A 121,896-nucleotide genomic window follows, 5' to 3' on the forward strand; every position below is an offset into this window, starting at 1 on the left:
AAGTGAGGAAACATAAACATTCCAACTGGTAACATTTTTTGACTTGAAATTTCCAACTCAAACTTTCTGAAGAATGACTTTTAGCAGGGCATTTTTTAAACAAATGGGGAATTTTTAAGAGGGAAGGAAGTGGATGAGACGAAATTTTATATTCAACTTTTTTTTTAAGCAAGCGGATGTCGAAAATATAATTTTCTTGTGTGATGAATAATTTATGCACGTGTTGATCATTCAGTAGTAGTATATTTCACATATTATTTTACATTAAAAAACATAATGAAAATACATATTAACATAAGTAATTATCTCGTGACGTTGGTTTTCCATTCATGGAATGATTAATTCGACTGCATAGCGAAAATTCGCGCTAAAAAATCAATTCTACAAAACTTTGCCATTAGGCTTGAAACAATATTTGAAATTTTATTACAAAAGTTCATTATTCGAAATATTACCAAAATTTGAGTTCAACTCGTATTTCTGTAATTATGAGTTGACATGTACATATTATAAACCTGGAAGCATAGGTAATCTCAGTTTTTGGTTCGAATGGAAACTGTTGAGAGTGTTGAGCGCTTTTTGATGAAATTAACAAAAAATTTTTAGTTATTACTAGAGCTCGGATTTTTATGATTTGTCATATTTTCGTTCATCGCAGATGATCGCGCATATCCTATGGATTTTTGTGAATCATACAATTCTGAGTAAAATAAGCCCAACTTGTTAGCGCATATTTTGCATATTTTGGGCATATATGCATTTAAATGCATATTTTGGACATTTAAAGCGCATATTCGTCATATTTTGGCCATTTTTTCTATTTTTCAGTCATATTTTGGAAATGTTGGCCAAAAAATGCTTTTTTGGTAGTACTTATCATTAAAAATGTAAAAACTTGAAAAAAATTTTTTTTAAATTTAAAAAATTTTTGCACTGCGTTGAGGAGAATTGATTATTCAAAGTAAAATTGAAGACTTTAACCTCTTTTTTTGAATTTCCTAATTTTATAGCCTTCCTTTCGCCTTTAAAATGAAAAATCCTTTCTATAGATACCCATATCGATGTTGCATAAAAGCGCATATTTTGATGTATAAAAGCATATTTTGTCATAATTTGATCAAAATAAATGCATATTTTATGCGCATAAAATTATTTTTTTAGCGCATAAAAATCCGAGCTCTAGTTATTAGGTACATACAATAAATAATGCAGCAACGATTGCTCGCAGGAAATGCTAAAAATCAGATAAAGCAAAAAGTCATAACATGCATTTAAACTGAAGAAAGAAAAAACATTTTCGTTTCCAGATACTAATAAAAAAGTAATTAATTATTGTTGAGAGGCGAATCGAACGATGACTGTTGCAATTGAAGGGGGAACACTTGTGCTGTTGTCATAATGAACTCAACGATTCGGATAGGCCTTGGAAGAGAGGAAAATTACGATTTCATCTATAAAATAATCATTGAGTAAACAAGTAAAAAATGCCGCGGAAAAATATGATATAAAAAATTTTGTGAAATGGGGAAAAATAGATAGATTGACTACTCGGCGTTCAACTTACTGAAATACAAATTTAAAAAATTGAGTTTGTGCTCATTAGGTTGGATTGGAAAAAAATTTACCTTTTTTTTCAATCACAAAATGTTAAGAAACCAGTAATTCCTACCTAGTTTCTCAAACAATTTAATATTTTTTCAAAGGAAACGCAGGTTGTTAGGTTTGAAATAGTTTTAATCTTGAATATTTCGTTTTTTCAGAAAAAAAGCAGTCATCGAAATTTAAATCTTGAATAATGAATTATTGTTTTCAAAAAAATAACCAGTTTAAAAAACATAAGGAACTAAGTATGGTGTTTCATGTTTTTTGTTTAGAAAAAAGAAATCACCAATGCAGGCACTAAAATTTTAATCTTGAATATTTAGTTTCCAAAAATAAATAAAAAAAATAACCAGTTCAAAAAAGTAGATAGTATTTCATATTTCTTGTTTAGAAAAAATAACTTACCTACATCTTCGCTTTTTTCTACAGAATTTCATTTCTATGTAAGAATTTTGAATGTGGTACTTCTGATATTCAATATACGTTCTTCAATTTATCACAATTTTTAAGTTGACAAAATGAATCTTCAGAAAAGCCAGCTTCAAAGAAGACAGGACCAGGTACTTCTTCAGCTTGGAGAGGTTCTTCTTCAAGTTGGTCTTCAGATATGGATGACTTTTTTTTTGCTATTTCTTTTCCATTTTCCCCTGCCCTTACTTGGCAGTATGGAGCGCATGGAGTCGTTAAAATAGCTCATTTTCACCTGTACCCTGCGTTATATTCAGATTGTGTGGAGGTGCTACGACCTTTGACAAATTTTCTCCACCACCACGCCTCTGCTGCGCATGCGCAAAGAGGGGGTATCTTATACGGACCCCCATTCTACTGACTCCTTTGGAGACTTCATACTTAAACTTGAAAACATTATTTTTTCACTCCAACACTTGGACGATGAGCAAAAAATCTGTAATACTCGTACCTGCATACTTGACCATCGGTCCCACTTGAAAAGCTTCAACTCCATCTCAATTTTTATGCTAAGTGCCAAAATGGCTAATTTTACATAAAATTCAGAACTCTTGAAATGTGACGCTCTAGTCGATAATGCAGCGGTTTAGGCTCATTATGTATGCAACTTTTTTTACTCCAATTTGGTGAGTTGATTCATATTTCACAGAAATAGATGTAGGGGATCTCTGGAGTTTATTGTATCTATTTCTACAAATTGGAAACAAAACAAATGAATATAATTGAAAAATTGAGTTACCTTGACTTGAAGGTATCTTTTTAACCGAAAAGCTGTGAAAAAAAAGAACGCCCTAAATTATATTTCCAAAAAATTCAACCATGTTCTGTTTTCAGGTCACTGTTGATAAATGAATAAAATTGGATGATTTCATTTTCAGAAATCGGATAGCAACGAAAAAAATGTTGTGTGTTAATTGTGCAAAAAAATTAAAATGCTAAAAAAAAGGGAAATAATGAAAAAAAACTGACCACTTACAAAGAAAAATATGTGCGAGGAGCTATAACCCCATGGAGATTTTCGGCAATTGGAACTTCCTATGATGTATTCTAGGAGTACTATCAAAAGTCAGTGGTACTACAAGTATCCTACCTTTCGTGTTTTTTTTGTCTCGTTTTTAATTATATTCTCTGACCTTTGATTTAATAATCATGGTTCAATCATTCACAAAAATAATCTTTGTACCTAACTTGATAGTTTCTTCATCCTGTACATAGAATTAATCGAAATTATATTTCTTTCCGCGACTATATCTCTGTATTATTGCATTGTACATCGGATGTCGTGGGCCAGAAAAATCTTCCGGCTGTTCCCACAAGTGATTACATGTGTTTTTTCCTATAGGTACTTCCATTGTATTACAATCACCCCGCATTCTGAACCTAAGTATTTGCTTGTATTTCTTGAGAGGAGACTGCAATTTAATTCAAATACTTAGGTATATTATTTTATGAACATGTGATAATTGTAATAAATGAATCAAGGGAAGGGAGGGCTAAAAGATGTGTTTCTGCAGATTTTCGTAACTGTAGACAGCCGTCGTATTTTTGAAGCATGATACATTTCTATTTCTGAAATGTTCTAATAGGTAATTCGACTGTTTTGCGAAATTTCGCCATAAAAAAAATCAATTCTACAAAAGTTCATTATAAATGAGAGATATAGCCAAAATATCCATTTTGCAAGAAGTTTGAAAAATCCATCCGGAATTCGGAAACATGGCGATTGAGTTCAATCCGTATTTCTGCAACTGCGAGTAGATACAAACCTAAAAGCGTAAATCTCAGTTTTTTGTTCGAATGGAAACTGTTGAGCGCTTCATGATGAATTAACGAACATTTTTTAGTTACTTACTTATTACAATAAATATACTCGTAGCAAAGATTACTCGCAGGAAACTCTAAAAATCACAGAAAGCAAAAAGTCTTATAATGCATTTAAACTGAAAAAAAATTTCGTTTCCAGATAGGTGCTAATAAGTATCATTAATTATTGTTGAGAAGCGAATTGAATAATGACTGCTGCAATTGAAGGGGAACTCTTGTGCTGTTGTCATAATGAGCTCAATGATTCGGATAGGCCTTGAAGAGAGGTAAATGAAAATTTCATCTGTAAAATAAATAATAATCATCAAGTAAACAAATTAAATGGCCAAAAATAGATGAATCGAGTACTCGGCATTCAACTTACCAAAACACAAATTGAAAAAATTGAGTTGGTGCTCGTCACATTATGTTGGATTGGGGGAAAAAAACTTACCTTTATAGCACTTACATATTTTTTCATACATGAAACTACAAAGAAACCAATTGATTTTTTATCGAAAAAATTTAATTCCCACCTATTTTCTTATACAAATTAGTATTTTTTCAAAGAAAAAGCAGATGGGTTTGATATTTTAATCTCGAATGTTCCGTTTTTTCAAAAAAAAAAAAAAAACAGCCATCGAAATTTAAATCTTGAATATTAAATCGTTTCCAAAAAAAAAACAGTCTTAAAAAACATAAGTGAGTAACTGTAGTATTTCATATTTTTTGTTTAGAAAAAAGAAATCACCAATGCAGTCACTAAAATTTAAATCTTGAATATTTCGTTTTCAAAAATAAATAAATAACCAGTTTAGAAAAGCAGATTGTATTTCATATTTTTTGTTTAAAAAAAATAACTTACCTAGTACTTCTGATATTTAATACGAGTAAGTATCTACTTAAGATATTACCACAATTTTTAAGTTGGAAAAATAAATCTTCAGAGAAGCCAGCTTCAAAGAAAACAGGCTCAGGTACTTCTTCTGCTTGGAGAGGTTCTTCTTCAGGTTGGTCTTCAGATATGGATGACTTATTTTTTGCTATTTCTTTTCCATTTTTCCCTGCCCTTACTTGGCAGTATGGAGCGCACGGAATCGTTAAAGTAGCTCATTTTCACTATTGTGTTCTCTCATAAAATAAACATCACAGAAACTTCTATTAAACTTACCCCAGGATGAGGAAAGAAACACCAAAGCTACAACGGAAACCGTAGCAAACATGAAGGATGGCATATTGAAGATAACTCTGATGGAAATCGTAGATAGGTAGTACAAACAACGAGCGAAAAGAATCTCGATCACGATCACAAACGCACAGTCGTCGATTTTATTACTCGTAAGTTTAAAAACACAATTTTAAAAAGTTCAAAAAACGACAAAAGTAAAATTACAAACGTGTATCTAGTTTATGTTCAACATTTTAAAACACGAAAAAAAAAAGCGACGATAGTAAAATTATAAGAACGAACAATATTAAAATGCAATCGAATGCGTAAGTATTAAAAAGATTATGCGAAGTGCCAAAACGGCTAATTTTACATAAAATTCAGAACTCCTGAAATGCGACGCTCAACTCGATAATGCAGCGGTTTAGGCTCATTATGTATGCAACATTTTTTACTCCAATTTGGTGAGTTGAATCCCGTATTTTACAGATAGGTGTAGGTATTGATAATATTTTATTGAAATAAATATGGCCGATAGTCAATTTAATCGCACAATGGATTATGGAAATACTTACGCCATTTTCGGTTATAGATTTTGTAGTTTTGAGAGTGGAGTGATTTTTTCATTTCAATCTTACAATGAAATGAAATCAAAAAAATGATGGGAAAATGTTTATTTTGCTTATTACAATAATAATGTACAAATGAAGAGTGATATTCCAAAACTCGCTTTGTCCATTTTTATCAAAGTTGGGTTTTCAGTGGCACCTGGCAGATGAAGTATTAACTCACATTCCTACATCATCAACCTACCAAAATGAGGTGTTAAACTCACCTAAATAGCCAATTCACTAAAAATTAAAAAAAAAATAATGTTCCAAAACGCGCTTTGTCCATTTTTATTGAAATTTTTTTCAGCAGTATTTAGTGGATGAAATATATACCTACACTCCTACATCATAAATCCACCCAAATAAAGTGCTAAACTCGCCTAAAAAGCCAATTTACCCGTTTAAAGGGAAACTGTTTTTCCTCTCTCCTGAAAAGTTGTGAAAATGGACAAAGCGAGTTTTGGAATATCACTCTTCAAATTAAAAAAATAAGGTAAATTGGTGGTATTATTAATAAATTGAGTCCTATAAGCTGGGTACGTCTTTTGAAAATATATCTACAGTATAAAAATTAACAATTTTGTTGCTTCAAATTTGCTTATGAATTCAGACAAACTATTCAAGTAAGTATACTTTACTTACTGTTTTTGTATATGTTCTTTTTATTCTTAAACCAATATTTTCAAATTTTTGGACAGATTGAATGCATTCACCGAGTACATAATTAACTTTCACTTATTTCATTTGTAAGTACAAAAACCTTAGAAAAAAATCACCATGAATGAAATTAATCTCAGATTTTTTCATTATGGCGTCCATAGTCTTGGGTATTTCTTATATAAATCAGCGTAAGAAGTGAATAAAATTACTTACTCGTCTGAACAGGTGGCATTGCAGTTTTACCCTAGGATGAGGAAATCAACACCAAAAACATAAATTGAGTAATTTGATACCGCCGCACAGTGGTCCGAAATGAAGAAGTAGCGGCCAAAAATCAAATTTTAAAGCAAAATCCGTAAAATTTCGGATATGGGGGTTTTTTTGGTCGCTGAAGTCGATTTTGGCATTTATTTTACCCCTAATCTCAAAATGAGCTCTCAAAGGGGGGCAGGGGTGGTGCAAAATTCGTAAAATTTTGAATATGGGGGTTTTTTAGGTCGCTGAAGTCGATTTTGGCATTTATTTTACCCCTAACCTCAAAACGAGTCCTCCACGGGGGTAGGAGGTGGTCCAAAACATGAAATTTTGAAAAATTTGTGATGGTATCGCAATATGTTTTTTTGGGTCACTAAAGTCAATAAAGAGGACTAAAAAAAAATTTTTTAATGCAAAATCACAGAATGGAATACTTGAATGGAAAATAATTATGCATGCAAAGTTCAATTGAAAAAATTATAAAGAAACAGAACTTAACAATTCTGGAGAAAAGTGAGAATTTTTGACATTTTTTTTTTCAAACAAGACTTTTAATCGACAATTTTGGAAGAAACGTGACTTTTTAGATAGCAAAAAAAATTAATACGAGTAGGTATACTCACAGGAATCATTTGAAAACGTTTCCCAAAATTAGGACTTTTTTTTGCCAATTTTACAAAAAATTGGAATATGACAATTGTGGCAAAAAAACATGACTTTTTTCTGCAACTTCGACAAAAAAAGGTACCTGCAAAATCAAGCGCGTTTAAAGTACCTATAATCAAATACATATAAAATCACAATTTCAAAACGCTAGCAAAAAAAACACTACAGCAAAACAAAAATTAATTAAAAATTATCAACATGCATTTTAAAATGACTCATCTGGAAATCATACTAATTTTATTAATCACGATGATCTCAAACACACAGTTGATATTATTAAGTTATTAAATATGTATGCGCTAAAAAACACTACTAAGTACATAAAACAAAAAATTATTAATGCACAGTAAATGCAAAGTAACCGCAGGTGTGAAGACTTGACTTAGAAACATGTGAAAGAAAGCAATAAGGGTGAAATTACTGACGCACAGCAAGCAACAAACTGTCAACAGGTTATGAAATTGATCCTATTTCCTGTAATATCCGTGATTTGACTTTGTAACAAAAACGGAATTAGTTCAGTTCATAGACTGTGGATCTCTAGAGTTTATTGTACATACATATTTCTACAAATTAGAAACTTAACAAATAAAAATGATTAAAAAATTGAGTTACATTGACTTGTAGGTATCTTTTCAAACAAAAAGTTGCGGAAAAAAATACCCAAATTATTGAATTGCAAACAATCCATCCATGTTATGTTTTTGAATAAAATTAGATGATTTCATGTTCAAAAATCTGATAGCAACGAAACAAATTTTGCATGTTGATTGTGCAAAAAAAATTAAAATGCTTGAAATAGGAAATGACAAAAAAATTTGACCACTTACAAAGAAACATCTGTGCGAGGAGGTAAATTAGGCTTGGACTCCAAACTGACATTGAGTGTAACTACCCAAAACAGAGAATCCGCTTACATGAAGTTTTCCATGAATATGGGATATTATACCTACAAATACGTTGGTATTTTTTTTGTTCCACGTGCTTACTCACGAAAGGAATGTAGGTATACATAATATACCAGCAGGACAACCAAAGCATTCAAAAATAAAAAATTATCTTACCTTTTTACGAGTACATTTTACTTACTCCATCAGTTTCCTCCATGATTCGTTGGTCATTGTTTCCCAATAATTGATGAATTATCGGGGAACTTGGTTGGTTGCAGGCGGTCGGTGGTAAGCGGCCTGTAACAACCTGACGGGCTTTCTTGGCCGGTAAGGGCGGAGAAATGTCCATCTTAGAGGTTTCGAATGACATTAATGGGGGGATAGACTTGTTCAAGGACGTTTTATCCTTCGATTCAAGTGGTTTGATTTGACCCGTTTTCGACGTGGATGGCTGGTTTCCAGTAAGGGAAGACTCAGCTGTGCAGGTATGATTTTCAACCTCACTTACAATCTACCTAGATTTAGTATAATTATGCTTTTTCCCTCTTCTTGCTTGTTTAGCTTTCACTTATTTCATTTGTAAGTACAAAAACCGTAGAAAAAATCACCATGAATGAAATTAATCTCAGATTTCTTCATTATGGCGTCCATAGTCTTGGGTATTTCTTATATAAATCTGCGCATGAAGTGAAAAAGAAAATTAAAAAATTACTTACTCCTCTAAACAGGCGGCATTGCAGTTTTACCCTAGGACGAGGAAATCAACACCAAAAACACTGCTTTTGTATGTTCTTTTTATTATTAAATTATTATTTTCAAATTTTCGGACAGATTGGATGCATTCATTAAATGCAGGTGAAACGGGAACCAGAACCATCAGAACCGTCTCAAAATTTGGAAAAGAGAAGTACCTACCAAAAGAACAACCATATAAAATGATTTTGAAACAATTTAGAACCATTTAGAACCGATTCAGTTTTTTAAGGAAAGAACAAGAACCAGAAAAAGTTATAAAAATGAGAAGAACCATCAGAACCCTTTTCAGGAATCAGTTCTTTTTGGTCCCCTCATCATTGAAAAATTGAGTTTGTGTTCAATTAGGTTGGATTGGGGGAAAAACTTACCTTTATAGCACTTATTTTTTCAAACATAAAACTAGATGAAACCGATTGATTTTTTTCAAAAGAAAAATCAGATAGGTTTGAGTTTTTAATCTCCGACTTCGTTGAGTAAAATTTTGCAAACATTTTATTAACCCACTGGAGGCTCCAAACCTGCACAAACCGTTCGAAACTACTTCGGTAATCGATCCTACGTTCGAAATTGTGGCACACGGTAAAATTTTAGCATTCCTAGAAAACTTTGGTAGAATTTCGATTTCTTCTAATTTTTCAATGCACATTTGGTTTTTCAAAAATTCGCCAAAAATGGAGAAATGCATTTCAACACCGATAATTTTGGAGTTGGTTCGCTTAAAAACATTATCTACTATAGTGAGATAGTTCTTCTCCTTGCGAGTAGAAAAAATAATAATAACAAAAATTATTCAGAAGCATTGGTCAAAATTTATTATATAATACGTAAAATGGGTAAGTAGGTAGGTTGGTAAAAATAAGTTCAATAGGTAAGAACTAAAACTCTGGACAGAAAAAACAAACTAACAGAACAATTACAAATTTTATCAACTATTGGAACTAGATAGAATGTTCGAGAAGGTAGAAATTTGATACCTAAAAACATGTTCATGAAATCAAATCTACCTGCACGAAAATTTCACCAATTTGTCATAAAAAATATGGAAAAGCATACCAAAAAAAATTCCTTACTGTTTAATAATTACATAAAACATTCCATTGATATTTTTTGGGAAAAATCAAAGAATAGAAATCGAACGTAATTTAAAAGTTACGCAACACTAAATTCAATTAACACATAAACGAAACACCAAACATTACAAAAACACGAGTTCCCAGAGAACTGTAACGAATTAAGTTACCACAAAATTTCTTAAAACTACTTTTTGGTGTTTGAAAAAATACGAGAACGAAGATTCCATTTACAAACGAATTATCTAAGAATTGAAAATTACGTACAATCATTTCGTTAATCAGTGGGTCGGTAATAGGTATGTACTAAGTACGTTTACGAGTCCTAATTTGGCGGTGACGAATATCGATATTACAAGTTTTACAAAATTCATCGACATTTTCAGTATTATTATCGAACAACCACACCAACAATCTATACAACGAGCCTTGAACGTAAATAAACTCCTTTTCCATCTCGACACGCAATTCTTCAGTTAATTTCAACTCTCATCTTTTGCTAAACTTGTAATTTCATACTGTATATACCTGCAACATTACAGTTTCAAAGAAATCGAAAATCATCGATTTTTTTTACCTGTGATGATTGATGAGAGCATTTTTCAATATTAAAAAAATCTGACATTATTATTAAAATTGAATGAGTGAAAAAAAATTTGATTTCTTCGAAATTGAAATATATTAGTATAATGCATTTCGAGTTGATATATTAGTCTACTTATGTAGACAAAAAGGTAGACAAAAGTTTTGGCCACTTTGATGATCCGGAAGGGGGTTGAGGGGTTCCCAGAATTATACAATTCAATTTTTAAATTAAAAATTATACAGTGTAGAAAGAATTAACAAATTCCATCCAGGTTGATGTTGCATCAATACACCTTTCATAATTATGCTACGAGGAAAAAAATTGTCGGTCAAAATTATGATCAATTTATGTGGGAAAACTTGTGGGAAAAAACAGTTTTTCGTATTTTTAAAGATCTTCCACCCACATAGAAAAATTCTGAAAAAATAATATGTCGTGCATCTAGATGAAATACACGAGCACTTTTGAAAGAAGTGGCCAAAAAAGCTTCAAAAATGACTTTCAGAAGCTGAAAATACGCATTTTGTCCAGAAGATATGCTTGAAAAAATTTCAAAAAATGGGTTAAAAACTGCCAGAGTTTGAAATTTTAAACAGAAATTGCAATTTTACTGAGGGGGGGGGGTTAGAGGTTATGAAAGCTTTTGTCGGATTTTATATTTTCTAAAATTATAATTTACTAATATTTGTTCCAAGAATCTCTTTAGTTGATCATTATCATTTTTGTTTCTTTAGAATTCCTACACTATAAAATCGAAAATGTAGGTACATATGCATGCCCAGCTGGCAAAGTGCTGCTAATTTGTAAGAAATGCTGCTAATCATGCTGCGGAAGCATGGATAGCAGCGCGCGAACTGGTTTCATAGCTGTGCTGCTATGTTTTGCACCCATTTACGCTACCATACGCTACTAGGTGTACCACTAGTGGCACGTAAGGGTGTGCACTACCAAAGGTTAAAAAGTATCCGCATTCTCTATACATTTATCTTGCACTCCCATAGTGCTCCTATGTATACAGCCATAGTGCTGCTATGCACTGCTGTTCATGCTACCATAGCGCTAATATAAATGTACTCCTCTTTGTGCTACCATAGCGCTGCTATATGTGCTATTATAGCGATTACCATATGCGCTACCATGGTGCTACTATGCGCGCTGCTGTACGCATTACTATAGGTGTATGCTGCGCGTTGCTGGTGTAAAATAATTATTATAATAATTTAATTTCAAATATTTTTAAAAAATAGTAGGACAGTTCTAATCGCATTTATAGGGCCTATTTCAGGATCCTCTCATCTAGGCCTATTATTAGGGATTTTTTTCTACACTGAAAATTTCCTATGCCTGAGGGGGGATTCGAACCTGCGACCTTTCGTTCCTAACTACCTATTCCTAACCATTTAGCTACGAAGACCTGTCTGCAAGATGGACAGTAAAGGCAGTATATTCATTTATGCTTGCGATATGAGTGCTTGTAGGCTCGAAACATGGTTACAAAATAAGAATGAAGGTAAATGCAAGTTTAGTTCTCATACACAGGGCTTTTTTTGTGGGGGGACTTAGGGGGACACCGTCCCCCCAAAGAAAATTTCGAAATTATCAAAAAATTTCCATAAAAACTAAAAAAAATGAACGAATTTGAAAAAAATGAAAAAATGAATAAATCTTGGTAACTTTTTAAAAAAAATGTTGAATTATCGGAATAGTAAAGTGCGAAAACGAGATCAGAATAATTACGATGAAAATTCGTAAATCTAAAATTTAGCATTCAAGTTTGTACCTCAGTACTTATCTTGCACGTCGGGGAGCCCGCTCAAGAATTATTGCACCCCCTCCCCCCGGTCGATCCTTTGGGACAACTTTTTTCTTAAAGGGGAAGTTCTGAGGAACATTTCTAGCCCTTGTACTAAAAAAAAAGTGGCCCTACTTACAAAATGGGGGACAGTTTGATTGACAGATCAGCCGAAATCGCAGATTTTGCGTTCCAACATAGGCCTTGCACAAAATTTTTTAAACCTTTCAAAGGTAGATCGAAAGATCAGGCAAAAATTTTTCACCTGTCAAAATTTCAAGTGCTAAAGTGCATTTTTCGATTTTTGGTGAATTTTTAAAAATCAAATGCAGGCCAAAAATGAGGGGAAAAATCAAAATTTTACCTAACTGACCAAGAAAGCTAAAATTTGGAATATACCATATTTTCGACATGCCAAATCGATTGGAAACTGTTTCAAACCGTTTTGAGCAGTTTTGGAGCCTCCAGAAAATGTTTGAAATCAAAATTTCCACAAAATTTCATCAAAATGGAGTTGGAAAGCAGAAATTTTTCCTGCAAACTAATTTCAATGCGCTACAAAGTACTGCAGGTAAATTTCAAATCGTTTTGGAGCCTCCAGCGATTTTTCAAAAATTCTGGAGCCTCCACTAGATTTTTTAAATTTTGAATTTTTACAACATTTCATCAAATGGAGATGAAAAGCTGAAATTTACTCCACACTCCAATTTTAACACTCTCTGAAGACGACTTCAGCATCTATGGAGATGGAAAGCTACTTTTTGGAAATTTCAATTTTCCAAAAAACTCCATACGACCTTTCAAAAAGTCACTGGAGGCTCCAAAACAACTTGAAATCCACCAGCAGTCGACTTCGTAGCGTATTGAAATTAGTTTGCAGAATGAATTTCGACTTTCCATCTCCGTTTGATGAAATTTTGTAAAAATTCAAAGATTCAATAAAAATTTCAATTGTCAAAACGAAAAGTAAACTATCAGAAGCAAAGCAAGAGCGAAATCTCGTGATAGTTAATCGCTAGTTTGAGGAATTAAAAATTATTTGTTTTAGCTGCATTTTCTAAAAAATTTCAATTTTGAAATAGAAAAGCAACATTGGCATAAGCGAAGCAAGGGCAACATTTTTAAAAATTTATATCAATTCAAAAACTGAAACTGCATCATTTTAGGTGTAAAAATTTAATTTGGCTGATTTAGATACAGGTTTTAAAAATTTGAACAATACGTAATTTTCAAAAAAAATTAATTTTGGAATAGAAAAGTGAATTGGTCTAAGTAAAATGAGGACTAAAGCTGAAAAGTTCGTTACAAAAAATATCAGTTTTAAGTGATCCTTGGTATTTTTGAAAGCCTATATAGAAATAGTTTTCACTTTTCAATATTGCCTTCAACATTAGGTTAAAAAAATAATAACTTTATCAGACAGATTATTGTTCAAAGTTTACTGTACACAAATTTATATTTTTGATTTTTAAATGCTTCATTCTACTTTTTTGAGGATTCGGTCCAGAAAATTTGATGATTTTTGATATCCAGTGTTACACTCAGACTAACATCAACGAACATTTCACTCATGCAATAAAAAAAAATCATTTGCTGATATTTTAATTTTACATGTAGGCCAATGACACTGCAATTTTTTTCATCTGAAATTTTCTCAGTAGTAGGTATAGGTATTTTCAAAGTCTTCTTCCAAAAATCGTCGAATAAATCTTTGCAATATACCTGTATAGTGTACAATACCCTACCTGACTGAAAACAATGTGATTTCAACGCATTGTTACCTGCACATGTTTTCAATAGCTTGCCAATGCTCATCCACGTTTATGTACCTACGTATACCTATGTGTTATGTACTAATACTAATGTAAGCATTTCAACAAAATCTGAAAAAGACACAGTCTGTTGTCTGTCTACGTGTTTGTATCTTACAAACATAGGTTTAAAAAAAAACTGAATAGAATTCCATTATTAGGGTGAGTAACAGGAAGTCAAATGGAGGGGAAAGGGGGGGCCTTTGTGATTTACTCCTTCGCGATCGTGAACAGTCCAAGTGTCCAACTAAAAGGAATTTGTCGGCAGTAGCGTGAATGGAAGTGCAGTTAGCTGCACTACTAGCTGCACTACTGCAGATGCCGCTAAATTATTTAGAGGGGCGATGCCGCTGTACGCTTCTATTCGCGCTTCTAGCTGGGTGATTGGTAGCGCAAAGCGGCATTCACTACCATAGCGTGAGTGGAAGCATAGACAGCTGCACTACTAGTTGCGCTTCCGTAGCGAGTCTTTTTTTTCTTTGATGGTGAGTGCTGCTAAACGCACCCATTGTTGCCGCTAGCAGCGTGATTAGCAGCGCTTAAGCAACAGCGCTTCTAGCTGGGTGAATAGCAGCAGAGATAGCTGCACTGCTAGTAGTGCAGTGGTAGCATGACATATTACGCCATGGTAGTGAGCACAGCTATATACTACCAATTTCACCGCCACTTCTCATACTACAACAGTGCAAGTAATAACGTATTTTACTTGAAAATTTGTGAATGTGTTAGTAATAGTAGCGGTGCTACCATACGCTACTAGTAGCGCAGCTAATTCTTTGCCAGCTGGGTGTATATGAAACAGAAAATCGTGATAAGACAGTAATCAAACCACCAAAAAACAAGTCTCAGTATCTATAGTCTGTCTCATTTAACTTGACCATTACCAATACTTACACACTACTCTATCGCATTGTGTAAATACAACGCACAGTTGCCACAAATAATTTCAAAAGAAAACAAATAGTAAAGTCAACATCACCTTACGCGGCAAATGCGGCAAAGTAAAGCAAATGAACAATGCTGATTTTTTTTGTTTAATGAAAAATATGAAAATGAAACTTAGGCACTTATTTGAAGATAATTTGAAGTAATAAGCACGATATTTAATAATAATAATGGAAAATGACACGAAAAATGTAATTTTAATTGTGAAAATAGGTACTGATAACATTACATTTACAGTATTTTCATTTTTGGAAGCCAGTAAATATTATTTTTCATGGGCAATGCTTGACTTTGTTGTATTATGTAACGAAATTATGCAGTTGTAAACATCAAAACATTGCACATTTTGGCAACGTAGGAAATTTTTGAGAGGTCAAGTTAAATGAGACAGACTATAGTCACTAAAATTTAAATTTTGAATATTTACCTAGTTTTAAAAAAAAATATATATATCAATATCTACTTTTGTAACGTTATGGCACCATTTAGTTGAACGTCGTTGTGGCACCAGGTAGCAAGTGAAGAAAACTTAGTCATTTACGCGAGCGTTTTTCTGGCAAGGGTTTATTCATTAATAAAAACCAACTGGTGCCTCTATATTATATGAGTATAGAGTGATGATTAAGGGTATAAGCAACAGCGCCATCTAATCGAAACATTTTACAACGAATATTTACAAAAGAATACATCGAAAACCAATGAGACCTGAAAATGGTGCCACAACGTCTGTTGACTATATAATTTTACCAATATATTAAAAGGGACTTTTAAATGTCGTTGTGGCACCATTACAAAAATTTGCCTAACGACCCCTGGCAGTGCCCTGATGACATTCCACACGATTTTAAATAAAATACGTTGTGGCACCATTTGGTGGTGCCACAACGTAAATTTTGGTGCCTGAACGTGTGTAAAGTATATAAAATGGTGCCACAAGTACATCAATTATGAGTATATATATATAAAAAATAACCAGTTTGAAAAAGCAGATATAGTTTTCCTCCAGCAGGCCTCAATGGTCCCAGACAGGGGTGCCATGACAGAGAATGGCTCAAATTCAGTTGTCGTAGTGAAGCAAATATACTTAAAAGCCTAAGGCATAGTGATTTGGCTTAAACACATTACAAGTAGACAACCAACAAACCAAAAAAAAAAAAAAGGTAGTAGGTATTTCATATTTTGTGTTTAGAAAAAATCACTTACCTATAGTATGTACTTCTGATATGGGGGAAAAAATCGGCTGAGAAGCCAGCTCCAACAAAAGACAAGCTCAGGTACTTCTTCAGTTTGGAGAGGTTCTTCTTCAAGTTGTTCTTCAGATATGGATGATTTCTTTTTTGCTCTTCCTTTTTCATTTTCCCTTCTACATTTATAAATGTTTCTTTTGCTTTTGTGCCGCACATGTGCAAAAAGGGGGTATCTTATATGAACCCCCATACTACTGACCCCACTTTGGGGACTTCATACTTGAACTTGAAAACATTATTTTTTTACTTTATAACACTTGGACGATGAGCTAAAAATCTGTAATACCTGAGCTGTTTTGCAGTGATGGCGTTACAAAGAAAACATCACTTCAATTTATTAAGTACCTATATAAAAACACTTCATGAATTTCTTCATTCACCTACCAAAGAATAGTAAGCTAATCAGACATTTGGGGCAAGTCAAGTCTTAGTCAATAACATCGTGTATATTTAGCTACTCTATCCTGTTTAGAATTTGGAAGTAGATGTAAGTAATTTTTAATGTATTTTTCAATTTATTTTCTCGTATGTGACAATGTTAGAGTTAGAATATCATTCACATATGAGTTGGAAAAAATTTAATGTTTTAATTCACACGTACAAAACACTGAATTGGAAGAATAAATAGCAAATACCATTTTTTGAGTATTTTAAAATTTCTAATGCTCGAACAAAATGTATATAAAACTGTCATTCATAATGAAATGAACTTACTTACTGCTGTCTTTGAATACCATTCGTCATCTTAATCAAATTGTTGTACTGTAGTAGGATGGATTCTCTTACCTAGGATTAGCATAAGTCATATCTATGATACCTGGTTGGTTTGATTTTTACATTATACTATAGTCAGATTAATAATAAAGTTTATCTTACTTGAAATTGAGAATACTGCGCAAGATGGATGATCCATTCAGAAGTTTCATTTTGGCTAGGTAGTACCTACTCTTGTGATTTTGAATAATATTCAATGATACATAAGTATAAAAAATAATTTTTTCATTGTAATACCAATGGAACATCTACTGTCATTTACCTTTTGGTATTACTAATAACAATGAACAAAGTAAATAAGTATCTAGTATATTTGTAAGTACATATAATTATGATGATTATTTACCGTGTCTGTTATGAATTTGTCACATTATGCTATATTATCATAAAATTAATTCAACTGCGAGTTATCGGTTACAATTGATTTGGTATAAATCAAGTTTTTTGGAGACTCAAGTTCAAGCTAGAAACAAATCCAATGTTTTTTACACACATTTACGAGTTACCTATTCTTATAGCAGTATAGTGTTGAGCTGATATGAAACTACTGTGTTGCATTCTGCTGCAGCTGTGAAGAACTACTGAAACAGCAGCTACAGTTGTCATTCATAATATCCATTTTAATCAAATTAAAGATGCTTAAATTGCATTATCCATAAATAGCTGTTTGCTCAATGACTTTCTCAAAGTTTACTTAATTTGTACATGTACGCAGAGTACTTGAACAAAACCTTACTTAATAAATATGAAATAGTAGTGTAGGTACAACACACCTACATTGCAAAACACATAATGAAAAAGAAAAAAAATGAAAATTGCTTACTTAATTATTAGGTAGCATTAGAGAATTGAATATTGTACGGCATCTGTTTTTGTTGATATTGCATCGAAAATAGACGCCAAAAACGGTGTTTTTCCTATGTCGTTTTTGCGTTTTCCGAAATTTCCAAAACTGTTCAGGTATTTTCTCTGTAACACGTCAATAGGTACACCATTATTACACATGGTGACTTGGAAAATATGTACCTATAATTAGGTATAGGTAAAAATCGACATCGATTTTCAGAATATACGAGTATGTATACTTACAAAAGTTGTGTTGAATACTTTGTTCAAGTTGGATATAGGCAGATAATTGATACAATATGACAATTTAAGTGTAATATTATTAGATAGGTACTTCCAAAAGTCGTTGCATATTGTAATTAAAAATTAAGTATGTGTATGTATCTATTTATAATGTAATGCTGTATTTCACGTTTTAATGAAATCATGTAATAAATTTGTTCTAATCGATCAACTTTTTGTTTTGTTTTTTCGAATTTATTTACTTTAAACGATGAAACTGTGATGGGTAAATACATAAGACTACAAAATGTAGATGAAGTTTCTGCGTTACTATGGATCAATTCATACGAGCTGGTATCCGTTTGCAATCATACTTGCAATTAGTTGGAACGTAAGTATTATAAATCTAATAAGAATCAATAGTACAGGAATTTTAGATGAAATGAGAGGATTTATTCGGACTAATTCCTACAAAAGGTTTTTTTGCGGGATACTGTAGTGGAAGGGGTCCTATTCAACATACTAAAAGTCCCACCCCGTACCCCGCGTGCGTCGCGTGCTAGAGCGTGAAAAGTGTCCCGCCGCGGCGTTTTTTTCGATTTTCTCGCGAGGAGTTAATTTTATGTCAAAAATAGCTTTATTTTTGTATTCTACGTCAAATTTCCGATCTAGTGATATATCAACTGTCCTTCTACCCCCAAGGGGGGTGGAGCTAGAACCATTCAAAAAAGGGGGGTTTCCGGAAAAATACATAAGGGCTATAGGCGCCTAAGAGGGGTGAAATGGTCCCCAAAAACGTTCGAGTTTATATTAGCATGGAAGATGGGTACCATTGAGAAACTTCCGCGTGAAAAATTTCAGATCCACATCCCCTCCCCTTTTTGAGGAACCCCCCTTTTCAAAAATTTCAATAACACTTTTCTCGGCCCCATTTTGACCGATTTTGAAAATTTTTCAGTATGTGATGTATATCCTTAGTAGGTATCCCCACAAAAATTTTCAACCCCCTCCCCTCATATTTACCCCTCAAAATGGTGTAAAAATGTGTCTTAGGGAGGGTTGGGGTAAAATGGGAATTTTGGGGAAAATAACTAAATATTAATGAACAGGGTGTCGTTTTCTTATGATTCGATACCGCTGAGCACGAATATGACGTCAGATTTTTTGCTGCACGCATCTAGCCCTCTCCAGAGCACTTGGCCCCCTCAAGTTTTACTATTGTTGAAAAACGCTATTTTGAGGGGTAAATACGAGGGGAGGGGGTTGAAAATTTGTGTGGGGATACCTACTAAGGATATACATCACATACTGAAAAATTTTCAAAATCGGTCAAAATGGGGCCGAGAAAAGTGTTATTGAAATTTTTGAAAAGGGGGGTTCCTCAAAAAGGGGAGGGGATGTGGATCTGAAATTTTTCACGCGGAAGTTTCTCAATGGTACCCATCTTCCATGCTAATATAAACTCGAACGTTTTTGGGGACCATTTCACCCCTCTTAGGCGCCTATAGCCCTTATGTATTTTTCCGGAAACCCCCCTTTTTTGAATGGTTCCAGCTCCACCCCCCTTGGGGGTAGAAGGACAGTTGATATATCACTAGATCGGAAATTTGACGTAGAATACAAAAATAAAGCTATTTTTGACGTAAAATTAACTCCTCGCGAGAAAATCGAAAAAAACGCCGCGGAGGGACACTTTTCACGCTCTAGCACGCGACGCACGCGGGGTACGGGGTGGGACTTTTAGTATGTTGAATAGGACCCCTTCCACTACAGTATCCCGCAAAAAAACCTTTTGTAGGAATTAGTCCGAATAAAAAACTTAAAATGACTGGACTACAAATTGAAAACCTAAATTTCGATGTTTCTTGGCTGAGGTAAGTAATCTGCCAATTATCAAATTTTTTCAAATATCCAAATTCTACAACCGATTTTTAAAAAAATTAAAATTTGCTGTACATTGAAAATGAATTTTATACTCGATTTATTATCCAATGCTTCTGAAAGTAGGAATTCACAGAAAAATAAATTAAACCACCCCTTATATACCTACCTAATTAATAAAAACTAAACTAAGTACAGCTGAAAACAACGAAAATTTTCAAAAAATAATAGGGGTAGGTAAGTATTGCATGCAAGCGAATCTATTGCGATATTATTTGAATTTTCTGCAAAATTATAGCATTTTCGATCATTGGGAACGCTCAAGATTTTGGATTTTTGGATTTCAATAATCGTTATTCTGAACTACGAAATTAATAAATTATCTGCAAATAATTTTATTCCAATGAATATCTTGCTCTTAAAAAATTGATTCATTTTATCGTATCTCGAAATTTTTCTGAAAAAATTGATTCAGTCTTGCACTTGCATCTTTATGATACTCTTCGAACCTAATGAGGAAATTCGAATTCGTTCGGATAATGCTGTGTTCAAGCTTTCAAAGCATAATTCAAGAATTTTCAACGTTTTTTTAACGCAGGTAAGTGCATATTTCTTTTTTTAAAATTATATTTGCTATTATTTTCGAGCATGTCACTCCCAAATACCTACTTGTAGTACTTACTGATTTAAATTCAAGTCAACGCCATGACTGTAAACGAAAATGATATTATAGCATTTGATTAAGGAGAATCGAGAGGATCCTTAGTGAGTAGTCCATCCTGACCGGAATCGGAGCACCTTATTAATGACCTCATAACACTATTTCTCGATTTTTTGTTTGTTTTACTTTTCGCTTCATCACTTGTATGGGAGAAAATCGTTTTTTGACTGGAATAAGTGAATTTACGTAAATTTTGATGAGGACTTTTCTCAATTGAAATGAAATTTCTTGTCAAATGGTTTGTTTTTGTGCAGACGAAACATTATCATTCACAGATTGTATGTAAGTATATTTTGAATTGAAATTACGAAATCTCGAAATTTTTAGTGAACACATACCAAGGTGATACCAAAATGTTCAGAATTTTATTCTGTTCAAATTCAAAATATTTTTTTTTTAAATCCAAATTTGCTAGCGTTTACCGTTTAGAATTCATTAAAGCTCAAGCCTCAAAGAAAAGACCGAAGTTTGATTTTTAGATTTTTACTCTGCATCACAGGATTTTTACAACTTTGAACTTAGAGCTTCAATGAATTTTGAAAGGTAAACGGCGAGCCTTTGGGTATACAAAAAAAATTTTGAACAGAATAGAATTGTAAACATTTTGAAACACTTATGTGCTCACTAAAAATTTTGAGAAATTAAAATTACATTACTCCTAACAATCCGTCAAGTACAAATAGTTTGTTTCTACACGAAAACAAAAATTGTTTACACCATTCCACGAGAAATTTCAGTTTAATTAAGAAAATTCCTCATCAAAATTTACATAATTCACTTATCTCTAGTCTCTACGAAAAGTTGATAAATTTCTATGAAACTTTGAAAAAATAACATCGAAAAATAGTGTTATGACGTCATCGATAAGGTGCTCCGATTCCGGTCAGGATGGACTCCTTTTTTAGTGGCATTATTCGGGTAGATGATTACAGTTGATTTTGGAGAAAAAAAATCATGGTCGAAAATTTCTGTTCACAGTGGTAGGTACCTCATTTAAGTAAGTAAATAATTAATTACCTACTTGTAAAATCTTTGGAAGCAATAAAAGTAGCCTAATACTTGATTACACGCCTACCAAAAAATAAAAAAATAATGAAAGAAAATTAAGATGCGGCGTTCTCAATAATATTGAGCATAGCTGGTCAGAATTTTCAGGGGAAAAATGCAGGTTGGCAGTATTGAATCAATGCATTTTATAAGACGTAGGGTCAACCTTTATTCCATCGTGAAAATCCTAGCAAATGACGCCTTTGAACACATTGTAGGTATATTTTGCCCCAAAAACTGGGGAGTGATAAATGGGCTGACAGATGGGGTGCTGACAGAATCAATCGTTGGAATAAACGAAGTTGGTGTTGGTGAGGAGGTAGTGGGACAATGTTCTTCATTTTTTTTTTGGATGATGAGCTATTTTTTTCGTATCCAGCGTGACGCCACGATTTCACCCCGCTCTCAAAGACACCCTTTGGGAATCCATCTTCGTACCTTTTTTCTGTCCTTAACCTTACTCTGGATTAAATCGCAATAATTAATCACTAATAAAAACAAATTTATTGTCAAAGTGAACTACTTGAAACCATCTTGAAAGACAGCTTCAAAATACTTACTGTACAGTGTACATCAGCATCATCTCGTAAATAGTGGATGTTTTAAAATTGAATTTCTGATTCGATCCTGAAAAATTATTAACTTTACAGGCATCTGTTTTTGATGATATTGCGTCCAAAATAGACGCCTCAAACGGTGTTTTTCCTATGTCGTTTTTGCGTTTTCCGAAATTTCCAAAACTGTTCAGGTATTTTCTCTGTAACACGTCAATAGGTACACAATTACACATGGTGACTTGGAAAATATGTATAGGTAAAAATCAACATGGATTTTCAGAATATACTTACAAAAGTTGTGTTGAATACTTTGTTGCATTTTAGTTCTCGGTCAAATTCCACCCAATTTTTCATTGATGTCAGGGGAAGATGTAAAAAAGATTTCTGACGAACTGCTTTACATGGTGATATTTTCACCGGAGAAGTTATTCAATTTTGCTTCGCAGATTACTTACGAGGACTGATACCAACTATGTATCACGGATCTGAACGAAAGGTTGCCTGTATTAACGTTATCAAGGGGCAACATATGCGATTATACGCTGTACATATTTGGAAGAACTGAAACACTAAACAGTGGTTAGTTTGGGAGATACAATGTTACCAAAATTCAAAAATTGTAAAAATTGCCATAAAAATTTGAAATTTTGAAATTTTTTAAATTATCGAAAACTGATACGTGTACATGGTAAGGGATGATATGGAGAGTGAAACTTATGATATTCATATTTGAAGGGACAAAATTCATAAATAAAATGATGGAATTATAAAAATTTTTAATTTTAAAAAATAATCGAAAACTGATGTGTACCGGGTGGGAGGGGGGTTAACATTGAGTGTAAAACTTGTGATATAGGTACATGTTTTGCCCAACTTCATACTTGAAGGGGCTATGATTGAAAAATTCACTAAAAATTGATTTCAAATGGGAATTTTGTTCTTCTATTAATCTGATAAAATTAATGGATCAATTTTTTTTTCAATTTCTATAATTCGTGCAACCCCAGAGCTGACATGAGAGTGGACCCCCTCCCCCCCGTCTAACCGCATAGTTTCAATATTTGATAAATTCAGTCTGTTATTTTGCTTGTTTTTTTTCTATTGGAGAAAACATGTAGCATTTTTAGTGTTTTTGTAACTTCCAGTGGGCTTTTAAAAATTGTTCACTCCCAGAAAAATACGTAGGTAATTATACCTAGGTACTTGAAGTTACTTTACAAAAAATTATAAACACATAACATAAGAAATACAAAGTTTTATTATTCTGGTGATAATGTTCTAAAAATGACTGGCGCATAAAATTTGTCCACAATGCACCCAGACACACCGCATGAACGGATAAACTGCACAACCTGCTACAGCACAGGCAATGCATTGGAAAGTGAAATTGATTTCTTTCAGGCTTTCATATTATCTACCTACGTCTGGTGGTTCGAAGTAATCCATACTGGCTTTTCCCCACGGATTGCTGCGCTCAATTTTAGGACAGTGTTGCGTTCATAAATTTTTATACCTATCCAAATTTTGTAAAAAAAAAAAAATACAATCTCACTGAATTGTTTTATAAAGTCTTTCCATTGGCGAAAAAATCCCAAATCCAATGGTTAAAGAAGTAAAGTACTTTCTTCTGGTAATATCACAGTTGTCATATCTTTATCTGAAAAATTGAAAAATGAAAACAATATCTTAGTTTTAGCCTTGTGATGACTCCTAATTTAAGGTAAAGCTCACTTGCTATTTCATGGAGTGTCATGTCCATAATACATACCCTACATGTGATGTCCAATGGTCGACAATAAGGCAAACCTGTTGGTTGATGTTGATTTCAAACACTTCATGGATGCATTTTTTCCATTTTATTTCATAAAACTTTCATGATTTCATCGCGACAATGTTTAGGTTTGGTAGAACTGGAATGCTCTCCTGTCAGCTCTGGGTATGCACTGATTATAGAAGTTGAAAAAAAAATGATTCATTAATTTCATCAGATTAATAGAAGGACAAACTTCCCATTTGAAATCAATTTTTAGTGAATTTTTCTATTATTATAGCTCCTTCAAGTATAAAGTTAGACAAAACTTGTATATCTAAAGTTCTACATTTCATTCCCTCCCCCCTCCATTATCAGGTACACATTTCAGTTTTCGATTATTTTTTTTAATTTAAAATTTATAATCCATAATTTTATTTTTTAATTTTACCCCTTCAAATATGAAGTTGATCAATTCAACATTTTTCAAATTTATAATTTCTTCAATTTTCGAATTTTGAATTTTGGTAACACTGTAGCTCCCAAACTTCACTTCGTTTCAGTACGTTTAAGATATTCCAAATGTATATGTTACTCCTTGATAACGTGTATACAGGCAACCTTTCGTTCAGATCGGCGATATACCTACAGTTGGTATCGGTCCTCCTTAGCTAGTTGGTCGCCACTGTCGCCAGCATCTGTATAGCGTGTGCTACAAATCCATAAGTCTAGGTATATTGCACGCTTAATTGTTCCTTCCAGGAAAGGCTGTCCTACCTTTCACTCTTCAAGTTTACCGTTTAAAAAGCGCTTAAACACGAGCCCTCATAAACAGGTAAACAACGGAGATGTACATACGTGTACGTTGCGTTGGTTAAATCTTGTAATTTCATAATTTGCTTTTCAATTCAAAAGGAAATAATTATTTGTTATAATATCTGAGCATCGTTTAAAAAAAAAAAAAACTTTCATTTATTTATTTTTCTGATAGCTGAATTTTTTTGCATTTTTAATCATCATCACGAGAAAATGCAGACTTTCACAATCTTGAACGTATTGCTGATACTATTGACGTTTATATCTTCATCTTGGGGTAAGTTGAACAGAATTTTCATGTTGTTAATATAGAACAATATTCATCGCAGTGCGAATCACGCGTGAACACAGAAAATATACTTACATTATTAATGTCAAAATGTCTTATGCTTACGTTAGATTTCACATCGTATATATGTTCTTGGGCACAGTGAGAATTTATCCCAATTGAATCTTGTGAACTAAGTAGGTACCTACTTTTGATGTGGTCTCGCAAGATTTAGTGTGCCAGAATAAATTTTATCGTCGTTTGTGGCTTAAAACATTTCTGATTCATTATTTCTGGGCAGAAGGCCACTTTTCAGGAGCATGTTTGCTACTCTTGGAGCTTTATGAAATGATACTGAAATTTTCCTGGACTTTATTTACTGAACAATTAACATTCGTTCTGTTGTACATCCTATAGTGTCTGAAAATGTGAATAAAAAAAGGTACGAGGTAAAAAGACAACTCTGAAAATTAGCTAAGATAATAGCAATCGAGAATTCTATGTGTAGATAACTAGATAAGTGATTTAGACAGATACTTACTAGGTACCTACGATATTATCTCCAAGACACAGGTAGAAAATGGTACATTTTTGTACTAGGTATGTTGTGAATGGAATTCCTCTACCTACACCTACGAGTTTTATTCTTCGACATTTTACTGAATTGACCGCACAAAATAGCTAGGTACGCACTTGTAATACCTAATACTTGCATTTCGCATTTAGACAAAATTTTGATGCAGGCATTTCTTGAAGATTTTATTTGCATTTATTTTCGTATTTTATAGGTTTGAAATACTCTTTCACCAACGATACAGAGGTGGTAATTTTCGTGAACGAGACACTAAGAATGGATTGTTCCAGTGACGAAGAAGTAGAATGGAGAGTCCCATCTACAGTGAGTAATCTATGTAGTTATATTTTCGCGTAAGTATCTGCATTTATGTATGCTACCTACAAGTAGGTATTGGTAATTGGAATGGATCGCGAAAAAAATGACTAAATTTAGCAGAACCTTCATTTTTAATTGAAATTTACTCAAATAAAATCTTAGCTTCAGAAGCCAAAAAAAGGACATTTTCGAAAAATAAAATCATCACTCGTATGTACGAATCTGTTCTGAGAAAAACGACCAGATTCTCCATCGACTTGAAGACGTAGGCTACGATGGCGCGGTTAAGGCACTATAGCTTCACTCAGGTGAAATCGGTCAGCCATCTTTGGTGCAAAATGAGTGATTTCAGCCAATCACAGCACATCACTGCTGTTCGTCGAGTGACGTCACTGTGACGTTTCATGAAATTCAATTGTTATTTTGCACCAAAGATGGCCGAGCGATTTCACCTGAGTGAAGCTATAGTGCCTTAGCGCGGATCATATTATAAATTTAAATAATATTAAATTTTAATTCAATTTATATTTATTAAACAAATAATAATTTATATTTTCTTTTAATGGAACTTCCGGAGCTAATTGGAATACAGTGGTGCCAATTACATGTGTATTTGGTCATTATTTCCAATTTTAAAAAATCAAAAAAACCTTTTCATCAAAAAAATTCTCAGAATTTTAAAATTGGTAATAAGCACCAAGAAATTGGCACCACTGTATTCTAGAATTATTTTCAAGTTTCAGATACGATATTTTTTTATGTTTTGGCATCGAACATGTAAGTATTTATTTATTTTTTTTCGTTCTATTCCATTTGTGATTTAAAAAAATCCAAGTGATTGTCGAATACTTACCTATTCTTATTGATGAATAATTGAAAAAAAATGAAGGCTTTCCCTCAGCCCACCAAAAAATAAATTTTCTTACATAATCATGCAGGGTTTTCTCATTTGAAAAGGATAATCTGCATATACCTACATATTAAAGTATTTTCAGTTGACCTATCCTACGAGTGCTGGATGAGAAACTTTTTTCATTACCTATTGCTAAGTATTTCATCGAGAAAAGGAAACAAATTTTGCATGAAAAGTTCCTTATACGATTTGGCAATTTAAAGGAAAATATCTCTAAAAGTAGATACTAGATACCTACATAAGTAGGCTATATTTTTTAAACTTTTTTTTCATTCATATTTTCAGAGTCAAGCATCAATCAAAAGAATTTCAAGTAACGTGTCAAGTATTCTTATCAACCAAGCAGATAAATCTGATGATGGTGATTATATATGCGGATCTAAAAACAATTCGGATCAATTTGCTCGGATACAGATTCGTGTTGTAGGTAAGGTAATTAATTTTTCTTCCTTGGAATTCCCGTTCCTATGAAAATGGAGGCTCTTTTCTCCTTATTCACGAGCAAATAAAAATTGTTTGTGTATGAAAGATTATAGATGATGAAATTGATTTTAGTCAACCAGCAAATTTACTTTTCTGATGCCTGAAAAAATGTTAGTAACATTGTATCTATAGGTAATTACCAAATTCACGTTAAATAGGTATTAGTGAATACAAAACAATACAGGAGCTTCTTTAAGAAATTTTTCTTTTTCGTTTTCAGCGAGTGTTTTAGCTTGTACAGGTTTATAACCCTTATTCTGCAGTTTGCTCAGTAATGCACGAAGTATTAAATACTTCTCAATGTCAAGTCTTCTGCGTTTTAATAGAATGATTCGGTGAAGCATCGAATAAATACTCCACAGAGTGCTAGGCTTCTTCGTAGCTGATAGTTCTTTGAAGTAAATCGTTGAGATATTTTCAGATATAGTTTCACTAGCTATGCCATAATATTTAAAGAGAGCCCCTGAGAAAGGGAAACTTTCATTTTATTTCGGTTTTAAATATAGGTACCTACTTATTCTTTACACTGATATTTTATTTACTAATTTTAATTGCAGGTTTAAAATGTTCTTTCGTCAACGATACAGAAAAGCTTGTCATGTTGAAAGAAAAATTCGAATTCAGTTGTTCGCACCCAGGAGGAGTAGAATGCAGTATTCCTTTTAAGGTGAGTTACGCATGTTTGGATTAAGTAGGTACCATACACGCAATTAAAATGCTGAAAAACAGGCGAGAAAGAGAATAATTTTGAATCTTCGTTGAAGAAAAAACAAAAATATAATCAAAGCTAAATAAATAAATTTTCTCTCTTGTCACAAAATATATTTTGTACTGTCCAAAATTTTGAAGTAACTTCAATATTTGGATTGAAAATCTTGAAAACCGTACCTACTTATCGTATGGATGTGTCTATTCAGTTTAATTTCTGGGTATATCTACTTTCTTTTGATGTACTCGTAAAATGAGGTTATTATTTTTTAAAAACTTGTGTGGTCATTTCACCAAAAAAAAAAAAATTGATCGTGTAGTTCGGTAGGTAATAAGTATACGGTATTATACACCTGTACGGACTACATATAAGTTCAATATAAACAGTAGGTAGACCTAATTTTAATAATTTTTCTTGGGTATTTTCAGAGCAAAGCATCAATAAAGCAAGTTTCAATTTTCGAGGAGAGTATTACATCCGATGGAGCGAAACTTTCAGATCACGGCGATTACGTATGCAGATCGAAAACCGACCGGAATGTATTTGCTTTTGTATCCCTCCAAATTGCAGGTAATAGGTACTTACGTTTCTTATATGTAAGTTACAAAATTCAATTTTTACACAAATAAAGTAAGGTAATAATATTTTAATCGGTAAACTACGATACGTTAAAAGCTTCGTAGAGGAGCTTAAATTATACGTAGGCACGAGCAATAATAGGTATACATTGTGAATATTTCTTTTAATGCGGTGTAGTTAGATGTTAGAAAGCGAAAAGTTCAAAAGTAGGTAGTGGTTTGAGTCACACTGAGATGAGCGAATGAAAAATTTGTTGATAAATTTTTAAATTTTAAATTAAGAAGACGTCTTCTTTAAGTTTTTTTTTTGTTCGCAGAAAATATAAATTGTATGCGTTGTGCACCTGCGAGTATGGTCGATTCCAGATGAATATTTGACTTTCATTACCTATTGTTTAGTTACAAAATAAATGTGCGATTGCCTATGTCATTTGAATTTGAGTACTGTAATATAAATACTTTGGAAAAAAATACATCTTCTATAACTTTTTTTTTTTTTTTTTCAGCAAAATATGTGAATTGTATTCGTTGTTCACCTTTTATCAATTAGTGATGGAGTTTCATTAAGTATTGTAATTGAAATTTTACAGCATTAGATAGGTAGATATACTTGCGCAAAATTTTTATTCAGTTTTCAATATTGTAGCTAGTTATGATGTACCTATTTAAATAGTAGTAGGCTCATAGCTAAATTAATGGATATTCAATAAAAATACCATTTGTTCATTAATTCTTGTATGTTTATTTGAATATTTTACTTTATTGGGTAAGTTTTTATTCAATTTGAACTTTGGAAGTATTGTTCTTATGTGTATTGTGCATGTGTTTTAATAAATAAATATTTTTAAAATTGAAAACAAAAAAAAGAATCATTTTGATCACGTTGAATTTTTAATATGTTTTCAAATACGTCGGAAATTACTAGTGTTACTCCGTCCAATAGATTATGATGCTTCACAATTTTGTTGGAGGCATTTCTTGCAGATTTTATTTCCGTATTTATGGGTTTGAAATTCTCTCTCAGTAATGATACAGAAAGTTTGTATTGAAGCGGATCGCGAAAAAAAGTCTAAGAATTTTAACTAAATTTAGTAGAACCTTCATTTTGAATTGAAATTTACTCAGGTAAAATCTTAGCTCCGGAAGTGCCCTCGAAGGTGATATATGGGACCTCGAAAAGGGGAAATTTTCGAAAAATAAAATTTTAAATTGATGACGTGCTTTTTAAATTTAGCTTTATCTGCTTTGAAAATTTTCCTCGCAGTTGGAATGGGTATCTCCCTAGTCCCCCTAGTAAGAAAATTACAAATTTGGAATTCCGAAATGAACGTGTAGGTAGGTATAATATTACGTATAACTCAAAAAGTAAAAAAGAAGGTGTTACCAAGACACAATTCTGAAATGAGATTGAAAAAATGAATTTTCAAATTTGAATATGACGTCATTAATTTACAAAAAAACATATGCTAGATTATGGCAGGTTCGAAAAATGAATGTGTAGGTATGCTTGAAAATTGAGCTGAAGCTGAAGACAGATTTTTTCATGCCAGACGTTAAACTTTCTCAAGCCACACGGACTGCAATTACCTTGTACCTGCAAATAACACTGCTACAATCCTCTCATAGCATTATAATGTAATTAGCAACATGCTGGTTCTTCTGGGAAATGTGTGTATCTTTTCTTTTTCATTTTCAAGTTTACCCCTTCTTTACAAGTAGGTAAGTGAGAAGAATAATCTTCATTCAAAGGTTTACTAATAATGTATACCAATACTAATATGTGCGTTCGTTGAAAGTGGCGATTTTGCTATTTTCAAATATCTCGGTGTTCATGAGCTGGTGACATTTGTAGTAGGAATCGTTTATATTGCACTCAGTTTTCTTGATTTTTTTCTCAATTTTAAGTCACCAAAATTCTTACGAGATTTTATTAGAATCGTCGCCTTCATGAATGTGTTGCTGTTGTTATCAATGTTTGCAGCCTCATCATGGGGTAAGTAGATTTTTTTCAAATGTTCGAGTCCATTTTGAAGTAAGTACATAGTTGAATAGATAAACAAGTGAAGAGTGGTTAATTCGAAAAAATTTAATTGGAATCGTTAGAAATTCACGAGTTATTAAATTTGTTGGAAATTCTTCAAATCATTGAAAGTAATTCCGTCTTAACGGTTCATTAAGCTAAGGAACAGAAATATGACTCATAATTTATGCTAATTTACGATCTCTTGCGAAACTTCCAAATTACAAAAAAAATTCTAATACATAAAAATGGCATGACCCTCGCTGTCTATTGTTTTTACCTAATTTACCAGCTAAGTAACATCATAAATGGTACTAATCTACTCGTAAAACAATAATTGAACAAATTCACAGTGCTTCAACCACCTTTTTAGTGCGAGGGGATACTGATGGAATAAACATAACAAGGCACTTTCCTATTGAGAAAGTAAAACTCAAAAAAAAAATGCATCGTGTAGAAAATTTTTTCCTACTCACCAACTGATAACATTTCACAGGTTTGAAATTTTCTTTCACTAATAATACTGAGTTGGAGATTTTTCGACGTCAAAAATTGACAATGAATTGTTCGAGTGATGAAGAAATAGAATGGCTGATTCCAAACGATGTGAGTATAGTCAATAAAAATCAACATAAGGATCGATGTGCCTCAATACAGTCTAAGAAACATCTGAAAACAATATTGACATTTTTCAACGTTTTTATATGCGGAATACCTACAGGGTGGACAGAAATATCCTGAACCCCAGAGAAAGTTTGGTGGAAAGTTATTATCTCAGTTCAATAATCAATTATTTTATCATTCACTGTGACCAACCGAAATATGTAGCAGAAAACTTTTTTAGAGATTCACGATATTTCTGTCCACTCTGTACCGAATGCCTATTTATTTAGGTAGGTACCTATTAGATATGTACTTCAATTTTCTAATTCTGTAGGTATTTTAAAATATTCTTCATTACCTATACAAATTTTTTAAGTGTTGCTATTCTATTTTCTAAAAAAAAAAGAATAAATTTTGGAGATTTTCGAGTCAAGTGTCAATGCAAGTTTACAGTTTAAGACATCATATTCCGTTTAAAAAAATCATTTTAAAATTATTTTTGTTAACATTTTCAGAGTAATGCTGTGATAAAACACGTTTCAAGTTATGAGGCGAGTATTGAAGTCAATCGGACTACTAAATGTGATAGTGGTGATTACATATGTAGATCTAAATACAACAAGAATCAATTCGCTCGCATACGCATCCATGTTACAGGTACCAAATAAGTTTTTACCTAAGCAACTCGATCAACAACGTTAACTATGCTGTAAAGCTCCATGCTCGTGAAAAATTATCGAAAAATTCTATACCTAGTTATATGTATAGTGTATATACCTGCCTACTTCGTTGTCCTCCTAATCGCACGTTGCTGTGTATTTCTTGTGAATAATTACGATTGGTAGCACTGTTAGCAGTAAAAAAATACCATCACATAAATCGGAAACGCTCGTATAGTGAACTACCTACGATGTTCCATTTTTTTCACGCTTAAATCAAAATTTTCTGAACGTTATTTATGAATAAATAAGAACACAATATAGCCTAAAATGTATTATGCCAAACTCACACAAGATGAAATTAAAGTTGCACAAGTAGGTACAGATAAAGTAATCAAATACAAAATCCCAAATCTAAAACGTGCCCAAAAAAGCACTACTTAAGTATTACCAACGTGAAATCAAGTACCTATAAAAAATCAATTTTTCATTAGGTACTGATATCACGAAAGTGCGTTTTCCCACTCCTCCGTTGATGCACGATAGCGGGTCTTTTATTGGCAACGCAAAAAGTGGTTTTTGGAAAATCGATTTTTGTGGTTAGCAATAATCTAGACAACTTTTTAAATATAAATGGTGATAATTTTATGAAGGTAAGTAGGTACATACTTGAATTTTATGAGGAATGGTTTTGTTTTACAGGATTGCGATACTCCTTTAAGAACGGGGATTATATAATAGTTAAGTTGGGTCAAGAATTCAATGCCACCTGTTCAGACGAAGGAGGAGTGAACTGGTCTTCTCCACCTGATGTAAGTAATCCTTCTCACTTCTTGCCGCGATGTAGGTACGTAAGAAATACCTAAGACTATGGACGCCTGGACGCCAGAATGTAGAAATATTAAATCAATTGAAGAGCTCTATTCCAAAGTGGGTTAAGTCATTTTTCCCCCCAAAAAATGCGTTTAAAATTTTTGATGCTGAAATTAGTTCTGTTTCCGAAGGTCGATGCACCTTTCCTTTCGTTGGACATTGAACAATTGCTTGTAGAAAAATTTACTTTGAAAAATCGATGACTTCGCCCACTTTTGAAGTAAAAATCTCTGTAAAACGTGCTTTTTTTGAAAATGACTTAACCCACTTTGGAATAGAGCTCTTCAATTTCATTCATGGTCATTTTTTCCCTAAGGTTTTTGCAAAAAATGAAATAAGTAAAAGATTATTGCCATTACGATTACCTATTTGAAAGAGCAAGCACATAAAAAACAAAATTGAGAATAGGTCGATGATTTTGTCGGCAAATTCCGAATCTTCATCAGGTTTTGAATTAGAATCTGAATAAAATTTCAGACATTCTTCCAGATTTCCCACTGAGTATTTCAATATCAAAAGTTGGGAAAATCATAGATACAGACATAGATTTGGCTTCAATCAAAAGTTGGGAAAGTTGTTAATATAGTGATTGCTCGAATGAATAAACTGTGATGATCGTAAAGAATTTGAACTTTTGAAAACTCTGAAACTAAAATATTGTTGGAATTTTCTGTATTTTCCCAACTTTCTTGAATTTCTCACAATTTCCCAACTTTTTACAACTTTCACAGAACTCAAGGGGGCAAGCTGCCCCTTAGCCTCCCTTCACTTCGTCCCTGGTAATCAGCTCGATATTGCAAAATGTGGTTTCCATTTTTTTTTTTTTACCATTTTCAGAGTTCGGCATTTGTCAAAAAAATTTCATTATTCGAAGAAACTATCGTATTCGATGGATCAGCTCTATCGGATAGTGGCGATTACATATGCCAATCGAAGACTTACCCGAGAGAAGTCGTCTCGTTTTACATCTATGTTGATGGAGAAGTCTAAGTACCTATTCTAATTTTATGTGAATTGAGTTTGTTATGTTTAAGTATAAAAGTAATTGTAAAACGTAATGATTATATTTTTTGAAAAAGACTTGAAATTTTTAACAAAAAAAATGTTTTGATAAATTATGATTGATATACGTAGGTATTAATGCAAGTCGATGAAATTTTATTGTTTTTAGAAAAATTGATTTTTTGCCATAGGCTTGTTCATTATTTTTGTGTGCTTGTGGTTGTTATGTTCTTTCAGAAGATTTTATGTATTAAAGGGTGAAGTAAGCATTTGATATAAGTGAAAAAATGTATATTCATTTAATGTTTCTGCGCTTTCAGATTTATTAAAGGGTAAAGTAAGCTCGAGCATTTGATATGTATGGAAAAATGTTTTTAAGTAGATACCTATTTAATGTTTCTGCAATTTTGGTCCTGATTTGTACAATTCGTATTGCAGTGCGCAAAACTAATCTGTGTATGATTTGGTACGTTTATGTGAATAATTAGATATAGATTTAGTCATGTAAGGGTCATTCCATGCCAAATCGGCGGATTTTTGCACGAGGGGTCTTCGATTTTTTTCAAAATCAGATCATTTGTAGAGGTCATCAAACGATGACGAATGACGCAAACCGGACATTTTTTCGATTTTTTTTGACGGAGCTGTGGCGCTTCAAAGTTCTCCAAAATGGCCGAAAATGAAAAATTTCAGTTGCAAATTGCTCCGGTTGTACGTGGTATAGAATTTTGAACTTTTTTTCAAATTGTAGTACTTTGAGAGGGTAATCGACGAGTGATGTCAAAATCAGTGTTGCCACTTTTAAAAACCTAAAAAAATTGATTTTAAAACTTATAATTTAAATATAACCATGATGTCCGCCAGTAAAAATTCTGAAAAAATTCTCAGTTTTAGTCCTTTTTATGTAGAATAACATATCAAAAAATTGGAGAGGCCTTTTTTTTCATTTTCGAGAAAAAAAAATTACAAGTTTTACAATTGCTGCAAAAGTACCATCAGAAACCTAAAAAATGAAAATTTTTGCATTTTTGAAATATTTTACCAATGTGTAGACGATAATGTGAAAAAAATCCCCCTCCCCCCATTTGTCAACGAATTGACATTTTTCGTGCTGTAAATTTTTATTTCAAGAGTGAAATATATGCATTTTTCGTCAATTTGTCGACAAATTGGGGGGAGAGGGATTTTTTTCACATTATCGTCCACACATTGGTAAAATATTTCAAAAATGCAAAAATTTTCATTTTTTAGGTTTCTGATGGTACTTTTGCAGCAATTGTAAAACTTGTAATTTTTTTTTCTCGAAAATGAAAAAAAAGGCCCCTCCAATTTTTTGATATGTTATTCTACATAAAAAGGACTAAAACTGAGAATTTTTTCAGAATTTTTACTGGCGGACATCATGGTTATATTTAAATTATAAGTTTTAAAATCGATTTTTTTAGATTTTTAAAAGTGGCAACACTGATTTTGACATCACTCGTCGATTACCCTCTCAAAGTACTACAATTTGAAAAAAAGTTCAAAATTCTATACCACGTACAACCGGAGCAATTTGCAACTGAAATTTTTCATTTTCGGCCATTTTGGAGAACTTTGAAGCGCCACAGCTCCGTCAAAAAAAATCGAAAAAATGTCCGGTTTGCGTCATTCGTCATCGTTTGATGACCTCTACAAATGATCTGATTTTGAAAAAAATCGAAGACCCCTCGTGCAAAAATCCGCCGATTTGGCATGGAATGACCCGTAAGTCGATTTTGAGAAAGTACAGTCGGCCCCGCTTATTGTGGATTCGCTTAATAGAATCACCCGTTTAATGTGATCAAATGACTTGGTCCCGATTTTTTGTACCCAATTACACAGAAAATCACCCGTTTAATGTAATCAAGTTCCCCGCTTAAAAGAATCATTTTGTGAGACATTTCTCCTTTCATGACTCGTTATCTTCGCTATTTTTATCAAAATGTTTCATAATTCATCAAAAATCCCAATTTTTTGTAAAAATTGCCAAAAAAGTATCTGTTTTTTGCCAAAATATTTGAAAAACCTTATTGCTAGAATAATGAGTAAGCGATAATAAAAAAAGTCTAATTTTTGCCAAAATTGTACAGAAGTTTCTTTTTTGAAAAAGTTATTTAAAAATCCCAACTTTTGTTGAAATTGTCAAAAAAGCCATGTTTTTTGCCAAAATGATCAAAAAATACATTTTATGTGAGAGTTGTGTTTTTTCAAAAGTTCCTTTAATAGAATCACCCGCTTAATAGAATCATTTTGCCTTGGACAAATGCGACCACAATAAGCGGGGCCGACTGTACATATGAAAAATTAGGCTTCTGAAAAAATCATGTATGTAGTTACCTATTATTATCTAAGTACAGCATTACCTATGTATAGAAGTGTGTACATATCAATAATAATACGTACAATAATATGTATCAGCATTCTCTTTTTATTAAAATAATAACTTCATTGCGTGTAATTTTTTGTATTTTGATGCATCCACCTATCTCATGTTATTCGATTCAAATTGAAAATTCGAAGTTTTGTGGCGAGTTATTTTTTAAAAATGGATAACCTGTTTGAAATTACTGAATTTAAAAAATTTGAATCATTTTATTGTTTTTATTTTGAAATTCTCTTTTACTGACGATACAGAGTTGGAAATTTTTGTGAATCAGACATTAATAATGAATTGGTCCTGTGACGAAGAAATAGAATTAACGAACAGTTCCATCTAAAGTAAAAACTTATCTTTATTTTTGCGTAACTATGTACCTACCTAATACATATTTACACCACCTGTTACCTACATGTATTAGTATAGATCGCGAAAAAAAAGTCGAAGAATTTCGACTAAATTCAGTAGAAACATTATTTTGAATTGTTTACTCAAATAAAATCACAACTCCGGAAGTGCTCTTGAAGGTGATACGTATACGAGCCCTCAAAAAGGAGACATTTTCGAAAAATACATTTTTTCCCTCTGCAATCCAAACTTGATTTTCCAAAGATTCTTTAAAAATCAAAAAATACACTTCCACGTTTGAAATTTAGACTAGTGATGTGCTTTTTCAATTTATAGCTTTGTATGGTTCGAAAATTTTTCTGGCAATTCGTCAGTAGGTATATTTGGTACCATCTTTTAACATCGTTCGTAAAAGAAGATTGCAACAAGACTAAATTCTTTTCTCCCTGTCCACAGGGATCCGAGCTACGATTTGTCTTTTATTGCCTTGAAAACATCACACCGGCCATCTGTGATCATCCGCTACATTTATTACGTGCGATGATAGACACACACATAGCTAGGGTATAGTTTTCTAAATACATCACAAGACAAACATATAAAATTAACACATCTCGCAGAACACCATCACACCGTTCTATTTCTCTCTCACTTTCTCCTCCTTCTCTCTATCTCTTTTTTTTTACATTTTAAAACCATACAGTATATTTTTTTCATTTTCAGTTATACTTCATCTTTGTAAGTAAGTGAGAAGAACAATCTTCAGTAAAAGGTTTACCAATAACGTTCTGTAAGTGTGCTTGTTGAAAGTGGAGATTTTGCTGTTAACAAATATCTCGTAGTTCATATTAGTAACATTTTCCTCGTATCATATACCTATTGCACCCAGATTTCTTAATTTTTTTTTGTTCTCAATTTTAACTTACGAGATTTCATTTGAGTTTTTTCGCCATTTGAAAATCCAAACATGATTGTGTTGTTGGTGTTATCAATGTTTGCAGCCTCATCTTTGGGTAAGTAGATTTTTTTTCAACTTTTCAAGTCCATTTTGAAGTACCTACGTAGTTAAGGTAACCAAGCCAAGAGGGTTAATACGAATAATTTACGAAGTGAATACGGTTAGAAATTTACGAGTTATTGAATTTATTTGATGTTTTCCGAATCATTGAAAGTATATGTAATACGCGTATAAAAATATTGCTTGGTTGACTGGTGATAATTTCAAGATTTCAAAATGAAACAAAAAATTATCCAAATTTTTTCCAACGTCGTAATAACTTTGTCGGTGTAGGTATTAAATATAGGCACCTAAGTACGTTAAGCCTTCTTCCATTTTAGAATTAAATTCATTTATAATTACTTACTTGACTTAATAAATGAGGAACAAAGCACGTATAAAGTACACTAAATTTGATAGTAAAATGTGATTTGCAAAAAGAATCGATACAAAGAAGTAGATAATTTGACAGAAGTAACGGTGTTGAATAGCACATTACAGATGACATCAAACAGCAGGTAAAAAGCGCTCGTTTGCAAGAGGTGCATTAGGCATTCTAAGAAAATGTCAAAGATCAAGTTTAGAAATCAGTATTTCATATTTGTATCTTTCTTGGCATTAGACAACACGAATTAAATAGGTACTTACCAAAATGAAATCGTAGGACTAACTTAATTTTTGATTCAAGATGATTAGGAATAATGTCTGCTTATTTACGATCTCCTGCAAAACTTCCACATTAAAAAAAATTCCAATACATGAAAATGTCCTTACCCCCAATGAAAATTATTGTTGTTACTTTACCAGCTAATATCATAAATGCTACTTATCTGCTCGTTAAAAAAAAAATGCGTAAACTCAGAGTGCTCAGCCACATTTATAGAGTAGGTACTTAGTGGTGGAGGATATCATTGGAATAATAAATAAGACACGTTCCAATCGAGAAAGTAAAACTTGAAAAAAGAAAAATAATATATCGTGTAGATAATTTTTTCCAACTCACCAACTGATTACATTTCACAGCCTACTTCCAAGGTTTCAAATTTTCTTTCACAAACGACACTGAGTTGGAAGTTTTTCGACGTCAAACATTAATAATGAATTGTTCGAGTTATGAAGAAATAGAGTGGCTGATTCCAGACGATGTGAGTATTTCTGCTTATCTAACTGGTTGTCAAAAGGACAGAAATAGGTGCGTCAATATCTACCTACTTCCTGAAAAACTGAAAACGATAATAAGACTTTTCAACGTGTTTATACGTATCTAATATCGAATAGGTACTTATTTAGGTACCTATACCTATCAGATACTTCATTTTTTAATAGGTAGGTATTTTAAAGTCTTCTCCTTTGACTAATTTTTTTCAGTGTTGCTCTTTTATTTTCTGAAAATATAAAAGAACAAAATATTTTAATTATTGACAGTTGGCTTGAAAATCTCTCAAGTACTTATGTGAAAATTATTTTTATGAATATTTTCAGAGCAATGCATTGATAAAACACGTTTCAAATTATGAGGCCAGTATTTTTATCAACCAGACCACGAAATGTGATAGTGGTGACTACGTATGTAGATCCAAATACAACTGGAATCAATTCGCTCGGATACACATCAATGTTAGAGGTAGGTACTAGGTACCTAATACAATTTTTACCCTTGCAACTCTATCAACGTCAGCAGTGCTAAAAATCTCCATGCTCGTGAAAAATTATTGAAGAATTGTGTAGATAGTTGATCCATTTTCGTCTTGAATCCGAAATTGCTGAACGTGATTGATGAATAGGTTGGTAGGGTAGGTACTAGGTACAATAAAAAAACCTAAAAAAACAAAAAAGCAGTAGAAATTTGAAAAATAGTCAAGCTCGTGAAAAACCATTGAAAAATCAAGTACCTATTTACACTTTTAAGCATACTTATATACGTAGCTGCTCGTGTACATATTTTGTGTAAACTAATATGATTGGTAGCACTGCTTATGGACAGATCGTTGCTTGCTGTGCGTCAGTACTTAAGTACACATTAATTGCGCCTTTCACTTTTTTTTTTTTTTTTTTTAACGTTACTTTGCATTTACTGTGTTTTTTTTGTAAGCATTGAAATTGAGGTTTTGTATTTGATCACTTTAACAAACTGTGCTTTTGTAATTTTGCATTTGTTGCATCTTGTTTTCGCACGTTTTAAAATTGGGATTTTGAACTTGATTACTTAAACAGTGCTTTCGTGATTTTGCTGTCGTTGCATCTTTTCAATACCTACTTGAAGTGTGTTTACATGTAATTCACTGTTGTTGCCTTTTGTACCACTTGTACCTAATCGTGTTTTTAAATTGATTAACATTGAATGTGTGTTTGTGATCATCGTGTTCGTGAATCTTTTCACTCCTAGTACGATTTCCAGCTTAAGAATGCAGTCTTTCACATTTGCTACGGTTTCGTTGGTGATTTTGGTGTTTGTATTCTCATTCTGGGGTAAGTTGAACAGAAGTTTCTAAATTGACCAATTTATATTTCATGAGATTATTATAGTTGATAAGTTTGCAATTGTGTTTCAACGAACGGAGAGTTTTAACAGAGGTACTCAAATTTTATAACAAATAATTGTGTTTTACAGGATTGAAATACTCTTTTAAGCACAAGGACAGGATAACACTCCAGTTTGGTGAAAAACTCAATGCCACCTGTTCAGACGAAGGAGGAGTGAAGTGGAGCATTCCTCCTGATGTAAGTAACCCTTTATCACTTCTTGCCAATGTACATATAAGAAATACCCAAGGCTATGGAGTATGGACACCAAAATGAAGAAATCCGAGAGAAATTGCATTCATAGTCATTTTTTTTTTTAGGTTTTTGTATGAATGAAATAAAACAAAGTATATTACATAGGTATTCGATGAATGCATTTAATCTTTGATAAAGATCAAAATTTATGAGTTCTAGGTACCTACCTACCTATTCTGCGTAAGTAAAGTGAAACGACAAAATTTGATTCAGGGTGCCAAATAATTATGTACATTTTTACGTGTATAGATCACTTTTCCAAATGTTTTGTATGACATAATATAATTAGTAGGTAAATACGTAAGCGACTATTACTAAAATTACCTGCATATTTGGAAGCAAGCTCATTCAAAAAAAATTAATGTAATTTCATCAAAAAAGAAAAAAAAATCGAAATAAGTACATAGATCGAAAAACGACAAAAACTGAAAATAAAAATTCTGGAGTTGCATGATGACTTTACAAATGAATGTAATTGGTATGATATTGCAAAATATAATTTTAATTTTTTTTCTTTTACTATATTTCCAGAGTTCGGTATTAATCGAAAAAATTTCAGTGTTTGAAGAAAGTGTTGTATCCAATGGATCAGTTCCATTTGATACTGGCCGTTACATATGCGAATCGAAATCCAACCCGGGGGAACGAGCTTGGTTTTCTATCTATGTTGAAAGTAATGGCTATGTCCGAATAAAAAGTAGGTGCTCTAATCTTACCTATGAGAATTGATTTGAAATTTTCAACAAAAGAAATTGTTTTGATAAATTACAATTGATTGATATTAATGCAAATTGATGACATTTTTTTGTTTTTAGAAAATTTGGTTACATATGCATAACTCAGTTACCTACTTAACAACGTGTTCTTCATGATACTTATATATTTTTCTGTTTTCAGAACCATAGACATCGAACATTCTACGGTCGTGTAATCATCCATTTGTTTACTTACTTACCTACGTGTACTCAAATAGAGATTAAGTTGTGTACATAAATTTTAAGCTACGTTTTTAAAAATAAAAAATGAAATTAGGCCTCTGTTACGTATATTTAAAGATCTCAGCAAATGTATAATGAGTATTGTATGAGAATGTAAATGTAAATTTTACCTATACAATTGTAACTTGTCCCCACGTGTACGGTGTATTATGGTTTGACCGAAAAATTAGACTAAAATGTAGTTGGGTGTTAGAAAATGGAAAAAGTAATCCCGATCCATTAAGTCAAAGTGATTCATTCAAATCATACTTTAGGAAAGAGATATGTATCGTTTATTATGTTAGTCACTGCAGTGTGAGAAGACATCCGATTAATTATTTTGATGAGCAAGTTGTATCGATAACTTTTAACCCCCTTCATAAAAAAAATGTCATTTAAATATTTCTCAACTTCTATGTATTGTATTTTGATGTTTTTTCCTTTATTCATGAACATTTTATTTTCTGAAGAAGTCTGGCTCTGTTCAGACAGCGATATTTTATTTAATCTGAAAGTTATTTTTTCTTGCATGTAACACTGCCTAATACAAATATTTATGACACGTTTGGAGTCCGTTAATTTGTGAATGATTTGATTTATAATGCATGCATGAAGAATTTTTAGAGAAAATCTTTGAAAAGACAGAAACTTTTTTGAATTCTTGTTGAAATATATACTGATATTCTATCTTGAATCTTGATACACTACCAATTTTAATAGATGTACCTACTTATATTTTATGAGATTATTACGGTTTATAGGTGTGCAATTATTGTCTTTTAACAATGGACAAGTTTTAATAGATGTACCTATAAATTTTATTAGATATGATTATATGTATGTTTTACAGGATTGAAATATTCGTTCAAGAACAGGACCCATCTAGGTGTCCAGTTGGGTCAAAAATTCAATTTCAGCTGTTCTGACCAAGCTGGAGTGCAGTGGACAATTCCACTTGAAGTAAATACCCATTTTTCACTTGTTGCCGAATTACGTATTCGTAGATACGTAAGAAATACCAAAGGCTATGGACACCAGAATATCTGGGAGACCTTTTCGTTCGTGGTCATTTTTTTTTTTTTAGGTTTTTGTACAAATGAATGACCTTAAGTACCTAAATTAAAGAAAATTAAAAATTCGACAAATGCATTTAATCTGTTCAAAATTTTAAAAATAAATTGATAATATTTCTGGAGTTGCGTGATGACTGCAGTAAGTAATTGGCACGATATTGCAAAATATGATTTTCAGATGTTTTTCTTCTTCGCTATTTTTCAGAGTTCGGCATCAATTAATACCATATCTGTTTACGAAGAAAGTGTCTTGTCCAACGGTACAATTATTACGGATAATGGCGATTACATATGCCGTTCCAAAGCCAACCCGAAAGAATTCGTTTGGTTTAACCTCCACATTGAAGGTAAGGCATTTTTTTCACCTAATTTCATGCGAATTGAGTAGTTATTTTTATAAAAATAATCGTGAAACGTAATACAGAAAGTGATCATGTTGAGTTTACTTGATTTTATGGATTGTACTTTTTTATTTATTTTTTTTGATGACCTGCAATTTTTCAGCGAAAAAAATTGTTTTGATTATGATTAGTACCTAATATTAATAAAAATTTATATTTTATTGCTTTTTAGAATAATCGATTTTTTTTCGTAGGCTTATTTATCATTTTGTTAAGTATATGCTTTCAGTTTTTTTTTAGAAAGTAAATTTAGTAATTTTATACCCATAAAAAAAATGTTTTCAAGTATTTCTGCAATGATTTTCAATATTGTACATAAAACATAATACAGAACGTGATCATGTTGATTATTAGATTTTATATTATGTAGATTGTACCTATTGATTATAATATAACTTGATATTAATGCAAATTAAAATTTGTTTACTATCCAGAAAAATCGATTTTTCGTCGTAGGCCTATTTATTATTTTTGTTATGTGCTTTCAGATTTTTTTAGATGGTAAAGTAAGCAATTTTAAGTACCTATATCCTTATGTTTTTCTGTTTTCAGAACCATAGACATCAAACATTCTACAGTCACGTAATCATCCATCCATCTGATTATATGTGTACTCAAATAAAGATTAAGTTGTTTATATCGATTTCTAGCAATGTTTTTTTTTTTTTGTGAGGTTAGTCATCATAGTAATAAATTTGTGTTCAAATCAATTGATAAGTAATGTACTTACCTGCATTATTTTTTTATTAAAATAAAAATGTCATCGCGTGTATTTTTTTGTATTTTGATGCAGCCACCTATCTCATAAATTCGATGCAATCCCATCTGAAGCGAATAACCTGTTTTTATTTTTGCGTAAGTAAATACCTACCTGCCTACATTTTTCCGGAAGTGCTATTGAAGGTGAAGTCCAGGTCATCGAAAAAAGTACATTTTCAAGAAATAAAATCATGATTTTTTTCCGCTCCAGTCCAAATTGTATTTCGAAAGATTCCTTAAAAATCAAAAACTACTCTTCATGCGCCTGAAATTTAGACCTGTGATGTATAGGTACGTACTTTTTCAATTTAGCTTCATCTGGTTCGCAAATTTTGCTGGCAGTTGTGATGAGTACTTACTTATCTCCCTTATGAGAAAATTACTATTCGAAAACATCAAATTTGGAATTCCGAAATGAATGGGTAGTATTATAACTCATAAAGCATTACCAAGGCATAATTTTAAAATGAGTTTGAAAAAATGAATTTATAAATTACATCATGCCAGTTTGAAATAAAATTAATATGTACGACGTACGTACTCAGGTTTGCTCGAAAATACCGCTAAAAATAGATTTTTCCATACCAGACGTTAAAAGTCTCAAGCTATAGATGGACTTCAAATTATACCAACACTGCTACAATCTTCTCGTAGCATTATACCTAATGTAATTAGCAACATGCTGGTTCTCCTGGAAAATGTGTGTAGGTATATTTTTATTTTCATTTTCAGGTTTACTCCTACTTTATGAGTAAATGAGAAGAACAGTTCTCATTCTGTGAGTTGATGTGTTTGTTAAAAGTGGTGATTTTGCTCTTTACAAATATCTCGGAGTTCATAAGCTCTTGACATTCGCTCGTATCACATATTGTATTCAGCTTTCTTGATTTTTCCCCCAATTTTAATTCACCAAAGTTCTTACGAAATTTTACTCGTATTTGAGTTTTAAATCAGAATAATTGCATTCATGAATGTGTTGCTGGTGTTATCAATGTTTGCAGCCTCATCGTGGGGTAAGTAGTTACTTGGATTTTTTTTAAATCTTCAAGTCCATTTTGAAGTTACTCGTAGTAGTTGAATAAACAAGCAAAGACTGGTTAATTCGAAACAATTTAGATACGAAGTGAATTCGAAAAATTTTATTGGAGTGGTTAAAAAATCACGAGTTCTTGAATTTGTTGAAAATTTTCCGAATCTGCCAAAGAATACGCGTGAGGTATAAAATATTACTTAGTTGACTGGTGATAAATTTCAATACTTAAAAATGAGACAAAAAGTCGTCAGAATTTTTTCTAACATTTCAACTTTTTCGGTACATTATGGATACAGGCATCTTCTTTACGTCTCCTCCCGTTTCAGAATTCAATTCATTTTCAATTACTTATGTACATACTTGACTTGATAAATGAAGAACAAAGCACTATCATGTTTATGAAATTATCCATCACTGATCAGGTGCTAGCGTAAGCGTTTGTTCAAGAAACAAAACGACGACGTATTTTATTATGTACACTAAATTTGATAGTGAAATATGGTTCGCGAAAAGAATCGAAAAGCAAAATCAATTAATAGGCACAATGAAGTATATAATTTGACTGAATTAACGATGTTGAGTAGCACATTATACTACAGGTGACATCGAACAGCAGGTAGGAAGCGCTCGTTTACATGAGATGCATTAGGGATTCTAAGAAAATTGTGAAGATGAATTAAGGAAATCAGCGCCTATTTTTATTTTACTTGGCATTAGACCACACAAATTCTCACTGATTCCAGATTGCTGAGTTCGAGTATTATTTACTTGGGTATTACTTTTGGAGGGTAAGGGATAAAATTATGGTAACTTCAAAACTCGAAAGAAAATAAGTGAAACCGTAGGACGAACTTGATTTTCGATTCGAGTAGTGAATTTTGACGTTAATAGTTTTGCATAACCGATTTGCCGTGAATACGACGATATCTATCTAACGTTTAGGTTGGTCGGTATATAAATAGTTTACCATTCCGAACAACAATTACCTAAATTCGAGTCCACAAATTTCAATTTTTTTTTTTTTACAAATTCCATTATTTTGGTGATTTGAAGTGATCGAAGTCATTTCCGTCTTAGCAGTTCAGCGTGTTAAGGAATAAATTCGAATAGATAATTTTTCTATGCTCACCAACTGATTACATTTTACAGGTTTGAAATTTTCTTTCACAAATAATACTGAGTTGGAAATTTTTCGACGTCAAACATTGATAATGAATTGTTCGAGCGACGAAGAAATAGAATGGCTTATTCCAGACGATGTGAGTATTTCTGCTTATCTAACTAGTTTTTACTTTGAAATGCGAGAAACAATATTACAAAATAGTCAATAAAATTTCAATTCATATAAAGGACAGAAATACATGCGACAAGTAACTTCTTCCTGAAAAACTGAAAACGATGATGAAATTTTTCAACGTCTTTATTCGAAATATCGAATACTTATTTAGGTACCTATTAGATACATACATCAATTTTCTAATGCTTACATAGGCTATTTTAAACTCTTCTCCTTTGGCTGATTTTTTTTAGTGTTGCTATTTTATTTCCTAAAGGAAAAAGAATAAATCTTGGAGATTTTCAAGCCAAGTGACAGTATGAGTTTGTATTTTAAAATTAATTTTATGAATATTTTCAGAGTAATGCATTGGTAAAAAACGTTTCAAGTTATGAGTCGAGTATTGTAATCAACCAGACCACGAAATGTGATAGTGGAGACTACATATGTAGATCTAAAAACAACGTTAAAGAGTTCGCTCGGATACGCATCCATGTTACAGGTATCTAATGCAATTTTTACCCATACAACTTTAATAATGTCAACAATGCTAGAAATCTTAATGCTCGTGAAAAGTTACGTGTAAATCACTACAGTTGGTAGCACTGTAAATGGTAAAAATAATACCATCACGTAAATCAAAAACGCTCTTAGTTCCATTTTTTTTTTAAATCCAAAATTTCAGAAATTTCTGAACGCGATTGATGAATAAGAATACCTCCATAGATTACTTAATTAGGTATGTAAAAAATAAAAAATGCTTGTAGAAAATCCTGTATGTACATAGGTAATTTACACAATTAAGCATAGGTACGTAACTGCTCGTGTATATTACGTGTAAACCAATACGATTGGTAGCACTGCTTATGGTGAAAAAAATTTCCATCCCTTAAACCAACAACGCGCGGGGGGGTGAACTGGTTCCGTTTTCGCAACAAATTCCAAATCAGGGATACAGGAAACAAATCGATTTCAGTACCTATTTGTCGACTGTTTGATGCTTTGCGATTTTGTTCTTGATTACCTACTTTAACTGTGCTCTCGTGATTTTACGCTTGTCGCATCTTTTTTTCGTGTGTATCAAAAACTGATATTTTTAATGCTTTACGTATTCGATTGCTTTATAATATTGTTCGTTCTTATACTTTTACTTTCGTCGGTTTTTTTTTCGTGTTTTAAAATGTCGAACATAAACTAGATACGCGTTTGTAATTTTACTTTTGTCGTTTTTTGAACTTTTTAAAATCGTGTTTTTAAACTTACGAGTAATAACATCGACAACTGTGCGTTTGTGATCGTGATCGAGGTTCTTTTCGCTCGTTGTTTGTACCTATCTACGATTTCCATCAGAGTTATCTTCAATATGCCATCCTTCATGTTTGCTACGGTTTCCGTTGTAGTTTTGGTGTTTCTTTCTTCATCCTGGGGTAAGTTTAATAGAAATTTCTGTGATGTTCAGAAACTGATTAGTAAAATTGATTTTATACTTTTATTCGCCAACGAAAATCAATCCTTTGAAAAAATGTCCAACACAAAATGAATAAATTAAACTTTTCGTCGCAATTTTGTTTAATTTTATTATTATTGCTGCAACTCCACCAATCAGGTACAAAATCAGTACCGGTATTTGATTTGCATTTATCACGAAAAAATCGTATTTACTGATCATCATTAATTATTCATTCGTGATAAATTGAATTCTGAGGAGATCGTATTTTACAGTCTCACAGACATAAATTCCTACTCTATACTCATGCATCTATGCCTTTCTCAACCACCCGGATTTGATTATCATCTTTCAGAAAGTCTCAAAAGTTCTACATAAAATGATATTTGTCATTTGGAAAAGAAAGCCCCCCACAAATAGGTACCTAGTTCACTACCCGCGTTTTGTAAAAAAAAATTACTCGTAAAATCAGTCTTGGAAATTTCGCCCAATCTGCTATTTTTACATAAGAAAAAATGTAAGACAAAAGGAGAGAACAGGATGCAGGCTTCGAACTTCCTGTATAGTATGGTAATGGAAAGACAAAGCCATAGTTTGGTGATCGTCAGTTGCTATCCCCTTAAAACAGGTATTTACTCGTACTTGAAAACAATAGGAATGCTTTTGGTTTAAGATAAGATGCAGGTGTAGGTACCCTTTTGGGAGTCACGTACGCATATTCGATGTTAGGTATAGAGCGAAAAATTTTCCGTTCAAACCACCCGGATTCCAAGAAATTCTTCTCACATTCCTGATACCTAAATTTTTGTATTAGGTATTTTACGACAGTAACAATGAATTATAGGAAACCAAAGCTATACAGGAAAAAGGCCTGTGACGTTTAACGTAGGATATGGTGTAACCTGTTCGAATACGTAAAACACGATCGATTAATTAATCGACCGATTTAAAATTCAACCTGATTGATATCAATATGTAACCGTTCTGAACAAAACCGACCTCCGATCTGAAAAAATGTTTCCGACTTTTTGCAGGTTTACGATTCTTATTGTTGGCAGCTTAAAATTCATTTTTGTACTTAAAACCTCTCGGAGACTGTAAGATGTCATGTTCGGCTCATAAAAGCTCCACGAGTGCATAATTTTTCTTCAAAGAAGTTCCAAGTTTTTCGCGAATATATTTTGAACTAAGAATCCTACCTATAGAAAAAATAATAGCTTATGACAATTTTCGTTAAAATGATTAATCGATACTTTGAAGTCCAATCTCTCAATTTATTAATAAATAAATGTTAAAAAATTCAATCACGCCTGGAAAAATTATTCATAACTTAGCCAAGTGATCCCTAAGTAACGTTTATGAATGAGAGGTGAAAATATCCGGCCATCCCCTTCCCCTCAAAGATTTACTGATCTTAATACCTTTATTCATTTTAAAAAGGGTGTGGGAGTGGTTCTATTTGTTTTTCATAGGTACAGAGTGGACCACAGCATCACCCCCTCTCCCTCCTGACCCATCACTTTTCAGTTATTTGCCGATATACGTACGTGAGGTGAATTGAAAATGTAGGTACTAAAAAAATGTAAAAATGCCGAATGGAACGTTAATACGAGTTTCAAACACCAATTTTAGCGTATTGTGACTACTTCTCCCCCTTTGTGGATCTTAGCCCCCCAACATAGGTTTTTGACTAGGTAATTGAATATATCGAAAAATATTTACTCTAGCGCAAAAATGGTTAAAATGAATGCTGTGTTCTATATCAAATTTCCCATCAGATGACCCATTGATCAATTTTTCAATCCCAAGGGGGGTGGACCTACCCCTCCTGACCCCTCACCATTCAGTTATTTGCCGATATACGTATAATATGTGAGGTGAATTGAAATGTTCTAAAAAATGTAAAAATCTTGAATGGAATGTTAATACGAGTTTCAAACGCCAATTTAAACGTAGCGAGACCAATTCTCCCCTTTGTGGATCCCAAGTCCCACGTCATTAACAAGATCAAATTGCGTTTGTATGTGTTTGAGGTGATTGGCCTGTTTTTGTGGTACCTATACTTTTTGAAAAACCTAGATTTATCGTCGAAATATGACTGGAAGCTTCAGGATGACTTGAAACCACTTCTATAATTGACTCGTACTTATGTTGAAATCAGAAACACTTTGAAATGGTAATTTCCAGAATGTATCAGCCGTCAAATAGTAATAAGGTCTCAAACTTTGGAAAATTTGCGCAAAAATGATCAAAGAATGCGATTGGAATGCAACTTTATAAATTGTCTGTAACTCTACTGAGAATTTTTGGGAATTTTTTAAAAATTTTGGGCTCAAAAATACCTTTTTGTATGTACAGATTTGAAATTGCACCCAAAACTTGGAAAGCTCGACTTGTGACCAGATCTCAGATTTGTTGGTACGATTGTGTTTTATGTTCAATTCTGAACCAAAATGGCAATTTTTCGAGAGTCATTACCACTGTTTAGAAGCTTGGATTTTCAAAATTTGTGTGAAATATGCGCAGTGGATGCTCAAAGAATTCATTGCTCGCCGCACCGACCGACTTCGCCCAAAAGTACCATTCATTCTAACACTATGAAAACGCCACCACATCGCACAAGCACAACGAAAATTGGCATTTTGGTTCAAAATTGAACCAGGAACACGACGCTGTACCCCCCAGCTCTCTATCGTCACCCGTTTCCAAATCCAAATTATGAAGTAGGAGGCATTTTTTATTGTTTAAAATTATAATCAAATTTTGAATTTTTTAATGCATCTAATCTATAATTAATCAGTTACCCACTCTCAAATATTTACATTGCCTATTGCGATTAAATTGGAAAATTTATACATGCAGATATTCAATGATTTAGGATCCCCCCTCCTTTAGAGATGCGAAATATGAACGAAGGTTCATCCCACGGCAACGATTCCATGAATTAGAACATAACAATAATTGCAGAATTTTTCCAATTCGACAAATATTGAAGGAGATGCGATGCTTTGTTTTATCGAACTCGTAATTAGATAAAACTTGTCACTTTCATTTTCACATTTATGTAAGTATGTAGTTTGGATTGAAAATTATTTCGTATAAAAATTCAATAAAATTGGTACATTTTTATCCCTAAAAATGTCGAAAAATCCCAAACATTATGAAATCCCTGACAAAAAATTCCCTCAATCTAGGGATAAATCCCTGAGGTTGGCGACACTGATCGAGCTACCGAATAGAGAAAACTTGATTTCAACGGTTGAAATATCTAAAGCGTTATAGAAATATTTATGCTCTCCCCTTGCATCATCCTGACCATTTGTCCATCAATATACAATTACAATCAATCCGAAGCTTTCAATATTTATTTAGTGATACTTAGGTACTTACGAGTATTTGGTTTAAGATTTCTTGAAGAAAAGAGTATATTATTCCCAGCATAAAAAACAAATTCTGAATTCCACAATAGCAAAAATTCTGTAGTTTCTAAATAAAAAAAATTACTAGAATGAAAAATCGTATTTTGAAATTTTTAAGTAGCTAAATAAATTAAATGCATTTAAACTTATTCAAACTCGATCGAGTGACTTTTAGCATTAATGCCAGCTTTGAACTAATTTGTTTAGGTACCCTTCTGTTTTTTTTCTTCAAAAATTTCAAGTTCTGATTTTTTTGCTGCCATGATTGGTCTCCTTCTTCCTTTCAACCGACCTTGAAACAATGTTTCCTCCTCACGCTCAATTCTAGTTTTCAGAGAACTTATGATCGAGATGGGTATTTTATTTTCTACTGAGCATGAGTATTTTCATTACAATTTTAGATGAAACCGCGAAACTCTTGTAAAAGCCTTAAGAGCAAGATAAATCGAACACATCAAACCCCTCTCCCCCCTCCCCAAAAAAATAATGTCACCCGAATATTTCTTAACTTCTTTATGGTGCATTTTTTATGTTTTCATGTTGTTTTTTGTATGAACATTTAATTTTCAGCAGTATAGGTACTTATTCTGGCAAGTTTGGCTTTGTTCAGATAGCGATATATGTATTATTTATGTATCTTGAAAGTTATTCTTTACATTCAACGATAATGCAAATAGGTATTCGTTATAAACTTATAATGTGATACGTTTGGAGTTCGTTAATTTGTGAATAATTCGATTTATAATAATGCATGCATGAAGAAAATTCACATTCAAAAGACTGATGGTAGTGATGGTAATACGAGTATAAAGTCATCACTACGCTCCATTCGTCATCGTCATGCAATTTGACAGCAGAATTTTTTTTGAGAATATCTTTGAAAAGACAGAAACTTTTTTGAATTCTTGTTGAAATTCTGATATTTTTCTATCTTGATACATGGTACTACTTTTAGTAAATGTACATATTGATATGCAATTGTTGTCTTTTAACAATAGGCCAGCTTTAATGGAGGTACCTAAATTTTATGAGAAATGATTACCTGCATGTTTGTTTTACAGGATTGAAATACTCTTTCAAGAACGGGACCGAATTAGGTGTCCAGTTGGGTCAAAAATTTAATTTCAGCTGCTCAGCCGAGGGAGGAGTGAAGTGGAGCATTCCACGTAGAGTAAGTATCCCTTTTTCACTCATTGCCGAAGTGCGTAGATACGTAAGAATTACTTACCCAAGGCTACGGACACCAAAATGAAGAAATCTGGGAGACATTTCGTTCATGGCCATTTTTTTTGTTCAAGTTTTTGTACAAATGAATGAAATAAGTATCTACCTGAATCAAAGAAAATTAAATATTCGACAAATGCATTTAATCTGTTCAAAAATTTAAAAATAAATTGATAATAATTCTGGAGTTGAGTGATGAGCCTGATGACTTTACGAATGAATGTAATAATTGGCACGATAGTGCAAAACATGATTTTCAGTTGTTTTTCTTCTTCGCTATTTTTCAGAGTTCGGCGTCAATTAATACCATCTCGGTATACGAAGAGAGTGTCGTGTCCAACGGAACAACTTCATTGGATACTGGCGATTACGAATGCAGTTCAAAAACTAACCCGAATGAATTCGCTTGGTTACACCTCAACCTTGAAGGTAATGCACTTTTTCCAATAGTACATATAGGTACTTAATAAAAATAATCGTAAAACGTAATACAGAAAGTGATCATGTTGAGTTTATTTGATTTTGTGGATTGTTTTTTTCTATTTATTTTTTTGAATACCTGCAATTTTTCAGCGAAAAAAATTGTTTTGATTATGATTAGTGCCTAATAGGTATTAATGAAAATTTATATTTTATTGCTTTTTAGAATAATCGATTATTTTTTTTCGTAGGCTTATTTATCATTTTGTTATGCGCTTTCAGTTTTTTTTTTAGAAAGTAACTTTAGTAATTTTATACCCATAAAAAAAATGTATTCAAATATTTCTGCAATGATTTTCAATAATTTCTTATAAATTGCCTTCATACAGTAAAAAAATGCACTGCATGATGCATAAATACATAGGTACCTTGATAATTTACTCAAAGCGTGATGGGCGTACAATTACATTTTGTGCATGTTCTTTGCATATTGTTCAAGTATAATTGAATTTTATGCATGACTTAATTACTATAACAAAGTGTTTCTTTATAATGTTTTTTTAATTTTCAGATCTTTAGACATCTAACATTCTATTGATTTAGGAATTTCAGACCTATGAAATGTAGATAGGTACTTGACGAAAGTAGTGGATTTTCATTATTTGCTTCGAATACATATTTACTTCAAATTAATCATCCATATGTTTTTGGATACTCAGATATAATAGATTAAGTTGTGTGGGTAAATCGATTTTAAACAATGTTTCTTTAAAAAATTAGGTTTCTGTTTAGTATACCTACTTGAAGATCTCAGCAAATGTACGCTAGATATGTATAATGAATACTTTAATTATAGTTTTAACCTATACTAGGTACCTTACAATATTGTAACTTGTCCCTTTATTTACCTTACGTATAATTCTCATTGTACATAATTATGTTTATTTAATTACACAGATTAAATCTATGTTTTTCTTCTTTTACGTTATGATAATCGAAATATGAAAAAAAATATTATCCTTTGGTTTGAGCCATATTTTAAAAAATTTTGTTCAAATGGTTGTAGTACTTACGAGTACACTTTGAAAGCGCCAAGGTACGTATATTGTGTTCATGTTAATACCTACCTAAAATGGATCAAGATTGTTAAAAGCATAAAATGTACTGCCGACTGGAGGATATTGAGTAAGTAGATATTTGTACCTAATAAATAATTATCTATAATTAAAAATCTAATTAGATCTGCACATTTTATCAGTATTCCATAAACATGATCGATATCATCATGTAGCTTATGCACATTACAAGTAAGTTTAGCAAAAAATCGTTCGAAGTACCTGTATCATAATTATAAGCTCCTACAACTTTTTTTTTGACGAATTTTAATGCATAAATGCGGATTGGAGGAGCTGCAATTACGTATGAGTACTTAAACTGTTATTTAAATGTGCGTATGCCTATACCTACTTAAATTGATAGGCATTTATAAATACCAGTAATTCCTGTACCTACACTTCGTATATATATTCGAAGACATGTTTTATAAGTGCATTTAATCCTCGTAAACTCTTCATTTTTTATTAAACTGAAATTTAACATCAATATGTAAATTTTTGTTCAATTTCAACTTCGAAATATTGTACTAAGGTGCATTGTGCCTGTGCTTTCATCAATAGATGTTTTTAAAATTAAGACGAAATGATTGCGAGTATTTTTCATGTTCTTATGTAGGTATATCTACCTACTCATACCTATTTCAATGAAATCCATATAATTTTATGTACCGAATAAGTGAATATTTGATGATATTACTAAAAATCTATAAGTTTTGTGATGTCGTTTGGACCAAAAAGTGAAAAATGCACTTGAACGTCTGAAATTTTGGTTTGTGAAGTATGTTTGCATATTCTTTTGATTTATCTTTGTCCAGTTCAAAAACCTTTTAGCTTAAAAATTGAAATATCTACCTCCTTTGTTTTGTAGTGAAAAAAATCGCAATATTTTTGTAATTTTTTTTTTTTTTGAACATTCCTTTCTATACCTTTTTTTTCGTTTTTCAGGTAACGCTGGTACTTCGAACTCACACTTTATTGCAGCAACGATAGTTCTTGTCATTGTACTCGGACTTGCATGTGGCGTATACGTAGCTTGGAAGCATTATAAAAAACCAATTCAGCAAGACGAAAGACAGAATGACGAAGGCGCCCTAACTGACCAACGAACACAAGGAGCTGCAGAAAGTCCGGAATCAGACGAATTGGTGTCAGTAATAACTTCTCCAGCTCCTGAAAATCCAGCCAGCCAATCGTTTGTAAAATTATACAGCGATGAAATAAACATCGGAGAATTCGAGATATGTGGAGAAGGTGCTTTTGGAGAAGTGTTAGTTGGTTAGTATTAGCAAAATTACTTCACTTATTACTCTTTGTTATACGGAAATTCTTGGTTGAATAATTCTTACTCTTTATTGCTGTAGGTAAATTAAGAAATCATCGAATTACAAGTGACGTAGTCATAAAACGTCTAAAATATCTGAACAACGTGGAAGATTTAAAGCACGAAGCGGGAATAATGAAAGGCTTGGTGCATCCGAACGTATTACGAATAATTGGATTAATTCATGGTAAATTGAAGTTTTTTTAATTTTTTTTTTTTTAGAGTGAATTTATGATAAATGTATACCTATGAGATGTAATGTTTCATGTAAATTTACCTGTCTTTGTCTTGTACAGAACGTAATGGTAACGCTCTATACGGTGCTATCTTCGAATTCGTCGAACAGGGAGATCTCTACCATATTTTAATTGAAAATACCCCGAAATTATCGCAGGTAAAAAAAATTAATTTAATTTTTAGTATCAACTTATCGGTATTTATCCAATAAATTTCATTTTTACGTTTACTATCAACTACATAATATTGCGTATTTATTTTACAGAAAGACTTACAGATTATTTCCCTTCAGTTCTCCAAGGGTATGGAATACTTAACATCCAGAAGAATTGTTCATCGCGATATCGCATGCCGGAATTGCTTGATCAGTACTGCTCCCTTAACCGCCAAAGTTTCCGATTTTGGGTTAGCAAGGAGAATGGATGTGTATGACGAGTACACGGTAAAATAAAGTACTTCTCTAACAATTTTCCTATAGGTAGTTTGAAAAAACTTAATCATTTTTTTCTTTGTTTCAGATAAATATGGCAATTAACGAGGGCGTGAGAAGGTTGCCTATGCCCCGGATGGCGCCAGAAAGCGTCACTAACTTCAAATTCACGCCAAAAAGCGATGTATGGATGTATGGTGTCATGTTATGGGAAGCGTTCAACAAAGGCGCCCAACCTTATCCACATTTGAAAACTGAAGACGAAGTATGCATATTATATACCTACATAAATTACGAAAGATTGACGTAATCACATCTCTGAGGCAAAAATCCTCGAATGTAATTCAAGTACGCTTAATCAAGTTTCTAATTTCAGTTGCGAGAAATAATTAATGCAGGAGGTGATCTCACGCCACCAGTTGGATGTCCGGATATCATTACTGAAATAATGTTGCTGTGTTGGCGGATCAACCCGGAAGATCGAATAAGCTTTGCTGCAATAATTGAAAAATTGGATCCAGTTGTGCAGAACTTTGATGCCATTACAGAAAATTTGAATCCAGTTGTGCAACCGTCAACATCTGGGTTGCAAAGGTAAAGTAGAAACAGTAATCTGGGAGGGATTGAATTGACGAGCCAGTATCTTTTGTGATTTCTTATGCATTCTTGTCTTATCACTCAGTGCCCCAGAGAACCTGGAAGATGCTGATTGAAAATGCGAGTTCAAGAAATTATACGAAGCGCTCCAACGTCCCTTAGGCTCAAGAAGCCAGAAGAGGCTGCCTTAAAACAGCTCAATAAACTTGAAGCGGTTTTCCAATGCTCGGACCTGAGCTAGTTATAGTTATTCAAACTTAGTCTAAAATTGGGATGCTATTTGTAAAATCTCAATTCTAACCACTTTTATTTTTCATGTACTCGTAATTAGAATTAGTTAGTATTGTATCTACGAATTGTAAGATCCCGCCGAACATTTCGTGTCATTTTACTGTCACCGACTCGCCAAAACATCGTCAATTCTGTGTCAAGGAATTTCAACCAATCAGAAAAGAGGTGGCTCCACCTACTTTCCGGTTTCAGGTTTCGCGAAGATTTGACGCTGTCAATAAGTGGTCAAATTTGCGTCAAATTTGCGTCATGCAATCCATGACACAAAATTGGCAAAAATATGACATGGTATTGACAATTTTTCAAGGACACTGAATTGACAATTAATGTAGTGAAACAACAACAAGTCTTTGACGTGATTTTGACGCTTATGTGACAGTTTAGTGACATATCTTAAAAATTGTCATTTGTTGAGCAATTTTTTGTTTTGTGATAATTTTTGAGTTACAAAACCAATCAATTTTTTTCCAAAATAAGTTTTACAGGTACATATGTACCTGTGTAATTCCGTTTGGAATTTTCTATTTTTGTATCTATGTAATTTTGTTTGAAATTTTTTATTTTTATTTTGGTGATGAATTAATTGAATATTGTATACAATCGGCCAAGGTTTTACCTGGTTGACCCTAATTTTAACTAGATAAGAATTTTTTTTTTGTTAATTAAAATGCGCAATAAACTTCCTTACCCAAGAGAGTTTGGGAGTGAGGATAGTATTTTTGAAAATCGCTTTCAATTTATTACTAGATATAGGTAATGTTGCTCATCATGATTATTGGCATCACTATTTCTTCAATTTTTGGAAAATACGAGTAAGTCTGAGGTTCCTAGAACGATTTGAAATAATTTTTATTATTCTCCATTTCTGTAGTTCAAATTTAATTTCGAAAGATTCGTTAAATATCAAAAAGTACGCTTCAGAGAATGACATTTAGACTGATGAGGTGCTTTTTCAATTTAGCTTTGTCTGGATCGAAAATTTTTCTGGCAGTTGGGATAAGTACGTTCCTTTTCTTGTAAGAAAATTACTATTCGAAAACCACGAATTTGGAATTTTGAAATTAATGGATAATATAACTCCGAATCGTTACATTCACGAATGTACTGCTGGTATTATCGATGTTCGCAACCTCATATTGGGTTGAGTAGATTTTTTTTCAAATCTTCAGGTCCATTTTTAAGGAAGCAGTTGAATTAGCAGAGTGGTTAATTCGAAATAAATAATTTACGAAGTGAATTCAAAAAATTTTACCAAGAGTGGTTAGAAAATTACGAATTATTGAAATTGTTGGAAATTATTTTCCGAATCTTTGAAATAATACGCTTATAAAGATTTTGCTTGGTTCTTTACCCACATTGCAACAATGCTCTCATATAGCATTAAAATGTAATTAGCGACATGCTGGTTCTTCTGGAGAATGTGTGTATCTTTTTTTCATTTTCAGGTTTACCCTATCTTTACAAGTAAGAAAAAAAATCCTCAGTAATAGGTTTACCAACAACGCATCTATAATGTTTATTCGTTCGTTGAAAGATGGTCATTTTGCTCTTTACAAATATCATCGGCGTTCGTAAGTTAGTGACATTTGTTGTTTTTTTTTCCTCGATTTTTATTAACCGAAATTCTTACGAGATCTTATTATTGATTTCTTTACGCCATTTGAAAATCTGAATTGTTGCATTCATGAATGTGTTACTGGTGTTCTCAATGTTTGCAGCCTCATCTTGGGGTAAGTAGAATTTTTTTTCAAGTCTTCAAGTCCATTTTGAAGTAAGTAGTTGAATGAACAAGCAAAGAGTGGCTATTTCGAAAACATTTACGAAGTGAATTAAAAATTTCAGTTTGAACGGTTAGAAATTTACGAGTTATTGAATGTGTTGGAAATTTTCCGAATTTTTGAAATAATACACGTTTAAAAATATTGCTTGGTTGACTGGTGATAATTTCAAGATTTAAAAATAAAACAAAAAATGATCCAAATTTTTTTCCACGTTGTAACTTTGTCGGTATCTTGAATATAGGTATACCTAATTTTCGCCTTCTTGTACATTATAATTCAATTCATTTATAATTAGGTACTTGGCCTGATAAATGAATAACATAGCGCTATAATGTTTATGAAATAATCCAAATATGGAGAATCTCTGATCAGGTACTATAGCTTAAGCGTTTTTTCAAGAAACTAAACGACATATTTGGTGCATAAAATTTTATGACGAAATGTGATTCGCGAAAAGAAACGAAAAGCAGAATTATTGAACAATGCTGAAGTACATAATTAGACAGAACATCGAACAGCAGGTAGAAAGCGCTCGTTTGCATGAGGTGTACTTATTGGGCATTCTAAGAAAATTGCAATGATGAATTAAGGAAACAAAAATTTTTATTTTTCTTGGCATTAGACCACAAAAATTCTCACAGATTGGAGATCGTTGAGTTAGAGCATTTACAAATATTTACCTACAACTTTTGGAGAGTAAGAAAGGGCTAAAATTATGGTCACTTCAATAATCGAAAATAAACAGATCCCTAAGTAAAATCGTAGTATGTACTAACTCTGATTCGAGATCGCTGAGTTCGAGTATTATTTATTTTGTATTACTTTTGGAGGGTAAGAGCTAAAATGACTTCAAAACTCGAAAATAATTGAGTGAAATCGTAGGACTATCAACAAGTTTATTTTCGATTCGAGATTCGAGTTGGTATGGGATCCATTGACCACTGGATGGCGTAGTGAATTTCGATGTTGATAGTTTTGCATAACCGATTTGCTGTAGGTGAATTACGACGTTATCTAACGGTTAGTTAAGTTAATTAAATTCGAGTCAACCAATTTCGCTTTTTTTTCGAATTCCTTTTGATAATCTGATGCGATTGAAGTCATTTCCGTCTTAACTGTTCACCGTGCTAACGAACAGGAATATGACTCATTATGTCTTCTTAGTTAGGTAGGATCTCCTGCGAAACTTCCAAATTAAAAAAAAATTATATTACGTGAAAATGTCATGACCCAGGCTGCCTGAAGTAGTTGAACGAAAACTATTGTTGTTAACTTACCAGCTAACATCATAAATGGTACTCATCTACTCGTAAAAAATGAGCAATCTCAGACGGCTCAGTCACATTTTTAGTATGAGTGGGTACTGATGGAATAAGTAAAGCACATTCCAATCGAGAAAATGAAATATGAAAAAAGAAAATGCAGCATGTCGATAATTTTTTTATACTCGCCAACTGATTGAATACCCACATTTTACAGGTTTGAAATTTTCTTTCACGAATGATACTGAGTTGGGAATTTTTCGACGTCAGGCAGTGATACTAAATTGTTCGAGTGACGAAGAAATAGAATGGCTCATTCCCGACGATGTGAGTATTTCTGCTTATCTATGTAACTAGTTTTTACGAATACTTTGAAGTGCGAGAAACAATATTGCAAAATAGTCAATAAAATTTCAACTCATTATAAGGACAGAAATACGTCAATAACTACTTCCTGAAAAACTGTAACCGATAATGAGATTTTTCATCGTTTTTATACAAAATATCAAATAAGTATGTACTTATTTAGGTAGGTATTAGATATTTCAATTTTCTAATATTTCAAAATCTTCTTTGGCCAATTTTTTTCGTCATAAATAATCTTTTAAAAAAATTCATTTTAAAATAATTTTTGTTGATATTTTCAGAGTAATGCTGTGATAAAACACGTTTCAAGTAATGAGTCGAGTATTGTAATTAAGCAGACCACGAAATGTGATAGTGGTGATTACATATGTAGACCTAAAAATAACGTTAAGGAATTCGCTCGGATACGCATACATGTTTCAGGTACCAAATACAGTTTTTACCTATGCAACTCTTTCAAGAACAACGATGCTAAAAATATCCATGCTCGTGAAATGTTATTGAATAATTGTTAGTTATACTTAGTCCTCTTACACACACGTAGCTGCTTATTTCTTGTGAATAATTACCTACGATTGGTAGCAAGAAAGCCTCTATAAGTCGTACGTTGTCTGACGTTTACCTCTATAACTCGAATATTTCAATTCATACTTCTCAAGTATTGCAACAAATATACAAATATGTAGGTACCTACACAATTATACTATCACGTTACTTCAAATTATTCATTCATTAATGTAAAAATTGCACCCTGAATTATTATTTTTTTAAATTCATCAATAATGCAAGTAGGTAAGTTGATAGGCTGATGGTATCTAATATTCTAACTTGAGAAAAAAGTAGTTCCTGTTCAACTAGGTACTTGAAAGTCATGATTATGCTCACTACACTCCATTTGTTATCGTCTTGCAATTTGACAGCAGACTTGACTTATTTTGAGAAAATCTTTGAAGAAACAGAAACTGTTTTTGAATTCTTGTTGAACTTGAAATATGCTGCATGATATTGCTTACCTACTTATTATGTATGTACATATTCTATACTTGATACACCATTAATTTTAATAAAATGTTCTCAAGTATAGATTTTTATGAGATTATTCTGGTTTATAGGTTTGCAATTTTCTATTAAAACTGTACCGTTGTTAATAGAGGTACTTGAATTTTATGAAAAATAATTATGTTTTACAGGATTGCGATACTCTTTCGAAAACGGGACCGACATAATAATCAAACTGGGTCAAGAATTCAACTTCAGTTGTTCAAGCGATGGAGGAGTGGACTGGGCCATTCCCTTTAGCGTAAGTAACTCTTTTTTTCACTTCTTAATTGCCGATGCACGTGAGAGATACCAAAATGAAGAAATCTGAGGGCAACTTCATTCACGGTCAATTTTTTTGTTTAGGTTTTTGTATGAATGAAATGAAACAAAGTAAAAATAAATTGCATTCATTCTGCCCAAAAATTTGAAAATAATTTGATAATATGTAGATCAAAATTTATGATAACTAAGTATAGGTATTCTGTGTGAGCAGAGTGAAACGACAAAACTTGATTAGGGGTGCCAAATACTTGTGTAGATCACTTTTCAACTGCATGATGACCTTACAAATGAATGTAATCGGCACGATATTGCAAAATATTATTTTCAGTTTTTTTTTCTTCTTCACGATTTTTTAGAGTTTGGCATCTATTAATAACATATCGGTTTTTGAAGAAAGAGTCGTGTCAAACAAATCAGTTCTATCGGATAGTGGAGATTACGTATGCCGAGCAAAAACCAACGTGAATGATTTCGCTAGATTGCACCTCTCCATTGCAGGTAATGCATTTTTTTTTAAATAGTAGGTATACTTAAGTACCTACTCTAATTTTAACTCTAATTGAAAATTGGAATGTTTATTACGTACCCTATAGTAAAAAAAAAATGTAAAACATAATACAGAAAGTGATTATAGGTAATGCAAATTGATAAAATCATTTTGAGTTTATTTAATTGCATACAAGTATGTAGATTGTATGTATTTGTTTTTTTTGAATAGTTGCAATTTTTCAACGAAAAAGTTGTTTTACTTGTTTTGATTCATTATGGTTGATATCATTACAAATTAATATATTTTTTTCCTTTTAGAAAAATCGTTTTTTTGCCGTAGGCCTATTTAGGTATTTTTTTTGTTACCTATGTGGATTTTTTTAGTACCTAAGTAAAATGAGCATTTTTTGATATTCACGAAAAAAATGTTCATATTGATTTAATGTTTTTGAATTTTTGGGCCTCATCCGTATAATTTGTACCCATTGAAATACGAAAAACTTGAAGAACTGTAAATTTTTAAAACAAATAATCGGCACGATATAGCAAAATACGATTTTTAGTTTTTTTGCCTCTTCATTATTTTTCAGAGTTCGGCATCAATTAATACCATTTCAGTATTCGAAGAAATAGTTGTGTCAAACAGATCAATTGAATTCGATAGTGACGATTACGTATGCCGATCAAAAACCAACATGAATGAATTCGCTTGGTTTCACCTCATCCTCTACTACGATGCAGGTGATGCACTTTTTCCAATAGTAGGTTCTTAAGGACCTACTTACTCTAATTTTAGTTCTAATTTTATGAAAATTAGATGCTTATTATAATAAAAATATTATAAAACATAATACAGAAAGTGATTATAAATTTGATAATAATGCTAATTAATAAAATCATGTAGGTAATTTTTTTTTGAATAGGTACTTACAATTAGATGCAATTTTTCAACGAAAAGAATATTGTAAATTTTACCAATATTATCTTTTTTTTGCTAGCTGCATTCTTTCCTAATTAAAATAAAAATATCATTGCGTGTAATTTTTTGTATTTTGATGCACCCACCTATCTCAGGTAATTCGATGCATGAGAATCAAAGGTTTGTTTCAAGTTATTTTTTAAAAAATGGTTCACCTGTTTGAAATTACTCAATATAAAAAGCTTATGTACGCCTACTTACCTAACATTTATTGTTGTCATATTGAAATTACATAGGTAATACCTTTCAACAACGATACGTGGTTGAAAATTTTCGTGATAAAGGCATTATTAATGAATCATTCCAGTGGCGGAGAAATAGAATGGGCATTCCCATCTAAAGCGCATAACCTATTTTTATTTTTGGGTAAGTATGTACCTACATTTTTTCGGAAGTGCTATTGAAGGTGATATAGGGAACATCGAAGAAGTAAGTACATTTTCAAGAAATAAAATCACGATTTTTTTTTTTGCAACAGTCCAAAATTTATTTCGAAAGAATCATTGAAATTGAAAACTACTCTTCAGCGCCGCGGTATTAATTTGAAAAAAATATGCTACATCATGCCAGTTTGAAATAAAATTAATATGTAGGTTTGCTCGAAAATACAGCTAAAAATCGATTTTTTCATACCAGACGTTAAAATTATCAAGCTAGATGGACTTCGAATTTTACCAATACTGCTACAATCTTCTCATAGCATTATTCCTAATGTAATTAGCAACATGCTGGGTCTCCTAGAAAATGTGTGTAGGTAAGTATATTTTTCTCATTTTCAAGTTTACCCCTTCTTTAGGTATAAGTAAGTGAGATGAACAGTCCTCATTCTGTGAGTTGATGTGCTTGTTAAAAGTAGTGATTTTGCTCTTTACAAATATCTTCTCGGAGTTCATAAGCTCGTGACATTCGCTCGTATCACATATTGCACTCAGCTTTCTTGATTTTTACCCCCAATTTTAATTCACCAAAGTTCTTACGAAATTTTACTCGTATTTGAGTTTTTTTATTTTATTTGAAAATCAGAATAAGTAATTGCACTCATGAATGTGTTGCTGGTGATATCAATGTTTGCAGCCTCATCTTGGGGTAAGTACTTGGATTTTTTTTTTTAAATCTTCAAGTCCATTTTGAAGTTACTCGTAGTAGTTGAATAAACAAGCAAAGGCTGGTTAATTCGAAACAATTTAGGTACGAAGTGAATAATTCGAAAAAATTTAATTGGAGTGGTTTTAAAAAATCACGAGTTATTGAATTTGTTGAAAATTTTCCGAATGTGTCAAAGAATACGCGTAAGGTATGAAAATATTATTTGGTTGACTGGTGATAAATGATAATTTCAAGATTTGAAAATAAAATAAAAAGTCGTCAGAATTTTTTCTAAAATTTAACTTTTTCGGTACATTATGGATACAGGCACCTACTTTACGTCTCCTCCCATTTCAGAATTCAATTCATTATTGATTACATATGTACTTGGCTAGATAAATGAAGAACAATAAGCACTATCATATTTATGAAATTATCCAAGTAAGTATGGAGAATCACTGATCTGGTGCTAGTGTAAGCGTTTGTTCAAGAAACAAAACGACGCGACGTATTATGTACGCTAAATTTGATAGTGAAATATGGTTTGCGAAAAGAATCGAAAAGCAGAATCAATTAATAGGCACAATGAAGTAGATAATTTGACTGAATTAACGATGTTGAATAGCACATTATAAGTACAGGTGACATCGAACAGCAGGTGGGAAGCGCTCGTTTACATGAGATGCATTAGGGATTCTAAGAAAATTGCGAAGATGAATCAAGGAAATCAGTATTTTTGTTATGTGGGTACATCTTGGCATTAAACTACACAAATTCTCACTGAATGCAGATGGCTGAGTTCGAGTATTATTTACTTGGGTATTACTTTTGGAGGGTAAGGGATAAATTTATGATAACTTCAAAACTCGAAAGTAAATAAGTGAAACCGTAGGACTAACTTAATTTTCGATTCGAGTAATGAATTTTGACGTTAATAGTTTTGCATAACCGATTTGCCGTGAATACGACGTTATCCATGTAACGTTTAGGTTGGTCGGTATAGTTTACCATTTCGAATAAAAATTACCTAAATTCGAGATCACGAATTTCATTTTTTTTTTTTTTTTATATACAAATTCCATTATTTTGGTGATCTGAAGTGATCGAAGTCATTTTCGTCTTAGCAGTTCGACGTGTTAACTGTGTTAAGGAATATAGCTCATAATAATTTCTACCTACTTATTTACGATATCCTGCGAAACTTCGAAATTTTAAGAATTCCAATTCATGAAAATGTCGTAACCTTCGCTTAGATAATTTTTTTATACTCACCAACTAATTACGTTTTACAGGTTTGAAATTTTCTTTCACAAATGATACTGAGTTGGAAATTTTTCGACGTCAAACATTGATAATGAATTGTTCCAGTGACGAAGAAATAGAATGGCTCATTCCAGACGATGTGAGTATTTCTGCTTATCCAACTAGTTTTTACTTTGAAGTGCGAGAAACAATATTGCAAAATGGTCAATCAAATTTTAACTCATATAAAGGACAGAAATACGACAAGTAACTACTTTCTGAAAAACTGAAAACGATAATGAAATTTTTCAACGTCTTTATTCGAAATATCGAATACTTATTTAGGTATCAGATACATACATACCTACATCAATTTTCTAATACCTACATAGGCTATTTTAAAATCTCCTCTTTTGGCTGATTTTTTTCAATGTTGCTATTTTATTTACTATAAAGGAAATAAATATGTAGAATAAATTTTTGAGATTTTCAAGCCAAGTAGCAATAGGAGTTTACATTTCAAGACATCTTAATCCGTTTAAAAAATGTATTTTAAAATTAATTTTATGAATATTTTCAGAGTAATGCATTGATAAAAAACGTTTCAAGTTATGAGTCGAGTATTGTAATCAACCAGACCAAGAAATGTGATAGTGGAGACTACATATGTAGACCTAAAAACAACGTTAATGAGTTCGCTCGGATACGCATCCATGTTACAGGTACCTATCTAATGCAATTTTTACCCATACAACTTTAATAATGCCAACAATATAGAAATCTTTATGCCCGTGAAAAGTTACGTGTAAATTACTACAATTGGTAGCACTGTAAATGGTAAAAATAATACCACCACATAAATCAAAAACGCTCCTGTCATAATAGCAAACTGCTTCGTTCCATTTTTTTTTAAAATCTAAAATTTCTGAACGCGATTGATGAATAAGAATACCTCCGTAGGTATCTAGTTGATTATGTAAAAAAAAAATGCTTGTAGAAAATCCTGTATTAGGTAATTTACACAATTAAGCATTGGTACGTAACTGCTCGTGTATATTACGTGTAAACCAATACGATTGGCAGCACTGCTTTTGGTGAGAAAAATTTCCATCCCTTAAATCAACAATGCACTGGAGGGGGTGGGGGTGAACTAGTTCCGCTTTCGTACCAAGTCAAATGAGGAATACAGGAAACAAACCGATTTCAGTACCTACTTGTCGACTGTTTGATGCTTTGCGATTTTGTACTTGATTACCTACCTTGACTGTGCTCTCGTGATTTTACGGCTTTCGCATCTTTTTTCGTGTGTTTCAAAACTGATATTTTTATACTTGCGTATTCGATTTCATTATAATTGTTCGTTCTTATAATTTTACTTTCGTCGGTTTTTTTTCGTGTTCTAAAATATAGAACGTTTTCGTGTGTTTCAAAATTGATAGTTCGTTCTTATAATTTTACTTTCGTCGTTTTTTTTTTTTTTCGTATTTTAAAATGTCGAACATAAACTAGATACGCGTTTGTAATTTTACTTTGTCGTTTTTTGAACTTTTTAAAATCGTTTTTTTAAACTTACGAGTAATTAAATCATAGATTGTGCGTTTGTGATCGTGATCGAGATTTTTTCGCCCGTTGTTTGTACGAGTATCTACGATTTCCTTCAATATGTCGTCCTTCATGTTTGCTACGGTTTCCGTTGTAGTTTTGGTGTTTCTTTCATCCTCATCCTGGGGTAAGTTTGAATGTTTGATACTGATACTGACATGAAGTCTGCAATATGCCAAAATAATACGCTGCATTTTTGAAAAGAAAAATTCATTCCCCAAACTACTTCATCAATCACGTTTTTTAAACAAAAAAAAAATTAATCCTGGAAATTTAGCAATTATTTTTTCATAAGAAAATGTAAGACAACAGGAGTGAGCAGAATGCAGGATGTCAACTTTCAGTAATGCTCTGGAAAGACAAAGCCATAGTGTGGTTATATTGCCAGCTAATATCTGCTTGAAAAAAGTGCATAATCACGTAATCTATGTAGAAGGATGGTTCGAGATCATCGTGATTATTAGTAAAATATATTCTGTACTTTTATTCGCAAACTAAAATCAATCCTGGAAGGGGATAGACGAGGGTAGAGCTAAATTGGACTTCATATTCGTGTTCGGGGTGTTTGATTCAAATGAAAACGACACCAATATTATGAAAATAGCTCAACTTTTAATATAGTAAAAATTGAGGCGGGGCAGAGGCATGGGAGGGGTGTGGATAAGGATAGCGTAAAATTGGACGTCATATTCGTGTTCAGAGGGTTCGATTCATATGGAAACCTCACCAACATCATGAAAATATCACAACTTTTAAAATCGTATAAATTGAAGTTGGGGCAGAAGAATTCGCGGGGTGTGGATGAGGGTAGAGCTAAATTGGACGTCACATTCGTGTTGGGGTGTTTGATTCATATGAAAACGACACCAGTATTATGAAAATAGCTCAACTTTTAATATAGTAAAAATTGAGGTGGGCGGAAAGGCACCGGAGGGGTGTGGACGAAGGTAGGGTAAAATTTGACTTCATATTCGTATTCGGGGTGTTTGATTCATATGAAAACGACACCAATATTATTACATAGCTCAACTTTTAATGTAATAGTAAAAATTGAGGTGGGGTAGAGGCACTGGAGGGGTGTGGATGAAGGTAGCATAAAATTGGACGTCATATTCGTGTTCGGGGGGTTCGATTCATATGGAAACGACACATCGTTTACCAAAAACAATCATTTACACCAAAATCCATTTTTACCCCCTCTGTAAGTTTTTTCAATTTTTGACCACGACCCACCATAAATTTTTTTTTAAAATATAGGTATGTTTCTTAGGGGTCAAAAACACACTTAAAAATGCTATTCCCATTTTTGTGCCGAATCATGGTCATCGCTAAAACAGACAAACAAAGCTAAAAACCGCCATTTCGAGGGGAAAATGTGGGAGGAGGGGGTGAAAATTTTTGTGAGGATGCATCTTATGGATGTTTACAACGTACCAAAAAATTAAAAAAAATCGGTTCACATGGGGCTGAGAAAATAATTTTATTGTAATTTCAGAAAAGGGGGAGTTTATCAAAAACGGGGGGGGGGGGTGTCTGGGGGTTTGAAACTTTCGTGACGGAAGGTGCTCAAGGGTATCCACCTTCCATGCAAATATCAACCCCGAAGCTCTCGGGGGCAAATTCGCCATACTTATCCACCTATAGCCTTTAAAGCGAATACGTAAATTCAATTTTTCGTCACGCTTTTGTTTCATTTTATTATTGCTGAAACTCGGCCAATCAGGTATAAAATAAGTATTCGATTGGCATTTATTGCGTGAAATCATTCATGATAAATTGAATTCTGAGCAGATCGTATTTTACAGTCTCACAGATATAAATACATACTAAATACTCATGCATCCATGCCTTTTTCAACCATAGCCACTTTACTACGCCTTCTAATTACCAACTCAAAACTCAACCTGATTTAGTTATCATCTTTTAGAAAGTCTCGAAAGTTCTACATTTAACATTTGAAAAAGAAAGACTCACATAAATAGGTTGTTCACCACCCGCGTTTTGTAAAAAAAAATTACTCGTAAAATCAGTCTTAGAAATTTCGCTCCATCTGTTATTTTTACATAAGAAAAAATGTAAGACAAAAGGAGAGAACCGGATGCAGGCTTCGAAACTTGCTGTATGGTAATGAAAAGATAAAGCTATAGTTTGGTGATCGTCAGTTGCTATCTCCTTAGAACAGGTAGGTATTCACTCCTACTTGAAAACAATAGAAATGCTTTTGGTCTAAGATAAGATGCAGGTGCTTAGGTTAGGTTTAGAGCGAAAAATTGTCGGTTTCAAATCACACGGATTCCAAAAATTCTGTTTAGAAAATTCTGATTGCCGGTAAATTTTTGCATCAGGCATTTTACGACAGTATAAATGAATTATACTCGTAGGAAACCAAAGCTACAGGAAAAAGGCCTGTGATGTTTATCGTAGGATATGGTGTAACCTGTTCTAATACGTAAAACACGATCGATTAATCAATCGACCAATTTAAAATTCAACCTTATTGATATCAATAAGTATGTACCATAGGTAACTGTTCTGGACAAAACCGACCTTCGATTTGAAAAAATGTTTCCGACTTTTTGCAGGTTTATGATTCTTATATTGTTAGCAGCTTGAAATTAATTTTTGTACTTAAAACCTATCGTAGACCGTAAGATGCCATATTCGGCTCACAAAAGCTGAAAACAACTCACGTTACACCACATCCTATTGTCACAGACCTTTTCCCTCTTGTGTTAATTTCTTCTCATTTATTTTCACCTTCGTGAAAATGATACCTACAAAAATTTATCTTTATCAGTATTGTTAACAGAATTCTTGGAATCAGGATGATTTGAAATGGAACAATTAGCTCGAGTGTAGCGAGGGCAAAAGCTTTTGAAAAGTATGATTTTGATATGTAAAAGAACAATGCTTTTTTATAGGAGAAGATTCATTATTTATGCTTCAGCGAATTTCAAATTTTGAACGATTTTTTTTTTAGAAATTTCAGGTCTGAAAAAGAAAAGCGAAATGGTCCAAACAAAGTGAGGGCAAAAGCTCTCGAAGTATCGTGTTTTGAGAAGTAAAAAAACATTTTTTTTTTAATGTGAGCAGTTTATTTTTGGATTTTCATACATGAACATTTTTTTGAGTTTGAATACCTAATAGATTTTTAGAAAGTTTTATTTTGAAAAAGAAAAACCAACAGGCCTGAACGAAACGAGGGCCGAAGTTTTTGAAGATTGATATCTACTTATTACTTAATTATAATCCATGTACCCAGTAAATTATGATTTTTTTACAAGAAGTCAATTTTGTAATTTCATTCGACACTTTCAAGAGTTAGGTAGCTCTACCTTGAATAGGTGCAAAAAGTCGGCAAATAAGTCTCTTTCTTAAGGCTGAAAATTTAAAAATTGGTACTTAGGAATAGCTAAAATAAACGAAAAACATAACATTTGAGAATGTAAGTAGCCAGAAGATATGAATGTGGTATGAATTGATCGTAGTTCATAGCTATTGACTTATTGTTGCCTATTTTTTCATTACTGTACCCACCTATATGGTTTGTCGTAATATTATGCATGTGCAGTGGAGAAATTTTAATCGTAAAATTTTAGTAGTGACCCTGCGCCAATGGAGGGGTCTCGCCCCCCCAAACCCCCCTTTGGCTACGCCTCTGTCGAAAATGCGTAAGTGATTCTGACTTGTGTGCCTATACCTGCCTGCATCTTATCTCAGACCAAAAGCATTCCTCTTGTCTATTCATAATGTATCCCAAGTACAAACCGGTTTTAAGGGGGGATAGCAACTGGCGATCACGAAACCACCGCTTTGTCTTCGTAGAGCATTGGGTACCTTACCTACCTACAGCAAGTTGGAATCCTACATTCTGTTCACTCCTTTTGTCTGACAAATATTTCTTATGGAAAAATTGCAGGTAGAGGCAAAATTTCTGGGATCGATTTTTTTCGTCCATGTAACGTGAGTAGTGAACTACCTACTTTAGGTAGTTTCAGGCTACGGGATTTTCTTTTTCAAAATGCTGGATATCATTTTTACACTTCTGAGACACTCGTATTATTATCAATCACTAAATCTGGTTGAGTTTAAAATTTTTGAATTGATCAATTAATTGTACTCGTACTTCACGTATTATATTAGGGTACTAATACGTTTCTACTTCATCCTATGATAAATGTCAGAGGCCTTTTGTATTAATTTCTTCGCATTTATTTTTACCTCGGTGATTTACGTTGGGTAGTTGATGGGATTTTCTTTTTCAAAATCTGGATATTATTATTAGCACTTTCGAGACTTCGTATTATTATTAGGGTATCGTTCTTATTGGTGATTGATCGAGTTACAGCAATGATAAATTTCAACGAAAGCGTGACAAAAAGTTGAATTTTTGTTGGTTTTGTTTTGGGGATTTTTTTCTTTCGTTTCTCTTTGAAACCAAAAAATTCCATCTAAAAAATGAAATGAATTTGAAAAAAGGAAACGAGTACATTGGATTTTAACGTTTAAATATATCTATGCTACGTGAAAATTGAACACGTCTGGTTAATAACACGACATCACACACACGCGCGCCATGCGCATGCGCGATGGTTCTGTGTAGTGATGTTATAAGCATATGCTCGCTGCGCATGTGCGCGAATTCGCTCCTAATTTTTTTGAGCAAATGCAGGCGTGGAAAAGAGCATGTGATGTATCAATATACACGCCAGCGGTCGTTTTTAACGAATAAATCAATAAAAACACTATCAACTAAACTATCTTTCCCCAAAGTCAGAAAATGAAATCATTTTGAGCCATTTTTTTCCATTTCATAATGATTTCTTGGTAAAGAGTGAGTGAAAAACTTTGCTTTTTTTGATTCCCAAGTATTGAAATATTTGAAAAAGGTGTCCTTTAGAAAGTTCTACTGTTTCCACTTCTTTTTCATAGATCATGACACAAAAATTTTGAGACTCTTTCTTCTGAAAAATATTGAGGTATTTTTGAAAAAATGACTTGTTTTTTAAAAAAAATCTCACATCAAAAATTTTTGAATTTTCCATTTATTCTTTACTTTTTATTTTTTTGAAAATTTGAATCTCTAAAAAGTTTCTTTCAAGTGATGATATAAGTTAAGGGAGGAGGAAGAGAAGATTTAAACATCTGAAAATCCCGCCGACCCCAACATGGTGACAATTGTCACAAACCAGTTTCTTCCTGCGATCGCTCCGCAGGAACGAGTGATAGGGTAGTAACGACTCCTGGTACACATGCGTGTATGCTCTGCCGTTCATTTGCCGTGTGGAGAGGGTTGCCTACTTTTTTATTTTAAGGGTCAGAATTTTTTTTTAAAATTTTGTACAGGCCAGAAGCTCGAAATTTTTTGTCCCTTGAATAAGTTAAATTAAAAGGATAGGCAAATTGCTGTGCACGAGCAAGTTGGACATGGACACACAATTGTAAGTGAGGAGTTGAAATGATTCCACCTGTTTTTAATTTTTTTTTAAATTTTTAAAAAGAAAGAATCGATAAATGTGGAAATTACAAATTTTTAAAAAAATGTTTGCCCCTTAAAATAAAAAAGTAGACAAAATGCTCAACATGAGAAATTAATGTGCAACCTCTAGGCACCCCCTCTGGATATCCCAATGCCATACCATATTTCGTTCTGGCGCAGGAAAATTTATTAGTCAACGACATTTTTGTAAGTTGGGGGAGGCGGGTTAAGTAGTGAAAAAATAATATTGAACCCCTCTTCTTTCCATTCAAATAAAATTTGAGAAATTGTTCTGCTTGTGTCTTTTTTTCTGTTTTTTTTTTCTTAAATCATAAAACAGAAACTTTGTGACTCCCCTTTCTAAAAATATTTTTGGGAAAACGGCTTCTTTTTAGTTCTTATTATTCGATTGTAACTTTTAGCATTAATTTCAGCTCTTTTGCTCATTTTCAAAATTTCTCAATCTAATTTTTTTCGCTGCTTGATTAGTTCATTCGTAACAGAGTATTATTTCAATATTCTTGTAAAATTTCAAGATGAAAAGTTTCATGAAATTTTACCAAAATTAATTTGCTTCTAAACTTCAAAAAAACAGCCCAGCTCCTTCCAAAACGAAGGTAGGTTAATGCTAAAGAGTGAACTTCTCAGCTAAAAAAAAGTTGTACAAATTCCTCAGGTTGAATTTTTCATTTTAGCCATTTTTCATTTTTTGCTCATTTGGTACACTTTAGACGATCGTCGTTTCTCACCAATAATGGATGTAGGGGGGCTTATAGGTAGTGCCATGTACGGTGTGCTTTACACGTTGATACTACACACTTGTAAATCTGCTAAATACGAGCTGTCGCATAGTGTTGTTCAAACACCCGGTTTCTCAGACACCCGGTTGTTTTGGTAACACGATCCGGGTATCCGGATCGCAACCGGTTCAAACCTCAAAAATTGATGAAAAATGAAAAAATCAAGAAAAATTTGCGATTTTTCATTTTTAAGCTACTCGTAAATTTAGCGAAATGTCGATGTTTTAATTTAAAGACGACGTGAATCTACAATTATTACTGCCGAAATGTCGAATTATAATTTTCTTAGCGAATATTGAATTTTGATAAAAAATCGCGGACATTCCTATTTTCACAACATTCATTTACTTTTCCAATGAAATTTCAAACCGGTTGCGAATCCGGGTACCCGGTTGCTTCCCAACCGGGTGCAAATTTTATGGTACAACCGGGTGACCCGGTTGTTTGAGCAACACTACTGTCGCAGATGATCAGTTCAATCCGATGCTAGTGTGCGTAAAATTCAAACAAGTACGGTGTGCGGCGGACGTCGATTATACTCCCCTCTTCAGAACCCTAGCATAATGAGAAATCATGTGTAAAAAAAAGGTAAAATAAGTTGCCTAACCAATTTACCGTAAACACGCGATTTTATGCTCTTGCTTCTACTCTAACACCCACCCCTCTCTTTCTTCCTTTCAATCAACCTTGAAACAATGTTTCCTCTTCACGATCAATTTTGGTTATCAAGGAATATTATGTACATGGTAAAGATGAACATGATCGAGATGGGTATTTCATTTTCGAGTATTATTTCATTACAAATTATTTCAGATGAAAACCCTAAATTCTTATGAAAGTTTTAAGAGCAAGTTAAATCGAACACATCTAACCCCTCTCTCCCCAAAAAATAAAATAATGGTACCTGAATATTTATCAACTTCTTTTTTAAATTCAACAATAATGCCAGTAGATATGTGATAGTTACTACTGATTTTAATAAAATGTACCTTTTTATATTTTAAGAGATTATTATGGTTTATAGGTTTGCAATTGTCTTTTAATAATGAGATAGTTTCAATAGCTGGGTACTTACATTTTATGAATAATGATCATGTTTTACAGGATTGCGATACACGTTCAAGAACGGGGCCAGTATAACGGTACAGACCGGTCAAAAATTAAACTTCAGCTGTTCAGATCAAGGAGGAGTGGACTGGAGCACTCCAAATAAAGTAAGTAACTTTTTCATTTCATGCTGATGTGCCTCAGAAATAACAAAGGCTATATATGGGCACAAAAAACAAAGATATCTGAGAGCAGTTTCATTAATGGTCGGTTTTTTTTTTGGGGGGGGGGGTATATGAATGAAATAAAACAAAGTAAATTATATATTCGAAGTATGCATTTAATCTGACCGAAAATTTGAAAATTATTTGATAACAGATTAAAATTTATGAAAACTAAAAAGTGGGGTGAAATGACAAAACTTGAATATAGGTGCCAAATACTCGTATATTATTTGTAACTTCCACCTTCAATTCCTATCGAGGTCTATTCCAATTTTCGATACATAATAGGCCTACATATCATATAAATACGTAAGAGACCATTACGATTACCCATTTGAAATCAAGCACATTGAAAACAAAATAAGTTCAGTATTAAGTATTTCATAAAAAAATAAAAACGAAAAAGAAGCCAAAATAGATCAGAAAACAACAAAAATTGGGGAAAAAATTTTCGAGTTGCATCATTACTTTACAAATGAATGTAATTGGCAAGATGTTGCAAAATATGATTTTCATGTTTTTTCTTTATCATTTCCAGAGTTCGGTATCAGTCGAGAAAATTTCTTTGTACGAAGAAAGCATTATATCAAACGGAGCAGTTCCATTCGATAGTGGCGATTACGTATGCGCATCGAAGACAAACCCACGTGAACGTGCTGGGTTCTCCCTCTATGTCAGTAAGTACTCTAATTTTATACAGAAAGTGATTATAAATTTTATGCAATTCGATAAAATTATACCTATTGAGTTTATTAGATTTGACTTGATTTTTTAAAAAATTTTGAATTTTTAAATAAGTTATTGATTGAAATTAATGCAAATTGATGAAATTTTCTTGTTGTTGGAAAAATCGATTTCTAGCTGTAGGCCTATTTATTATTTGTGCATGTTTGTGGTTGTTATGATGCTTTCATATTTTATTAGAGGGTAAATGTATGCATTTGTTTTCTATGAAAAAGAAGTACCTATTTACCTACTATTTATAATTAATGTTTCTGCAATTTTGGTTCTCATTTATATGATTTTGTATTGAAATAGGTACGAAAACTTGACAAACTTTACATTTCTTACAACTTTTGTTCTGTTTTTCAAATTTAGTTAAGGTGTTTTTCTTTGCTTTTTCTGATATGATTTTCAATAATTTGTTGAATGCCTTTATACGTAGGTACGCTAAATATGTATTGCATAACTCATAATTACCTATTACATAATATGCATGCTTGATAATTTACTTATAATCAGTGATGGGCGTACATTTAGTGCATGTCCTTTGCATATTGTTCAAGTACACAACACTTGATTATGGGCATAGGTATTTAACAAAATGTTCTTCACAAGGGTTTTTGGTTTTCTGAACTACATATAACTTATACATCAAACATTCTACGATCACATTATGCAAGGGCCGTATTTATAGACGTTACCTAGGGATCACTTGGCTAAGTACTTAATGAATTTCCAAGCAATTTTTCCTGGCGTGATTGAATTTTTGAAAAAATTTGCAGTAACAAATTGAGAGGTTAGACTCCGAAGTATCGATTTATCTTTTTAACAATATGAAATTTTTATTCATTTACGAGAAAAATTAAATCAAAATTCACCACTGCTGAGTGACTCCTAAGTAACGTCTATAATTAATACGGCCCTTAATTTAATAATTTTAAATTTTGTCCATTAGGTAGCAAGCGTGTCTCATGAATGTATACAGATACCTGAAGAATATGATGCATTTCCATTAATTGCTACGAATGGATATACTCATACCATCATGTTACTTCAAATTACTTAATCATTCATTTGTTTACGTGTACCAACTAAAATATAGAAGATTAAGCAGTGCAAATCGATTTTAAGCAACGTTTCTTTATAAAATTGAACTTCTGTTAAGTAGGTATAGTACTTGAAGATCTCAGCAAATGTGGGTATAATGAATACCTATTGTAATTTTAAGAATGTAAATTTCGATTTGAACTGTACTACATATCTTACAATGTAGGTAACTTGTTTTCTCAGTACTATTTTTTGTTTGAAAAATTGTACTAAAGCATGGCTGGGTGTAAAAAAGGGAAAATTAACTCGATCCATGAAATCAAAATGATTCAGGATAGACTTTTGGAAAGAAATATTGTTTATTGCAAGTTGATACGGTTATTTTATTCTTGGGGAAATAATTAATCTGATTTCATGGGTGAAATTTCACCTAATGTAGCGTTCTATGGGGTTAATATGCTGAAGAAGTTGGGTACCAATAATTCAATTTCATTATATCGAATAACTGTGTACTTATAGTCATTAATGTATACCTTAATCGCGAGTAAGCTAAATGTTACTAAGTATTTGTAGCAGATCGCTTTCTTCTTTTGTTCCCTCAAAATAGGTACATAAATTATTGGGTAAACAGATTAATAATATTTCGTTGAAATTGTTTCATCTATAGTTACGTATGTATTATTAGGTACAAATTATTTTTTAATTAAAATTATGATATCAGTTTATGTAATTTTTTGTATTTTAATGCACCGACAGAGTGCACATTTGACCTTAGGAGTACTTCAGCAGGAAGTGGAGTATGTGTATACGATATCTGATTAGCTGAGCGCACAGATAACGTCTTTCTATTTGTCCGAAAGTGTTACTGTTCTAACACCCTCCTGAAATGTATCTTATAGTTCTTACACTTAATTGAAATCTCCAAGTCATGTAATTCGATTCAATAATCTGATAAATCTTGTACATATGTTCATGACAGTACATGAGCAATTCATTACCCAAGTACATGAATCTGGGCGAAAATGGTAAGTTCTGAAAAAATCTGATATTGGTTATAACTATGATCATATTGAAAAAAATCTACTCAATAATGCCAATACTTACAAGAAAAATTACGTGATTTGGTTGATACATCTACCTGTGTGACTGTATTTTAATCCATTTTGATTTATTTAATGAACTTTTATTATCTTTTGTGCAGGTGGTATTCAATTTAATAAATACCTACCTACTTTCCTATTTGTTGAAATGTTCATTCTATCCTGTACCTGATACATTTATCTACCAATGAAATTATGCTGTTTTCGTTTTTTAAATGTTACCTATCTATACATTTCTCCTGTCATGTTATCATAATCGAAATATGGAAAAAAATGTTCAAATGGTTGTAGTGCCTACGAGTACGCTTTGAAAACGCTATAGGTGTTGTGTTCTTGTAAATACATATCTAAAATGGATCAAGATTGTTAGAAGCATAAGATGTGCTGCCAACTTAAGGATACCTATTGAGTAAGTAGATATTTGTAATAAATAAGTAGCTATACTTGATATTAAAAAAGTGCTGAACATTTTATGAGTATTCTACGTAAGTAACTAATAATTGATATTATCATACGTATGTACCTACCTAACTACTCATGCACATTAAGTTGAGTAAAAAAATCGTGTGAGTACCTGTATGATATGTAATTAAGCATTTCGTTTTGATGCATAAAAGAAATTATTTACTTACAATTTTTTCTAGACGAATTTTAATGCATAAAATATGTGGATTGAAGAAGTTGTAAATCCACCGCATAAATTACAAGACTGTTAGATACTCACAAAATCTCTCATCAGATTTAATTACTGCATAAAATGTACCAACGTAAACGTATTTATTATTTGTATGCTTTGACAAATCTTAGTAGAAAAATCTTCGAAAATGTTCAATTACTCGAGATGTGTTTTGATTTTTGACAAAATCTACTGAAAAGCACTAATTTTTTCCTTGTATATATTTTCAGAAGACCCGCCAAGCTCGTCAGAAGCGCCAAGCTCATCAGAAGCACCAAGCTCAACAGAAGCTCCAACCTCGTCAGAGTCGCTGGTGCCCTATGTACCTATCATTATACTCTTAGCTATAGCAGTGCTATGTGGAATCGGTTCTCTTCTCTACCGTATGCAGATACTCGTATGTACTTGGGGATCCCCAGTTCCGCAGACCGAACATGGCGTCGAACCTTCTGATGAGGAAAACAGAGTTTCACGAGCTTCTCTTCCACCAGCTCATATTCCTCCTAGACTACCTTCTGCACGATCTACTTCATCCTGCTTATCGTTCCTTTATTATAATGCTGTTCGTTACCAAAATCCATCAAATCCTGAAATTCCTTCACCTCATAGATCAGTTTCCATCGTTTCAAATCCTCCTCCAGAAATACTAATTTTGGATAAGAGTGATGTACCGCATTTGGACTTTCTTGGACAAGGAGGTTTTGGAAATGTCCATCTTGGTGAGTATGATACGTCTTGTAATATCCACTCGAACAAACATCTTTATTTTTATTAATGATATAGAATTTAATTACCTTATATATTTTGTTTTATAGGCCGGTTTGGAGGACAAACCCTGGTGTTTAAATACTCCTCACATATGCTGGAAAATGATGAACAGCTTCTCAATGAAGTCGAAATAATGCAGAGTTTGAATCATCCTCACGTTTTGAAATTGATTGGAGCAGTTATCGGTAATTTAAAATCCTTTCTTAAGTAATATTCACTTCTTTATGTTGGATTCTAGATTTACTTGCATTTTTTTTTTCGTACTTTACAGGTGATGATGGTTCCTCCCTTGTAGCAGTGATTTTTGAGTTCATGAAATATGGGGATCTCTGTAATATTATTTGGAAAAAAACCTACAATCTCTCACAGGTATGTAGTAGGTATATACAATAGAAAGAAATTTATAAGTTGCACCGGGGGAAGTCCGAATTCGGGGTAAGTCAGAAAAACTGCTCTAGCTCTTAGAGGCTTATATCTGCCGAAGCGCTACCCAGGGGTAACTTGAGGATACTACTCCTACTTCATCACAGCATAAAAAATTTCGCGACCCAGTTTCATTTTACAGGCTTTTGATTGGTTCTTTTTTAGTTGCTGTTTTGAATTTGATTTCAAATTGTAATCAGTGTTTTTCAAACTGCTTTTTACCTCAGAAGAAATGATCAGTAAAAGTGATATTATGAGTGAAAGTATTCCTAAAACAATAATGTAAAACCCCAAGTATTCAATTTTTGTTAATTTTCAATTATATCGCTTTTTCTGACTTACCCCCTAAATTAGTGCTATGGGGTAAGTCAGAAAAGTGAACATTGATAATTAGGATTCGACTTCATCGATGTTTAATACGTAGAATAATATGTTTTCGAGGTCGTAGAATCCAAATCTGGAGTTATTTTTTTGTAGGAGTGGCGGGTGAGGCGTGGGGAGGGGGCAATTCCAAATTTTTCGTACATTATTGTGTAATATGTCGAATAATATGTTTTCGAAATCGTAGAATCCGAATTTGGAGTTATTTTTTTTGTAGGAGTGGGGGGTGAGGCGTGGGAAAGGGAAAATTTCAAATTTCTCCTACATTATCGTGTTATATGGCGAATAATGTATTTTCGAGGTCGTAGAATTCGAATCCGGAGTCATTTTTTGTGGTGAAGGTGGAAGGTGAGTCGTAGGTTCGTATGGGTGGGGGATTTCAAATTTTGCTTATATTATGGTGTAATACGTCGATTGATGTTTTCGAGGTTGTGGAGTTCGAATCTGGAGTTGGTTTTTTGGTAGAATGAGGAAAGTAAAAAATTCCAAATTTGGTTTTTATTTATCTCAATGTTTTCTTATACCCACTGATGTTCAAAGTTGACAGTTTTTTATATAAAATCAGAATTCAGAACATGTTTTGAAAAAAAAAAAAAAATGCTATACAATCAGGCAATATCATGTGTTCTTTTCTGCAGGATGATGTCAGATGTGTATTTTCGAGTGGTGTTACTAAGTTTTGGGGATTCTTCGTTTTGTTTTCTCAGAAGATGATTATTTTTTCTCCTTACATGAGTTTTTCAATTTTTCACAAATACATTTTTGTACTCTACAATAAATTGTCAGATGAGTTGTTTTTCTGAAGTTACCACAAAAATAGCCAAAATGCCACTATGGGGGAATTAATAGGCAGGAGGGGGAGATTTCTACAAATCGCCATTTTCTTTTGAGCGGAAGGTATTTCAAATAATCATTAGTTGGCTCATTTCATTACTGTTCCAACTTCCACGGGGCACAGTAGGCCACAACCCCCCCTCTCCCCAAACGGTGATACTTGAATAGCACTCGACCCTAAAAACTAGCTCAAGATTCGAATTCTGCGACCTTGAACACATATCAATCAACATGTTACACAATATTATAGGCAAAATTTGAAATTTCTCCTCTCCTCTTGCCTCGCCTCCTACCCCTGCGAAAAAATAACCCCAGATTCGAATTATACGACCTCAAAAACATATCAATCGACATATTACACATTAATATAGGCACAATTTGTAATTTACTCTCTCTCCCCTTGACTCACCTCCCACCCCTACAAAAAAAATATCTCCAGATTCGAATTCTACGACCTCGAGAACATGTTATTCAACATATTACACGATGGTGTAGGAAAAATTTGATATATTACCTCTCCCCACGCCTCACTTCCCTCTCCTACAAAAAAAATAATTCCAGATTCGAATTCTACGACTTAAAAAATATATTATTCGACATATAACACGATAATGTGGGAGAAATTTGAAATTTTCCCTTTCCCCACGCCTCACCCCCCACTCCTACAAAAAAATAACTCCAAATTCAGATTCTACGATTTCGAAAACATATTATTCGACACATTACACAATAATGTACGAAAAATTTGGAATTGCCCCCTCCCCACGCCTCACCCCCCACTCCTACAAAAAAATAACTGCAGATTCGGATTCTACGATCTCGAAAACATATCAATCGACATATTACACAATAATGTACGAAAAATTTGGAATTGCCCCCTCCCCACGCCTCACCCCCCCACTCCTACAAAAAAATAACTCCAGATTTGGATTCTACGACCTCGAAAACATGTTATCTTTTCTTTCTCTTTTTTTTTCTATATACATATTGTCGGATGTTACTGATTACTGGGTGATAAAAATGATTATGGAACAGGTCATCAGGAAAAATCTAAAAAGTTTGAAATGTCAATTAGGAAAGCTTCTGGAGCGATTTAAAGCTCAAAAAAGCTCAATAATTATCAAAATTTTATTACTTGGTAACACTGTAACAAAAAACTTTATGGCAAATGCTTAGCAAATAAGAAATACATCACATTATCGCTTCGTTCCCAAAGATCAATAATTATTAAATATTTATCATTTGGTAACACTGCAGCAAAAAAATGTATGGCAAATGCTTAGCAAACAATTTCTTCTTCATACCTTAATAACTTTTTGAAAAATTTGTATTCACTGGCTGCATTTTATAAATATTTAGGTAGTTGAGAAAGACTTGGTGACAACCTCGAAAAAACGAGTTCTGAGAGAGAAAAGAAAGATCGACGGGGGATTTGGGAGCGCGAGCGAGTTTTGAGGGCGAAGCTAGAGGAATGAGTGTGGGGGTTGGGTTGAGAATAGGCCGCAACTTGGGTTTTAGCTGTCCAGGTTATCTGTGTCTTTTTCAGAAAACTGGAGGCTCCAGAATGAGCGAAAATGAGGAAATTTGGTTCGTGGGAGTTGATATTAGTTTTGGAACTAATTTTCATAATTTTCACCTATTAAATACTTGAATATGTACCCTTATTTTTTTAAACGAGCATACATCACCGAAAGTGGTCAATTTTGGATTTTTGAGAAATCTTCAAAAATCGTAAAATCAATCTGAGAAGTCAAATTTTGGATATGGGGATTTCAGGCCTTGCTTTTTCTAAAAATTGAGATCCATGCAGAGGCAGACACCTCGATTTAATGATTTACTACACGGAAAAAAAAATTATGGATAATTTTTACTATTTCATACAGTAACCGGATCCCATTCAAAAATATTGCGATTTTTACTATGAGATTAGCAAATTTTACTATGAGAGTCAGGGATGCGATGATACCGTATCGATACGGTATCGATACTTCTGAAAATATCATGATACGTATCGATAAATATCATGATACTTTTGTTTGTTTATTTAGCTTAAAAAGTTGGCTGAAATGCCAAAACTTTCACAGATAAAAAAAAACCAAAAACAAACAAAATTCAAAAGCTCGGTATCAAGTTTGGATCGATACGTATCGATACACTACTGATCTGATACGTATCGATAAATATCATGATATATCGGGTATCATCGCATCCCTGATGAGAGTAACAAATTTTACCTAATTCTATAGTAAAATGTATTTTTTGGCTGAGTAAAAATCACTATTATTTTTGGATTGGATCCGGTTACTGTACTGAAATAGTAATTTTTATTGTTATTTTTTTTCCAGTGTATGTGTAATTAGAAGATTTGACCAAAATTTGTGACTCTTGTGCCCGTTGGGGGGGGGGGGAATGTTGAGAGTCAATTTTGAAAATTAGTTTGTCAAAAAGAGACTAGAACAGGGTCTTAATTTTTTCAAATAAGACAGTACATATTTAAATGGTAGGTAGCCAATTATCAATTATGAGCCTCATATTCACCTACTCCATAGAAAACTTCAGAGACAGATTTAGGTACTTAAAGTTAGGTCAGTCAGATATGCGCCTTCGACTTCGACCCCCGCAATTATTTCGGACATTGTAATTTTGAATAAAGTGCAGATGTGGCCTTTTAATTTGATTTTGTTCACCTACCTATTTAAATAATTTTTTGAAATATTTTATCATCGGTTCTCTCTACAACCTTTCCCCAACTATTTAAAAACTTTTTGACGAAAATAAAACGAGACTGACAATTTTAATAAAAGGGGTTTTCTGAGAGTTTCGGAAAGCGAGACATTTCGACAATTTTTTTAAGGCTATTCTCTACCCTAGTGAAAACGTTCGAAATATGAAGCCGATTTGTTCGTTATTTTCATCGTTCGTTCATAAGATTGCATGTAATCGAGTGAACGAATTTAGTCGTACTTATGTCCCGCGACCCGCTCCCATCTAAACTTCAGACGGGGATTTCTCCGTGAATTTTCAAAATTCTTTCAATTTTTTTTCACCAATGCTAATAATTTATCATTGAAAGCGAGGGTATGTAGCCATATTTTCCAATTTAGCTTTTCCAACGGAGATCTGAGCATCAATAATACCTCCATTCAATTCCCAATGACGGCCACAAAATGACATAAATTAAAAATATCTCGACATACCCTCGCTTTTGAATGTTTTCTGAGTAAAATAAACCAAACCCCACGAAAATCCGTCCAGTAGTTTTCGCACAATCCCCGGCCAAAGTTCGTAGTTTTCATCAAAAATCGCTACTGATAACAGGGGTAGAGAATAGCCTTAAAAAACATGAAAAATTCGAAATTTTTTGAAAAATTAACTATGTAATTAGTATGTATGATTTTTACAATTTTTGACAAACAGTGGAATTTTGACAATTTCAGCAAAAAGAATAACTTAGTGAGAATTATTGACAAAAATATGATACTTTGGCAATCTATTTCTGTCAAATACTTACCTAAGCTGAGCTTTTAGATAATTTTGAAGAAAAAAAATTTTAAAGCCAAAATTAGATAATTTTAGTAAAAATGAGTAATTTTTGAAAATAAGAAATTAAGTACACCTTTTCGCAATCTTTTTCCAAAAAGTGAGATTTTTCACTTTGAAACTTATGGCAATTTCACGTTGAAAATATAGACTTTTCAACTACGAAAAATCTAGAATTTTCAGCAATAGAGAAGACTTTTGGGCAATTTTTTTGTAAAAATAAAACTTCTTAAAACTTTTTGTAAACAAACGAGAATTTTTACAATTTTAAGGAAAAAGCAAAACTGACTATTTTTGGAGGAAAGCACGAATTTGTCATAATTATTGGACAAAAAAATGATACTTTTTCGCAATCTTCGTTGAAAATGGTAGACATTTTTTAGTCATTAATATTTTTTCATGCAAAAATGGGATTTTTAGATCATTTTTAGGAATAGGAATGAATACTTCTTGAATTTTTTTTGCGAATTTTTTTTTCAGGTGAAAAGTGCGTTTTTTGGATAAATATTTTTTTAAAAATTTTATGTTGAGTATTCAGGGGGGTTTATGGGGGTTGGGCCGCGAAGCGGCCAGGGGGCGGAGCCCCCTAGTTCGACATATTGCGCATCGATCAGGGTCGAATCCTAATAACACCAATTAATTTTGTAGATTTTCTGACTTACCCCAAAGTGGGGTAAGTCAGAACAAGTTACATTTTATTCGAATGTGCAAAAGCTACTGCGACAATCGCGCTGAAATTTTCACCATAGATTAAGAACCCTTATGGGAACCTACATACCAAATTTCAGCCATATTGGTTCATTAGTATGAGAGTAACAGCTGATCAAAGTTGAAATTGTGAAAAAACGTTCTGACTTCCCCTGGTGCACCTTATTATAATTATCTATTTGAGCTTATTTTAATGAATTTTGTTTTTTTTGCAGGAAATTCTAATCCGAATGTGCCGGGATATTGCTAGTGGCATGGAGTACCTAGCGGAAAATGGAATCGTTCATCGAGATCTGGCATGCAGGAATTGCCTCGTCGACAGCGCATTTACCATCAAAATTGCCGATTTTGGGCTATCCGGATATGTTGACCGGTTGACGGAAATGGAATTTATCAGGTAAAATGAAATAGCTACCTGCGTATGAATAAATACTCGTAATAGTCCTAAAAACTATATTTCTTTGTTTTTTTTTTTTGTTTTTTTTTTAACAGCAACAAGGAGACCTGAGAGCAGCCGAGCGTTGGATGGCGCCAGAGTGTACTGATCTTGCATTTTCTGAAAAATCAGATGTGTGGTCTTACGGTGTAGTTCTTTGGGAAATTTACAGCGGAGGCATGATGCCATACGGTGACAAGAACTTGTATGAGGTAAGTACCTACCAACGTAATAATATTTTTCAGACTTGTTTCACCATGTCCGATCGTCCATTCAAGGAGAAAAGCCCATACTGTATTGTACTAATTCATTCTTTTACGATTTCAGGCTAACAAGTTTGTTCGAGATGGAGGCACTCTAGAAATCGAAAACGAAAACTGCCCTGAGCACATCAAACGTATTGCGGAATCTTGTTGGAGATGGAATCCAGAGGAACGGCCGACTTTTTCTCAAATCTTGAGTTTATTTCAACCAGCAACGAGCCTCTGAGCTGTATTGAGACCATCTTCTTTTGTATCACGGTTTGTACTTACCTATATTTAAGATGTAGCAATAAGGTTTATTTCGTTTAAGATGTAGTAAGGTTTATTTCATTTCATTTTGAAATGGATGTAATCGTAATCTTATATGTTCCAAATATTGTGATATTAGTCGAGGTTTTCTCTGTTTCACGAGCTGTGTGTTTAGTTTAAGTCAGTTATCTAATTTTAGTTGCATACCTAAGTTCTTTAAATACCAAATTGAGTTGCATTGTAGTGCACCTTTGAGGGATTTTCATCGAAAGAATATCAAATTTGAGCTCGGTTTTGCATCCCTTCTGCAAAAGCCCCTTTGGAGTTTTTTGCCAAAATAATATCAAATTAGTGCTCGGAAGATTTGAAAACGTATTCGAAAATCACAAAAAAAAAATAATTCTTTGTTTCAGGTGGGTCTTTACGACAGTTAAAAATTTTTAAATTTACCAAAAACAAAAAAATTACTAAAAAAATACAGAAAACTGTTTCAATACTTAGAAGTTGAAAATTTTAGTATTTGTGGAGATATTTTGGTGATTTTTTTTTTCAGTCAACTCTTATTAAGAGAGGAGGGTGAATAAGCATAAAATTAGTTTCATTTCCAAATACTTACACCAGATTAAGTAGGTATCGAAAAATATCGTAGATATTCCCAATTACCTCGCACCTGCTTTTCATTTTATTATGTTGTAATATTAATCCAGATTTATTATCGCAATCGTTGATATCGCATGGAAAAACCACCAGAATACCTTATGCTGCGAATAATATCGTGACATTATTCTTCTCGCCTTTTGCATTTCTGTTAATTTCCTTTGCTTTTTTTTCCCTGAAGGTCTTATTGTTGAAGGCATGAGGTTAGGTATTTTTGCTCATAATCTCCTTGAATGTTCGCCATTTTATTTCGTAAGTAAATCCTCAAAACTGTATTGAATGCTTGGTATGCATCCTGCATCCAAATTCAGGAATACTTAATTTCAATCTTTTAGCCTTATCGGATACATTATTCCATTTGGAATTATTTTAATGAAAATTGTCGCTTCGATAGACACCATGGACGATGTAATCGTATTGTTTTTTCACTTACTTATTTGAATGACCACGAGTGACTAAATGATTCATTTTATATATGTTTAAGCTACGTAGATAACATACTTATGATCGTACATAATTATTTTTATTAATTTTTTAAAATCATTATTACATAAACATCAAGTACCTATGTAGATACTTGCCTATCTGTAATAACCCTATTTTAAAACTTTTTATTGACAATAAAAATTGTCATATATCATTTCCGATTTTTCGTTTCTGTCAATGTTGCTTTTAAACATACTTATTCAAGATGTGGTGAAACCTAAAAACGAAACTGCGAAAATGAAATTGAATTCTGAAATCATAATCAGCGATATCAAGTCGACCAAAAAAATAATCAAAATTCGGACCAAAATCATACTACTTTTGTAAGTCGTGCAAAACTCCTGAAAAGCTGAAAAATATTCAAAAAAATTGCTTTCTTACATACTTGTAACGTAAGAGGATATAATAAATGATCAATCATTATCAAAAAAATATTTCAAAAACTTATTTTTTCGAGTTTAAATGTATAAATTTCAAAATTTTAAACCCTTGTGGAAAATTGGTTATGAAATTATCCAAGTTTTGAAAATCACTGAACAGGTACCAGCATCATTGGCATCCCGAGACGAAGGGATAATATTATAGGTAGGTACTTAACTCATAAAGTAGGTATTATCAAGACACGATTTTGAAATGAGTTTGAAAATATGAATTTTCAATTTGAATTTTACAGGTAGGGTATGAAGTTTGAATATCACGCCATCAATTCGCAAAAGAAAATATGCTAGATTATGACAGTTTGAAAAATGAATAGGTAGGTTTGGTAGTATGCTTGAAAATTGAGCTATAGGTAGAATTTTTCATGCGAGACGTAAAATTATTTCTCAAGCCACACAGACTGCGACTACCTATACCAATCAACATTGCTACAATACTCGCATATACATAGTATTAAAATGTAATTAGCAACAAGCTGGTTCTTCTGGAGAATGCGTGTATCTTTTTTTTCATTTTCAGGTTTACCCCTTCTTTACAACTAAGTAAGAAAAAAATCCTCAGTTAAAGGTTTACCAACAATGCATCAATAAATATGTTTGTTCGCTGAAAAATGATCATTTTGCTCTTTACAAATATCTCGACGTTCATGAGTTTGTTCTTAATTTTTTTTTTTCAATTTTTTATGACCAAAATTCTTACGAAATCTTACTATTGAGTTTTTTACACCATTTGAAAATCTGAATCGTTGCATTCATGAATGTGTTGCTGGTGTTTTCAGTATTTGCAGCCTCATCGTGGGGTAAGTAGATTTTTAAAAAAAATCTTCAAGTCCATTTCGAAGTAAGTAGTTGAATAAACGAGCAAAGAGTGGCTATTTCGAAAAAATTTACGAAGTCAATTCAAAAAATTCGATTGGAACGGTTGGAAATTTACAAGTTATTGAATTTGTTGGAAATTTTCCGAATCTTTGAAATAATACGTGTTTAAAAATATTGCTTGGTTGACTGGTGATAGATTCAAGATATAAAAATGAAACAAAAAATGATCCAAATTTTTTCTAACGTAGTAACTTCGTTGTTATCTTGAATATAGGCACCTCATTTACGCCTTTTCCCATATTAGAATACAATTCATTTATAATTAAGTTCTTGACATTAAATTTTATAATGAAATATGATTTGCGAAAAGAAACGAAAAGCAAAATTATTGAATAATGCGAAGAAGTAGATAATTTGACAGAATAAGCGATGTTGAATACAAATAGCACATTATATGTACAGGTAGGTACCTAACATCAAGTAGCAGTTAGAAAGCGTTCGTTTGCATGAGATGTAAGTATTGGCCATTCTAAGAAAATTGCAAAGATGAATTAACGAAACCAGTATTTTTTTTCTTCTTGGCATTAGACCACACAAATTCTCACAGATTCGAGATCGCTGAGTTGGAGCATTTATTTACCTAATATGTACTTTATTGGAGAGTAAGGGTTGAAATTATGGTCACTTCAAAAATCGAAAATAAATAAGTACCTATAAGTGAAATCGTAGGAGTAGGACTAACTTAATTTTTGATTAGAGTTGATACGGAATGCATGGACCACCCATGTAGTGAATTTTGATGTTAATAGTCTTGCATAACTGATTTGCCGCAATTACGACGTTGTCTCACGTTTAGGTAGGTATAGTTTACCAATTAGAACAGAAATTGAATTCAATGTTATTTTACCTGCCACCATCATATGTTATGTACTTACCTATATTCGTGACATAAATGAGCGAAATCGGATATACTCAACTACATTTTTAGTACTAGTGGATACAGATAGATGGAATAAGTAACGCACTTTCCAATCGAGAAAGTGAAACTAGAAAAACTAGAAAAAAGAACGCTCAACCATTTGATCATGTACCTACATTTTATTACAGGTTTGAAATTTTCTTTCACGAATGATACCGAGTTGGAAAATTTTCGACGTCAAACACTGATAATGAATTGTTCGAGTGATGAAGAAATACAATGTCTCATTCCAGAGGACGTGAGTATTTCTGCTTATCTAACTGATTGTCACTTTGAAGTACGAGAAACCATTTTGGATAATAGTCAATAAAATTGCAACTACTATACGGACAGAAATAAGCCGGTACTGTCTGAAAAACTGAAAACGACAATAAAATTTTTCACAGTTTTTATACGATATACAAGTAAGTATTAATAGATAGGCACTTCACTTTCTGATATTTAAAAAATTTCCCCCTCTGGCCAATTTTTTGTTTCAAATTTTAGAGATTTTCAAGTCAAGTGTTCCATATGGGGTTACATTTTAAGACATCATAATCCGTTTAAAACATTTATTTCAAAAACTATTTTTGAAAATATTTTCAGAGTGATGCATTGATAAAACACGTTTCAAGTTATGAGGTCAGTGTTGTAATCAACCAGACCAGGATTGAACAGGGATCAATTCGCTCGCATACGCATCCATGTTACAGGTACTTGATGCATTTTTTACCCATGCAACTCTATCAACGTCAGCAAAGCTAAAAATCTCCATGCTTGATGAAAAGTTATCGAAAAATTCGGTGGTTATAGTCTCTCTTAATCATACGTGGCCACGTATTTCATGTAATCATTACCTACGATTGGTAACACTGTTATAAATCAAAAAAGCTCCTGTAGTGATTTGCGTGGTTCCACTTTTGTTTCAAATCCAAAATTTCTGAACGCGATTGACGAATAGGCATACATAGGTATAATAAAATATAAAAAAAACCAGCATCAATTCCAAAAATCGTAAAGCTCGTGAAAAATAAGTTTAAGATCCTGTATTTACACTCTTAGTCTTAATCATACATGTTGTACGTTTTACAGGATTGAAATACTCTTTTAAGAACGGGACCGAGATAGGTATCCAGTTGGGTCAAAAATACAATTTCACCTGTTCAGACCAAGGAGTGAAGTGGACCATTCCACGTAGAGTAAGTATTTCTTTTTCACTTGTTGCAGAAGTACATACATATGTAGATACGTAAGAAATACCCAAGGTTATGGACATCAAAGTGAAGAATCTGTACCTATGAATGAAATAAGTAGGTACCTAAATCGAAGAAAATTAAATATTCGACGAATGCATTTAGTCTGCTTGAAAATTTAAGAATAAATTGATGATAATCCTGGAGTTGCATGATGACTTTACGAATGAATGTAATTGGCACGATATTTGAAAAATATGAATTTCAGTTGTTTTTCTTATTCACTATTTTTCAGAGTTCGGCATCAATTAATACCATCTCAGTATTCGAAGAAAGTGTCGTGTCCAACGGATTAATTGTTACGGATAGTGGCGATTACTCATGCCATTCAAAATCCAACCCGAGTGATTTCGCTTGGTTCCACATCCACATTGAAGGTGATGCATTTTTTCCAATAGTAAGTATAAGTACTTAGGGACCTACTCGAATGTCAACTCTAGTTTTATGAAAATTGGGTGTTTTTGTTGAATAGTTGCAATTTTTCAACGAAAAGAATTGTTTTGATTAATTATATGGTTAATATTAATGCAAATTGATATAATTTTTTGCATGTTTTTCTGTTTTCAGAACCATAGACATCGAACATTCTACGGTCACGTAATCATCCATTTTATTACTTATAGGCGTACTCAAATAATAATTAAGTTTGAGAGATTAAAACGATCTGGCGTATTTCACTTCGAATCTGTTTACGTTAACGTTTACGTGAATACCTACTTATAGTATGTACATTATGTTGTGTGAATCAATTTTAAGAAATGCATCTCTGTAAAGTTTGGCTACTGAAAAAAACATATGCCACGTACTTATTAGATATCTATGGCATGCATTACCTATGAATAAGTTTGTAGTGTACCTACCTTCATTCTTTTTTCATAAAAATAAAAATATCATTGCGTATAATTTTCTGTATTTTGATGCATCCATCTATCTCATGTAATTCGATGCAAATTGAGAATCAAAGTTTTGTGGTGAGTTATTTTTAAAAAATTATTTACCTGTTTGAAATTACTCAGTATAAAAAAATTATTTGTTGTCATTTTGAAATTACCTTTCACCAACGATACAGAGTTGGAAATTTTCGGGAATAAGACTTTATTAATGAATCATTCCAGTGACGAAGAAATAGAATGGAGAGTCTCATTTACAGTGAGTAATCTATTTTTATTTTTGCGTAAGTATGTACCTAAATTTTTCCGGAAGTGCCATTGAAGGTGATGCAAGGGTCATCGAAAAAAGACATTTTCAACTAGTACAAATAGGTAAAACCAAGATTTTTTTCGCTCCAGTCCAAATTTTATTTCGAAAGATTCCTTAAAAATCAAAAACTACTTTTCAGCGCTTGAAATTTAGACTGGTGATGTACGTAAGTACTTTTTCAGTTTAGCTTCATCTGGTTTGAAAATTTTGCTGGAAGTTGCATGTGATAAGTACCTATCTTCCTTACGAAAAAATAATTACTATTCGAAAATATCAAATTTGGAATTCCGAAATGATCGGGTGGTATTATAACTCATAACGCATTACTATATGACACAATTTTAAAATGAGATTGAAAAAATTAATTTATACATTGAATTTCATCGGTACATATAAAGTTTGAATCTTACGGTTTATTTTGAAGAAAAAAAAATGCCACATCGTGCCAGTTTGAAATAAAATTAATACGTAGGTTTCCTCAAAAATTCAGCTACGAGTTGATTTTTCATACCAGACGTTAGAATTCTCAAGCTAGATGGACTTCAAATTACACCAACACACTGCTACAATCTTCTCATAGCATTATACCTAATGTAATTAGCATCATGCTGGTTCTCCTGGAAAATGTGTGTAGGTATATTTTTATTTTCATTTCCAGGTTTACACTTCTTAATAGGTAAGTGAGAAGAACAGTCGTCATTCTGTGAGTTAGTGTGTTTGTTAAAAGTTGTGATTTTGCTCTTTACAAATACCTCGGAGTTCATAAGCTCGTGACATTTGCTCGTATCACATATTGCACTCAGCTTCACCAAAGTTCTTACGAAATTTTACTCGTATTTGATTTTTTTTTCCATTTGAAACTCCGAATAATTGCATTCATGAATGTGTTGCTGGTGATATCAATGTTTGCAGCCTCATCGTGGGGTAAGTCCGTAGATTTTTTTTAAATCTTCAAGTCCATTTTGAAGTTAGTATATTTGTAGTTGAATCAACAAGCAAAGACTGGTTAATTCGAAACAATTTAGGTACGAAGTGAATTCAAAAAATTTTATTGTTGTGATTAAAAAATCACGAGTTATTTTATTGAGTTTGTTGAAAATTTTCTGAGTCTGTTAAATAATACGCGTATAAAAATATTGCTTGGTTGACTAGTGACAATTTCAAGATTTAAAAATGAAACAAAAAGTCATCAGAATTTTTTCTAACATTTATGGAGAATCACTGATCAGGTGCTAGCGTAAGCGTTTGTTCAAGAAACAAAACGACGTATTATGTACACTAAATTTGATAGTGAAATATGGTTCGCGAGAAGAATCGAAAAGCAGAATCAATTAATAGGCACAATGAAGTATATAATTTGACTGAATTAACGATGTTGAGTAGCACATTATACTACAGGTGACATCGAACAGCAGGTAGGAAGCGCTCGTTTACATGAGATGCATTAGGGATTCTAAGAAAATTGTGAAGATGAATTAAGGAAATCAGCACCTATTTTTATTTTACTTGGCATTAGACCACACAAATTCTCACTAATTCCAGATTGCTGAGCTCGAGTATTATTTACTTGGATATTACTTTTGGAGGGTAAGGGATAAAATTTTATCGTAACTTCAAAACTCGAAAGTAAATAAGTGAAACCGTAGTACTAACTTAATTTTCGATTCGAGTAGTGATATTTTGACGTTAATAGTTTTGCATAACCGATTTGCCGTGAATACGACGATATCTATCTAACGTTTAGGTTGGACGGTATAGTTAACCATTTCGAACAAAAATTACCTAAATCCGAGTCCACGAATTTAATTTTTTTTTAAATTTATTCATTTTATTTTATGGGTGCCATATACTTTTTTTTTACAAATTCAATTATTTTGGTGATCTGAAGTGATCGAAGTCATTTCCGTCTTAACAGTTCAACGTGTTGAGGAATATAGCTCATTAATAATTTCTACTTATTCACGATAACCTGCGAAAATTCGAAATTTTAAGAGTTCCAATTCATGACAATGTCGTGACCTTCGCTTAGATAATTTTTTTATACTCACCAACTAATTAGGTACGTTTTACAGGTTTGAAATTTTCTTTCACAAATAATACTGAGTTGGAAATTTTTCGACGTCAAACATTGATAATGAATTGTTCCAGTGACGTAGAAATAGAATGGCTCATTCCAGACGATGTGAGTATCTCTGCTTATTTAACTAGTTTTTACTTTGAAGTGCGAGAAACAATATTGCAAAATAGTCATTAAAATTTCATCTCATATAAGAACAAAAAAACGTTAATAACTAGGTACCTACTTTCTGAAAAGCTGAAAACGATAATGAATTTTTTCAACGTTTTTATTCGAAGTATCGAATACTTCTGTATTTAGGTATAAGATACTTAAATTTTCTAATACGTATTTTAAAGTCTTCTCCTTTGGACAATTTTTTTCAGCGTAGCTATTTCATTTCCTAAAGATAAAAGAATAAATATTAGAGATTTTCAAGCCAAGTGGCAATATGAGTTTACATTTCAAGACATCTTGATCCGTTTAAAAATGTATTTTAAAATTAATATTATGAATATTTTCAGAGTAATGCGTTGGTAAAAAACGTTTCAAGTTATGAGTCGAGTATTGTAATCAACCAGACCACGAAATGTGATAGTGGAGACTACATATGTAGACCAAAAAACGACGTTACTCAATTTGCTCGGATACGCATCCATGTTACAGGTATATCTAAAGTAATTTTTACCCATGCAACTTTAATAATGTCAACAATACTAGAAATCTTAATGCTCGTGAAAAGTTACGTGTAAATCACTACGATTGGTAGCACTGTAAATGGTAAAAATAATACCACCACATAAATCAAAAACGCTTCTGTACAATAGCAAACTGCTTGGTTCCATTTTTTTTTTAATTCAAAATTTCTGAACTCGATTGATGAATAAGAATACCTCCATAGATAGTTAATTATGTAAAAAAAAAAATGTTTGTAGAAAATCCTGTATTAGGTAATTTACACAATTAAGCATCGGTACTTAACTGCTCGTGTATAAGTATTACGTGTAAACCAATGCGATTGGTAGCACTGCTTATGGTGAAAAAAATTTCCATCCCTTAAACCAACTACGCACTGAGGAGGGGGGGGGGGTGAACTGGTTCCGTTTTCGCAACTAATTCCAAATCAGGGATACAGGAAACGAACCGAGTTCAGTACCTATTTGTCGACTGTTTGATGCTTTGCGATTTTGTTCTTGATTACGTACTTTAACTGTGCTCTCGTGATTTTACGCTTGTCGCATCTTTTTTTCGTGTATATCAAAAATGTCGGTTTTTTTTCGTGTTTTAAATTATTGAACTTCGATTGTCGTTTCTTTTAAACGTTTTAAAATCGTGTTTTTAAACTTATTACGAGTAATAAAATCGAGGACAGTGCGTTTGTGATCATCGTGATCGGGATTCCTGTCACCCGTTCGTGGTTTGTATCTATCTACGACTTCCAGCAGAATTATCTTTAATATGCCGTCCTTCATGTTTGCTATGGTTTCCGTTGTAGTTTGGGTGTTTCTTTCCTCATCCTGGGGTAAGTTTGAATGTTTGATGATGTTTCTGTGATGTTCATTTTATGAGAGTACTATGCATCTTAGGAAGAGTTGTGATCAACAAAAATTGTAGAGCGTGAAATTGAAGAGCTCTATTCCAAAGTGGGTTAAGTCATTTTTTTCACCAAAAAATTCGTTTAAAATTTTTGTTGCTAAAATTTGTTCTGTTTCGAAAGGTCGGTGCACATTTCCTTTCTTTGGACATAGAACAATTGCTTGTTGAAAAAATCACTTTGAAAAATCGATGACTTAACTCACTTTTGAAGTAAAAATCTCTGTAAAACGTGCATTTTTTTAAGATGACTTAACCCACTTTGGAATAGAGCTCTTCAATTCTTTTTCCATCATTCGTAAATACCATTTTGATAGGTCATGTTCAAGTTTTCAAATTCATGTTCAAACATAGTCTTTAAAGGGGAGGGGAGAGGGTGGAAATTGAATGAAAAATTTTGAAGCAAAAATATTTCCAAGCCACGAATATGAGAATCATTCTGATTGCATACACATAAATCCTCAGTATCGACCTGTAATGTGTAAAGTTTGTTTAATATCATTGTTATATTCAGTTTAGGGGGCAACTCCACAGCGGGGGGGTCAGAATTGAAAATGATTGCGATTTTAGAGTTCAGCGCGAAATTTTATACCATTTTGATGGGTCGCATCGATATTGTCGAATACACGATGCATTATTTAATTCTGGGGGTCGGGGAGTGGTAACAAGCCTATTAGTGCTCATAAAATCGCGTTGTGATCGTATTTTTTCGCTGTTTTTGCGCAGTTGGGCTTCAAACAGCCCTGTCTAACAAACGTCCAAGAATCGTTCGGTCCCTAGCCATATCCTGGACATAAGAGCCATTTTACCATCAAAAATGGCCAAAAATGCATAAAAATCGCATTCAAAGTGCCATAGAATGCAGTTTTGCAGGGTTTCACGGAAAAAAATTACATATTTGGCATCGGGAGAAGTCCCCCAACACAACCCCGTCGAGTTTTTTCGGTCCTGACCATGTCCCCAAAATCACCTTTTTGAGGGTCCCCTTGTTGTGCGAGGTAAAAATTTCAAAATTGCACTTTTCTGAATGGGGCAGGTAGTACCTTCATTTTGGCAGCGCATTTTTTTGGTCCCCGATAAAAAAATACAAATCGACTTCTAGAGCACTTTTTCGTGTATGGATTATACGTAATCTATAATGCAAAAATTTACCGGCAATCAGCATTTTCTAAACAAAATTCTTGGAATCCGAGTGATTTGAAAAGGATAATTTTTCGCTCTAAACCTAACATTGCCGATGTGTACGTGACTCCCAAAAGGGTTCCTACACCTGCATCTTATCTTAGACTAAAAGCATTTCTATTGTTTCCAAGTACGAGCGGTTATACCTGTTTTGTGGGGATATAGCAACTGACGGTCACCAAACTATGGCTTTATCTTTCCATTACCATACTATACAGGAAGTTCGAAGCTAACATCCTGTTCTCTCTTTTTGTCTTACATTTTTTCTTATGGAAAAATAGCAGATGGGGCGAAATTTCTAAGATTGATTTTACGAGTAAATTTTTTTTACAAAATGCGGGTGGTGAACTACATACATCTATTTGTGTAGAGTTTTCTTTTTCAAAATGCTGAATATCATTTTATGTAAAACTTTCGAGACTTTCGAAAGATGATAATCAAATCAGGTTGAGTTTTGAATTGGTAGAAGGCTTAGTAAAGTTGCTATGGTGGAGAAAAGCATGCATGCATGAGTATTGAGTAGGTATTTATGTCTGTGAGACTGTGAAATACATATTTTACGATCTTCTCAGAATGCAATATTCATCATGAATGAATAATCAATGATGATTAATAAAATAAGAGTTTTACGTGATAAATGCAAACCAAATATTTATTTTGTCCCTGATTGGCCGAGTTACATCAATAATAAAATGAAACAGAAGTGTGACGAAAAGTTTAATACCTTTGTACGAGTATACCTATTCACTCTGTTTTGGACATTTTTTCAAAGAATTGATTTTCATTCGTGAATAAAAGTGCCTATAAAATTAATTTTACTGATCAGTCTCTAGCAGATAGGTAGGTATAGATATGTTAGGTACCTAATGGGAAAAGAGTTGCATTTATCTGGACTTAATAGGTTAGGCATATCTAGTTTATGATTTTATCATGAAAATGGTCATCGTGACAACTTTTGGCCAGGAAGAAAAATAGGCACAAAAAAAATTGAAAAAAATCGTGTTCATACATTGGTAATAATGGGTAAAGATGATTTTTTGTGACCTTTCTTGATAATCTCAGAAAGTTTCCCTCTTTACGTATTATTTTTACAGTTCAACAGAAACGTGTTTCCGTTTTCATCCCCCCCCCCACCCCTCAATCATGTTTCTGTTTCCTCGTTTATTTTCGGCTTTTCTGTCAGTTTCTCGCACAATACGGAATAGAGAAAACTTGATTTTAACGGTTGAAATATTATGCCACGTGGATATTGAACGCGTATAACACGACATCATTGCAGTATCGCCAACCTCAGGGATTTACCCCTGTTTTGAGGGATTTTTTAATACTTTCGACAATTCTGTGATTTTTTTGTCAGGGATTTTTCAACATTTTCAGGAATAAAAATATATTTTATTTCATTTTTATACCGAATTTTTAATCCGAACTAGGCCTAAGGGAAAATGAAAAGTTTAAAAATTTATCTAAGAGAAGTTGAGGTTTCGTTTGACTACAAGTTCGAGAAGACGAGGCATTCGTACGTATGATTCGTATTTTCTCGTGTTCAAAAAAATGTTTCTCTTCATTTGTTGCGGAATTTTTGAATTACCAATTATTCAACTTCAACGTATTAAGGCGATTTTCTGAAGAAAAATCGCTGAGGGGAGGGGGATGGCCAGATATTTTACCTCTCCCTCACGTATGGGCATTTTTAATGCGTAAAAAATTAGGAATTTTTAGAAAATGCTTGGATTTTTTTCTCCAAAACTAGAAAATTTTCGAAATTTTGGTTGGCAACACTGCACTAGACACGCCAGGAGGCACATGTGCGACGGTTCTCTGATACCCTCTGTGCGTTGACCTGGGTATAGGTACCTGTTGATTTCCTCTCTTTGCGTCACCGTGGCATTCCAATCCGAAGGGTTCGGTATTTATTTAGTTGAAAATTTTTTTTGACCTGAATGAAAAATCATATTTTGAAATTTACGAGTAAATAAATTAAATGCATTTGAAGACCACGAGGAAACAACCTGCAGACACGTCAAAAAATTTCAAAAATAAGTTTAGAGTCGAATTAAATTTACACAGGAGTAATAAAATTTAATCCATTTGGATTTTGAAAAAATTTGATTTTTTGTAGTAAAAATGGCTTTTAAAAAATAGAGGAGGGGAGAGAAATGAGCCAAGACCAAATCTGAGCCAAATGGAAGAAAATTTCAATATTTATGTCATCATAATAATCGAATTCAAGTTGTTGCAATTGCAAAACTTGCTTGATTTTTTCACGAAAAGAACCAGACAAGTCGAAAATTTTCAGAAATGAGTTTAGAGTCGAATTAAATTCACACTGAGGAGTAAAAAAATTTAGTGCATTTGGATTTTGAAAAAAATCTAAATTTTTGTAGTAAAAATGGCCTTTAAAAAATAGAGGAGGAGAGAGAAATGACTCGAGACCAAACCTGGGGCAAATGGAAGAAAATTTCAATATTTATGTGATCATAATAATCGATTTTCATCGAATTCAAGTTGTTGCAATCGCAAAACACTGATTTTTCGATTTTTTGTTTGATTTTTTCAAGTTATCTCTGATTAAAATATGTACGTAGGTACCTACCTACCTACGCAAGTCACAAGCAAACATTTTTTCAAGATCCAACAAAAAACTGATTATAATAAAATGATTCATTTTTTTCTGAACGGCACAATTGTACTATGGATTGACATTTGCATACTCGTTTTTGTCTGTGTAAATTCAATCAGATAACCTACGACGCGACGGACGTCGATTATAATAATTATGTACTCCCTTCTTCGCCACTCTCTCCTAATAAGAAACTCTGCGTAGAAAAAAAGTGAAATAAGTTGCCTATCCAGTTCGCCGTAAATACGCGATTTTATACTCATATTACACTTTTATAAAGAATTTTGTTTCGATATTGAGGGTACTTGCTTGGTCGATAAATAATATTTGAGGAAATCCTCTTCTTCCTTTCCTTCAACCTTGAAACGATGTTTCCTCTTGATGCTCAATTTTTATTTTTAAGGTACATTTTTGATCGCGCTCACGTACGAGGTAGCTAAATTATTTTACAGGGTGTACAATTGCATGACAGCTAAAAAATCGTTCGCGTTGCTTGAAATTTTCAATTAGATAAGTGAATAAATTAAATTCATTTTAAACTTTGAAATTGATCTCGAAAAATAATTAGATTTATTCAACTGAGACTTTTAACATTACTTACTCGTAATTTCAGCTCTTCTGCTCATTTTCACAATTTCAAATTATAATTTTTTCGCTGCTATGATTTCACTCATAACAGCGTATTTTTTCGCCAGAAAATTGCAATTTTTACTCGTAGCATTGGCGCTTTGAAGCTGATCAAGTTTTGTGAAATTTCAGTATAAAAAGGTTTATAAAATTTTACCAAAATTGATTAGTTTCTAAACTTCAAAATTGTCCTGCTCCTTCAAAAATGAAGGTAGGTCAATGTTGAAAATTGAAAATTTTCAGCTAAAAAAAATGTTCTACAAATTCCCAAGGTTGAATTAATCATTTTATTCATTTTTCATTTTTTTTTCTCTTATGAACCTTGAAACAATGTTACCTATTTACCTACTTACGCTCAATTTGGTTTTAAGGAACATAATGTACACGTAGATAAACATGTTCGAGATGGGTATTTTTTTTCCTACTGAGTATGAGAATTTTCATTACAATTTCAGATGAAAACCTCGAACTCGTAAGATAGCCTCACAACAGCAAGTTATATCCAACACCTTAACCCCTCTCCCTCAAAATAAAATAATGTCACCTAAATATTTCTCAACTTTTTTATGGTGCATTTTTTCAAGTTTTCATGTTTTTTGCATGAACATTTAATTTTCAGGGGTAGGTATGTACCTGGGTAATTCTTAAAAAAAAGGTCAATTTTGATGTGGATAATTTTGAAAAATAAAAATCATTTTTTTGGAAAATTTCAAGTGGGAATCATTAGTATAGGTGTCCCAGATCCCTTTTCTAGTGTTGTCCTCAATTCAATCCCCCCCACTGTGGACCCCGGCCCCCCTAAAACGGCGATAATTAGAATTCGACCCTCACCGATGTGTAATATGTCGATTGATATGTTTTCGAGGTCGTAGAATTCGAATCTGGAGTTATTTTTTATGTAGAGGTGGAGGGTGAGGCGTGGGGAGGGGGAAAATGTCAAATTTTGCTTATATTATCGTGTAATATGTCGATTTATGTTTTTCAGGCCGCATAGTTCGAATCTGGACTTATTTTTTGGTAGGGGTAGAGGTGAGGTGTGGGGAGGGAGAAAATGTCAAATTTTGCTTGTATTATCGTGTAATATGTCGACTAGCGCGATAAAAGTACAGCTGTCTGAAATATGGACACGTCGAAGGACAAATGGGCGCTGGACAAGCCGAAGGACAATCTCAACGTTTTTTCGTAGCCTTACCTACTGGACATTATTCGATTTTTAACACGTAATAAATGTGTACTTATCATGTAGAATAACTTCCCTTTCTTAATTATCGTTTTTGGCGGGTTCATCAAGGTAAATAAAAAGGCAAGCCGAAGGACACAGATTTTGCGAAATATCAAAACTTCACAGATAAGTCCGATCAGAACGAGCTGTAATGTAGTTTTTTAAAAAAACGGTGCGGGGTAACATTTCTATGAGAACAGTGAACCAGTGCAGCCACTCGCTAGAAAAAAATGTTGGATTGGGAAGCTAGCAAAAATAATTGAAAACTGCTCTAAAATTTGCACAAAAAGTGTATGACAGTTTTCAAATGTGAAATGTGAGCTTCCTATGGACTTATTGCAATTGCAATTTGCACAATAATGGACCTTCGTGTTCTATGATAATGAGAATGTGTCAATTTTTCCCAAAAAAAATGAAGTTCATGACACTTTATAACATTCATTTTCAAAAACATGGCGTGTGACAGCCAAGTCGAAGGACATTTGGGGTATAAAATCGAATGTACACCAATGAAAGGAGGGGCTAAAAATCTCAATACCATGTGAAATGTGTGGGGGATGATCCTTGAATGGACCAAAAAAAAAAATTAAAAAATTCATGCTAAAACCTTTGAGAAATTTGCCATGTACACGATTTTTACCTTTTTTTGAGAATTACCCACCTACTTAATATTCTGGCATGTCAATATTTTATTTATCATGAAAGTTATATTTTTTCTTAATTCAACAATAATGCAAGTAGGTAAGGTATGAGATACGGTTGGAGTCCATTAATTTGTTGATGATTCGTTAATAATGCATGCATGAAGATAATTCACATTTAATAGGCTGATGTAGTACGAGTATAAACTCGAGCGGGAAAGTACCTGCACGACTAACTAGGTATTTTAAGTCATCACTACGCTTCATTCGTCATCGTCATGCAATCTGACAGCAGACTTTTTTTTAGAAAGTCTTCGAAGAAATGGAAACTTTTTTGAATTTTTGTTGAACTTGAAATATTCTGCATGATATTGATATTACGTCGTATTCTACATATCTTGATACACCACTAATTTTAATACGTGAATGTATGTACTTACCTTTATAGGTATACTTGAATTCTATGAGGAATAATTATGTGTTACAGGATTGCGAACCTCTTTCAAAAACGGGACCAACATAAGACTACAGTTGGGTCAAGCATTCAACTTCAGCTGTTCAGCAGAAGGAGGCGTCAGCTGGGTCATTCCCTTTATTGTAAGTACCTAACTCTTTTTCACTTCTTGGCGATGCACGTGAGAGATACCAAATATGTACTATGGACACTATAGGTTTTTGCAGGAATGAAATACTTAGAACAAAGTAGATTAAGTGCCTGTGCGAAAAATTTGAAAATAATTTGATAATAGGTAGGTCAAAATTTATGAAAACTAAAGTATTCTGTGTGAGCAGAGTGAAACGACAAAATTTGATTAGGGGTGTCAAAATATAATCGTGTAGATCACTTTTCAACTGTCTCGCATGACATAATAATATTCGAAACTTCACCTTACATTCCTGTTGAGTTCGACTCCAAGTTTTGATATACCTACCCAATATACGTACGTAAATACGTAAGAGGCTATTACGATTAAGTACCTACCTATTTGAAAAAAAGCACATTGAAAAAAATCCAATGTTATTTCTTTAAAAAAAAAAAAGATCAAAAACACGATATTGCAAAGTATGATTTTCAGTTTTTTTTTCTTCTTCACTATTTTTCAGGGTTCAGCATCAATTTATAACATCTCACCATTCGAGGAAAGAGTCGAGTCAAACAGATCAGTTGAATCGGATAGTAACACTTACGTATGCCGTTCAAAAAATAACTTGAATGAATTCGCTTGGGTACACCTCTACCTCTATCCTGCAGGTAATGCACTTTTTCCAATAGTGGGTACTTGGGTACATACTCTAATTTTAACTCTAATTTTATGAAAATTGGGTGCTTATTATAATGAAAAAAATGATAAAACATAATACAGACAGTGATTATAAATTTGATAATAATGCAAAATCGATAAAATCGTGTCAAGTTTACCTATATTTTTTGCCTTAGGTCTATTTATTATTTTTGTTATGTGCTTTCAGATTTTTTTTTTTGTAAGTAAAATAAGCATTTGATATCCATGAAAAAAATGTACATATCTATTTATTATTTCTGAATTTTTGGGTCTCATCTGTATAATTATTTATATTTTTTCAAACAAATTTCATTCAGTTTTTACAAATTATTTATGCGATTTTCTTTGTTTTATCTGATATAATTCTCAATAATTTCTTAAATCCCTTCATATGTAGGTATGTAAAAAATGTACTGCATGATGCATAAATACATAAGTAGGTACCTTACCTACTTAATAATTCACCTGTGCATGTTCTTTGCATATTGTTCGAGTAAAACTTAATTTTATGCATAACTTAATTACTATAGCTGTAACAAAATTTTCTCCATAATGTTTTTTTGTTTCAGAATAGACATCTAACATTTTACGATTTCGTTATGTTGATTTAGGAATTTCAAATTTTATCCATTAGTGCATTTTTATTAATTGTTACGAATAGGTATATATGTCATCGTGCTACTTTGAATTAATCATCCATTTTTTTACGTGTTCGTGTAATCAAGTAGGTATAGATTATGTTGTGCAAATCGATTTTAAACTAGTTTCCTCAGTAGGTAGGTATTACATTATTTAAAATTGGGCAAAATCCTGTTTGGGTGTAAAGTATTGTTTATTGGGTACGGTTATTCTAATCTTGGAAAAAAATTTAATCTGATTTCATGGGTAAAATTTCATCCAATATATATCGTTCTATAGGGTTAGGTAATATGCTGAAGAAGTTGGTATCAATGGTACTTAATTCAATTTCATTAGTATATCGAATATCTTGTACTTAGCTAGGTACTTACCTATGTTACGTATTATTTTCATTGTATGTTTATTTAGTTACAGATTTGAGATTATTAATATTTTGATGAAATTGATCTCTCATTTCATTTAATTTATTTTATCTCAATACCTACATCTTTCATCTATAGTTACGTAAATATTACAAATGTGTGTGCAATTCATTTTTAGGTACTTACCTTGTTTTTTAATACGGAAAAAAAAGAAAGAAAGAAACTGTCATGCAATATATTAAAGCATTACCTATGAATAATGATGTATTTAAGTGTGTGTCCGAATAAATTAACGTTTAAGTAGGTATTATAATTATTTTTTAATTGAAATTATTAATTTGTGTGAGATTTTTTGTATTTTGATGGACCTACAGGGTGCACATTTGACCTTGGGAGCACTTAAGCAGGTAATGGAGTATACGATATCTGATGATATCTGATTGACTGAGCGCACAGATCACGTCTTTCTATTGGTCCAATAAGTGTGTTATTGTTCTACAACATCTACACCCTCCTGAAGTGTATCGAAAATCAAATGTGCATTATACCTACTTGAATTGAAATCTCCATATCATGTAATTCGATGCAATAATTCCTGGTGAAGTAGGTACCTATATGAGCAATTTATTACCTAAGTACATGCGAATCTGCGGAAAAATTGTAAGTTCTGAAAAAATCTAATAATACCAATATTTACAAGAAAAATTACGTGATTTGGTCGATACATCTACCTGTGTGAATGTATTTTAATCCATTTTGATTTATTTAATGAACTTTGATTATCTTTTGTGCAGGTGGTATTCAATTTGATAAATACCTACCTACTTTCCTATTTGTTAAAATGTTCATTATTCTATCCTGTACCTACCTGATACATATCTACCTATGAAATTATGCTGTTTTCATTTTTTAAATGTTACCTATCTATAAATTTCTCCTGTCATGTTATCATAATCGAAATATGGAAAAAAATGTTCAAATGGGGTGCCTACGAGTACACTTTGAAAACGCTGTAGGTGTTGTGTTCTTGTAATACCTAAAATGGATCAAGATTGTTAGAAGCATAAGATGTGCTGCCGACTTAAGGATACCTATTGAGTAAGTAGATATTTGTAATAAATAAGTAGCTATACTTAATATTAAAAAAGTACTGAACATTTTATGAGTATTCTACGTAAGTAACTAATAATTGATATCATCATACACGTATGTATGTACCTACCTAACTACTCATGCACATTAAGTTGAGTAGAAAAATCGTGTGAGTACCTATATCATATGTAATTAAGCATTTTGTTTTGATGCATAAAAGAAATTATTTACCTACTTACAATTTTTTCTAGACGAATTTTAATGCATAAAATATGTGGATTGAAGAAGTTGTAAATCCACCGCATAAATTACAAGACTGTTAAATACCTACCCTCAAAATCTCTCATCAGATTTGATTACTGTATGAAATGTACCAACGTAAATGAAGAGCTCAATTCCAAAATGTGCTTTGTCCAATTTTTTCAAAAATGCGTTTTCAGTGAATTCCGTTAGATGGGACTGTTACGCAGTTAGGTAGGACGTCAGATAGCCGAAAATTCGTTTTTAAACGCGCTATCTAGTACATTGAATGCAGAATTTCATGTAAAATTCGTTTTATTCAACACTATTGAACCAACCTACCACTCCAAAATGTGCCAAGTCCAACTGGGTGCAGTAGTCTGTTACCTAACAAAACATTGTACCAGTCCAAAACCTGCTAAATACCACATTTCATCGTGATAATTTTGGAAAATAATCTGTATGCAGTGCCAAAACGTGCTTAGTCCCATTTTTGGCGACTTCGTACACAGATTGAACAAATTAGGTGCCATTTTGAAAAAAAAAATTGCAGGGAAAATATTCGAAATACTTTACACTACATTGTCTGATATTGAAAATTGACATTAAAACATCTTTGTGTGTTCACGAATTTTGTTTGTGATTTGCCAAAAACAAAAATCTGGGACAAAGCACATTTTGGAATTGAGCTCTTCAAATGTATCTATTATTTGTATGCTTTGACAAATCTTAGTAGAAAAATCTTCGAAAATGTTCAATTACTCGAGATATATTTTGATTTTTGACAAAATCTACTGAAAATGACTAATGACTAATTTTTTCAATGTGTATTTTCAGGAAACGCGTCAAGCTCGTCAGAAGCACCAAGCTCAACAGAAGCTCCAACCTCGTCAGAGTCGCTGGTGCCCTTTGTAGCTATTATTATACTCTCAGCTATAGCAGTGCTATGTGGAATCGGTTCTGTTCTCTATCGTAAGCAGATACTCGTATGCACTTGGAGTCCGCAGACCGAACGTGACGTCGAAACTTCTGATGAGGAAAACAGAGTTTCACGAGCTTCTCTTCCACCAGCTCATATTCCTCCTAGACCACCTTCTGCACGATCTACTTCACCCTGCTTATCGTTCCTTTATTACAATGCTGTACGTTTTCAAAATCCACCAAATCCTGAAATTCCTTCACCTCATCGATCGGTTTCCATCGTTTCAAATCCTCCTCCACAAATGCTAATTTTGGGAAATAGTGATGTACCGCATTTGGACTTTATTGGAAAAGGAGGTTTTGGAAATGTCCATCTTGGTGAGTATATCCACTTGAACAAACATCTTTATCAATGAAATAGAATTTAATTACCTTATATATTTTGTTTTATAGGCTGCTTTGGAGGACAAACCCTGGCGTTTAAATACGCCTCAAAATTGCAGGAAAATGACGAGCAGCTTCTTAATGAAGTCGAAATAATGCAGAATTTGAACCATCCTCACATTTTGAAATTGATCGGAAAAGTTATCGGTAATTTAAAGTCCTTTCTTAAGTATTATTCGCTTGTTTATGTTGGATTCTAGATTTACTTAGATTTTTTTTTCGTACTTTACAGCTGATGATGGTTCCTCCCTTGTAGCGGTGATTTTTGAGTTCATGAGGTATGGGGATCTCTGGAACATGATTAGAAAACCTAACTATGTGCTCTCACAGGTATGTAGTAGGTAGATACAATAGAAAGAAATTTAAATTGTAATTATCTATATTTGAGCTTATTTTAATGAATTTCGTTTGTATTGCAGGTAATTCTAACGCGAATGTGCCGGGATATTGCAAGTGGCATGGAGTACCTAGCGGAAAATGGAATCGTTCATCGAGATCTGGCGTGCAGAAATTGTCTCGTCGACAGCGCATTTACCATCAAAATTGCCGATTTTGGACTATCCGGATATGCTGACGAAAATGGAATTTATCAGGTAAAATGAAATAGCTATCTACCTACATACGAATAAATACTCGTAATAGCCCTAAAAACTATATTTCTTTGTTTTTTTTTTAAACAGCAACAAGGAGACCTGAGAGCAGCCGCGCGTTGGATGGCGCCAGAGTGTATTGATCTTGCATTTTCCGAAAAATCGGATGTGTGGGCTTATGGTATAGTTCTATGGGAAATTTACAGCGGAGGCAGGAGGCCATACGATGACATGCACTTGAGTGACGTAAGTACCTACCAACGTGATAATATTTTTCAGACTTGTTTCACCATGTCTGATCGTCCATTCGAGGAGAAAAGCCCATACTGCATTGTACTAATTCATTCTTTTACAATTTCAGGCTAACAAGTTTGTTCAAGATGGAGGTACTCTAGAAATTGAAAACGAAGACTGCCCAGAGCACATCAAACGTATTTCGGAATCTTGCTGGAGATGGGATCCAGAGGAACGGCCGTCTTTTTCTCAAATCCTGCGTTTATTTCAACCAGCAACGAGCCTCTGAGCTGTATTGAGACCATCTTCTTTTGTATCACGGTTTGTACTTGAGGCAAAAAGTGCCAATACTTGATCGGGTTTTTTTGAAGCCTCCAGGGGGGGGGGGTCTGTGGTGGTCAGGGGGTAAATTTTGAACTGGCATACGAAAATTTCATCCTTTTAGAAAATGTTGAAGGGGGGGGGGGGTGCGAGTTTTCAAAAATCACCTCTTCCCCTCCCCACTTCCGTTTGAAAAAACCTCCAAAACCCCTCCGATTAAAATTTTTTAAGAATGTATTGACACTAGATGGCAAATGAGTCACAAAAGTGCAAGGTGGAACCCACAAATCCCAAAACTAAAGGAGGGACAAATATTTGAATTTTTAAAAAAAGGTGCCAAATACTTGGTCACTTGTGATAATTGCCCGAGCGTCGATCAAAATCCCACGGTGCGCTAGTGGGAAATTGAAAGTGCTCGGGCCTTTTGGCGGCTTGTCTTATCCCAAGTTCCCATGAAACACTCAGAAGGCAGTTTTTCATCGAAGTTATTAGTACAGTATTATAGAATGCTTCTACACTCATTAGAATTGATTTATCTGTATTAACGACCTTGTAATTCATGTTTTTGTTTTGAATTTTGACTTACTTTCAAAGCTAGCTCGCACTATGAAAAAAATTTCAAAAATGTCCAAACATGGTGAAAATCGTTAATACAGTGTATACTGTACACTAAACCAAAACTATACCCAAAATATCCATAAAATTACTTTTAATCTTTATTTTTCTGAAATAGTAATTTTGAAAGTAAGAAATTTTACACGTTTTCAATCCAAACAATTTTCAAACTCTGTTAAAAAAAACACTCAATATACTTTATTTCATCGGCCGGGTGGTTTAAATCAAAGATAAAGATCTCCTCTATTACTTAAGATTGGTAGCAGCCTCAACAGACCTTTATGTGTGACGTCACAGCGTGTTGAAAAACTGACCCACTGAACTCTATACTCTTACACTGGAACGCTTACGATACCACGTGACCCGATCGAGCGCGTTAGAAAGAGATAGATATATGTTAAGACGTTCTTGTCCTTGTCTAGCGCGTTGGTAAGTATTGCGTATTCATTTCATCCGTACAGTAGCGTGATTTTTTTTTTGTTTTTTGTTTTAATTTTTGCAATTTTTTGTAGAATTTTTTTATTTTATACGAGTATTGATGTTCAAGATCACTTTTAAGACATCGGCGATCGTAGGAATTGAGAAAATTGCTTTTAAAAAATGAATTATTTACAAAAGTGTACCAGATACTTCAAGTTGAAATATTATAATTTGTAGCAGTACTTATTCAATAAAATTTAAAAACTCATGATCTGGAAATTGAAATACTTAATTCAAATTAGAAAAATATTTAAGTGAATATTGAATAATTTAAATTTTCCAGCAATATTCTATATATATTTATGTACTACATTATAATAAATAAACGAAATTACCTATTATGCAGCTGTGTTGTCAGTTGTGTAGGCTAGATACATGAAAAAGTGACTAAAAAAGGAAAACAGGTACATGATTGAAAATTTTTGAAGAATTTATCACTCAATGAAGCCTCAAACTCAAACTCATTCAAGAGCTGCACAAGACAAAGAATGCACAAATACATTTTTAAAATTGAATGAAATCGAAAATTTTAAATCCAGAACTCCAGAAGTTGTTCATTTTCCAATTCATTTATCAAATAGGTTGAGGTTGAACCTAATTTAGTAATTTAAATCAAGTTTTGAGGGGAAAAAATGAACTCAGATTTTTCAACTCCTTCATTTATCTATCTGTGATAAGATAACGGATAATACGGATATATTTTATTTTTATTCTTCAAAAATTTTCAATCGTGTACCTGTTTTCCTTTTTTAGTCACTTGTCCAAGTACCTTCCCTACACAGCTGCATAAGCACTTTGAAATTTTTTTTACCATTACATAAATGTCTATAAATGTCTCCGTTGTAATATATGAAATCAATTTTTACCGTGAAAAAAAAACGTGAAAAGTTAGAGTCATTATAAAAAAGTCTTAAAGTTCTGTTACGAAACATAATTTCAACTTGAAATACCTTGTTCACTTTTGTAAATAATTCATTTTTTAAAAGCAATTTTCTGAATTCCTAGGATCGCCGATGTCTCAATTTCATCTTGAAATATTAATAATTGTATAAAATAAAAAAAATCAGCAAAAAGTTGCAAAAATTTAAAAAAAAAAACAAAAAAAATCACGCTACTGTATGAATGAAATGAATACGCAACGCGCTAGACAAGGATAACAACTTCTATTCATATAGCTATCTCTTTCTAACTTGCTCGACCGGGTAGTTTAACATTGGACCATATGCAGCGTAAGCGTTCCAGTGTAAGAGTATAGAGTTCAGTGAACTGACCAAGATTTGGTACCCTGATCAAGTATTGGCATTTTGCCTTATATATTTAAGATGTAGAAATAAGGTTTATTTCATTTAAGATGTAGTAAGGTTTATTTCATTTCATTTTGAAATGGATGTAATCGTAATTTTATATGTTCCAAATATTGTGATATTAGTCGAGTTTTTCCCTGTTTCGCGAGTTGTGTGTTTAGTCTTAAGTCAGTTATCTAATTTTAGTTGCATACCTAAGTTCTTTAAAAACCAAATTGAGTTGCATTGAAGTGCACCTTTGAGAGATTTTCATCAAAATAATGCCAAATTTGAGCTTGGTTTTGCATCCTTTCTGCAAAAGCCCCTTTGGAGTTTTTTTTTGCCAACGTAATATCAAATTAGTTCTCGGAAGGTTCAAAAACGTATTCGAAAATCTCAAAAAAATATAATTATTTGTTTCAGGTGGGTCTTTACGAGAGTTAAAAATTTAAAAATTGACCAAAAACAAAAAAATGACTAAAAAATACAGAAAATTGTTTCAATACGTGAAAGTTGATAATTTTAGTGTTTGTGGAGATATTTTGGTGATTTTTTCCCGGTTAACTCTTATTGAGAGAGGAGGGTGAGTTAGCATAAAATTAGTTTCATTGCCAAATACTTACACCAGATTAAGTATCGAAAAATATCGTAGATATTCCCAATTACCTCGCACCTTAAGAATTTGTTGGGCAATTGTAATGCTTCAGCAAAATGTTTAATCAGATTTAAGAAATTAGGTAATTGGCACTTTTTCTTTCAACGGTGTTCTCTCCTTCCATTTTAAAACTAAACAACACGTTTACCTTGAATGTTTTTTCATGTACTATTCATTGCAAGCACTTGACGCTATTTGATGAGTGTTCCCATAAGATCGAATCGAGAGGCCCCCAAACCTCTGCTTTTCATTTTATTCTGTTGTAATATTAATCCAGATTTTCTCGCCTTTTGTATTTCTGTCAATTTCCTTTGATTTTTTCCCCCAAGGTCTTATTGTTGAAGACATGAGGTTAGGTATTTTTGCTTATAATCTCCTTGAATGTTCGCCATCTTATTTTGTAAATTCTCAAAACTGTATTGAATGCTTGATATATGCATCCTGCATCCAAATTCAGGAATACTTAATTTCAATCATTGAGCCTAATCAGATACATCATTCCATTTGGCATTATTTTAATGAAAATTGTTGCTCTGATGGACACCATGGACAATATAATCGTATTGCTTATTTCATACTTACTTATTTGAATGACCACGAGTGACTAAATGATTCATTTTATAGATTTAAGCTACGTATAGATAACATGTACCTACTTATGATACGTACATAATTATTTTTATTAATTTTTAAAAAATCATTATTACATAAAAATCAAGTACCTACTTATGTAGATACCCATCTGTAATAACCCTATTTTGAAACTTTTTATTGACAATAAAAATTCATAAAATATTATTTCCAACTTTTTGTTTCTTTCAATGTTGCTTTTAAACATACACATTCAAGATGTGGTGAAGCCTATATAAAAACGAAACTGCGAAGTTGAAAATGTAAATTTCTGAAATCATAATCAGCGATATCGAATTGATCAAAAAATGAATCAAAATTCGGACCAAAATCATACTATGTACTTTTGTAAGTCGTGAAAAACTCCTGAAAAGCTGAAAAATATACAAAAAAAAATTGCTTTCTTACACTTGCAACGTAAGAGGATATAATGGGTATGATCAATCATTACTAAAAAAAATATTTTTAAAACTTATTTTTTCGAGTTTCAATGTATAGATTTTAAAATTTGAAACCCTTGTGGAAAATAGGTTATGAAATTATCCAAGTCTTGAAATTCACTGAATAGGTGCCAGCATCTGTGGCATCCCGAAACAAATAGATAATATTATAGGTAGGTACTTAACTCATAAAGTAGGTATTATCAAGACACGATTTTGAAATGAGTTTGAAAATATGAATTTTCAATTTGAATTTTACAGGTATAGGGTATGAAGTTTGAAGATCACGGCATCAATTTGCAAAAAAAAATATGCTATATTATGACAGTTTGAAAAATGAAGATGTAGGTATCTATGCTTGAAAATTGGGCTATAGGTAGAATTTTTCATGCCAGACGTAACATTATTTCTCAAGCCACACAGGCTGCGACTACCTATACCAATCAACATTGCTACAATCCTCGCATAATATACTCGTAGCATTAAAATGCAATTAGTGACAAGCTGGTTCTTCTGGAGAATCTGAATCTGTGTATCTTTTTTTTTTTCATTTTCAGGTTTACCCCTTCTTTACAACTAAGTAAGAAAAAAAATCTTCAGTAAAAGGTTTACCAACAATGCATCAATAAATATGTTTGTTCGCTGAAAGATGGTCATTTTGCTCTTTACAAATATCTCGACGTTCATAAGTTAGTGACATTTGTAGTAGGTATAATTTTCCATTCAGTTTTCTTAATTTTTTTTTCAATTTTGAATAACCGAAATTCTTACGAGATCTTATTATTGAGTTCTTTACACCATTTGAAAATCTGAATCGTTGCATTCATGAATGTGTTGCTGGTGTTTTCAATGTTTGCAGCTTCATCGTGGGGTAAGTAGATTTTTTTTTTAAATCTTCAAGTCCATTTCGAAGTAAGTAGTTGAATAAACGAGCAGAGAGTGGCTATTTCGAAAAAATTTACGAAGTGAATTCATAAAATTCGATTGGAAATTTACGAGTATTGAATTTGTTGCAAATTTTCCGAATCTTTGAAATAATACGTGTTTAAAAATATTGCTTGGTTGACTGGTGATAGTTTCAAGATTTAAAAATCAAACAAAAAATGATCCAAATTTTTTCTAACGTAGCAACTTCGTTGGTATCTTGAATATAGGAACATAATCTACGCATATTCATTTATAATTATAGGTAAGTACTTGACTTGATAGGTGAAAAACAAAACGCCATAATGTTTATCAGTATCACTGATCAGGTACTAACGTAAGCGTTTTTCCACAAAATAAAACTACGTATAAGGTACATAGGTACATTGAATTTTATAATGAAATATGATTTGCGAACAGAAACGAAAAGCAGAATTATTGAATAATGCAAAGAAGTACCTAGATAATTTGACTGAATTAACGATGTTGAATAGCACATTATACAGGTAACATCAAACAGCAGGTAGAAAGCGTTCGTTCGTATGAGATGTATTCATTCTAAGAAAATTGCAAAGATGAATTAAGGAAACCAGTATTTTTATTTTTCTTGGCATTAGACCACACAAATTCTCACAGATTCGGGCTCGCTGAGTTCGAGCATTTATTTACCCAAGTACTACTTCTAGAGAGTACTTGAGTTAGGGTTAAAATGATGGTCACTTCAAAAATCGAAAATAAATATAATTTAATTTTTGATTAGAATTGATCGTAGTGAATTTTGATGTTAATAGTTTTGCATAACCGATTTGCCGTAAATACTCGTACGACGTTGTCTAACGTTTAGGTAGGTATAGTTCACCAATTCGAACAAAAATTGAATTCAATGTTATTTTATCTGCTACCATCATATGTCACTTACCTACTCGTAACAAAAATGAGCAAAATCGGATATGCTCAACTACATTTTTGGTACTAGTGGATACAGATAGATGGAATAAGTAACGCACATTCCAATCGAGAAAGTGAAACTAGAAGACAGAAAATGCAGCGTGTTGATAATTTTTTTACGCTCGCCATTTGATCATGTACCTACATTTTATTACAGGTTTGAGATTTTCTTTCACGAATGACACTGAGTTGGAAATTTTTCGACGTCAAACACTGATAATGAATTGTTCGAGTGATGAAGAAATCCAATGGCTCATTCCAGACGATGTGAGTATTTCTGCTTAATCTAACTGGTTGTCACTTTGAAATACGAGAAACCATTTTGGAAAATAGCCAATAAAATTTCAACTCGTATAAGGATAGAAATAAATCAGTTCCTACTGCAGTCTGAAAAACTGAAAACAACAATGAAATTTTTCAACGTTTTTATACGAAATCTCAAATAAGTAGGTACTTACTCATTTAAGTAGTACCTATTAGATGCTTCAATTTTCTGAAATTTAAACATTTTCGCCTTTGGCCAATGTTTTTTCTTCAAATTTTAGAGATTTTTCAAATCAAGTGATCCATATGGGTTTACATTTCAAGACATCAGAATCCGTTTAAAAAATTTATTTCAAAATTATTTTTATAAAATAATATTTTCAGAGTGATGCGTTGATAAAACATGTTTCAAGGTATGAGGCCAGTGTTGTAATCAACCAGACTAGGAAATGTGATAGTGGCGACTACATATGTAGATCCAAATGGAACAGACATCAATTCGCTCGGATACGCATCCATGTTACAGGTACTTGATGCATTTTTTACCCATGCAACTCGATCAACGTCAGCAGTGCTAAAGATCTCCATGCTTGATGTAAAGTTATCGAAAAATTCTGTGGTTATAGTCTCTCCTAATCACACGTGGCCACGTATTTCATGTAATCATTACCTATGATTGGTAACACTGTTATAAATCAAAAAAGCCCCTGCCCCCCGTAGTGATTTGCGTGGTTCCATTTTTGTTTCAAATCCAAAATTTCCGAACGCGATTGATGAATAGGCAATAGGCATACACATACATAAAAAAATACAAAACAAACCAGCATCAATTCCAAAAATCGTAAAGCTCGTGAAAAATAAGTTTAAAATCCTGTATTTACACTCTTTAAGCATACATAGCTGCTCGTATACGTACGATTGGTAGCACTGCTTCTTCTGGAAAAAGTACCACCCCATAAATCAACAACGCCCGCGAGGGGTGAAGAACTGGTTTCGCTTTCGGAAACCAAATCAAATCACGGATACAGGAAATAAACTTGTTGTCACTACTTCGCTGCTTGCAATTGCTGTGCCTTTCTTATGTGATTTTGCTCTTATCGCTACTCCTAATGAGAAACTCTGCGTAGAAAAAATGTAAAATAAGTTGCCTATCCGGTTAGCCGTAAATAAGCGATTTTACACTCGTATTATTACACTTTAATAAATAATATGACGTATTGTTTCGATATTGAGGGTACTTGTTTGGTCGATAAATAATATTTGAGAAAATCCTCTTCCTTACAAAACAACACCACCACATATATAAAAAGCGCTCCGATAGTGAACTATGTACCTACGATGTTTCATTTTTGTCACTCTTAAAAGTTGAATGCAAAATTTCTGTACCTACATTAAGTTATATACGAATAAATAAAAATCCAAAACGGTAACAAGTCTAAAAATCGCCAAGCTCGCGAAAAATGATTGTTGAAAAAAACCTGTATGTACACTCTAAAGCATACGTATTACGTAGCTACTCCTAAATTCCCGCATTTCGTGTAAACCAGTGCAATTGGCAACACTGTTTATGGTGGAGAAAATATCACCCCGTACAAACTGGTTCCGGTTTCGTTGCAAAGGCAGATCAGGGATACAGGAAACGAACCGATTTCTTTACTTTTTGACAGTTTGTTGCTTGCTTGTGCGTCGGTAATTTGCCTTTATTGGTTTCTTTCGCGTGTTTTAAAGATTTACTGTGCGTTTTATTCTTGAGGTGGTGTTTTTTTGCGAGCTTTTTAAAATTCAGACTTCTTATTTGATTACCTACTTACACTTTAACAGCTCATTTGCGATTTCGCATTTGTTGCCTTTTTTTTCGTGTGTTTAAAAATCGGGATTTTTAGTACTTTTGTAATTTTTTTGTTGTTACTTATTGTTTTGCTCGGTTTAAAATATTAGAACATTGAATACGCGTTCGTAATTTTCTGTACGTTTGTGATCATCGGGATCGAGATTATTTTCATCTTGTTTGTACGATTTCCGGCCGAGTCAATTATTAAAATGCAGTCCCACTTTGATACGTTTTTGGTTGTTGTTTTGGTTCTTATATCCTCATCCTGGGGTAAGTTGAATAGATGTTTCAAAATTACTTGATCTGTTTTACCCATTTCCATTGCATGTTTTAACACCAATGAAACTCAACCGAGTCAATGGATAGATATTATTATGTGTTGGTGTAATCAGCTAATCACGATGATCTCGTATGTACTATCCTTCTAGATTACGTGATTGTGCACCTTTTTCAAGCAGATATTAGCTGGCAATATAACCACACTATGGCTTTGTCTTTTCAGAGCATCCTGTTTGTCTTGTATTTTCTTTTGAAAAAATACTTAATTGCGAAATTTTTAGGATTGATGTTAAATTTTATGTTTAAAAAATGTGAGTGATGAAGTGGTTTAGGCTATGGATTTTTCTTTTCAAAAATGCAGGAGTATTATTTTGCCACATTGCAGACTTTATGTCGATATCAGTTGGGTTGGATTTTAAATTTGTGGATTGATCAATCGATCGTATTTTACGTATTAGACGCGGTAACGCCACATCCTATTGTTCCAGAATTTTTTCCTCCTGTGTTAATTTCTTCTCATTTATTTTCACCTTCGTGAAAATGATATCTACGAAAATTTATCTTTATCAGCATTTTTAACAGAATATTCTTGGAATCAGGGTGATTTGAAACGGACTTTTTTCCGCTCTAAACCTAACATCGGCTAATGCTTACGTGACTCCCGAAAGTGTAGCTATACCTGCACCTTATCTTAAACCAAACGCATCCCTATTGTTTTCAAATACGAGTAAAAATACCTGTTTTAAGGGGATATAGCATTAGCAACTGGCGATCACTAAAGCACCGCTTTGTCTTCGTAGAGCATTTGGAACCTACAGCAAGTTGGAATCCTACATTCGGTTCACTCCTTTCGTCTTACAATTATATTATCTCATGGAAAAATTGCAAGTGGTGGCAAAATTTCTAGGACTGAATTTTTTTTGTCCACGAAACGTGTTAGGCTATGGGGTTTTCATTTTCAAAATGTTGGATATCATTTTTGCACTTTCGAGACATTCGTAGGCTATTTATTATCAATCACTGAATGTGGTTGAGTTTTGAATTTTTGAATTGATCAATTAGGTAATCGTACTTCACGTATTATACAGGATGCCCAGAAATATCGGGTACCCCTAAAAAAGTTTTCTGCTAAATATTTCGGTTGGTCACAGTGAATGATGATAATGATAGCACATGATTGGTTATTGGACTGGAGAGATAACATTCCACCAATCATATGCATCTATTTCACCTTGCCAACCTACATTTTTAATGAAAAACTTCCTTTGGGGTACCCGATATTTCTGGGCACCCTGTACCATGTTTCTACCTCATCCTACGATAAATGTCAGAGGCCTTTTCATTGTATTAATTTCTTCGCATTTATTTTTACCTCGATGATTTACATTATTTTATGGGATTTTCTTTTTCAAAATCTGGGTATTATTATTAGTACTTTCGAGACTTCATTATTATTAGGATATCATTCTTATTGGTGATTGGTCGAGTTACAGCAATAGGTAATAAATTTCAACGAAAGCGTGACAAAAAATTGAATTTTTGTTGGTTTTGTTTTGGGGATTTTTTCTTCCGTTTCTCTTCGAAACCAAAAAATCCCATCTGAAAAATGAAATGATTTTGAAAAATAGAAACGATCACATCGGATTTTAACGTTTAAAATATTTCTATGCTGGACGTGAGAATTGAACACGTCTGCGTCTGATTGGTTAGTAACACGACATCACACACACACACGCGTCAGGCGCATGCGCGATGGTTCTGTTCTGTCTTACCCTCCTTACATTGCGTCGTTTCCCCGACAACCTGTTGAGACACTCTGGCGACTCTGGCATCACCCTAGTGTTCAGTCCATCAGTACAACCAATCTGAAGTACATACTCATATTTAATATTTTTACGCAGCATGAAAATGTTTCACAATTTGAATTTTTGAATAACAGCGTTAAAAACCAATTCTGGATTCAATACATATGAGCAAAAATTCAATTTTTTCAAAAATATCCGCTTGTTTTTGTTTTTTGTTTTAAAATTGCCTTGAATAATGGGAAATTTCGGATTTTTTCCAACATTACTTATCAGAATTTAAAGTCGAGAAAAACTGACAGCTTGCGAAGACGCAGCTACATATATTGAATATGTTGAGTAGGATATCGAATGAAAGGCCTGATGTCTCGTTAAACAATAGTTCTATAGAGAGAAACATTTCGAGTACATACTAATTTTTTGATCAAGATAGCTGCCTTAGTTTGATGTAATGGTGGTACAAAATTGCATCTAAGTAGAAGGCAAGGCAACGCTATTCATTAGTTATTTTTTTATTTTAAAAATCCTAAATTTCTAAAACAAAGTAGGTAATTAAATTGAAAAATTTCAACTTCATAAAAAATAACTGAAATGTATTTATTTTACTGAAACAAAGTCCCTCGAAAAATTTCTGATGGTGGCATCTAAAACATCAAATTAAAATCAAAACAAAACATAGGCATTCGAATGTATTCAGACTTAAGAGTTCTCGAATCAATGAGATGGGGATTGATCTGCCACACAATGTGCACATGATTATTTGAATTTTTCCAATATACCTAGAGGGAGGCAGGGAACATGAACAAGCGTACGAGATGGTAAAATTATTTTACAGGGTGTACAATTGCATGGCAGCGAAAAAATCGTTCGCGTTGCTTGAAATTTTCAATCAGATAAATAAATTAAATGCATTATAAACTTTGCAAATGATCTTGCTGCTCATTTTAACAATTTCAAATTCTATTTTTTTTTCGCTGCTATGATTAATTCACTCATAACACAGCATTTTATTTTTTTTTAGCTACACATTGCAATTTCAGCATTAGCCTACTTACTTTTATTTTTGAAAGGAGCTTGACAATTTTGATGTTTCGAAACTGATCAATTTTTCTAAAATTTCAAAATGAAAAGGTTTACGGAATTTTACCAAAATTAATTGGTTTCTGAACTTCAGAATTGCTCAGCTCATTCAGAAATGAAGGTTGGCCAATGTTAAAAACTGTCAATTTTCAGCTAAAAAATGTTCTACGCGTTTCCGAGGTTGAATTTCTCATTTTATCCATTTTATGCAATTTGAACGCCGACTTTTTTTTGAGAAAGTCCTTGAAGAGACGAAAACTTTAATTCTTGTTGAAATATTCTGCATGATATTGATATTTTTCTATCGTACCTTGATACACTACTAATTTTGATAAATGTACTTATATTTTATGAGATTATAATGGTTTATAGAGTTGCAATTGTCTTTTAACGATGAGACAAATGATTATGTTTTGCAGGATTGCGACACTCATTTGAACACAAGGCCAATATAACAGTCCGCTTGGGTGACACATTTAATGCCACCTGTTCAGCCGAAGGTGGAGTAAAGTGGATCATTCCACATAGTGTAAGTACTCCTTTTTCTCTTCGTGTCGATGTACGTGAGATTTATACCAAAGGCTATGGACACTACATCGAAAAAATTATCACTTTTTTAAAATTTTTATATGATTGAAATAAAATAAAGGAAATTACATATTCGATGAATGCATTCAATCTGCCCGAAAATTTTAAAATAATTTTATAACAGATCAAAATAAGTATAAATGAAAACTACTTAGGTGGTGCGTGAATCGATAAAACTTGATTGCGGGTGCCAACTTTTTCAACTGTTTCGTATGACATAATAAATATACGTAAGAGGCCATTAAGGTTACCTATTTGAAAGCAAGCAGATTGTAAACAAAATGAATTCAGTGTCATTTTATAGGTAAAAAAATAAAAAGAAAAAAAACCTGAAAATAAAAATTCTGGAGTTGCAAGATGACTTCACAAATGAATGTAATCGGCACGTTATTGCAAAACATGATTTTCATTTTTTTTTAAACCATTTTCAGAGTTCGGCAGTGGTCAATGTAATATCAGTATACGAAGAGAGCGTTGTATCAAATAAATCAGTTCCCTTCGATGGCGGTGTTTACACCTGTGAATCAAAAAGCAACCCGCGTGAACACGCTTGGTTTTCTATCTACGTTGATAGTAAGTATACTCTTAATTTTTTGAGCATGGAGTAATTTATTATTTTTATAATAATAATAATAATAATAATAATCGTAAAACATAATACAGACAGTGATTTTAAATTTGACACAAATTGATAAAATTATATTGAGTTTATTGGGTTGTATATTTTCAAAAACTTGGAATTTTTCAACGAGAAAAACTTGTTTTGATAAATTATGATTGATATTAATGCTTTTCTTGTTGTTAGAAAAATCAATTTTTTGCCGTAGGCTTATTCATTATTTGTGCATGTTTGTGATTGTTATGTGGTTTTAGATTTTATTAGAGGGTAAGACTAAAGTAAGCATTTTTGATATGGGTGATAAACGTATAGGTATTGATAGAAAAATCGAATTTTTGCCGTAGACTTTATTCATGATTTGTGCATGTTTTTGGTTGTTAGGTATGTGGTTTCAGATTTTATTAGAGGCTAAAGTAACCATTTTTGATATGTATGATAGACGTAGGTATTTATTTAATGTTTCTGGGTTTTGGTCCTTATTTGTATCTATAATTTTGTATTGAAATACGCAATGCTTGACGAACTGTAAATTTTTTAAAACAAATTTTGGTCTGTTTTTCAAAATTATTTGTGTGCTTTTCTTTGCTTTTTCTGGTACAATTTTCAATAATTTCTTGAATGTCTTCATAATGTAAAAAATGTACTGCATGATGCATAGATAGGTACGAATAGTTACTTACCTAGGTACTTAATATTTCACTTAATGCGTGATTGGCATACATTTAATGCATGTTCTTTGCATATTGTGCGAGTAAAACTTAAATTTACTGCGTGACTTAATTACTACAGCAAAGTGTTCTTCATAATGTTTTTATTTTGTTTTTCAGAATTTTAGACATCTAACATAATTCTAGGATCTCGTTGTGTTGATTTAGGAATGTCAAATTTTGCCCATTAGATCTATGAATGTACATACCCGACGAAAGTGATGCATTTTCATTAATAATTGCTATGAATACTTACATTTATGTATCATTAAGTTACCTATACTTGAAATTGATCATTCATTTGTTTACGTGTACTCAAATTAGATTATAAGTTGTGCAAATCGATTAAACTTCTGTGTAGTATATCTACTTACTTGAAGATGTCAAATTCTCAGCAAATGTATAATGAGTACCAAATTGTAATATTAAGAATGTCAATTTAGATTTTAATTGTAGGTACTATCTTACAATAATTTATTGTAACTCATTTTTTCAGTATTATTTTTTGTTCGAAAAATTGGACCAAAACGTGGTTGGGTGTAAATATTTGGAAAGTGATCTCGATCGTTTATTGCAAATGGGATACAGTTATTTTAATCTGGGGAAAAATCAATCTGATTTCATGGGTAAATTTCACCTAATGTAGCGTTCTATAGGGTTAATACGTAATTTATGATGAAGAAGTTGGGTACCAATAATTCAATTTCATTATATGGAATAGGTACATGTTTACTTAGCACTCACCTATGTTATACCTACGTATAATTTTCATTGTATGTTTATTTATTTACAGGTTAATAATATTTTGATCAAAAACGTGTGTGCATTTTTAAAAAAAAAATATGCCCATTATGTAAACATAAACACTTTTCATTAGGAAAAAAAGAGAGAAAGAAACTATCATGTAGTATTAAGGCATTACCTAAGTATGTACCTAATTTAAGTGTGTGTCCGAAGAAATTAACGTGTACCTATATTATTATTATTAATTTTTAATTAAAATAATGATATCATTGTGTGTAATTTTTTGTATTTTGATGCACTTACAGGGTGCACATTTGATCTTGGGAGCACTTCAGCATGTACCAGTGGAATATTCGATATCTGATTGTCTGAGTGCACAAATAACGTCTTTCTATTTGTCCAATTGTACTTATGTTATTGTTCTACACCCTCCTGAAGTGTATCTATTTGTTGAAATGCTCATTCTTCTTGTACTGATACCTATGCGCAATTAAGCTGTTTTCATTTCTTAAATGTTACCTACCTATCTATAATTTTCTCCTGTTATGAAAATCGAAATATGGAAAAAATATTCAAATGGTTGTACATATAGTACCTACGAGTACCTACACTTCGAAAATGCTGGATATGGGTATTGTGTTCTTGTGAATACCTAGAATGGATCAATATTGTTAGAAGCATAAGATGTGCTGACGACTTAAGGATATTGAGTAAGTAGATATTTGTAATACTTAAATAATTATCTATAATTTAAAAAAATCTGAACATATTTTATGAGTATTCCACATAAGTAACTAATGATCGATATCATCATGTA

General features: G+C 32.6%; 10 protein-coding genes across 14 annotated transcripts; all 10 read left to right on the forward strand.

Moving 5' to 3' along the window:
- Positions 1-24,947: 24,947 nt before the first annotated feature.
- LOC135840398 (uncharacterized) lies at positions 24,948-29,657 on the forward strand. 2 transcript variants are annotated; one of them, XM_065356922.1, is made up of 6 exons: positions 24,948-25,221; positions 26,001-26,110; positions 27,303-27,444; positions 28,058-28,167; positions 28,638-28,779; positions 29,294-29,657. In XM_065356922.1, exons 1-6 carry the CDS (start codon positions 25,158-25,160, stop codon positions 29,335-29,337), a joined length of 612 nt encoding a protein of 203 aa, XP_065212994.1. In that variant the 5' UTR covers positions 24,948-25,157; the 3' UTR covers positions 29,338-29,657. The 2 variants fall into 2 exon arrangements, with proteins under 2 accessions (XP_065212994.1, XP_065212993.1); XM_065356921.1 differs by lacking the exon at positions 29,294-29,657 and adding an exon at positions 29,105-29,276.
- An 891-nt stretch (positions 29,658-30,548) lies between these two features.
- On the forward strand, positions 30,549-34,022 carry LOC135841179 (uncharacterized). Its single transcript, XM_065358015.1, has 5 exons — positions 30,549-30,780; positions 31,304-31,413; positions 31,926-32,067; positions 32,772-32,881; positions 33,780-34,022. The coding sequence occupies exons 1-5, from the start codon at positions 30,735-30,737 to the stop codon at positions 33,930-33,932; spliced, it is 561 nt and encodes a 186-aa protein (XP_065214087.1). The 5' UTR covers positions 30,549-30,734; the 3' UTR covers positions 33,933-34,022.
- Positions 34,023-37,339: 3,317 nt separating this feature from the next.
- Positions 37,340-43,688, forward strand: LOC135840259 (uncharacterized). 2 transcript variants are annotated; one of them, XR_010557718.1, is made up of 7 exons: positions 37,340-37,703; positions 38,711-38,832; positions 39,170-40,408; positions 40,997-41,162; positions 41,363-42,402; positions 42,721-42,862; positions 43,469-43,688. XR_010557718.1 is itself a non-coding variant. In XM_065356695.1 (6 exons), exons 1-6 carry the CDS (start codon positions 37,658-37,660, stop codon positions 41,368-41,370), a joined length of 594 nt encoding a protein of 197 aa, XP_065212767.1. In that variant the 5' UTR covers positions 37,377-37,657; the 3' UTR covers positions 41,371-42,004. The 2 variants fall into 2 exon arrangements, 1 of the variants encoding a protein (XP_065212767.1); XM_065356695.1 differs by lacking the exons at positions 42,721-42,862; positions 43,469-43,688 and having other exon boundaries at positions 37,377-37,703; positions 39,170-39,311; positions 40,299-40,408; positions 41,363-42,004.
- A 716-nt stretch (positions 43,689-44,404) lies between these two features.
- On the forward strand, positions 44,405-53,455 carry LOC135840261 (uncharacterized). The gene is made up of 6 exons (XM_065356696.1): positions 44,405-44,688; positions 45,858-45,967; positions 46,345-46,486; positions 51,912-52,021; positions 52,362-52,503; positions 53,066-53,455. The coding sequence occupies exons 1-6, from the start codon at positions 44,643-44,645 to the stop codon at positions 53,071-53,073; spliced, it is 558 nt and encodes a 185-aa protein (XP_065212768.1). The 5' UTR covers positions 44,405-44,642; the 3' UTR covers positions 53,074-53,455.
- A 2,263-nt stretch (positions 53,456-55,718) lies between these two features.
- LOC135841731 (ephrin type-A receptor 4a-like) lies at positions 55,719-57,151 on the forward strand. The gene is made up of 3 exons (XM_065358872.1): positions 55,719-55,862; positions 55,974-56,191; positions 56,280-57,151. Exons 1-3 carry the CDS (start codon positions 55,725-55,727, stop codon positions 56,308-56,310), a joined length of 387 nt encoding a protein of 128 aa, XP_065214944.1. The 5' UTR covers positions 55,719-55,724; the 3' UTR covers positions 56,311-57,151.
- Positions 57,152-57,987: 836 nt separating this feature from the next.
- LOC135841054 (uncharacterized) lies at positions 57,988-62,735 on the forward strand. Its single transcript, XM_065357842.1, has 6 exons — positions 57,988-58,215; positions 59,746-59,855; positions 60,176-60,317; positions 61,085-61,194; positions 61,574-61,715; positions 62,297-62,735. Exons 1-6 carry the CDS (start codon positions 58,170-58,172, stop codon positions 62,311-62,313), a joined length of 567 nt encoding a protein of 188 aa, XP_065213914.1. The 5' UTR covers positions 57,988-58,169; the 3' UTR covers positions 62,314-62,735.
- A 766-nt stretch (positions 62,736-63,501) lies between these two features.
- LOC135840523 (uncharacterized) lies at positions 63,502-76,649 on the forward strand. Its single transcript, XM_065357120.1, has 6 exons — positions 63,502-63,771; positions 65,064-65,173; positions 65,594-65,735; positions 73,999-74,108; positions 74,704-74,842; positions 75,844-76,649. Exons 1-6 carry the CDS (start codon positions 63,726-63,728, stop codon positions 75,861-75,863), a joined length of 567 nt encoding a protein of 188 aa, XP_065213192.1. The 5' UTR covers positions 63,502-63,725; the 3' UTR covers positions 75,864-76,649.
- A 268-nt stretch (positions 76,650-76,917) lies between these two features.
- On the forward strand, positions 76,918-85,290 carry LOC135839296 (tyrosine-protein kinase TXK-like). Its single transcript, XM_065355271.1, has 7 exons — positions 76,918-76,960; positions 77,942-78,430; positions 78,527-78,664; positions 78,751-78,848; positions 84,581-84,730; positions 84,858-85,013; positions 85,129-85,290. Exons 1-7 carry the CDS (start codon positions 76,918-76,920, stop codon positions 85,288-85,290), a joined length of 1,236 nt encoding a protein of 411 aa, XP_065211343.1.
- A 6,520-nt stretch (positions 85,291-91,810) lies between these two features.
- On the forward strand, positions 91,811-111,010 carry LOC135840522 (ephrin type-A receptor 4a-like). 3 transcript variants are annotated; one of them, XM_065357117.1, is made up of 12 exons: positions 91,811-92,047; positions 93,196-93,305; positions 93,704-93,845; positions 101,552-101,661; positions 102,169-102,316; positions 102,917-104,446; positions 105,518-105,979; positions 106,055-106,192; positions 106,278-106,375; positions 106,465-106,638; positions 106,726-106,881; positions 106,997-111,010. In XM_065357117.1, exons 7-12 carry the CDS (start codon positions 105,904-105,906, stop codon positions 107,156-107,158), a joined length of 804 nt encoding a protein of 267 aa, XP_065213189.1. In that variant the 5' UTR covers positions 91,811-92,047; positions 93,196-93,305; positions 93,704-93,845; positions 101,552-101,661; positions 102,169-102,316; positions 102,917-104,446; positions 105,518-105,903; the 3' UTR covers positions 107,159-111,010. The 3 variants fall into 3 exon arrangements, with proteins under 3 accessions (XP_065213189.1, XP_065213190.1, XP_065213191.1); XM_065357118.1 differs by having other exon boundaries at positions 102,922-104,446; XM_065357119.1 differs by lacking the exons at positions 91,811-92,047; positions 93,196-93,305; positions 93,704-93,845 and adding an exon at positions 94,485-94,701.
- A 929-nt stretch (positions 111,011-111,939) lies between these two features.
- LOC135840528 (uncharacterized) lies at positions 111,940-121,353 on the forward strand. The gene is made up of 6 exons (XM_065357123.1): positions 111,940-112,164; positions 113,323-113,432; positions 113,814-113,955; positions 118,841-118,950; positions 119,441-119,582; positions 120,456-121,353. Exons 1-6 carry the CDS (start codon positions 112,119-112,121, stop codon positions 120,461-120,463), a joined length of 558 nt encoding a protein of 185 aa, XP_065213195.1. The 5' UTR covers positions 111,940-112,118; the 3' UTR covers positions 120,464-121,353.
- The last annotated feature ends 543 nt before the right edge of the window (positions 121,354-121,896 follow it).

The sequence above is a fragment of the Planococcus citri genome, chromosome 3 (genome assembly GCF_950023065.1).
Source record: "Planococcus citri chromosome 3, ihPlaCitr1.1, whole genome shotgun sequence".
NCBI lineage: Eukaryota > Metazoa > Arthropoda > Insecta > Hemiptera > Pseudococcidae > Planococcus > Planococcus citri.

What these genes read in the sequence shown, in the direction of transcription:
- LOC135839296 (XM_065355271.1), top strand. Translation starts at nt 76,918, where the DNA reads ATGAGCAATTCATTACCCAAGTACATGAATCTGGGCGAAAATG. An exon ending in TTTTGGAAATGTCCATCTTG is followed by an intron (nt 78,431 to 78,526) that starts GTGAGTATGATA and finishes TTTGTTTTATAG; the next exon opens with GCCGGTTTGGAGGACAAACC. An exon ending in AAACCTACAATCTCTCACAG is followed by an intron (nt 78,849 to 84,580) that starts GTATGTAGTAGG and finishes TTTTTTTTGCAG; the next exon opens with GAAATTCTAATCCGAATGTG.
- LOC135840398 (XM_065356921.1), top strand. Translation starts at nt 25,158, where the DNA reads ATGCAGACTTTCACAATCTTGAACGTATTGCTGATACTATTGACGTTT. An exon ending in AATGGAGAGTCCCATCTACA is followed by an intron (nt 26,111 to 27,302) that starts GTGAGTAATCTA and finishes TCATATTTTCAG; the next exon opens with AGTCAAGCATCAATCAAAAG. An exon ending in GATACAGATTCGTGTTGTAG is followed by an intron (nt 27,445 to 28,057) that starts GTAAGGTAATTA and finishes TTTTAATTGCAG; the next exon opens with GTTTAAAATGTTCTTTCGTC.
- LOC135841054 (XM_065357842.1), top strand. Translation starts at nt 58,170, where the DNA reads ATGAATGTGTTACTGGTGTTCTCAATGTTTGCAGCCTCATCTTGGG. An exon ending in GTTTGCAGCCTCATCTTGGG is followed by an intron (nt 58,216 to 59,745) that starts GTAAGTAGAATT and finishes CACATTTTACAG; the next exon opens with GTTTGAAATTTTCTTTCACG. An exon ending in GATACGCATACATGTTTCAG is followed by an intron (nt 60,318 to 61,084) that starts GTACCAAATACA and finishes TATGTTTTACAG; the next exon opens with GATTGCGATACTCTTTCGAA.
- LOC135840522 (XM_065357117.1), top strand. Translation starts at nt 105,904, where the DNA reads ATGCTAATTTTGGGAAATAGTGATGTACCGCATTTGGACTTTATTGGA. An exon ending in TTTTGGAAATGTCCATCTTG is followed by an intron (nt 105,980 to 106,054) that starts GTGAGTATATCC and finishes TTTGTTTTATAG; the next exon opens with GCTGCTTTGGAGGACAAACC. An exon ending in ATTGATCGGAAAAGTTATCG is followed by an intron (nt 106,193 to 106,277) that starts GTAATTTAAAGT and finishes CGTACTTTACAG; the next exon opens with CTGATGATGGTTCCTCCCTT.
- LOC135841731 (XM_065358872.1), top strand. Translation starts at nt 55,725, where the DNA reads ATGCCCCGGATGGCGCCAGAAAGCGTCACTAACTTCAAATTCACGCCA. An exon ending in ATTTGAAAACTGAAGACGAA is followed by an intron (nt 55,863 to 55,973) that starts GTATGCATATTA and finishes TTCTAATTTCAG; the next exon opens with TTGCGAGAAATAATTAATGC. An exon ending in TCAACATCTGGGTTGCAAAG is followed by an intron (nt 56,192 to 56,279) that starts GTAAAGTAGAAA and finishes CTTATCACTCAG; the next exon opens with TGCCCCAGAGAACCTGGAAG.
- LOC135840523 (XM_065357120.1), top strand. Translation starts at nt 63,726, where the DNA reads ATGAATGTGTTGCTGGTGATATCAATGTTTGCAGCCTCATCTTGGG. An exon ending in GTTTGCAGCCTCATCTTGGG is followed by an intron (nt 63,772 to 65,063) that starts GTAAGTACTTGG and finishes TACGTTTTACAG; the next exon opens with GTTTGAAATTTTCTTTCACA. An exon ending in ACTGGAGCACTCCAAATAAA is followed by an intron (nt 74,109 to 74,703) that starts GTAAGTAACTTT and finishes TATCATTTCCAG; the next exon opens with AGTTCGGTATCAGTCGAGAA.
- LOC135840261 (XM_065356696.1), top strand. Translation starts at nt 44,643, where the DNA reads ATGAATGTGTTGCTGGTGTTATCAATGTTTGCAGCCTCATCGTGGG. An exon ending in AATGGCTTATTCCAGACGAT is followed by an intron (nt 45,968 to 46,344) that starts GTGAGTATTTCT and finishes GAATATTTTCAG; the next exon opens with AGTAATGCATTGGTAAAAAA. An exon ending in AGTGGAGCATTCCACGTAGA is followed by an intron (nt 52,022 to 52,361) that starts GTAAGTATCCCT and finishes GCTATTTTTCAG; the next exon opens with AGTTCGGCGTCAATTAATAC.
- LOC135841179 (XM_065358015.1), top strand. Translation starts at nt 30,735, where the DNA reads ATGAATGTGTTGCTGTTGTTATCAATGTTTGCAGCCTCATCATGGG. An exon ending in GTTTGCAGCCTCATCATGGG is followed by an intron (nt 30,781 to 31,303) that starts GTAAGTAGATTT and finishes AACATTTCACAG; the next exon opens with GTTTGAAATTTTCTTTCACT. An exon ending in CATACGCATCCATGTTACAG is followed by an intron (nt 32,068 to 32,771) that starts GTACCAAATAAG and finishes TTTGTTTTACAG; the next exon opens with GATTGCGATACTCCTTTAAG.
- LOC135840259 (XM_065356695.1), top strand. Translation starts at nt 37,658, where the DNA reads ATGATTGTGTTGTTGGTGTTATCAATGTTTGCAGCCTCATCTTTGG. An exon ending in GATACACATCAATGTTAGAG is followed by an intron (nt 39,312 to 40,298) that starts GTAGGTACTAGG and finishes TGTGTTTTACAG; the next exon opens with GATTGAAATACTCTTTTAAG. An exon ending in AGTGGAGCATTCCTCCTGAT is followed by an intron (nt 40,409 to 40,996) that starts GTAAGTAACCCT and finishes CTATATTTCCAG; the next exon opens with AGTTCGGTATTAATCGAAAA.
- LOC135840528 (XM_065357123.1), top strand. Translation starts at nt 112,119, where the DNA reads ATGAATGTGTTGCTGGTGTTTTCAATGTTTGCAGCTTCATCGTGGG. An exon ending in GATACGCATCCATGTTACAG is followed by an intron (nt 113,956 to 118,840) that starts GTACTTGATGCA and finishes TATGTTTTGCAG; the next exon opens with GATTGCGACACTCATTTGAA. An exon ending in AGTGGATCATTCCACATAGT is followed by an intron (nt 118,951 to 119,440) that starts GTAAGTACTCCT and finishes AACCATTTTCAG; the next exon opens with AGTTCGGCAGTGGTCAATGT.